Raw genomic sequence first — 138,750 nt, 5'->3', positions numbered from 1 at the left:
TCCTCATCCTCATCCTCATCCTGATTATCCTTCTCATCGTCCTTCTCATCCTCATCCTCCTCTTCCTCCTCATCCTGCTCACCCTCATCATCCTCATCCTCCTCATCCTCATCCTGCTCATGCTCCTCCTCCTCCTCATTCTCAATCCTCCTCATCCTCATCCTGCTTCTCGTCATCCTCCTGCTCCTCATCATCATCCTTGTCCTCATCTTCATCCTCCTCATCCTCCTCCTCATCCTAGTCGTGCTCCTCCTCATCCTTCTCTTCCTCCTCATCATCTTCATCCTCCTCCTCATCCTGCTCACCTTCCTCATCCTCCTCTTCCTCCTCATCATCCTCATCCTGCTTCTCCTCGTCCTCCTCTTCCCCCTCATCTTTCCTCATCATCCTCTTCCTCCTCCTCCTCTTCCTCCTCGTCTTCATCCTTCTCCTCCTCATTCTCATCCTCCTCGTCTTCATCCTTCTCCTCCTCATTCTCATCCTCCTCGTCCTCTTCATCCTCTTCATCATCCTCATCCTGCTTCTGCCCATCCGCCTCATCCTCCTCCCTCTCACCCTCATCCTGCTCATCTTCTTCATCCTCCTCCTTCTCCTCATCCTCCTTCTCAACCTCATCACCTTCGTCCTCCTAATCATCCTCATCCTGCTCCTCATCATCCTCATCATCCTCCTGCTCCTCCTTCTCTTCCTCCTCCTCCTCCTCCTCCTCCCTGGAGCTGGCTGATCTCCCCAGTCCCTCTCTGGCTCCTGGTTGTCCCCTGCCTGCTTTACCCCAAACCCACACCAACAGCTGCTCCCAGACCCTTCCCGCCGGGAATTTCGGATCCACAGGCGATCCAGGGGCAGTGAAATTCCCCGGTTAAAAAAAAAAAAAAAAAAAAAAAAAATCTCAGTGAAGACAATTCCCGGTGTGGAAATTCCCCCGGGAACCCGCGGGGCCACGGCGCCGTTTTTCCATCCCCCGGGGGAGAGCGGGACGGGGCCGGCGGCTCCTCCCGCGGCAGGAGCAGGTGTCCGGGGGCCGGGGCAGCGCCGAGAGATCCCCAAAATAGAGCCGGGAGAGGTGGGGGAGAGGAGGAGAGGATGCGGCCCCGGCTCCCCGCGGGGCGCCGGCAGCTCCTGCCAGAGCCGCCTGACGGCATCGTCAGAGCTGTACCTATAATTACCGCACCTATAATTACCGTCTGATGTGCCGCAATTAGAGCGCCAGCAGAGGAGTTGGAGCAGACGGGAGCCGGGCCTTGGCTGCCTGCGAGAGCTTCCAGCCCTTCCCGGTTCCCTCCAGCCATTCCTGGTCCTTCCAGCCATTCCCAGAGCCTTCCAGCCATTCCCGGTGCCTTCCATCCCTTCCTGGTGCCTTCCATCCCTTCCTGGTACCTTCCAGCCATTCCCGGTGCCTTCCAGCCATTCCTGGTTCCCTCCAGCCCTTCCCGGTTCTCTCCAGCCATTCCCGGTGCCTTCCAGCCATTCCCAGAGCCTTCCAGCCATTCCCGGTGCCTTCCATCCCTTCCTGGTGCCTTCCAGCCATTCCCGGTGCCTTCCATCCCTTCCTGGTACCTTCCAGCCATTCCCGGTGCCTTCCAGCCATTCCTGGTTCCCTCCAGTCCTTCCCGGTCCTTCCAGCCATTCCCAGAGCCTTCCAGCCCTTCCTGGTGCTCTCCAGCCCTTCCCGGTTCCTTCCATCCCTTCCTGGTTCCTTCCATCCATTCCTGGTTCCTTCCATCCATTCCTGGTTCCCTCCATCCCCTCCTGGAGCCTTCCACCCATTCCCGGTGCCTTCCAGTACTTCCTGGTGCCCTCCAGCCCCTCTCGGTGTCTTCCAGCATTTCCCGGAACCTTCCAAATCTTCCCGGTGCTCTCCAGTTCTTCCAGGTTCCTTCCAAACCTTCCCTGTGCTCTCCATTCCTTCCCGGTGCCCTGCAGCCCTTCCTGGTTCCTTCCATCCATTCCCGGTGCCTTCCAAACATTCCCGGTGCCCTCCAGCTCCTCCTGGTACCTTCCCGACCCTCCCAGAGCCTTCCAGCACTTTCTGGTGCTTTCCATCCCTTCCTGATGCCTTCCAGGACTTCCCAGTCTCTTCCATCCCTTCCTGGTGCCTTCCAGCCATTCCCAGTGTTCTCCGGCCATTCCTGGTTCCTTCCAGCCCTTCCCAGTCTCTTCCAGCCCCTCCTGCTGCCTCCTTCCAACCCTTCCCAGTTCTTTCCAAACCTTCCCTGTGCTCTCCATTCCTTCCCGATGCCCTCCAGCCCCTCCTGGTGCCTTCCATCCCTTCCCAGTCCCTTCTAGAACTTCCAAGTTCTTTCCATCCCTTCCTGGAGCCTTCCAGCACTTTCTGGTGCCTTCCGTCCCCTCCTGGAGGCGCCCAGACCTTCCCAGTCCCTTCCATCCCATCCCAGTCCCTTCCATCCCATCCCAGCACATTCCATCCCCCCTGCACTGCCAGGAGGTGAATTTTGGGAAAGGTGGGAGACCAACGGGGTCGGTCCCATCCCCGGGATCTGCGGTGTTGGTGTGGAACGGGCTCTTTATGGGATCATGGGACGAGCTCTGTGGGATCAGGGAATGGGCTCTTTATGGGATCAGGGAATGGTTTGGGATGGAAGGACCTGAAATCCCACCAGGCAGGGACACCTCCCACCATCCCAAATCCGTCCAGCCCGGCCTGGGACACTTCCAGGGATCCTGGGAATTCCATCCCAGCCCTTCCCCACCCTCCCAGGCAGGAATTCCATCCCAAAATCCCCTCCCGAGCCCGTTTGTCTGTTACAGAGGAGCAGCGATCCCTGGGGGTGTAAAGAGCTGGAATTTCGGAAGGATTTGGGTCGGAAGAGACTTCCAAACTCATCCATTCCCACCCCCTGCCACGGACAGGGCCACCTCCCACCATCCCAAATTTCTCCAAGCCCTGTCCAAGCTCCTGTTTCACCCCTAAAAACCCCAAAATTCCTGGGATTTTATCCCATAAAACCCCAAATCCCTCCCTCCCAGCGGGGATCCCTCATCCCCACCCACAGCCCTGAGCTTCCCCACCCTCCAAACACCCCGAATTACTTTTTATCAGCTCAAAATCCTTGTACAAAGCCACAAAAAAATCCACAATAATCCCCCGGGAGGGCTGCGAACTTCCCCCAACTCCCTCATTTCCCGCTTCCCTCTCCCATTTTTCCCCAATTCCCGCTTTTCCACCCCCAATCCCAGTTTAAACCACAACTCCCAGCCCCGAGGCGAGGTTTTAAAGCTTTAATCGGAGCCCGGGGCCCGAAACCCACAATAAACTCCGACAAAACAACAACGATTCAGAACCTCTCCTGGCTGCGAAGAGCCGGGCCGGGGCCTCAATTAAGCCATTTGTAAATCGTTAATTTAAGAATCGCTCTCGGATGCCTTTAAAAATCGCTCCCTCCTGCAGTTTTGCGAACGGCTGAAGAGCGCGGGGATGTAAAAGGAGAGGTCGGGAAAAGCCCTTTAACCGCTGATTTCGGCACCGGCAGCAGCTCCGGACTCGGTTTGAAATCCCGGGGATGTTTTTTGGAGGTGCCCAGGTGAGGTGCGGGACCTGCTGGGAGCTGCCGAAACGCCTGGAAAACATCCAGGATCGCTGGGAATTTTTATTTTTTTTTTTTAAAGGCCCTGGAGATGGTTAAATGCAGAGGAAATGAATGGGATTTTTAAAGCCAGGTGAGGTTTTGGCTCTCCAGCAGGATCCCTGAGGTGGGATGGTCCCGGTGGGGTCGGGTTTATCCCACCCTGCAGATCGTCCCCTGGAATTAGGGACAGGGACAGCCCGGCAGTGTCACAGCCAGATTTGAGGAATCCTGGATCTCTCCTGTGTAATTTTGGGATCTTCCTGCACTAAAAATGGGAGAAAATCTGCGGCTGCCTCATCCCTGGAAGTGTCCAAGGCCAGGCTGGAGCAGCCTGGGACAGTGAGAGATGTCCCTGCCCGTGGGAATTAGATGAATTTTAGGGTCTCCTCCATCCCAAACCCTCCCGGGATCCTTCCAACCACCCCAAATCTCCGCGAGGAGAGGATTTGTGCCCCCCAAACCCCCCCAGCTCTGCCCTTTATTTTTTTTTTTTCCTCTCTCCGAACCCGAAATCTCCCTCCTGGCTCCGTCCCCGCATCCAGCGCTGCCGCAGCTGCTCCTGGCTCTCTTCTCCCTCTCTCTCCCTTTTTCCACCTCCCTCGGGTAGATTTTTCGGGACTATTTTTAAAGCAGGACCGGGCTCGTCTCCCGATCCCGCTGCCCATCCGAGCGAAGTGAGCAAAGGAAAAGAGTAAAAAATAAAATAAAATAATAAAATTAAAAAAGGGTTGTGGAGCAGCGGGGTTTTTTTTTGGGGGGGGTGGGCCGTGCCAGCACCGCCGGGTGCAGCGGGTGGGCGCCGGGCGCCAGCCGGGCCCCCGGAGGTGTCGCCGCAGCCCCGGGAGGTTGTGCCAAGGCTCGGTTTTAACTTCGGGCAGGGAACAAACTCTCGCTCCTCCAGGAGGGGCCCGGGTTCCGTTCGCCAGCTGGGGAGCAAAAGCCCCAAAGCCGCGCAGAGGGAACAGATTGGGGATGGGAGAGGAGCCCGTGGGAGGCTGGAGGGGACCCGAGGGTGCCAAAATTCCTTCGGCTCCACCTGGCAGAGCTTGGCAGCTCCCGTCTGCCAGAGCAGGGGGGCGATGCCAGGCTCGGCAGATGTTGCCCGCAGCCTGCGCCTGTTCCTGAGCTCTGCCTCGACACCTCCGGCTTCTTCTGCTCGGGCTTTGAGGACTTTTTTGGAATTTTTTCTCTTTTTTTTGTGTGTGTGTGTGTGTGTGCGATTTGAGAACTCATCAGCCGTCACTTGGCTGGGTTTGATCAGGATCCGCATTTCCTGGCCCCTGCAGCTGGGAAAGGCTCGGAGCTTTTCGCGGGTGCCAAAAGGTCTTTAAAGGAGTTTTTTGGTTTGTTTTCTTCTTTTTTTATTATTTTATTGGGTTTTTTTTTGTCGCCGCTTAACTCGGTTTCCTACCGGCAGATACGATAACTCCACCGGCAGCGGGTGGAAAAGATTTTCCTGTCCGCCCCGACGAGGGGGGGATTTTTCCCCCCGAGGGCTGGAGTTGGGTCTGGTGTGTCCTGCCTGTCCCGTTGTCGCTGTCCCCAGCACTGCCACCCCCGCCTGGGGGCACAGCTCGTGTCTTTTTCCCGGTGCAGGGATTGGGGCTGTGGAGAGAGGAGCGGGAATTTGAGGAAGCGCTTCCTGTCCGGGCTCTGATTTCCCAGCAACTCCCGGTGGTGTCGCCGTGTCCTTTTCCAGCCGCGTCCTGGGGACAGGCGGGAAAGGTTTTCTGTCTGTCTGTCTGTCTGTCTGTGCTCAGGGGGACAGGTGGGCTGACAGCGCCGGGAAGAGCTCAAATCCCAAATCTCTGCATCCAGGAATGGGGCACATCCAATCCCACCTGGCACCTTCCATCCCACAGGGAATGGGGACATCCAATCCCACCTGGCACTGCCCAAGGGAATGGGGACATCCATCCCTGGCACGGCACATCTCCCTGCCAGGACAACCCCAGTGTCCCTCTGGCACATCCCTGGCACGGCACATCCCCCCTGGGTTTGTCCCCGCTCCCTTGTGGCCGTGCTGGGGACACAAAGGCCCCTCTGTGTCGCCGTGCCAGGGCACCGCATGTGTGAATATTGCTCTATAGACTCTGCAAGGGAGGGGACAAAGCTCCGCTGTCTGTCCCAGCTCCGGGAAGGCGCCGGCATTCCCCAGCCGTGACTGTCCCTGTTCCCCGTCCGTGACTGTCCCTGTGTCCCTGTTCCCATGACTGTCCCTGTTCCCGATCCCTGACTGTCCCTCTGTCCCCATCCATGACTGTCCCTGTTCCTGGCCTGTGACTGTCCCTGTTCCCCATCCATCACTGTCCCTGTCCCCCATCCATCCATGACTGTCCCTGTCCCCATCCATGACTGTCCCTGTTCCTGGCCTGTGACTGTCCCTATTCCCCATCTATCACTGTCCCTGTTCCTGATCCCTGACTGTCCCTCTGTCCCTGTTCCCATGACTGTCCCTGTCCCCCATCCATGACTGTCCCTGTCCCCATCCATGACTGTCCCTGTTCCCGGCCTGTGTCTCTCCCTCTGTTCCCATCCCAACCCCTTCCAGCCTCCCCGGGTCACGGCCGGGCCTCATTGCACTGTTCCGGGTGGGTTTTCTGAGGAGGTTTTGTGACCCCTGAGGCGAGCTCCGGGGGGTTTGGGGGGATTTTGTGACCCCTGAGGAGCTCTGGGGGGATCCTGTGAGCCCTGAGGAGCTCCTGGAGGTTTTGTGAGGGAATTTTGTGAGCCCTGAGGAACTCCAGGAGGTTTCTGTGAGCCCTGAGGAGCTCTGTGGGGTTTTGTGAGCCCTGAGGAGCTCCGGGGGGGTTTTGGGGGGTTTTGTGAGCCCTGAGGAGCTCCAGGATCCACCGAGGTTTGGTTTGGGGTGCGGAGCAGGGAACGGAGCGGGGAATGAAGGATCCTCACCCCGCGGGCTGGGAGCCGCTCCCCGGCAGCTCCTGAGAGCAAACCCGCGTCCGGGAGCGCAGGTGTGAACGCGGATGTCTGCCCCCGGAGCCGCTTTTAGCGGCTTTTTATCCCTTGGGAATTGCCTCATGGACACGCCGCTGCTCCAGCGGTGTCACCAGCGGTGAGGTGACACCTTTGTCACCGCGCTGCCACCTCGGGGTGGCGCCGCAGGGGAGTCACCGCCTTGGGAAAGCCCAAATTGGGGGGGAAAAAAGAGATTTTGGGGGTTAAATCCAGGCGTTTCTTTGCCCTTTTGGGGGGTTTGGGGTGCAGGGAGTGGTGTCCCTTCTCCTGGTGACAGCTGGACCCTGCTGGGGACTGTCCCCGTGTTGGCGGGGGGTTATCCCGGGATAAACCCGGGCACTGGAGCTGCCCTCCTCTCCTTCCCCATCCCGTGGCAGCTCCAATCCCTGTGGAATTGGGGACAGTGGGGACAGTGGGTGACAGGGATGTGGCAGCTCCGCATCCCCCAGCGGCTCCGGAACCGCAGCGAGGCTCATTAACCCCTCAGCAGCAGCGCAATCACAATTAAATTATTAATTCAAAGGTCACGGCATCCTCCGGCCCTCCCTGCCGCTGCCAGCCGCGTTCTCAGGGAGCAGCGCGAAGGACGATTCGTCCTCGCCGCGTTTGTTTTCCAGAATTTTCCCCCCAAAATCTTCGTCATTCCCGGGTTTTTCCAGGGGCGGGGAGTGGGAATTCCGGCGATCCTGGAGCTGCGGGTCCTGGGCAAAGGTGTCAGCGCTGCCCCTGCCCTGCTGCGTGTCCCTGGTCACCTCTGCTCGCTGTTTGCTGCCCCAGCTGCATCGCCGGCGTTGAGCCAAGCTTTAATTATTTTTAATTATTTTTTAATTTTTAATTATTTTTTCTGATTTTTTAAATTTTTCAAAAATTCTTTTTATTTATTATTTTATTTTCTTGTTAATTTCTTATTATTTTTTATTTTTAGATTTTTAAATTTTAAATTTTTGATTATTTTTATCTAATTTATTTTCATTATTATTTTGATTTTAAAATTATTTTTAATTTTTATTTCTTTAAGTTTTTATTTTTTAATTTTTTAATTCATAATAACTATTTAATTATTTTTTATTTTTAAGTTTTTTATTTTCTACTTTTATTATTTTTATTTAAATTTTTTATTTTTTTTCTTTATTATTACTGTTTATTTTAAAATTCTTTAAAAAATTAAAAAAATTATTCTTTTTTAAAATTTTTAAATTTTTTTCCTCATTTTTCTTTAATTTTTAAAATTTTTTTGTTTTTTTGAGCAATCCCCACCTCTCCTCCAGGCAAGAACCGACCTCACATGGACAATACCAGACGTTAACAGCTCATAAACGCGCAGGGAAAGATTCCCTCAGCCCCAAAACGAGCGAGAAATGGGAGGGAAAAACCCAGGAGCGCTCAGCTGGGAGGAGAAGGAATTTTTTTGGGAAGGTTCCTCATGTCGTGAGCGCCTCCTGTGCCAGCTGTGACTCACGGCTGCGGCTGTTGGGGAGCCTGGAAAAGCTCCAGGCAGGAGAAAAACTCTGGAATTTCTCCCTTTTTGCCTCCGCCGCACCTGAGCTGGGACCTGGAACGCTCCATCCGTGCCTCAGTTTCCCCAGCGTTAAAAACAAAACAAAAATAAAATTGGAAAAATTGGGGGAAAAGAAAAACCTGGGAAAATCCAAACCAGTGTGAGCATCCCTGAATTCCCAGCTCTTCCCACCCGGCGCCATCTGAGCCCTCAAGGCTCAGGGAGAACCTTTGGGGTGCCAGGGCAAGTTTAAATTGGATATTTGGGGCAATTTCTTGGTGGGAAAGGTCAAAAGTGCCAAGGTGGGAAAGGTTGGAAGCGCCAAGGTGGGAAAGCTTGGAAGCGCCAAGGTGGGAAAGGCTGGAAGTGCCAAGGTGGGACCTTCCATCATGACGGTGACATGGTGACAGTGTCCTCGTGGTTTTTGGGTGACAGAAAAAGGTGCCAGGGCAAGTTTAAATTGGATATTTTGGACAATTTCTTTGTGGAAAAGGTTTGGCAGAGCTGCCCAAGGAGGTGAGGAGTCACCATCCCCGCAGGGAGGTAAAGGTCAAAGGTCACATGGAGGTGGCACTTGGGGACATTTGGGGACACGTCAGTGCTGGGGGGAATGCTTGGAGGGCTTTTCCAGCCTTATTGATCCCAAGATTCCGATCCCTGTGTGGAGTTGGCCTTTTAATCCTTTTAATCAGCTTTTAATCAGCGTTTGGGACTGAGGGGGACCCTGTGGGGTCACAGCCCTGTGGGGTGGGGTTTGGGGTCCCTTTGGATCTCCCTTGGGGGTGAAATCGTGCGAAAACGCCCCAAAATGCGGGAGCAGGAACGGTTTTATGGGTTTGGATGGAGCGGGAGGAGCGGACTGAGCTCCTCAGGTGTTCTCCACCTCCCTCCTCCGGGATAATCTCCTCGCCCTGGGAATTTTGGGAATGGTCAATTCCGTCCTGGACGCGTCCAGCTTGTGACCTGAGTGACCAGCGCTGTGTCCTGGGGACAAACTCTCCCCAGCCGGGCTCTGGGATCAACCACGGGGACATTCCGGGGTGACATCAGGGACATCCTGGTGTCCAGGTTGTCACCTGAGTGACCAGCGCCGTGTCCTGGGGACAAACCCTCCCCAGCCAGGTGGAATTCCTTCTCCAAGCTCCCTCGGGCCTGCTGTGGGTGGGATCAACCACGGGGACATTTTGGGGTGACATCAGAGACATCCTGGATCCATCCAGGTTGTGACCTGAGTGACCGATGCCGTGTCCTGGGGACAAACCCTTCACAGCCAGGGATTCTTACCCCAAACTCCCTCGGGGCTTCTCTGGGATCAACCACGGGGACATTCCGGGGTGACATCAGGGACATCCTGGTGTCCAGGTTGTCACCTGAGTGACCAGCGCCGTGTCCTGGGGACAAACCTTCCCCAGCCAGGCTTTCCCAGGAGCCAGAGCTGGAATTCCTTCCTCGAGCTCCCTCGGGGCTGCTCTGGGATCAGCCACGGGGACATTCCGGGGTGACATCAGGGACATCCTGGTGTCCCCAGCCCCGCGCAGCGCTGGCTCCCTGAACCCTCGGGGCTGGCTCCGGGCGGTGGCGGCAGCACGGGCAGCTGGCAGCAGGGACACGGGGGAGGACAGCGCGACAATCCGGGCGCCGATGGCACTGCCCGGCCCATGTGATGCGTTTGAGGGGCCACGCTGACATTTCCAGGGGAAAGGGGGAGGGAAAAAAAAAAAAAATCCCCGGGAGCCCCGCAGGGATCTCCGGAACGGCAGAAAAACCGAGCGAGAACCGTCCGCGGAGGGATCAACCGGGAAGCGGGGAAAAGTTACCAGGGCAGGGAGAGGATGTGAGGGAGAAGCCATGGGAGCCGGCAGAGGATCGGGGAATGTCGCCATGGAGGCCACCCTGGGAACCCCTCGGTAGCGCGGGGACGGGAGCGGGGAGCTCGCCCGGCCTCGCTCCTCGGCGCGGAGGACTCGGAGCCGGCTGTGAGGTGGCGGTGGTGGCCGTGAGGCGACGGTGGTGGCTTTGAGGCGACGGTGACAGCGCTGCCTTTGAGGTGACAGCGGCGGCGCTGGATGCGAGGTGACAGCCGCCGCACGGTCAGAGCCGCGCCATCAGGTCCGTGCCCTCCCCGCGTTCGCCGACGAGCCCGACCCCCGCGCTTAATTAACATCATTAAACACAACCATCATCAGCAACAGCCGGCGCCGCCCGATCCGGCTGCTCCCACCCGAGCCTGCCGGGCCCGGGGCGCGGCTTTAAGATGCCCAAAAGTGATCGGCCGCGCCCCGTGCCCGGCCCGGCTTGAAACAGATGCGATGAGCCGCGCGTGTTTGTCGCGCAGATTTCGGGAGCCGCGCTCTGAGCCGCCTCCTGCTCTACCCCTCCCTCTCGCGGCGCTGTCGCGGTCGCTGTCGCGATGTTGCCTCGCTGGGCAAAACATCCCCCCGGAGCTTCTTCCCCCCGAGCCGTGGGCAGAGCCAGCCAGCCCGGGGAACGCCGGCTGCCAGCGCTGCTCGTGGGTATGGACCCGGGGGGCGATCGTGGGGACGGGGGGGGGTCTGCGGGGGTCCCGGGGGGGAGACAGGGGATGGGAGTGGTGGAGGTGTGGGGATGGTGCCAGCCCCTCACAGGGGGCTCTGGAGGTGCCTGGGGGTGGTCCATGTAGCTCACAGGGGCTCTGGAGGTGCCTGGGGGAGGTCCATGTAGCTCACAGGGGGCTCTGGAGTGGCCGGGGGAAGGTCCCCAGCCCCTCAGAGGGAGTCTGGAATGGCCTGGAGATGGTCCCTGTCCCTCACAGGGGGTCCTGGAGGTGCCTGGGGGTGGTCCCAGCCCCTCAGAGGGAGTCTGGAATGGCCTGGAGATGGTCCCTGTCCCTCACAGGGGGTCCTGGAGGTGCCTGGGGGTGGTCCCAGCCCCTCAGAGGGAGTCTGGAATGGCCTGGAGATGGTCCCTGTCCCTCACAGGGGGCTCTGGAGGTGCCTGGGGGTGGTCCCAGCCTCTCACAGAGGGTTCTGGAGTGGCCTGGGGACCATCCCTGTCCCTCATAGGAGGTTCTGGAGTGGCCTGGAGAAGGTCCCAGCTCCTCACAGGAACACTGGGATGGCCTGGGGGTAGTCCCAGGCTCTCCCAAGGACACTGGAGTGGCCTGGGGTTGCCCCCTGTCCCTCACGGGGGGCTCTGGGGTGGCCTGGAGATTGTCCCTGTCCTTTGCAGGGGGCCCTGGAGTGGCTTGGGGACAGTCCCAGCCCCTCACAGGTGGCTTCTGCCCCACAAAGGGACGGAAGGCCCAGCCTGGGGATGGTCCCTGTCCCTCACAGGGGGCTCTGGAGTGGCCTGGGCAGTGTCCCAGCCCCTCACAAGTGGGCACTGCCCCTGAAAGGGATGGATTGTGTGGGCTGGGGTGGTCCCAGGGGACCTCTGGTGTGGCCTGAGGGTCCCAGCCCCTCACAGGTGGGCTCTGCCCGGCATCTGATGGATGCTGTGGGTTGGGAGATGACCTCTGCCCCTCACAGGTGGGCTCCGGGGTGGCCTGGGGGTGGCCCCAGCCCCTCACAGGTGGGCACAGATGGCGTGGGCAGTGCCGTGCGCGGCTCTGAAGGGAAGAGGAGGAGGAGGAGGAGGAGGAGGAGGCTGAGGGCTGCAGGCAGCTGCTGCTGCCCTCCTTTTGCTTGACTAACCCCCGCTGCCTGGACAGCTTCTGACTGGCGCTGGTGGGAGGCGGCGGGCGGGGAAGGGAAGGGGGGGGACGCGGCTGTGCCCCCGATGTGCCCGGCAGGGCAGGAGGGGACACCAGGGGACAGCAGGGCCGAGGGGTGGCATCTGCCCCCCCCCGGCCCCGGGACATGGCGGTGGCCTTGTCCTTGTGTCACCCTCAGCGTCTCGAGGTGGGGTGTGCGCGCAGCAGCGCGGCGAGAGGCCGGCTCGGTGTCCCTGCGCCCTGCGGGCAGGGGGCTGTGTCACATGTCCCCGCAGCGTCCCCCGGCCCGTGGCTGCTCGGGCTGACAGCGAAGCCTTGCGGGATTTCACCCCGTGTTTTCCATCCCCGAGCACGTTTTTCTCTCCCTGCATTCTGGGAGGCCTCTGAGATTTTTTTTTTTTTTCTTTATTTTTTTTTTTTTCTCCTCCTCAGCCTTTTCTGATTTTTTAACGAGCCGTGACTAACCGGGCTGGCGCGGCAGGCGGTGACCAACCACCAACGTGCTACCTGTGCGCTCAGAAATAGGGTCTGTTCTCCTCCACACCCCCGCCGGGAGCCTCCCGAGCCCCTCCCCGGGACACCCACCCAGCATTTCCCGGCATTTCCCAGCTTTTCCCAGCATTTCCCAGCTTTTTTTTTTTCCCAGCCTGGCAGTGCCCAGCTCCCTGCAGGAGTCACCCGAACGACACCCCAAAATCCTGCCTGGAGGATGCGGGATCAGGGCTTGGTGCTGGGACGGGCTCCTAGCCCGTGGTGGGGGTGGCAGAACCAAAATTTGGGCGAGTTGGGTCCGCTGAGCCAAGGATGGGGCTGGGCTGAGCGTGGCTGTGGGTTGCCGTGGTCCCAAACCCTCGGAGCCAGGAAAAAAATCCCCTTTCCCAAGATTTTCCTCGTGGAATTGAGCCCTTTGGAGGCTCCAGCTTTGTGGGGCAAAGGGTTGGAAACGGCCTGGGCTTGGCTCGGATCCTTCCTGCGAGGATTTGTCCCTCCTGGAGAGGGATTTGGGAAGCCAAAGGTTCTGTGTCCAGCTCTGGGCTTGGCCCTGGCAGCTGCTGGTGGCCCCAGGAGGGTCACAGTCCCCTCTGCTGCTCCGTCCTCTTCCTCCCGTCATGGAAGTGACGGGGTTTGGATGGGATTTGGGAAGGAATTCCTCCCTGTGAGGGTGGGGAGGAGCTGGGTTGGAATTCCCAGAGCAGCTGTGGCTGATCCATCCCTGGCAGTGTCCCAGGTCAGGCTGGACAGGGCTTGGAGCCACCCGGGACTGTGGGAGGTAACCCTGGGACAGGGGGAGGTGACACTGGGACAGGGGGAGGTGGCCCTGCCCATGGCAGGGGTGGCACTGGAGGGGATTGAAGGTCCCTCCCCACCCAAACCATTCCAGGTTTTTTCTGTGCTTGCGGAGGCCCCGATGTGTTCAGGAATCTCCTCGGTGTCTGATGAAGGGAATTGATTTTGGGTCTTGATGTGTGTCCCCTCCAGACCTTCCTCCCCTTCCTCCTCCTCCTCCTCCTCCTCCCAGCCCTTCCTCGCCCTGCCCAGCTCCGGGGCCTCTCCGGCCTCTGCCCTTGGCTCTGCCTGTCCAGAGATGAGATCAGAACCAAACCCCAAACGCCGCCATGGGGCCCTGGCTCATCCCAGCAAACCCTGGGAGTCGGGAAAGGCTGGAGCCGGAGCCTCCTGATCATTCCCTGTCCATCCATCCATGGATCCGTCCATCCATCCATTCCTGCATCCTTCCATCCATCATCCATCCATCCATCCATCCATCCATCCATCCATGGATTCCATCATTCTATCCATGGGTCCCTCCATCCATCTATCCATGGATTCCATCATTCTATCCATGGGTCCCTCCATCCATCCATCCATCCATCCATCCATCCATCCATCCATTCATCCAAGGATTCCTTCCCTCCATCCACAGGTCCATCATCCATCCATCCAGGGATCCATCTATGGATTCCATCCCTCCATCCATCCCTCCATTTTTGCACGTGGATTCCCAACTTCCCTTCCCACCCCCACATCCCGGGCAGTTTTTGGGGCCATTTCCTCCCACCCAGACCCAGCAGGATCCCAATCCCGATCCCCTCCGTCCCCTCCCTGCTCCTCTCCCATCTCCCCGCGCTGCTCTGGGCAGACAGCATCCATCAATTCCATGTCCTGAGCTGGGGCAGCTTCTCCCTTTTCCCGGTGCCTGATGGATTGGAATCGATTCCCAGAGCAATTTTCTTGGACAGCTCAAGTCAGGACTCTGGGATTCGCTCTGAGCCCGGCTTTGCCAGGCTGGGGAGGTGACACTGACACTCCCAGAGCAGGGTGGCTTCTCCCAGCAGAAAAAAAATCCCCCCAAAAAAATTTCCCAGGGAAAACGAGGATGGAGACGCGGCTGTGGGGGTGATGTGGAGGAGCCGGGTCCTGCTGCTGCCTTGGGCTCATCCCAAAGGCTTCTCCCGGCAGGATGAGGATTAGGGGGAGGAGGATCGGCCTCGCAGGGGGAGTTGGCTCTGCTTCCCCACACGACCGCGGCTGAGTCACGGCCCCACGGCTGAGTCACCGCCCCACATCCTCCCTGAGCCTGCCGGGAGCCAAAATCCTGCAAAAAAAAACTCCGGCTCCTTTCCATTCCAACAGAATTTTCCTCCTGCTCCCACCCTGGGTTTGACCTCACCTCCCCTCTCAGCACCGCCGGGCCCGTGCTGTTCTCTTCCCTGCCTCAGTTTCCCTGCAATCCTGCAAAAATTCCGGCTCCTTTCCATTCCAACAGCATTTTCCTCTCTTGGGTGTGACCCCGCCTCCCCTCTCAGCACCTCCAGACCCGCGCCACTCTTTTCCCTGCTTTAGTTTCCCTGGAATCCTGCAAAAAAGCCTCCTTCTCCTTTCCATTCCCACAGAATTTTCCTCCTGCTCCCACCTTAGGTTTAACCTCACCTCCCCTCTCAGCATCTCCAGACCCGTGCTGTTCTCTTCCCTGCCTCAGTTTCCCTGCAATCCTGCAAAAAAATTCCGGCTCCTTTCCATTCCCACAGCTTTTTCCCCCTGCTTCCACCTTGGGATTGACCCCACCTCAACTCTCAGCGTGCCGCTCTCTTCCCTGCCTCAGTTTCCCTGTCCCGAGGGAGATCCCCCCCGGGCTCTCCCCATCGGGCTGTGCCCTGTGGGTGGGGGATGAGCCCACGAAGGGTCGCTTTTATTTTTATCCCGTGTCCCCGAGCCGCTGGCACGTCCCCAGCCCGCCGCGCCAGCGCTGCCAGCTGAGGATGCCACCTTTCCCGGGGCACGCAGGGCTTTGTCCTCCTCTTCCTCCTCCTCATCATCATCCTTGCCCCGGGCAGGGATGTTTTCCATACGCCGGGAACTTAATCAGACACCAAGGAAGATTTTCCCGATTTTCCCAGCTGGAATTTGTTCTTCCCACCCTCTGCCCCTCGTTTTGTCCCTTGGCTTGCTCAGGGCAGAGGGAATATTTTCCCGGCTCTCCCAGAGGGAATTTGTCCTTCCCTCATTCCCTCTGCCCCTCATTTTTCCTTGGCTTGCTGAGAGCAATCCCCAAATCTCTGGGAATTGTCTTGGGAAGATGTTCCTGGCTCTCCCAGTTGGAATTTGTCCTCCCCACCCTCTGCCCCTCATTTTCCCTTGGCTCGCCCAGGGCAGTTCCGAATTCTCTGGGAATTGTCCTGGGAAGATGTTCCTGAGATCTCCCAGCTGGAATTTGTCCTCCCCACCCTCTGCCCCTCGTCTTTCCCTTGGCTCGCCCAGGGCAGCAGGAAGATCTTCTCGACTCTCCCAGTTGGAATTTGTCCTTCTCTCATTCCCTCTGCCCCTCATTCGAGGGCAATTCCCAATTCTCTAGGAATTGTCTTGGGAAGATGTTCCCGGCTCTCCCAGCTGGAATTTGTCCTCCCCACCCTCTGCCCCTCATTTTTTCCCCTTGGCTTGCTCCTTCCCCTCATGGCTCCAAGCGAGCATCCAGGTGTGCCCGGCCCTTCCCTTGGCACCGGCTCCCCGGGATTTTTGGGAGGTGAACTCGTCTCCCCGTCTCCATGTGGGCGCGTGGGCGCGATCACACCCGGCGAGGTGGGAAAAAGAAGCGGCGGCTGCTTTTTCCAGGGCCGGCCAGATGGGATTATCTGTCTCCCCTCTCGGGTTTGGGCTCTGACAAGTGACGCGCAGGATTTATCCGGCGGTTTTTCGGCGCTTCCAAAGGCAAGGAACCGCCTGGCAGGGGCAGCGCCGCGGGGGAAACGCCAGCTGAGCCCCCCGGGAGCGGCTTTGGGGCCGAGCTCCGTGTCCCGGAGCGGGAATTAGCGGCATGAGGGCGGGGAGAAGGCGGCGTCCGGGGGCTGGGAACGGGCAGGATCCCAGGATTTGTCACCCGGACAATGCGGATTGTCGCCGAGAGCGGGCACGGTGCCCCTGCCCCAAGCCGAGTGGGATCCTGGCTCTGCGGGGAAGTTCCCAACCAAAGAGTTCGATTTTCCCCCGTTTCGCCGGAATTTTGGGAGTGAAAGGCACGGCGGGGAGCCCCGGCAGGGATCCTTGGGAATGTGGGGAATGAGGCGGGAGAACAATTCCCGCATCCCAGGGGGACATCCTGGAAGGGGTTTGTCCCTCACTGTCCCCCTGCGGGTGGCCTTGGCGTCACCCGGCTTTTCCCAGGGGATTTGGTGGCCCGGGAGCGAAGGGAGGATGAGGAATTTTCACCCCGGTCGCCTCCAGCTTTGGCTGCTGTGTGGCTGTGAGAGCGACAAGGACACCCTGCAGTCCCCTCAATTTCCACACTCCCGTCCTGGGGCGGACCCTGGGTCTGCTCCCGGCATTCCCATAGCCCGAAAAAAAGGCTGGGAATTCTCTGGGAATTGGCTGTAAGTGACCAGACCCGGCCAGGCTCGGAGCTGGCGGTGGCAGGAGTTGGGGGCACTGCTGTCCCCCGCTGTCACCTGCCTTGTCCCTGCTCCTGGGCGCGGCTTTGCTCGGAGAACCTGAGCACCCGAGCAGCTCCCAGCTCTTTTTTTGGGTGCAGGATCCCCCCAAAACGAGCGGCCATGAAGGTGGCCGAGCAGGGACGGGGACACCAACATCCCGGGCGGTGACTCTGAGCCACCCACCGAGGCGGAATCTCCCTGCCCGCGTCAGGGATCGCCTCTGCCTCATTTCTCCATCACCAAACCCTTCCAAAATCCCCAAATTTCCCCTCCCGCAGGCCTGACTGGGGCAAGGCGGCTCCCTGCGGCACCACAGGGGTTAAAGCGCTGGGCTCAGGAGCTCCCCCCTCACTCTCCCCACCTTTCCCTGCCACGCCGGGCAGCTCGGCAGGGAAGGGGTTAGCTGCGGGCAGGGCTCCCGGCGCCGGGCAGGGCTCGCTGGCTGCCGGGGCAGTGCGGCAGTGCGGGCGGCCGGGAGGAAGCGGGAGCATCCCGCTCTTCCGGCTGCGCTAATGGCCGGGCGCGGGGGATCCGCATCCCTCCCGGGGCTTTCCGCCCCGCCGGCCCCCGAATTCGCTCCCTTCCTCCCTTCCCCTCGCTCCTTTTCGTGCCGCCGCTTCCTCGGCCGATTTTTCACGCTTCGCTGACTTTTTTTTTTGATTTTTTTTTTTTTTTTTTTTTTTGCCGGCGCTTTTCACCGCGACCCGCGCGTGGTTTTTTCTTCTTCTTCTTTTTTTTTTTTTTTTTTCCTTTTCTCGCTGCCGCCTCACGAAGATTTATGGGACTGCAGTAATAAACTGTGTTTTGAGAGGTCCCCGTGGATGAGAAAACACCCGCCGAGCCCTTGGCAAAAGCGGCGGGGAGGGGGGATCCCAGCCGGATCCCGCAGCGCCGGGGAGGTTTTTTTGGGGGCCTTTCTCCCTGCAGCTCCCCAGGAGCTCCAGCCAAGGCGATTCCTGAAGATTATCACCTAACCCGGCGCCTCTGGCATCCCTTTTTTCCCGAGAAAAAAAAAAAAAAAAAAAAAAAAGGAGGACACGATGGCCGTGCCCTGCTAGCAGCTCGGGGCTCCGGCCCCGGGTGACAAACCTCCCGCTGCTGGCAGGTGGGGACGATGGGTGGATGAATCGGCAAAGAGAACCGCGTTCCCTCAACCTCCCTCTGCTCGGAGAAGGGCTGGCCAGGATCTACCGCGGCATCCTGGCCGTGGTGGGAGCCCTGCGCCCGGCCAAGGAGCCGCCCGCCGCCCCCGCGGAGCGGAGCGCTGCTCCTCCCGTCCCGCCCGAGCCGCTGCCCGGCCGCCGTGGGAGCCGCGCTGCGCCCGCGGGTAAGCCGGGGGACGGTCCCCGGGATGGGGACACGGCCCGGAGGGATGTCCCGGTGGGTTGGCTCCGGTCAGTGACCGTGCCATCCCAGTGACCTACTTGGAAACAGCGTTGGGGAAGAGCTGTGGGGAAGGGAATCTTCCAGGTGTGAGGGAGGGAATCTTCCAGGAGTGAGGAAGGGGAATCTTCCAGGTGTGAGGGAGGGAATCTTCCAGGTGTGAGGGAGGGAATCTTCCAGGAGTGAGGAAGGGAATCTTCCAGGAGTGAGGAAGGGGAATCTTCCAGGGGTGAGGAGGGGAATCTTCCAGGTGTGAGGAGGGGAATCTTCCAGGGGTGAGGAGGGGAATCTTCCAGGGGTGAGGAAGGGGAGTCTTCCAGGGGTGAGGAAGGGAATCTTCCAGGGGTGAGGAGGGGAATCTTCCAGGGGTGAGGAGGGGAATCTTCCAGGGGTGAGGAAGGGGAATCTTCCAGGAGTGAGGAAGGGAATCTTCCAGGTGTGAGGAGGGGAATCTTCCGGGGGTGAGGAAGGGAATCTTCCAGGGGTGAGGAAGGGAATCCTCCAGGGGTGAGGGGGACAATCCCCCCAGGTCTGAGGAGGAGAATTCTATGGTGTGTGAGAAAGGGAATCTTCCAGATGAAAGGAAGGGAATATTCCAGGTGTGAGGAGGAGAATTCTGTGGTGTGAGGAGGACAATCCCCCAGGTGTATGAGGAAGAGAATCCCCCCAGGTGTGTGAGGAAAAGAATCCCCCCAGGTGTAAGGAGGACAATCCCCTAGGTGTGTGAGGAGGGGAATATTCCAGGTGTGAGGAAGAGAATCCCCCCAAGTGGGAGGAGGAGAATCCCCCAGGTGTGTGAGAAAGGGAATCTTCCAGGTGTGAGGAGGACAATCCCCCCCGGTGCGGGAGGAAAATAATTTCCAGGGATCTGCTGTGGTACCGCTGCGTTCCTCAACTGCTGGAGGAAGAGAGAAAAAAAAACAAACTTTGAGGGGGAATTCGAGGTGGAATTATGCGCAGGAGGGAAGGACGAACAGCTTTTCCTTCCTCCTGGCCCTGGGGGTTTTCAGGTTCCTTCCCCCCACACTGCAGTTTTTTGGGGGACCTTCGGGACCCCCCTGTCCGCCGCTGGTGGCATCTCTGGAGCTCAGGGGTGGTGGCTTTTCCTCCCCTCTCCTCCGAGCATCACAAAATCTGTGACGTTTTGAGCTCGGGGCCGCCTCGTCCTCGCCGGCTCCGGATCTCCGAATGCCGGGGATGGACCCGGCTCATCCCGGGGTGGGTGGAAGAGCGGCTGAGGGGGCTCCAGCTCCTCCCTGAGCCTGTTCGGATCATCCCTTCGAGCGGAGCAGGCGCGTTCCGCTGGCGGAGCGTGTAATTAGGGGAGCGGGGAGAGCCGCATGCTGATCAGAGAGCGGGAGGGGAACGCGGCCCCGGGGCTGCTGCAGCGCGGCTGGAGCGGGCACCGGGAGGAGGTGGAGGAGGAGAACAAACCCCTCTGTCAGCCCCCAAAACATCCCCGCAGCTTCCTCCGGATCCGGGAGCGAGAGGAGCTGCAGCTCCTTCCTGCCAGCCCCGGCTCTGCTGCAGCTGCGGCTTCATCCCTGTCCCCGGACACAGAATTCCAGTGGGGTGACGGAAATTCGGGAGTCCTGCGGCTTCATCCCTGTCCCCGGACACAGAATTCCAACGGGATGAGGGAAATCTGGGAGTCCTGCAGCCTCATCCCTGCCCCCTGACACGTAATTCCAATGGGATAAGGGAAATCCAGAAGTCTTGCAGCTTCATCCCCGTCCCCTGACACGCAATTCCGATGGGATGAGGGAAATCTGGGAATTCTGTGGCGCTCAGGGATTGTTTCGGTGGGCTCGGAGCACACCGGGGGTGCCCCAGGGTCCGATCCCCGCATCCAGAGCTGCTGCAGAGCTTTCCCAACGGGCTCCAAGGATGCAGTCTGGGTGCAGTTCCTGCCCAAATTTCTGCTCTGGGATGACGGAGCCGGTGCTGGAGCGAGCGGCCGAGGCAGGGAAGGAGTTTTCCAGCTTGGATCAGCACTTCCCGCTGAGGAAGGTGCCCTGTGGGGCAGCAGGGAGAGGGGCAGGCGGCTCCTGGGTGTCCCGGGGCTCTCAGGACAAGCTGCTTCATCGGGATTTTCCCGTCGGGGCTGGAATTCCGCAGCCATGGGGACCTCGGGCCGTGTCCCCTCTGGCATCAGGTTCCCCTCGGGCCGCTTCCCCCGGGGGAATTTGGTGAGGGTGTTTGGTGAGGTGGAGGTGCAGCCGTGACCTCCCTGGTGCTGCCGTGACCTCCCCGGTGCCACCATGACCTCCCTGGTGCTTCTGTCACCCCCTTGGTGCTGCTGTGACCCCCTTGGTGCCACTGTGACCTCCTTGGTGCCACCATGTCCTCCTCAGTGCCACCATGACCCTCTCGGTGCCACTGTGACCTCCCCGGTGCTGCCATGACCCCCTCAGTGCCACCGTGACTCCCTTGGTGCTGCTGTGACCTCCCCGGTGCCACTGTGACCCCCTCAGTGCCACCGTGGCCCCCTCAGTGCCACCATGTCCCCCTCGGTGCCACCATGACCCCCTTGGTGCTGCTGTGACCTCCCCGGTGCCACCATGACCCCACTCAGTGCCACAAGGACCTGGCAGAGAGAGAGGGAAGTTCGGGATCTCCATCTCCCCCCACATCCCACCTCCGTTTTCTGGGAAAGGGAGGTGACAACCCGGCCAAGGTCACACTCGGTGACGGAGCTGTGCAGGGACAGGAGGTTTGTGGTTTTGGGGTTTTTTTGGAGGAGGGAAAGGCTTTGGGATGTCCCCGCGGTGTTTGCGGAGCGCGTGATGTCCCCGCCGGGCTGGTGGCAGAGCTGCTTGTGCGACCTTGAGAGGAGGAATCGCCTCCCTGGCCTCGCTGATAACGTTTTGTATCGGTTTGATATCAAACTGACCCCGCTGGGCTGATAAATAATTGAGGGGAAAGGAGGAAAAAAAAAAAAAAAACCAACAAACCCAAACCACAAAACTCGCCGCGATTTCTTTAAGGGGAGCTCGGGGAAGGGAGGGAGAGCAGGAGATGAATTATGGACCAAGGTTAAAAGGGGAGCAGGAGGGGCGGCATGAGCGCTGCAAAATCCATCAGCGGCGGCGGCAGCGTGGCCTCGGGCCAGGCTGGCACCAGCCCAGGGCCGGGGGACAGCGGCTGCGGTGGCGTGAGACCCCCACAGAGTGGCTTTTTTGGGGTGACACTGCGGCTCCCGGAGCCGCCCCGGGGCTTCGGGGTGTCCCCGAGGAGGCGCCAGGCGCCGGCAGCCCGCGGGGAATTCCAGGCGAATTCCAATTCGCCTCTTCCAGCTTCTTCCCTGGAAGTCAAATCCCGGCGTGCGCTGAATGAGCGATCAGCGAAAGGACGAGTTCCTGTCGCCTCTCTGCGCCTGGGACCCCTGTGGGCTGTCCGGCTGTCCCCTCCCCTGCCTGCCCGGGCTGGGCTGAGCTCCGGGAAGGGCTGGGATGGGGCAGAACATCCCAGGGATACCGGATTTGGTGCCCGAGGGTACCGGGAAAGGGACTGGGATAAGGGAGAGCATCCCGGAGATTCCGGATTTGGTGCCCGAGGGCACCGGGAAAGGGACTGGGATAAGGGAGAGCATCCCGGAGATTCCGGATTTGGTGCCCGAGGGCACCGGGAAAGGGACTGGGATAAGGGAGAGCATCCCGGAGATTCCGGATTTGGTGCCCGAGGGCACCGGGAAAGGGACTGGGATAAGGGAGAGCATCCCAGGGATACCGGATTTGGTGCCCGAGGGTACCGGGAAAGGGACTGGGATAAGGGAGAGCATCCCGGAGATTCGGGATTTGGTGCCCGAGGGCACCGGGAAAGGGACTGGGATAAGGGAGAGCATCCCGGAGATTCCGGATTTGGTGCCCGAGGGCACCGGGAAAGGGACTGGGATAAGGGAGAGCATCCCGGAGATTCCGGATTTGGTGCCTGAGGGCACCGGCAGGGGACTGGGATAAGGGAGAGCATCCCAGAGATTCCGGATTTGGTGCCCGAGGGCACCGGGAAAGGGACTGGGATAAGGGAGAGCATCCCGGAGATCCGAAATTTGGTGCTCCCGGGCTGGGCTGAGCTCAGGGAGGGGTTTGAGATGGGGCAGAGCATCCCCAAGATCACGGAATTGGTGCCCGAGGGCACCGGGAAAGGGACCGGGATGAGGAGGAGCATCTCCGTGGTGCCAGATTTGGTGCTCCCGGGCTGGGCTGAGCCCCGGGAAGGGCTGGAATAGGGCAGAGCATCCCGGGGATCCCGGGTTTGGTGCCCGAGAGCACCGGCAGGGGATTGGAATGGGGCAGAGCATCCCCGAGATCCAGGATTTTGTGTCTCCGGGCCGGTCTAAGCCCCGGGAAAGGGCTGGGATGAGGTAGAGCAGCTCCGTGATCCCGGGTTTGGTGCCCCGGGGCTGGGCTGAGCTCCAGGAGGGCTTTGGGATGGGACAGAATATCCCCGAGATCCAGGATTTGGTGCCCGAGGCCACCGGCAGAGGATTGGGATGGGGCAGAACATCCCGGGGATCCAGGAATTGGTGCCCGTGGGCCGAGCTGGCCCACTGAGCCCCACACTGGGGCCTTTGGGGGGACTGAACCCCTCGCTGGGGTCTCTAACAGGACACACCACCCTCCCCCCACCCTGCCTGATTTAATTTTCTTTTCGCTCTGTCCTGTGTCCGTGTCCCCCGTGGTGTGCCCCGTGGTGTCCCCGTGGTGTCCCCCGTGGTGTCCGTGTCCCCGTGGTGTCCCCGTGGTGTCCCCCGTGTGCTCCGGAGCCCCGTGTGTCGTCTGTGCAGTTTTCAGTCACCCAGCGCTGTTTTTGGTTTTGTTCCCGTTTCGCCGCGATCATGCCGGGTTCGGTGGGATCACCCCCGCCCCTCCATCCGCGCTGTCCCCTCCCCTCCTGCCGCATGTCCGGGAGTGGGGACAGCACTGTCACCGCGGGGGGATGGAGCCGGCACCCATCCCCTTTCCCTGGGCACCCCAGTGAGGGATGATCCCACTCCGGACATCCCATTGAGGGATGATCCCACTCCATGCGTCCCACTGAGGGATGATCCCATTCCGTGCATCCCACTGAGGGATGATCCCACTCCATGCGTCCCACTGAGGGATGATCCCATTCCTGGCATCCCATTGAGGGATGATCCCATTGAGGGATGATCCCATTCCGTGCATCCCATTGAGGGATGATCCCAGACTGTGCATCCCAGTGAGGGATGATCCCAGAACCATGCATCTCATTGAGATCTGACCCCACTGAGGGATGATCCCACTCCAGGCACCCCACTGAGGGATGATCCCATTCCTGGCATCCCATTGAGGGATGATCCCACTCCGGTCATCCCATTGAGGTCGGAGCCCCCTGAGGGATGATCCCACTCCTGGCACCCCCAGTGAGGGATGATCCCATTCCATCCATCCCATTGAGGGATGATCCATTCCAGGCATCCCGCTGAGAGATGATCCCACTCCCAGCAAGGCTCTGCCATCTCTCCTTGTTGAAATCTCCTTCCCCAGCCCCAAATTCCAGCCCTCAACCTCTGCCCCATGGCTGGGGGACCCTCCCTTGACCCCACTGTGCTCTCCTGGTGCCCACACGAGTCCCCATCTCTGCCCCACGGCCGGGCACTGTCCCCACACTCTGCCCCATGGCCGGGGACCATCCCCACACTCCGCCCCACCTCGGGGGGACCCTGCCCTGACCCCGCTGTGCTCTCCCGCTGCCCCGCGCAGATCCCGACAGGACGAGCTCGCACATGATCTCGGCGGACGATGCCGAGTACCCGCGGGAGTACCGCACCCTGGGCAACGGCACCCGGCGCTTCTCCAACGTGGGGCTGGTGCACACCTCGGAGCGCCGGCACACCGTGATCGCCGCCCAGAGCCTGGAGGCGCTCACCGGCCTCCAGAAGACGGAGATGGAGCGCAAGCGGGACGCCTTCATGGACCACCTGAAGAGCAAGTACCCGCAGCACGCCCTGGCGCTGCGCGGGCAGCAGGAGCGACTGCGGGACCAGGTAAGAGGCGATTTCCCGCGACTGCCCACGGGGTGTGGGGAGTGATTCTCGCTGGGTGGGGCGGTCTGGAGGGGAAGAGGAGTAAGGTGGGCTCTGGAGGAGCCTGGAGGTGGTCCCAGCTCCTCACAGGGGGCTCTGGAGTGGCCTGTGGGACGGTCCCTGTACCTCACAGGAAGCTCTGAGGTGGTCTGGAATTGGTCCCAGCCCCTCAGAGGTGGACAGTGTCCTGGGAAGTGATGGGTGGTGGTCCCAGCCCCTCAAAGGGTCTCTGGAGTGGCCTGGGGATGGTCCCAGCCCCTCACAGGTGGACACTGTCCCTGAAAGGAACAGATGGTGTGTGCTGGGGTGGTCCCAGGTGAGCTCTGGAGGAACTTGGGGATGGTCCTTGTCCCTCACAGGAGGCTCTGGAATGGCCTGGGGATGGTCCCACACCCTCAGAGGTGGACATTGTCCTGGGAAGTGAAGGATGGTGGTCCTTATCCCTCACAGGGGACTCTGGAGTGGCCTGGGGATGGTCCTTGTCCCTCCCGGGGGGTTCTGGGGGTGATCCCAGCCCCTCACAAGTGGACACTGCCCCTGAAAGGGACAGATGATGTGCGCTGGGGTGGTCTCAGGTGGGCTCTGGAGTGGCCAGGGGATGGTCCCAGCCTCTCACAGGTGAGACTGTCCTGGGAAGTGATGGATAGTGGTCCCAGCTCCTCACGCTGGATGTGTGTGAAGTGGGGGGGTGCCTCGTGCAGGGTTGAGAAAAATTGCCCAGGGGTGAGGAAGAGAATCCTCCGGGACTGAGGAAGTGAATGTTCCAGGGGTGAGGAAAGGAATTCTCTGGGGGTGAGGAAGACGATTTTCCCAGTATGAGGAAAAAAATCTTCCAGGTGTGAGAAAGGGAATCTTCCACGCGTGAGGAAGAGCATTCTCTAGGTGTGAGGAAGGTAATTCTCTAGGTGTAAGGAAGAGGATTCTGCAGGTGTGAGGAAGACAATTCCCCTGGTGTAAGGAGGAGAATGCCCGAAGTGTGAGGAGGAGAATTCTCCAGGTGTGAGAAAGCAAATCTTCCAGGAGTGAGGAGGAGGAGGACCTCCCAACTGTGAGGAGGAGAACCCCCAGGTGTGAGGAACAGAATCCCCAGGTGTGGGAGGAGCCCACTCCAGCCCCTACCCCTCCCTGAGGCCTCGTGGCAGGTGACATCTGGTGACCTTTGCCGAGCACAGCAGATCCCTGGGGTTGGACTACTGCAGGAGGGAGGTCCCTATCCTTGGGTTTGGGTTTTGGGGTGTGCTGGGGACCCCAAACCCCCTTGGAGCTGCTGCTGAATTCACCACGATGTCTTTTGGCTGTGTGTCCCCTGGTCCTCAGGGCAGGTGACATCTGGTGACCCCTGCTGAGACCCTCAGGGATGGGTTGTTCTGGGGGGTCCCTATCCCTGGTTTTGGGGTGTTCTGGGGATCCCAAACCCCACATTTGGCTCCCGCTGACACTGATGTGGCAGCAATAAATCCCCATGTCCCCCCCGGGCAGGGGAACCCGGATCATCCCCAAAAACCCGCAAGGGACAAAGGTGACAATTCCCAGAAGTGGCGTGGTGGAAGGAAATCCAGATTAGCCAGGAAAATCAGCAGGATCAGAGCTGCTGCCACCCCAAATGCCCCCAGATCCCCAAATTTTGGTGATGGGACAATAGTTTTGGCCAGGGGACAATAATTCATGGTGGCTTTGCTGTCACCATCAGCCACAATCCGTATTTGGGGACGGGGCAGGGGCATTTCCAGGCGCTGCTTCCCGGTAAATAAATAGGATTTTTTCCCTATTATTAGAGGGATTTAAAGACTTTCCTTTTTTTAAATAAGAAGCAGCAGCTCTCAAAAAAAAAAAAAAAAAAAAAAAAGGGAAAAAAATCCAGCTCAGGTCTGATAAGCTGCCGAGGATTTTTATAGGTGAAGGGAAGATGATCTGGATTTTGGGAATTATCTCCTTTATTCCCGAACCACTTGGAACGTGGGGGTGTCTGGGAAAATCTTGGCTCCAGCCAAACCCAACCCGGATTTTGGGGCTTGGTTGGACCCCATTCCCCACTAAAACACCCCCAAAAATCCTACAAAATCCTATTTTTATTTCCTTTCCCCTCCTCCTTTTCCTTCATTTCCCCCGCAGGCAGTAAATAATAGCGGGAATCCAGAAATCCTGGAGAGCTCAGGTGCCAACCTTTAAATGACATTGGGATCTGGGCTCTGCCTGGAACGCTAGAAACTCACTTTGATATTCCAGAGCAGAGGAAAGGATTTCAGAATTCCAGGCTTTGCTGTTTTATTGGGATTAAAATAAAATGAAATAATTTTTTTAAAAAAAAATTAAAAATAATAATAATTTAAAAAAAAAAAAAGACATCCGAGTTTGGAACATCAGAGGTGAAAAGGAACATCCCATAAAGGTCAGTGTCCCTTTCCAGCCTGGCAAAAAATCCGTTGGATTTGAGCATGGGAATGGGAAAGGGAGAGAAATGTTCGTTTTAGTCATGGGCAGAGCAAGGAGTGGGGAAAAAAATTATCCAGGGAAAAATTGCGGCAAATCTGCAGGGATGATTTAAAATCTAGGTGGGAGAAGGCTTTAAATGGGAATGTTGAGGATAAGGAGAGGAATGGGAATGGGAATGGGAATGGGAATGGGATGAGAGGCCACTGGAAATGTTGGCTGTAGGATTTGGGGGTAAATCCTGCCCTGGGAGGGAAAAATCCGCCAGGAAAAGGGGTGGGAGATGATTTTTAAGCTGCTTTCCAACATGAATTTTTCCGTGATTCCGATGCTCTGGGAATGGGATTCGGATGGAGCCGCCCTGTGGTGCCTCGTGTTGAGGATGTGGAAATCCGGGAACTGTTGTTGGAAAAATGAGGAATAGTTAGAAAAACGAGGAAAATTCAGGGAAATAATCCTGCGGTTGAAGGAGTCACTCCATCCCCCATCCCCGGTTCCAATATCCCGTTTATTTTGGATGCGTTTTTCCACACGGGCTGGGAAAGAGTGGTTTTATGCAGATGGATCCTAAATCCTAGAAAAAAGGGGGATTACGGACCCATTTCTCATCCATCACCAGGGAAAAGCTGCGTTGTGGTTTAACCCCTTCCTCTCCTGGCCTTGAGCCCCGGACCCCACCCGGAGGTGAGGTTCCCAAAAAAAAATGAAGTGTCCAAAACCTTGGATTTCAGGCTGTCCTGTTCTGCAGCAAGGAAACGAAAACAAAAAACGAAATCCAGGGAAAGGCTGGAGCTGAGTGTTCCGTGCCTGACGGCAGCAGATTTGCAGCTGCCTGGAATAAATCCAGCTCGGGAATAAATCAATGGGAGCCGGGGCGGGAATCCGGCACCCGGAGCCACGGGGGGGACAGGGGGACAAGGGGGGGATGAAGGAAGGGAGGAGAGTTGGGATGAAGAAAAGGATGAAGGTTTGGATGAATGTTGGGAAGGACGTTGGGATGAAGGTTGGGATGAAAGTTGGGATACAGAAAGGGATGAAAGTTGGGATAAACGTTGAGATGATGGTTGGGATAAAAATTGGGATGAAGGTTGGGATGTTGGGATGCAGAAAGGGATGAGGGCTGGGATGAAGGAAAGGATGAAGGTTGGGATGAAGGTTGGGGTAAAAATTGGGATGAAGGAAGGGATGAATGTTGGGATGTAGAAAGGGATGAAGGAAAGGATGAAGGCTGGGATGAAGGAAAGAATGAAGGTTGGGATAAGGGTTGGGATAAAAGTTGGGATGAAGGTTGGGATAAGGGTTGGGACGAAGGCTGGGATAAGGATTGGGATAAAGATTAGGATGAAGGTGGAAGTGCAGATGGAGAGGCCGGGAAGGAAGAAGGAAGGGATGAAGGTGGGGCAGGCAGGGATAAGATTTGGGCTTCATCTGGGTGCACGCAGGGATGAGGGAAGGGATGAAGGTGGAGGGACAGGTAGGGATCTGGGTGTGGCCTCCTGTGGTTCTGATGGAGCAGAGATGATCCTGTACAAGGGTGCAGTTTTCCTCTGAAGGTCCAGTGGTGGTGAGATGAGCCCAGTGTCCCTCTAGGAATCCGGTGGAAACAGGCTGCTGTGTTGTTCCAAATCCCAGGTTTTATCCAGGTGGGAATTCTCGGCTCCTCCCCCTGGGTGGAGCATCTCCCAATGGGATGATGGAATTTTATCAGCCATGCAGTGAGCCTCGACGGCCCATTAACAGCAGATATTCCCTGGAGGGAGGATGGGATAGATAAGAAGCGATAAGAAGAGATAAGAACACTGCCCCACCTGGTTTGAACAGCAGATCTCCCCCAGAGTGATGAGGGACAGGTTCTGGAAGAGATAAGAACACTGCCCCAGCTGGTTTAACAGCAGATATCCCCCAGAGTGATAAGGGACAGGTTCTGGAAGAGATAAGAACACTACCCCACCTGGTTTGAACAGCAGATCTCCCCCAGAGTGATAAGGGACAGATCCTGGAAGAGATAAGAACGCTGCCCCAGCTGGTTTAACAGCAGATATCTCCCCAGAGTGATAAGGGACAGATCCTGGAAGAGATAAGAACACTGCCCCAGCTGGTTTAACAGCAGATATTCCCCAGAGTGATAAGGGACAGATCCTGGAAGAGATAAGAACACTGCCCCAGCTGGTTTAACAGCAGATATCCCCCAGAGTGATAAGGGACAGGTTCTGGAAGAGATAAGAACACTGCCCCAGCTGGTTTAACAGCAGATATCTCCCCAGAGTGATAAGGGACAGGTTCTGGAAGAGATAAGAACACTGCCCCAGCTGGTTTAACAGCAGATATCCCCCAGAGTGATAAGGGACAGGTTCTGGAAGAGATAAGAACACTGCCCCAGCTGGTTTAACAGCAGATATCCCCCAGAGTGATAAGGGACAGGTTCTGGAAGAGATAAGAACACTGCCCCAGCTGGTTTTAACAGCTGCCCATTAACAGAAGATTCCCCCGGGAGTTACGAGGGATGGATCATGAAAGAGATAATGGAAACACCTCTCCAAAACCTCCTCTGGTTTCAACAGCTGGCAATAGAGCACACACTGCTGGTGACATCTTGCATTGTGACCCAAGGCACCAGTGCAGGACAGGCTGGGCTGTGTCCCCAAGCTGTCCCCCAGCTCTGCTGTCACTGGGGGTCCCAGCTGTGTCCCCATCCTGTGCTCTGCTGTCACTGGGGGTCCCAGCTGTGTCCCCATCCTGTGCTCTGCTGTCACTGGGGGTCCCAGCTGTGTCCCCATCCTGTGCTCTGTTGTCACCAGGGGGGTCCCAGCTGTGTCCCCATCCTGTGCTCTGCTGTCACCAGGGGGGTCCCAGCTGTGTCCCCATCCTGTGCTCTGTTGTCACCAGGGGGGTCCCAGCTGTGTCCCCATCCTGTGCTCTGTTGTCACCAGGGGGGTCCCAGCTGTGTCCCCATCCTGTGCTCTGCTGTCACCAGGGGGGTCCCAGCTGTGTCCCCATCCTGTGCTCTGTTGTCACCAGGGGGGTCCCAGCTGTGTCCCCATCCTGTGCTCTGCTGTCACTGGGGATCCCAGCTGTGTCCCCATCCTGTGCTGTGCTGTCACCAGGGGGATCCCAGCTGTGTCCCCAACCTGTGCTCTGCTGTCACTGGGGATCCCAGCTGTGTCCCCATCCTGTGCTCTGCTGTCACTGGGGGTCCCAGCTGTGTCCCCATCCTGTGCTCTGCTGTCACTGGGGATCCCAGATGTGTCCCCATCCTGTGCTCTGCTGTCACTGGGGGTCCCGGCCGTGTCCCCATCCTGTGCTGTGCTGTCACCAGGGGGGTCCCAGCTCCGCTGTCACAGGGGGCCGCGGGGGGTTGAAATTTGGGATGGGATTGTGCGGCTGGGACAGCGGGGGCTGCTTTCCAGGTGGGAGGGGCTGTTCCCAGGAATCCTCTGCCCTTCCTGATGGCGCCGTCTGATGGCTCTGGGCTGTGAGGGCCGTGCAGGGGACACAGGTGGCACCGGACACAGGTGGCACCGGGCACAGGGGGCACCGGGCACAGGTGGCACTGGGGTCCCGCAGAGGGGTCCCAGAGAGTACAGGGGGAGCCCGCTGGGGTTGATGGAGGTGTGTGAATCCAGGTGTGAACCCAGATGTGTGTGAATCCCTGGGTACAGCCCTTTGCACATCCATATGCACATCCACGTGTGCACACATCCCTGTGTGTATCCATGTGTGCTTCCATGAGGGTATCCATGGGCATATCCCTATATTTCCCTCTCTTATCCATGTCCATATCCATGTCCACATCCATGTATTTCTCTGTATTTCCATGTCCATATCCCCGTATTTCCCTGTATTTCCATAGCCATATCCATATCCCTGTGTTTCCATGTCCTTATCCACGTCCATATCCCTGTATTTCCCTGTGTTATCCATGCCCATATCCATATCCCTGTATTCCCCTGTGTTTCCATGCCCATATCCATGTCCATATCCCTGTATTTCCATGTCCATGTCCCAGTATTCCCCTGTGTTCCCATGTCCATATCCCCGTATTCCCCTGTATTTCCATGCCCTTATCCATGTCCATATCCCTGTATTTCTTTGTATTTCCATGCCCACATCCATGTCCACATCCCTGTTTTTCCATGCCCATATCCCTGTATTCCCACATCCCTGTATTCCCGTTATTCCCTCACGCGCTCTCCCCTCTCCCCGCCCCTCCCCTCCGCAGGCCCCGCCCCCCCGGCGCCCATTAGCGCCCCCTGCCGGCGGCGCGGAAAGGGGGCGTGGCGGAGGCGCGGTTGCCATGGTGACGGCGCCGCGGGCGGGGCGGGGCGGGGCGGGCCCGGCGGCGGGAGGTGGCGGCTCCGAGCCGAGCGGGGCCGAGCGGGGCCGAGCGCGGCCGAGCGGGGCCGAGAGCGCGGCCGAGCGGGGCCGAGCGGCGCTGCGGATCCCGACCCGCAGCGCTCACCTGCCGCAGGTACCGGGCGGGAATGCGCGGGATGGCGCGGGATGGAGCGGGGCGGAGCGGGGCGCATCCCTCCGGGTGTCCGCCACCCGCTGCTGCAGTTCCCCCCGCCGATCTCCCCCTGCCCCTCAGCTGTCCTGGTGTCGCTCCTACCCACCGCAGTATCCCCCTCCCCAAAATTCCCACTCCGACGTGCCGGTTCCCTTCTCCCACCCCGGGGTGTCCTTACCCTGGCCCCAGACCCCGGGCAGTCCCTCCGCCTTCCCTTTTCCTTTAACCCCCCCTTTTTCCCGCCCCCCTCTTTCCTCCAAGCCCCCCTTTCCCTTCCCCGGGGGTCTCCCCCGTCCCCAGTGTCGCGGCGGGGAGGGGGTGGCATCGTCCCTGCTCTGCCCTTTGGTGCTGCAGCACGGGGGGGCTCCCCTTGTCCCCTCCGGGCGCACGAGGGGGGGGGGGTCGTGCCACCCGCCATGAGCAGCCCCCACCGTCCCAGGGCAGCTCTGCGTTGTCACCCGTGTCCCCGTGCCCCGGCGGGGGACACCCGATTCCTTCTGGCCCCCCTCGGGCAGCGGAGAGGGGCAGATGGTGGCCTGGGCACGCCGCGTCCCCGCGCCCTGCGGGCGCTTTTGTCGCCTCCAGCTCACCTGGCCCAGCGTCCTTCCCGCGGGGACACCCAGGGGTGCCCCCAAACCGGACCCCTGCGGTGGCAAGGTGTGACCAAACCCCCCCAGGAGGTGCCACACGGCCTCGGCGTGAGCTTGTCACCCCCGGGGTGCCCGGTTGGGCTGGGGGTGCCCCGCACGGACAGGTCTGGGGGTACCTGGGCGCTCAGTGAGCGCCGGCTGAGGCCACGCGGGTGACAGAGGGGACACGGAGGGTCCCTCGGGGCTCTTCGCCGCGGTGTCATCTTGGTGTCTCCAGAGGTGGAGAGTGACGGGAGGCGCTGGGGAAGCGCTGAAATGGTGGAGCGGGAGCGCGCGTGGCCGCCGGGAGTAACACGAGAGCGGTGTGTGTGTGTGTGTGTGTGTGTGTGTGTGTGTGCGTGTCCCCGGGACTGCTGCCGGAGCCGGCCCGATCGATTCCCTCGTTTCGCCTCCCCCCCGCCCGCCGCCGGCGATTCCCGCCTCGTTCCAGCAGACCTGACTGGGAATGGGGGCTCTGGATGTCAGGCAGAATTCCGTGTGTTACCCCGCTTCTCCTTGTTTGGTTTGTTTGGTTTGTTTTTTTTTTTAATGGAAGCGGGTCCTGAAGTCCTCAAGAAGTGGGTAAAAAGCGGGCTGGGGACAGCGATGACAGCGCCAGGGAGGGCAGGAATGAGTTAATGGGAGTCAGGCAGGGAGAGACCCTGGAGGTGCCCTGCAGGAATTGGAGGTGGGATGTGGGATTGGCACTGTTGGGTTTGTGGGGCTGCCCCTTCCTCCCTCTGTGAGGGCTGTGAGGATTCCTGCTGCCCCCAGCACACACGGGCAAGGTGAACGTGTCCATCCCTCCTTCCATTCATCCATGGATCCATCCATCATCCATCCCTCCATCCATCCCTCCATCCATCCATCCATCCCTCCATCCATCCATCCCTCCATCCATCCATCCCTCCATCCATCCATCCCTCCATCCATCCCTCCATCCATCCATCCATCCATCCATCCTTCCATCCATCCCTCCCTCCCTCCCTCCCTCCATCCATCCATCCATCCATCCCTCCCTCCCTCCCTCCCTCCCTCCCTCCCTCCCTCCCTCCCTCCCTCCCTCCATCCATCCCTGCCCTGAACTTTCCCGCCGTTCCTAACCCAAATTTCCCTCCTCCTGCCCGTGACCTCGGGGGTCGTGACGAGCCGCTCCCCGCGGTGGCTTTTCGGGGAGGGGACACCAAATCCCTGCAGCAGCAGCAGCAGCCGCCGCTCCTCCATCCCTGCGGCTCCGCCAACCCCGGCTCAGGAGGGGACAGAGGAAGGGCAGGGCGGGCTCCACAGCGGAGTCTTCCTCACCCGCAGCTTTACCGTGGCCGCTCAGCCCCCCCCTCCCTGCCGCCACCCCCCGGGGGGACCCTGCGGTGGGGTGTGACCCCCCCGAGGGGTCCCCAACCCTTGTCCTTTGCTTCTCCCAAGGATTTATCCATCTCCCTTGCTTCTCACAAGGATTTATCCGTCTCCTTTGCTTCTCACAAGGATTTACCCATCTTTTCTGCGTTCAGGGGTGCCGGCTGGATTTTGGGGGGGCTCACCCCGGAGCTCCCCGGGGCTGTGCGCGGCGGGGAAGCGGAGCGCTGCTCGCTGCCTGCCGCCTTTTTTTTTTTTTTTTTTTTTTTACCTTGCGTCCCCTATTGTGTTTGGTCCACCTACGCCGTGCCGTTGCCATGGCCACGGTGCCATCCGATCTGCCCGACTCCTGCCAGCTTCCCCCTTGCCCTGCCCTGCCCCAAAAAAAAAACCCCCCTCACCGGCCCGGGCAGCGCGGGGGGGGTGACTGCTGAGGGGACACCTTGACCCCCGTGCGGGGCTCTGGGGCTCTCCCGCATTAAATCAAAGACCCCCCCCGAAACTCATGAGCGGGCTGAGGGTGCGCTGAGCACCAAAATTCGGATCCCCGAGGGCACCCGAGGCTCGGGAGAGGAGCCTGACCTTGGCCGGGGCTGCTGCAGGATTTTTTTTTTTTTTGGAACCCCCAGCATGGCTGCTGCTCCTCGGCAGGAGCACGTCCTGATGCATTCATTGCTCCGAGCAGGCGCTGCGGGTTCGCCTCGGATTCACCGGGAGAGGAGGAGGAGGAGGAGGAGGAGGAGGCTCGAGACAGGGCCAGGCACGCCAAGCCACCCGTGGCCAGCGGGGTCGCGGCTGCGGTGTCACCTGCGCTGTCCCCAAGGGGCCGCGGTGGAGGTCGGGGCTGTAATTAGGGCTCGGAGAGGAGGAGGAGGAGGATGTGCGGGGGCAGGTGGAGGGGCCTGGAGGGGAAAGTTGGAGCTGAAGGGGTCGGCCTGACGTTGAGTGGCCGTGACAGGCGGCTGTGGCATCTCTGATGTCACCTCGATGGCCGTCAGAGCCTTCTTGGGGGTGGAGGGGCCGCAGAGCCTGAAAGAGGAGCGGCAAAACCTCGGGGGGACACACGGAGGCACCTGAGGAGCCCAGGTGTGACAGGAACGAGCCCCAGCCCTCCTGCATCCCGCCCTGTCCCCGCTGTCCCCTCCCCTGGCCGCGTTCGGGAGGCGCCTGCAGTAATTGCGAGACCTCAGGTGACAAAATCTGCATCTCCGCTCTGCCTGGTCACCGTTTGCATTCTTCTCCCCTTGTCTTGTCATGCTGCTCTTTCCGCTTTAATTCACTTTCGCCGGCGCTGAAAAGCATTTTTTAAAAACCCCTCAACAAAACAAACAAACCAAACAAAAAAAACTTTAATAAGGGGAAACAGATTAAATTCACTTGGCTGTTATTTTTTCAAGGAGATTTTTGTTTGTCAAGACGCGGCGCCCGAGGGGTGTGGGGTGGGGGGACTCGATCGGAAGCTGGAACTCCTGGAAATGAGTTAATTAAAAAGCCGATGAAGCCGCCTCTGTCCTCCCTCGGAGCGCGGCGTGCCGGGGCGGCGGCGGCTGCTGCCGCTGCCCGTTCGAGAGGGACACGGCCGTGCCTCGTTAATCACCAACAGATTTGGGGTTTAATTGCCAGCCGGGGGAAGTCCCCCTCGGACAAGGCGCTGACTCACTTGTGTTTCATTTCATTTAACTCCTCGTCTGCTCCTGGGACAGCCACAACCACCCGTTAATTTCTTTCTCTTCAGTCTTAACTCCCCAAAATATTCCCGATGACATCACTCCAGCCCTGCTTTTCCTCCTCGGTGTGTGTGTGTGTGTGTGTCCATCCCTCCGAGAGCTGGCGGCCGCATCTCCAACCCCTCCCTGCTTTTCCTGCCCCTCATCCCCGGGGCTTTGGGGACCTTCAGCTCCTCGTTATCCCCTCGTTCGGCAGCGCCCCGGACATGACTCTCATTGTAATTATAAATCGCAGCCTCTGTAATTCCCCCCTCCCCGCACCTTCCTGCCGCAAGGAGCCCGCCTGCTTTATGGCTCGGAACGAGGCTGTCGCTTCCAATCCTCTCCCGGCCCATTATCTCCCCTTTGATGCTTTTGAAGAGCCAGCGAAATGTTAATTCCTCCTCTCCTCTCCTCTCCTCTCCTCTCCTCTCCTCTCCTCTCCTCTCCTCTCCTCTCCTCTCCTCTCCTCTCCTCTCCTCTCCTCTCCTCTCCTCTCCTCTCCTCTCCTCTCCTCTCCTCTCCTCTCCTCTCCTCTCCTCTCCTCTCCTCTCCTCTCCTCTCCTCTCCTCTCCTCTCCTCTCCTCTCCTCTCCTCTCCTCTCCTCTCCTCTCCTCTCCTCTCCTCTCCTCTCCTCTCCTCTCCTCTCCTCTCCTCTCCTCTCCTCTCCTCTCCTCTCCTCTCCTCTCCTCTCCTCTCCTCTCCTCTCCTCTCCTCTCCTCTCCTCTCCTCTCCTCTCCTCTCCTCTCCTCTCCTCTCCTCTCCTCTCCTCTCCTCTCCTCTCCTCTCCTCTCCTCGATTTTTGGACAAATTCAGCCTGGAAGGTGCTGGCAGGGGGTGCAGCTGGGGATGTCCCCTCTGTGTCCCCTGGTTTAGGGATGCTGCAGGGATGTCCCCTCTGTGTCCCCAAGCCTGGGGGTGCAGCAGGGCTGTTCCTGTGCCTGCCCCACCTCCTCGGTGCTTTTTCGGGCCGTTTGGGATCGGGCGGAGGACGCTCGGGGGGGGTGGTGGTGGTGGGGTGGTGGTGGTGGCCGCAGTGACAGATGGAGCCCACCAAGCGCCAGCGTGGCGCTGCCACCCTTGGCACTGGCAAAAACCAGCGCCAGATTGTCACGCCTGGCGCTGGCAGGGGACAAGCAGCGCGTCCCTGTCCCCCGGGGAAAGCTGGGATCCGCTGGGATGGTGTTCACGGTCCCTGGCCCTGCCAGAAGGTTCTGGAATCCCTCCCGCGGTGGGATGTGGTGTGCGGTGGGGCTGTGATTTATGGGCCTTGGGTTGATAAGCTCGTCCAGTCATCCCCAAAATGATAAATAAAAAATCCGGTGCTGGCGGCAGATTAGGATCAGCAATATCGGGGCACGGGGAAAATGACTGAGGGCTGCTGGACGGTGAAATGAGGAGCAGGGGAGGGGGAAAGCGAGGAAAGTTGGGGAAGGGAAAAGTCCAGGAGTGTCCTCAGCCCCCCTGGAGAGGGAAATAAATTTTTTTAAAAATGGGAAAAATGGGAAGAATCCCCAACTCCAGCAGGGACAGGACCATCCCCAGAGCCTTTGGAGAGGGAAATAAATTTTAAAAAATGGAAATAATGGGAAGACCCCCCCCGTTCTGCCACGAACTGGGCTGGGGCCTGTGGGGGCTGGGCCGGGCTGGTTTGCCTGCAGCTCCTGGACTATCAGATCTCATGGAAAGCCCATTCCGGCCATTAAATGGAGGGAATTAGGGAGCTGAGGGATTTGGAGGGGGCTGAGTGTCCCCTGTGTGTGCTCAGTGTCCCCTGTGTGTGCCCAGGGTCACCTGCCTGTGCCCAGGGTCACCTGTGTGTGCCCAGTGTCCCCTGTTCATGCCCAGTGTCCCCTGTGTGTGCTCAGTGTCCCTTTGTGGGTGCCCAGGGTCACCTGCCTGTGCCCAGTGTCCCCTGCTCGTGCCCAGTGTCACCTGTGTGTGCCCAGTGTCACCTACCCTGTACCCAGCATCACTTGCCCTGTATCCACATCCCTTTCTCTGTGCCCAGCATCACTTGCCCTGTTCCCAGCTCCCTTTCCCTATTCCCAGCTCCATTTCCCAGTCCCCAAATCCTTTCCCTGTCCCCACATCCTTTCTCCATCCCCAGCTCCCTTTCCCTATTCCCAGCTCCAATTCCCTGTCCCCAGCTCCCTTTTCCCAGCCCCCATTCCCTGTCCCCACCTCCATTTCCCTGTCCCCACATCCTTTCCCTATTCCCATCTCCTTTTCCCTATTCCCATCTCCCTTTCCCTATTCCCAACTCCGTTTCCCTGTCCCCACCTCCCTTTCCCAAACCCTTCCCCTCCCGGCAGCGCCGCGCCCGTGGCTCCACACTCCAGGTCTCTCCATTCATCCCCCCCGCCCCCCCCAACCCAAACTCCGAGGCGGCTTCTCCTTTTCCCGGGAATATTTTGGGACATCTCGGCGTGCCCGGGGCGGGCTGGGCTCCCGCTGGGCGTTATCTCCAGCCGGGTGATCCCGGTCGGGAATTTTTGCTCCCGCCGGTGCCTCTGAGTCACGGCGTGCCCTTGGAAAAGGCCTTTGTGCCTCCAGGCGTGTCTGCAGGAAACCTCGGCGCTCTTTAGCTCAAAACCCTTCTAAAAAGCTTTTTAAATTCTTTTTTGGGGTTTTTTTTTTGAGGCTGAGCTCGGTTTGGAAACTCCTGGAGTTGTGTGGAATGTGGATGTGAGCTGGAATGGGAATGGGGCTGGGATAAACTGAGGTTTGGGGTGAGGAGAGCAGGAGGATTTGTGTTTGTGCTCGTGGGCAGCAGGAAAGGGGAAAGCAGCGAGGAGTGAAGGGAAAGGAGCAGCAAATCCGCCCACGGATCCGGGAATTCCTGGGATAGAAATTCGGTGCTGGTCCAACATTTCTGCAGCTTCTCCCGGCACTTCCCGGGACTGGGGGGGGAAGGGCACCGGAATGAAATTATTTAATTAATTAAATAATTTTAATTATTTAAATAATATTTTAAAATTTAAATCCGGTTTGGATTTTAAAATAATCATTAACAAAAAAACCAAATCATTCTCTAAGCAAAAAAAAAAAAAAAAAAAAAACCAGGTTTGCAGGGGAATAAAAGCGAGAGGGTGGGTGAGGTGCGAGGGGGGAGGACGGAGCAGAGGAGAACTTTGATCCCAATAAAATCCCGTCGGGACAAAAGCTGCTTTGTGCCCGTCTCTCCCACCTCACCCATCATCATCCTGGTGATTTCTGCTCCCGGACGTGTGGATCCCACTCCTTGTCCCTGGATCCCATCCTGTGTCCCTGGATCCCATCCTGTGTCCCTGGATCCACTCCTTCCCCCTGGATCCCACTCGCTGGTGTTCGTGCCGCTGCCCCGAGCATCCCTCAGGGATTCCAGGCTCCTTGGAATCTCTGGATCCATCCCTTTTCCCTGGATCCCACTGCTCGTCCCTGGATCCCGCTCCTCACCCCTGGATCCATCCCCTTATCCCTGGATCCCACTCCTCATCCTTGGATCCTTCTCTCCGGATCCCATCCCTCATCCCTGGATCCCACTCCTCATCCCTAGATCCATCCCTTTCTCCTGGATCCCTTTTTTGTCCCTGGATCCATCCCTTTTCCCTGATCCCGCTCCTTGTCCCTGGATCCTTCTCTCTGGATCCCACTCCTCATCCCTGGATCCCACTGCTTGTCCCTGGATCCCACGGCTTGTCCCTGGATCCCACTCCTTTTCCCTGGATCTCGCTTTTCCCTGGATCCCACTGCTTGTCCCTGGATCTCTCTTTTCCCTGGATCCCATTCCGCATCTCTGGATCCCATTCCTCATCCCTGGATCCCACTCCTCATCCCTGGATCCTTCTCCCTGGCTCCCACCCTCTGGTGTTCGCGGTTGCGCCGCCCCCAGCACCCTCCGGGATTCCCGGGATCCCAGGCTCTCCCAGGGCGATCCCTGTGGATCGGGGAGCTCCGGATCCGGCCGGGCCGTGAGCGGTGCCAGCTCCTGTCACCGGCCGTGTCACATCGCTGTGACAGCGGCGACAACGCCGCGCGGGGACAGGGCGGGGGGCGGGGGCAGAGCGGGGGAGGGGGTTGGGAATAAAAAAAAAAAATCCCTGGAAAATGAACGTTATCGTGACTTCCAGCCACACCGGCAGCCCTTTTCCTTCCTTTTTCACCCCAATTTTTCTTCGACCCCCCCACCCCCTTTTTACCCCCCCCCCAAAAAAAAAAAACTCCATTAACCCTTTGGGAACCAGAGCAGGATTAAATCCTCAAAGAAAAAAAAAACCCAAAAGTCAAAGCAAGGATCTTAATGGTATTTTTTTTATTTTTTTTTTGTTTTTGTGTGTGTGTGTGTGTTTTCTTCTGTTGTTTTATCTTTTATTTTCTTCGTCGTCGTCGTCGTTGTTGTTGTTAGCAACCCAACTACTGGAGCTTTAAGGTCAGTATTTCGGATTTTCGGGTTTTTTTTCCTGCTTTTCTCTTTGAAATGCGTGTGCTGTGGCTCTGGAGGGGGACGTGGGAGCTCGGGGTGGATTTTTGTTGTTGTTGTTTCGGATGAGGATCCCTGAGCTGAAATGATTTTGCTCCCAGCTCAGCTGAAGGTCGTGAGGGGGATTTTTTTTGTTCTGAGCGCTCACCCCACAGCCGCCGCTGCTCTGGGGTTGTTTCCTCACAAAAATTTTGGGAAAAGGATGGGAAAATTCCATCCCCTGAATCCCACCCCAGCTCCCCAAATCCCGGGCGGTTTTTGGGATTCCAAACCCAGAGGGGGTTTTTTGGGGGGGGGACGGGGCCATCCTGGAGGTTTTTTTAGGACTTCCAAGGGGGTGGAAAAATCCCTCTGGGAATTCTAGTGGAGAGGTCGGGTCCCAGTCCTCCCCCAAAACTTTTCCATTCCCTAAATCCCACTCAATTCCCGAAAATCCCGGTCAGTTTTTGGGATTCCAAACCCAGAGGGTTTTTTGGGACTTCCAAGTGTAGGGTGGAAAAATCCCTCTGGGAATTCCAGTGGAGAGGTCGGGTCCCAGTCCTCCCCCAGAACTTTTCCATCCCCTAAATCCCACCCAATTCCCAAAAATCCCAGGCGGTTTTTGGGATTCCAAACCCAGAGAGGTTTTTTTTTTTTTGGGACAGGGCCATCCCGGAGGTTTTTTTAGGACTTCCAAGGGGGTGGAAAATCCCTCCGGGAATTCCAACGGAGAGATCGGGGGTCTCCCGCTTTAAATCCTTGGCCGGGGGCATCCCGGAGGTTTTTTTAGGACTTCCAAGGGAGTGGAAAATCCCTCCGGGAATTCCCGCGGAGAGGTCGGGGCGCTCCCGCCGTGCCGATGCCGGGGGCGTGCCGGCTCCCGGTGGGACGCCAGAAAAACGGGAAAGATCCAAGAGCTCCGCAGAACTCCTTTGGAGCCGGGCTTTTAAGAGAACATCAAAAAGCAGCCGAGGAAAAAAAAAAAAAATTAAAAGAAAAAGACACAAAAGTGAAAAAACCGGCAGGGGACACACACAGGACGCGTTTGTCTTTAAAACGAAATTTCTGCAGCGGGTTTTTTGGGGTTTTTTTGGGTTTTTTTGTTGTTGTTTTTTTGTTGTGGTTTTTTTGGGGTTTTTTTGTTTGTTTTGGGGGTTTTTTGGGGGGCGTTGTGGTTTTTGTTTATTTTGAGGGTTTTTTGGGGTTTTTTGGTGGGTCTTTTTGGGGTTTTTTTTTTTGTTTGTTTTGTTTTGGTTTTTTTTCCCCACACCGTTCTCCACCCTCGGGATGGCGGGTGATAATTCCCAGAAATCCGAGTTTCCCTGCGGGAAGCCATTTCCACCTCGAGAGGGTGAAAAGCGGAGTTCTGGCTTTCCTGGTGAATTTTAAGGAATCGGTTTGATAATAACAACAACAACGACATCACCAATAATATAATAATAATAATAATAATAATAATAATAATAATAATAATAATAATAATAATAATACAATTAGGAAACAGATTAAGCAAAAAGGAAACTATGGCCAGGAATTCCGCCATATTCGCCAATTTATTATTTTGAAAACGACCCTTTCTATTTCATCAATCTCCTTGAATATTCACGGATTTTTTTTTTCCCACGAACTAATTTCCATATTCCAGGAGCTGTTTGGCATGGCCCCTCCTTGGGTTTGCCTTTTTACAGCGTGAGTGGTTTTTTGGCCGTGTCTTCATTAATCACCTCCAGTTTGGGCTTGGGTTTGTACTTTTTTCGGATGGTGGATGCTGATGGTTGGTTTGTCAATGGCAGGGGGGTTTCTTTTACATCATTATTTGGTGTTATTTTGGTCAATCAGAGAGTTTTAACCGTATTTTATCAATAGCAGGAGGTTTTTTACATGACTATTTGCTGTTATTTTGATCAATCAGAGAGTTTTAATCATATTTTATCGATAGCAGAGGGGTTTTTACATGATTATTTGGTGTTATTTTGGTCAATCAGAGAGTTTTAACCATATTTTATCAATATCGGGGCTTTTACATGATTATTTGCTGTTATTTTGGTCAAACAGAGAGTTTTAAGCGTATTTTATCAATAGCAGGAGGTTTTTTACACGATTATTAGATGATATTTTGGTCAAACAGAGAGTTTTAAGCGTATTTTATCAATAGCAGAGGGGTTTTTTACGTAATTATTTGGTGTTATTTTGGTCAATCAGAGAGTTTTAAGCATATTTTATCAATAGCAGAGGGGTTTTTACATGATTATTTGGTGTTATTTTGGTCAATCAGAGAGTTTTAACCATATTTTATCAATATCGGGGCTTTTACATGATTATTTGGTGTTATTTTGGTCAAACAGAGAGTTTTAAGCGTATTTTATCAATAGCAGGAAGTTTTTTGCATGATTATTTGGTGTTATTTTGGTCAGTCAGAGAGTTTTAAGCATATTTTATCAATAGCAGGAGGTTTTTTACACGATTATTAGATGATTTTTTGGTCAATCAGAGAGTTTTAAGAGTATTTTATCAATAGCAGAGGGGTTTTTACATGATTATTTGGTGTTATTTTGGTCAATCAGAGAGTTTTAATCATATTTTATCAATAGCAGAGGGGGTTTTACATGATTATTTGGTGTTATTTTGGTCAATCAGAGAGTTTTAAGCGTATTTTATCAATAATAGGGTTTTTTTCACATGTTCACTGGGTGTTAGCACAGGAACGGGGAAACTGAGGCACGGCGGGGACAGACGGGATGGGATTTTCCAGCAGCACAACCTGCAGCAGGGTCGGGGCTGGAATCCCAGATTTGGGGCTCTTTTCCTCCAGCTCTTCCTGCTGGAGCTGATTTTTGGGTTGTTGGGGGGTTTTTTTGTTTTTTGTGGGTTTTTTTTTTTGCATTTCAAACCCACCCTCAGAGCCTTTTAAAAATTATTATTATTTCCAGGGAAAGAAAAATATTTTTTATTATTATTATTTTTTAATTTTATTTTTAAAATTTATTTTATTACATTTTTATTCTATTTCTTTTTAATTTTTTTTATTTTACTATTTTCCCACGGGCGTTCCCTGCCCCTGGCTGTGCCAGCAAATCCTGCCTCGAATTCCCAGAATTCCAAGAGAGCCCAGCCGTGTCACCTGCCACTGCCATGTCCTTGTCACTATCCTGGGTCCCCCCTGGGTGCTGAGCCCTTGATCCCCACCCAGGGCTTGTCCCTTGTCCCTTGTCCCTTGTCCCCCTGTCCCCTCTCTGCTCCGTCCTCCCCCTGGCCTTGCTCCCCGTCCATCAGCATCCCTGAGGATGCGATAATTGAGTTATTTTTGGAAGATTCCATCACCCGAGGCAGAGCAGGGACCGAGCTGAGCCCCGGCAGGGAAAGGGGTGGCTGAGGGTCGAGGAATGTCATCCCGACCCCAAAAAGCGTCTCCTGCCCCTTATCCCGCCCTAATCTCCATCCTGGGGTGCTCCAGGGTCTCCTGGCGGGATGGATTCCAGGCTCATTCCCATCAGAGAAATCCAGGGATAAAAGCCCGTCGGAATTCACCGGGAGGTCAATAATTCATGTCAGGAGAGGGGTGGGGTGAGGAGGAGTGGGCACCGCGTGTCCCCTCACTGGGGCTCATCCCCATCCCAAATCCCTTCCAGCCCCTCCAGCACCTTCCCCTGCGAGCAGCCACACCTCCCTGGGATCTCCTTTTTCCCGGGAAGATCCCAGCCTCATCCCGATCCCTCCGAGGAAGGCGCGGGGGCCAGCGGCAGCGTCAATATTCATGAGGCTGCAGAGGAATTGAAATGTTTGAAATATTCATCGGGTAGGCGGGATGATTTTCTGGCTGCCGGCAGGAAAATCGGGGAGAGGGGACGAGCAGCGCGCCCCGCGCGTCCCCGTTTTTGGGGACAGAGAGGGGTGGCCTTGGCTTTGGGGACGGCGACAACCGGCCGCTGTCACCTGCAGAGGTGCTGGGATTGGGATGAGGGAGTGGGGAAAAACCCCATCCCAAAAACGTCCCGCTCACATCTGGAAGGGGGACGGGCCTTTCCTTTGGTCAAGGGGTCCGTTTTTGGGGGTTTTTTTGGGTTTGGGGTTTTTTTTTTAAATAAAACCCCCCGCCCTAATCGGATTTGAAGGGTAATCCTGTTAACGTTGAGATCGGGATTAATTCTGGGTTAATCGGGATAATCCTGACAAAATGTTGAGCATTAGACGCCGGGTGAATTATTGCTGCCGGCGGCGGGAACGGTTTTAATTTGGTGGCGAGACGGGGACGGGGAGAGAGAGGAGGGGACCGGGAATTCGGCGATGGAGAGGCCACAACCCCTTGGATTGGGGGAAAATTCCTGGAAAAAAAAACCCCTTTGGATGGTGCTCAGAGCGCCCCGGGCCTCTCGTTCCTTCCACTTTCCGCCCAAATTACCTCCGGTTTTCCCTCCTTCCCTGCCCAGCTGGGCATCTCCCGGGAGCTGGGAGGGTGGGATTCCTTCCTGCCCGGAATTCTCCGCTCCTGGCCGGTGGAGCTGAGGGAAAACCGCGGAGCTGAGGGGTTTGGGTTTCACCGGGATCCGGGCGGGATCGGATGTCCGAGCAGGGAATGGCCGGCCCCGGGATGCAACTGGAGCCGGGGAGAGGATACCCAGGCTCGGGAGGAGACGCCTGGGGGCCAGGGATGCGGAATTCCAGCTGGGAATGCTGGGTTCTGGTCAGGGATGCTGAATTCCACTTGGGAATGCTGGTTACTGGTCAGGGATGCTGAATTCCACTTGGGAATGCTGGTTACTGGTCAGGGATGCTGAATTCCACTTGGGAATGCTGGTTACTGGTCAGGGATGTGGAATTCCAGCTGGGAATGCTGGGTTCTGGTCAGGGATGCTGAATTCCACTTGGGAATGCTGGTTACTGGTCAGGGATGCTGAATTCCACTTGGGAATGCTGGTTACTGGTCAGGGATGTGGAATTCCAGCTGGGAATGCTGGGTTCTGGTCAGGGATGCTGAATTCCACTTGGGAATGCTGGTTACTGGTCAGGAATGCTCTATTCCAATTTGAAATGATGGTTTCTGGTCAGGGATACGGAATTCCAGCTGGGAATGCTGGTTTCTGGTCAGGGATGCGGAATTTCAGCTGGGAATGCTGGTTACTGGTCAGGGATGCTGGTTACTGGTCAGGAATGCTCTGTTCCAGTTGGGAATGCTGGGTTCTCATCAATGATCCTGGTTTTTGGTCAGGAATGTTCTGTTCCAGTTAGGAATGCTGGTTACTGATCAGGGACGCTGGATTCTGGTCAGGGATGTTTTATTCCAGCTGGGAATGATGGTTTCTGGTCAGGGATGCTTTTTTTTTGTGCAGGGATGCTACATCCCAATTGGGAATGCTGATTTCTGCTTAAGGATACTTTGTTCCAGTTGGGAATGGTGGTTTATGCTCAGGAATGCTGGGTTCTGCTCAGGAATGCTCTATTCCATTTGGGAATGCTGGTGCGTGCTCAGGAATGCTGGGTTCCAGTCAGGAATGCTGGATTCCAGTCAGGAATGCCGGTTTCGGGTCAGGGACACCCCGTTGCCCTCCGGGATCTTTTCCAGGGAGGAATTCGCATCCCACCGGGAGCGGGGGTGTGTCTGGAGGCTGTGGGGGTGTCCCACTCCCCTTTCCCTGCTCCCATTCCCCATTCCCCATTCCCTGTTCCCGTTCCCCGTTCCTGTTCCTGTTGCCGCTCCTGTTCCCATTCCTCATTCCCATTCCCTGTTCCCCGTTCCTGTTCCCTGTTCCCGCTCCTCGGTCCCCTTCCCCTCTCTCATTCCCTACTCCAGTTCCCGTTCCCATTCCCCATTCCCTGTTCCCATTCCCCATTCCCATACCCCGCTCCCGTTCCCGAGCATTCCCGGCTCCCGCTGAGTCGCGGCCCGGGCTCATCCACAATTCAGGAGGAGCCGGGCGGGGATGAACGGAGGGCGGGATGAACGGGCGGAGGAGCCGCGCTGTCCCCGCTGCGACTGGGCGGACTGGGGAGGTCAAACTGGGCGAACTGGGATCCCCAAAGCTCCGCCCACCCCACAGCCCCCCTGGGCACTGAGGGGATGGAGGGGGTGGGATCTCATCCCAGAATTTGGGAGGGAGGGAAGGGCAGGGAGCACCTGAGCCCTGCGCTGGGGGACCCCCAAAGGAACTGGTTGGACTGGTCGGACTGGTTGGACTGGTTGGACTGGTTGGAGCCCGTCCAGGGATGTTGTGAGATGGATCCCACCCCATAGGATCCCATAGGGACGGTCTATTCCTGCTGGGAATCCCAAGAGATCCCCTCTCATGGATCCCATGGATCCCATCCCATCCCATGGATCCCATCCAATCCCATTGATCCTATCAAATCCCATGCATCCCATCCCATTGATCCCATCTCAACCCATCCCATCCCATGGAACCGATAGATCCCATCCCACTGATCCCATCTCAACCCATCCCATCCCATGGAACCCATAGATCCCATCCCACTCCATGCCATGGATCCCACCCCACGGATCCCACCCCAGAGATCCCATCCCACCCCATGGGTCCCATCCCACCCTATAGATCCCACTCCACGGATCCCATCCCACCCCACGGATCCCAACCCCACAGATCCCATCCCACCCTATAGATCCCACTCCACGGATCCCATCCCACCCCACGGATCCAACCCCACAGATCCCATCCCACCCTATAGATCCCACTCCACGGATCCCATCCCACCCCACGGATCCAACCCCACAGGTCCCATCCCACCCTATAGATCCCACTCCACGGATCCCATCCCACCCCACGGATCCAACCCCACAGATCCCATCCCACCCCAGGGATCCCGGGGCCGGGCACCAGATGGGACGCTCAGCAGGACGCCGGGATTAAGGGCCGAGAGCGGGATCAGCGGGGATTAATCCCGACCCGTGTCCAACCAGGCCCCGGCGCGGGGCTAAACCACCGCGCCCCGCCGGCGCCCCGCCAGCTGTGCCCAGCTGTTCCCCCAGGATTTCGGGGCCTCCCTCCCGCCATGCAGAGGAGCTGCGGAGGGGGAAACGCTGCCAGGACCCGCCGGGACCTGCCAGGACCCGCCGGGGCCATGCCTGAGCACCCATGGGGGCTGATTTTGGGGGGTCCGGGGGCTCCTGGTGGCTGCGGCCCCCAGCCCGGCCCGGGGGGCTCCTCCCGGTGACAGCAGGGGACAGCTGGTGGCATCGGGACAACAGCGGGTTTGGCCGTCCCAGGTCTGGTTTTGGGGTTTGTCTCGGGGGGGGTTTGGGGTCTGAGGGGGGTCCGGGGCTCGGGGTGGGAATTGGGGATCTGGGAGTGGCAGGAGGGGAAGGGGATGCTCCTGTCCCTGCTGGAACGGGGGATTCTTCCCATTATTCCCATTTTTTAAAATTTATTTCCCTCTCCAGAAGCTCTGGGGACGCTCCTGTCCTTGCTGGAATGGGGGATTCTTCCCATCATTCCCATTTTTTAAAATTTATTTCCCTCTCCAGAGGCTCTGGGGACGCTCCTGTCCTTGCTGGAATGGGGGATTCTTCCCATCATTCCCATTTTTTAAAATTTATTTCCCTCTCCAGAAGCTCTGGGGACGCTCCTGTCCTTGCTGGAATGGGGGATTCTTCCCATTATTCCCATTTTTGGCTTCGTTTCCCTCTCCAGAGGGGTTGGGGATGCTCCTGGCACTGTTGGAATGAGGAATCCTTCCCATCATTCCCATTTTTTAAAATTTATTTCCCTCTCCAGAAGCTCTGGGGACTCTCCTGACCCTGCTGGAATGGGGGATTCTTCCCATCATTCCCATTTTTTAAAAATTTATTTCCCTTTCCAGAGGGATCCTGACCCTGCTGGAGTGGAGAATTCTTCCCATTATTCCCATTTTTGGCTTTGTTTCCCTCTCCAGAGGCTCTGGGGACTCTCCTGACCCTGTTGGAGTTGGGGATTCTTCCCATGATTCCCATTTTTTGCTTTATTTCCCTCTCCATAGGGGCTGGAGATACTCCTGACCCCACTGGAATGGAGGATTCTTCCCATTTTTCCCATTTTTTCCCTTCATTTCCGTCTCCAGAGAGGCCAAGGATGCTCCTGTCTCTCCTGGAATTGAGGAAATTCTTCCCATTATTCCCATTTTTGGCTTTATTGGAGGCTCCCGTGGGGTGGGGAGGGGGTCTAATCCGAGCAGATTTAATCCCGGGTGGAATCCGTGGCCATCCCGAGTTTGGGATTTCCCCTCTCCCACCCTCTCAGCCCCAAAATTCCACTTTCCTGGGATTTTTGTTTTTCGCTTTTTTATTTTTTTCCTTTCCAAGCGACCTTGAGCGGCTTTTATCGCTCTCTGGCTGACCGCACTCCCTCACTCCCGCTCCAAACATTCCCTGCCGGAATTCCCACGGGAATTCCAGGGCGGATTCCCGGCTTTGGAGCCGGCCGGGCAGGAATTGGGTCATTTCCCAGCTGGAGCGGCGGCAGGAGCAGGGGGAGGGCGCCGTGTCCCCTCCCTCCACCCCTTCAGTGCCACCAGGGTGGCTTCAGGTCCCTCAAGGAACGATCTCGGGGAATTTTTGGGATGAAGAAACCCCTGGGGAAAGGTCTGGGTGTGGATAAAAGGAAGGACAGGAGTGAGAAACTGGGGGAGGGAAAAGGTTTTGTGGGGTTTTAGGGTTTTATCTTGAACCCACGGAGCTTTTTCCCAGCTGGGAGATGTCCCCTGCATGTCCCCTGGGTGGGACAGGGGTGACAGGGGTGACAGAGGTGACAGGGCACATCCATCCTGGCACCTTCAAGGCAGGATCAGGACATCCCATCCCAAAAAAATATCTGGAATTTCACAGGGGATGGACAAAGCTGCACCCTTGGGGTGACCGCGGCCATGTCCCCAGTGCTCAGGGCGCTGTCACAGGGGCTGGGGGACAGCAGGGACACCCCGGGGGTGACAGGGACAGCGTGCCAGGGGGGTTCGGCTGCCCTTTGTCCTCATCCCAGAGCAGGAGCAATCAGCAGAGCCATCAAACCCGATTTTCCCGGGAATTCACGGGCTGCTGGAGGACAAGGTGGCAGCGGTCCTTGGCACCTCTCTGAGCGGGATTTGTCCCCTCCCCGGGGATCTCAAATTCCCTTTGGGGGCGTCCCTCGGGCGGGAATTGGCAGAGATCCACCCCCCCCCCCCATGACACCGGGAATTGTGTCGTCCCTCCCTTGCAGGGTCTGTCATTTCCAGCACCCCGGGATATGTGGGGGCCCTGTGCCCCTCTGGGGGGTCCTGTGCCCACTTGGGGGGTCCTGTGCCCACCTGGGGGGCCCTGTGCCCACCTGGGGCGTTCTGTGCCCACCTGGGGCGTTCTGTGCCCATCTGGGGGGTCCTGTGCCCACCTGGGGGATCCTGTGCCCATCTGGGGGGTCCTGTGCCCACCTGGGGGGTCCTGTGCCCATCTGGGGGTCCTGTGCCCACCTGGGGGGGGTCCTGTGTCCATCTGGGGGGTCCTGTGCCCATCTGGGGGGGCCCTGTGCCCATCTGGGGGGCCCTGTGCCCATCTGGGGGGCCCTGTGCCCACCTGGGGGATCCTGTGCCCATCTGGGGGGTCCTGTGCCCACCTGGGGGGGCCCTGTGCCCATCTGGGGGGCCCTGTGCCCATCTGGGGGGCCCTGTGCCCACCTGGGGGGTCCTGTGCCCATCTGGGGGTCCTGTGCCCACCTGGGGGGGGTCCTGTGTCCATCTGGGGGGTTCTGTGCCCACCTGGGGGGTCCTGTCCCCACCTGGGGGGGTCCTGTGCCCACCTGTGGGGTTTTGTCCCCACCTGTGGGGGTCCTGTCCCCGTCTGTGGGGTTTTGTCCCCACCTGGGGGGGTCCTGTGCCCACCTGGGGGGGGTCCTGTGCCCACCTGGGGGGTCCTGTGCCCACCTGGGGGGTCCTGTGCCCCTCTAGGGAGGGTCCTGTCCCCACCTGTGGGGTTTTGTCCCCACCTGGGGGGTCCTGTCCCCACCTGTGGGGTTTTGTCCCCACCTGTGGGGGTCCTGTGCCCGTCTGTGGGGTTTTGTCCCCACCTGGGGGGTCCTGTGCCCGTCTGGGGGGTCCTGCGCCCACCTGGGGACAGTCCCGCGCCCTCCGGGGTGCTCCGAGTTTCGGGAAGGGGGGGCTGCGGTGGCTCTGGGGACAGTTTTTGGGGTTGGGGCCGGCCCGTGGTGCAGAGCACCGGGGCAGAACCGTCCCTTGGGGGCTAAAATCCCATTAACCTCCAGCTCGCCTGGCTTTGGTTTGGTGCTTTGGGGTTTTTTTTCCCTTTGTTGTTTGTTTTTGTTGGGTTTCTTTTTTCTTTGCGGTTTGACGGATTCCATCAATTACGCACGGCGGGTGAGCTCCGGTACCTGCAGGGCAGGGGGGGCTGGGCTCACCTGGGGACAGGGAAAGTGTCACTGTCACCTCTGGGATGGGGGGACTGGGGGGGATTTGGGGTGAGGAGTGGAAGGGATGGATGCGGGGATGGATTTAGGGCACGGTGAGATCCCAGAGAATAGGAACAGGGCAGGGACAGGAGGTGTTGGGCTCACCTGGGACAGGTGTCCCTGTCACCTCTGTGGGGTGACGTGGGGACACCAGGGTGTGGGGATTTCCTGGGATTTGGGGTGAGGAGTGGAAGGGATGGATGTAGGGATGGATTTAGGGCAGGGTGAGATCCCAGAGAACCAACAGGAGGTGTTGGGCTCACCTGGGACAGGTGTCCCTGCCACCTCTGTGGGGTGACGTGGGGACACCAGGGTGTGGGGATTTCCTGGGATTTGGGGTGAGGAGTGGAAGGGATGGATGCGGGGATGGATTTAGGGCAGGGTGAGATCCCAGAGAATGAGAACAGGGCAGGGACGGGGGAAGGATCCAGGAAAGCAGAACCTGGCTGAGGGGAAACCCTGGATCACATCCCAACCAGGAGCCCCATCCCTGCTTTTCCCTGAGGATCCATCCCGGGCTGGGATCTGGGATCTGGCTCAGCAGCACCCCAAACCCAGAGCAAGTTACCCAGAAACCGCAGCCCAAAATCCACCTTTTCCCCCAAAATGCACCTTTTTCACCCCAAAATTTTCCTTTTTCACCCCAAACCCCACCTTTTTCACCCCAAAATCCACTTTATCACCCCAAAATTTTCCGTTTTCACCCTAAAATCCACCTTTTCTCCCCCATATTTTCCGTTTTCACCCCAAACCCCACTTTTTCACCCCAAAATCCACTTTATCACCCCAAAATTTTCCGTTTTCACCCTAAAATCCACCTTTTCTCCCCCATATTTTCCGTTTTCACCCCAAACCCCACTTTTTCACCCCAAAATCCACTTTATCACCCCAAAATTTTCCGTTTTCACCCTAAAATCCACCTTTTCTCCCCCAAATTTTCCGTTTTCACCCCAAACCCCATCTTTTTCACCTCAAAATCCACCTCTTTCACCCCAAACCCCACCCTTTTCACCCCCAAATTTTCCCTTTTCACCCCCAAATCCACCTTTTTTCACCCCAAACCCCACTTTTTTACCCCCAAATCCATTTTTTCACCCCAAAATTTTCCTTTTTCACCCCGAAGTCCACCTTTTTCACCCCAAAATTTTCCTTTTTCCCCATAAAATTTTCCCTTTTCGCCCCGCAGATTTTCCTTTTCCGCCCCAGAATCAGCCCCCGGGACGGGAACAAGGAACATTTCTCCCCATTCCCGGATCCCTCCCCGGGCGTGAGGCTCTGCCAGGGCTCTTTGTGCTCCAGCAACAACAGCAGCCGAGCCCAGCAATCAATTTCCCAGCAATTAACTGCGGGCCAGAACATTTCAAGTCCTCCCAAACCCCGCCCGGCCGGATTTTTAATTAAATCTCCCAATTAACGGCTCATTTAAACGGCGATGATGGCTATTATCATTTCATATTGATTTCGTTCTTTATTTTCCTTTTTTTTTTTTTTTTTTTATTTTTTCCCCCCAAATCTTTGGAGTTGTTGTCTCTTTTCTTTCCACGCTCGGGGAGATGTTTGTTCCTTCTGGTCGGATTTGCCAAAATTCAACAAGTGTCTGGAAAAGCCGGGCTTGGATTTTTTTTTTTTTGGGGGGGGAGGGGGTTAGCAACAGGCAGGAATGGCACAAATTTTGGGATATTTGTGCTGAAAAAAATCCCCATTTTCCGTGTCTGTGGTGTTAATTTTCCAGCACGTTCTTGTGAAATGGGGGCAGGGATAGATACAATTTTTGGGATATTTGTGCCGGAAAAAATTCCACATTTTTGTTGTCTGGGGTGTGAACTTTCCTGTGAAATGAGGGCAGGGATAGACACAAATTAGGGGATATTTGTGCCAAAAAATTTTCACATTTTCCGTGTCTGTGGCGTAAACTTTGCTGTGAAATGAGAGCAGGGACAACCACAAATTTTGGGATATTTGTGCCGGAAAAAATTCCACATTTTTGTTGTCTGGGGTGTGAACTTACCCGTGAAATGAGGGCAGGGATAGACACAAATTTGGGGATATTTGTGCCAAAAAATTTTCACATTTTCGGCAGGGACAGCCACAAATTTTGGGGATATTTGTGCCAAAAAACCCCCACATTTTCCCTGTCCCTGGCGTGAACTTTCTGGCACGTTCCTGTGAAATGAGGGCAGGGATAGATCCAAATTTTGGGGATATTTGTGTGGGAGCTCAGAGGAACTGGGATGGTGCCAGGAAGGATTATCCTGGAGAGGGAAAGGGGAGAGAGGGATGGGATTGGAATTGGGATTGGGAATGGGAGCAGGAGGTGGAGGAGGCTGGAGCTGCCATGGGGCGGAGAGCGAAATAAATCAGATCCTGAGCTCAGGGGCTTTTATTTTTTTAAGGCACTTAAAAATCCTCTATTTATTTAAAATTAACTCGCATTTCTGGGTGGATTTATGAATTTTCAGAAGGTTTTAACTCAGCCCTCACGCCTTTAAATCCCCCTGGGTCGGTACGGACGGAGCCCAGGGGGATTTTTGTTACTCACTAAAAATCTTCTGTTTATTTAAAATCAACTCGCATTTTTACCTCATTTCTGGGTGGATTTATGGACTTTTTGACTTTTGGGAAGGTTTTAACTCAGCCCTCACACCTTTGAACGCCCCTGGGTCTGTATGGACAGAGGTTGGGGCGTTTTTGTTACTCCCCGACACAGGCTTTTATTTATTTAAGGCACTTAAAAATCCTCAATTTATTTAAAATTACCTTGCATTTTTACCTCATTTCTGGGTCCTCTATTTATTTAAAATTAACTCGCATTTCTGGGTGGATTTATGGACTTTTTGACTTTTGGGATGGTTTTCACTCAGCCCTCACACCTTTAAACACCCCTGGATCTGTTTGGATGGAGGCTGGGGTCTTTTTGTTACTCACTAAAAATCCTTTATTTATTTAAAATCAACTCTCATTTTTACCTCATTTCTGGGTCTTCTATTTATTTAAAATCAACTCGCATTTTTACCTCATTTCTGGGTGGATTTTTGACTTTTGGGATGGTTTTCACTCAGCCCTCACACCTTTAAACACCGCTGGATCGGTTTGGATGGAGGCTGGGGTCTTTATTTAAAATCAACTCGCATTTTTACCTCATTCCTGGGTGGATTTATGGACTTTTTGACTTTTGGGATGGTTTTCACTCAGCCCTCACACCTTTAAACACCGCTGGATCGGTTTGGATGGAGGCTGGGGTCTTTATTTAAAATCAACTCGCATTTTTACCTCATTCCTGGGTGGATTTATGGACTTTTTGACTTTTGGGATGGTTTTCACTCAGCCCTCACACCTTTAAACGCCCCCGGCTCTGTGCGGACGGAGCCCAGGGGGATTTTTTAACCCTCTCCCCGCTGCAGACCAGGAGCTCCAGGCACTCCCAGGCCTCCCAGCCCGGCCTGGCCGACCAAGCCAAGCTCTCCTTCGCCTCGGCCGAATCCCTGGAGACCATGTCGGAGGCGGAGCTGCCCTTGGGCTTTAACAGGATGAACCGGTTCCGTCAGAGCCTGCCGCTGTCCCGTTCCGCCAGCCAGACCAAGCTGCGCTCCCCAGGTAACCCCCGGCCCCAAAAACTCCTCCCCGTGGGGCTGGGTGGGGCAGGGTGGGGCTGGGTGGGGCAGGGTGGGGTCAGCCCCCCCAAAAAAAACCCACCAGGAGGAGAAGGAGGGACATCAGGGTGGCCCAAGGGGATGAGAGGCTGTCAGCAGGGTGAGGGTGGGTGGCCCTGATGTCCCTCAACTCATTTTTGGGGGTGTCCCAGATCATCCCACTTCGCCAGGGTGGGGTTGGGCGGCCAGAAATTCCCCAATCCCCATTTTTTGGGTTGCCCCAGAGCTTTCCACTTACAGTAGGGTGAGGTTGGGTGGCCTGATGTCCCCCAACCCCTTGTTTTTGGGTGCCCCAGAGCCCTATAGGGTGACCTCCCCTCAGCAGGAGGAGGTTTGGTGGTCAGATCTCCCCCATCCCCATTTTTTTGGGGTGCCCCAAAACCTCCCGTCTTCACCAGGGCAAATTTGGGTGTCCAGATATCCCCCAACCCCATTTTTTTGGGAGGTGCCTCAGAGCCCTCTAGGGTGACCTCCCCTCACCAGGTGGCCAGAAATTCTCCGACCCCACTTTTTTGTGGTTCCCCAAAACCTCTCGTCTTCACCAGGATGAAGTTGGGTGCCCGGATCTCCCATCCCCATTTTTTGGGGTGCCCCAGATCCTTCCACCTTCACCAGGGCAAATTTGAGTGCTCAGATCTCCCCCATCCCCATTTTTTTGGGGTACCCCAGAACCTTCCACCTTCACCAGGGCAAAGTTTGGTGTCTGGATCTCCCCCATCCCCACTTTTTGGGGTGCCCCAGATCCTTCCACCTTCACCAGGGCAGAGTTGGGTGGCCAGAGATCCTCCAAAACCATTTTTTGGGGTGCCCCAGATCCTCCCACCTTCACCAGGGCAAATTTGAGTGCTCAGATCTCCCCCATCCCCATTTTTTTGGGGTGCCCCAGATCCTTCCACCTTCACCCGGGCAAAGTTTGGTGTCTGGATCTCCCCCATCCCCACTTTTTGGGGTGCCCCAGAACCTCCCGTCTTCACCAGGGCAAATTTGGGTGCCCAGATCTCCCCCATCCCCATTTTTTGGGGGTTCCCCGGATGCCTCCAGGATTAAAAACAAACCCCGTCCCCTCTGTGGAGGAGCACACCTGACCCCTCCCCTCTCTCCGTGCCCCCCCTGCCCTCCCAGGGGTGCTGTTCCTGCAGTTCGGGGACGAGACGCGGCGGGTGCACATCACGCACGAGGTCAGCAGCATGGACACCCTGCACGCCCTCATCGTGCACATGTTCCCCCAAAAGCTCACCATGGGCATGCTCAAGTCCCCCAACACCGCCATCCTCATCAAGGACGAGGCCAGGAACGTCTTCTACGAGCTGGAAGACGTCAGGTGAGAAAAAGTGGGGGGAAAAAAAAATCCCAAAAGGGTCTGAGGTAAAACCCCTTTGAGGTGGTGTGAAAATCCCAAAGGGTCTGAGCTCAAATCCCTTTGAGTTTTAAGGTCAAACCCCTTTAAGGTTCTGTGAAAATCCCAAAGGGTCTGTGGTCAGATCCCTTTAAGGTGATGTGAAAATCCCAAAGGTCTGAAGTAAAACCCATTTGGGTTTTAAGGTTCTGGGAGAATCCCGAAGGTCTGAGGTAAAACCCCTTTGAGTTTTAAGGTTCTGTGAAAATCCCAGAGGGTCTGAGGTAAAACCGATTTGCGATTTAAGGTCAAACCCCTTTAAGGTGGTGTGAAAATCCCTTTGAGATTCAAGGTGGTGTGAAAATCCCAAAGGTTTGAGTTCAAACCCCTTTAAGGTGGTGTGAAAATCCCTTTGAGATTCAAGGTGGTGTGAAAATCCCAAAGGTTTGAGTTCAAACCCCTTTAAGTTTTAAGGTGATGTGAAAATCCCAAAAAAGGGGGGGGAAAAAAGGCAAAAAAAAGGCACAAAAGGGCAAAAGGCAGAAAAGGGGGTGGAAAGGGGGAAAAAAAGGCAAAAAAGAGGCAAAAATAAAAGGCAAAAAAAATGAAAACAAAAAAGGCAAAAAAAAAAAGGGCGAAAAAAAGGGGAAAAGGCGTGCTCTTGGGTCAAACAGATGTGGAGGAGAGAGTTCTTTAACTCCACCACAGGCCAGGAAATCTGTGGGATGAAGGAAAAAGGGGGTCGGGGGGATTTTTGGGTGGGTTTTTGGGGTTTTTTCGGGTGTTCAGGCTCCGATTTTCCCTCCAGAGACATCCAGGACAGGAGCATCATTAAAATCTACCGCAAAGAGCCGCTCTACGCCTCGTTCCCGGCCTCGCACATCACCAACGGCGACCTGAGGGTGAGAGGGGACGCGGGGACAGCCCCGGGGCCTGGCGGGTGGCGCCGGGCAGGGGAGAAAGGGGCAGAGCCGGGAATTAATTGTGTGGGGGTGGGATTTGTCCTGGCTGCTTCCAGAGCTGGTTTAAGGGGCTGGCAGTGGGGTCATAAGTACGGGTTTTTAGGGGTTAAATCATTGGGATAATGCATCAGGGGAAATCATCAGGATAAATCATCAGGGTAAATCATCAGGGGAAAATCATCAGGGGAAATCATCAGGGTAAAATCATCAGGATAAATCATCAGGGTAAATCATCAGGGTAAATCATCGGGGAAATCATCAGGGTAAAATCATCAGGGTAAAATCATCAGGGGAAATCATCAGGATAAATCATCAGGATAAATCATCAGGATAAATCATCAGGGTAAAATCATCAGGATAAATCATCAGGGTAAAATCATCAGGGGAAATCATCAGGGGAAATCATCAGGGGAAAATCATCAGGGTAAAATCATCAGGATAAATCATCAGGGTAAAATCATCAGGGGAAATCATCAGGGTAAATCATCAGGGTAAAATCATCAGGGTAAATCATCAGGATAAATCATCAGGGTAAATCATCAGGATAAATCATCAGGGTAAATCATCAGGGTAAAATCATCAGGGTAAAATCATCAGGGTAAAATCATCAGGGTAAAATCATCAGGGTAAATCATCAGGGTAAAATCATCAGGGTAAATCATCAGGGTAAATCATCAGGATAAATCATCAGGGTAAATCATCAGGATAAATCATCAGGGTAAATCATCAGGGTAAAATCATCAGGGTAAAATCATCAGGGTAAAATCATCAGGGTAAAATCATCAGGGTAAAATCATCAGGGTAAATCATCAGGGTAAAATCATCAGGGTAAATCATCAGGATAAATCATCAGGGTAAATCATCAGGGTAAAATCATCAGGATAAATCATCAGGGTAAATCATCAGGGTAAAATCATCAGGGTAAAATCATCAGGGTAAATCATCCGGGGAAATCATCCGGGTAAATCATCAGGATAAATCATCAGGGGAAATCATCAGGGTAAAATCATCAGGGGAAATCACCAGGGTGAATCATCAGGGGAAATCATCAGGGGAAATCATCAGGATAAATCATCAGGGTAAATCATCAGGGTAAATCATCAGGATAAATCACCCCGCTGCTGGCTGGGAATCACAGAATCACATAAAATCACAGAATTACAGAATCACAGGATCGCATAGAATCACATAAAATCACATAAAATTACAGAATCACACAGAATCACAGAGAATTGCAGAATCACAGAATCACAGAGAATCACAGAATTACAGATTTACAGAATCACACAGAATCTCACAGAATCGCGTAAAATTACAGAATCACACAGAATTACAGAATCACACACAATCACACACGATCACGCACGATCACAGAACCACCAGGTTGGAAGAGACCTTCAAGATCATTCACGTGGCACTCGGTGCCGTGGTTTAGTTGAGGTGTTGGGGCTGGGTCGGACTCGATGATCTTGAAGGTCTCTTCCAACCTAATCATTCTGTGAAATCTGTGAAATCTGTGAAATCTTTGAAATCTGTGTGATTTTGTGTGAAATCCGTGAATTCTGTGAATTCCTTGTGATTTTGTGTGATTCTGTGAATTCTGTGATTCTGCGATTCTGCGAATTCTGTGAATTCTGTGTGATTTCGTGTGATTCTGCGAATACTGTGAATTCTGTGATTCTGCGATTCCGTGAATTCCGTGAATTCCGTAAACTCCGTGATTCTGCGATTCTCCTTGCTGACCCTCCCCCCTTCCCCCTCTCCCCGTTCCCGCAGCGGGAGATGGTCTACACGTCCCGCGAATCCTCCCCGACCCGCCGCCTCAACAACATGTCCCCGGCCTCCCACCTGGCCTCGGGCTCCCCTCCTCCCGTGCTGCAATCCTCGTCGCCGTCCCGCTCCCGCATGTCCTACAGCGGCGGCCGCCCTCCCTCCTACGCCGGCAGCCCGGTGCACCACAGCGAGCGCCTGTCCAGCCTCCCCCCCGCCCAGGGCGTGTCCCCCAGCCCCAGCGCCATCCTGGAGCGCCGGGACGTCAAACCCGACGAGGACCTGGCGGGCAAGAACGTGGTGCTGGTGAAGAACGAGGGGCTCTACGCCGATCCCTACGGCATGGTGCACGAAGGGCGGCTCAGCATCACGTCCACGCAGTCGCTGGCGGGCATGGGGGACCCCTTCGGGTACTCGGGGGGGCTCTACAAGAGGGGCTCGGTGAGGTCTCTCAGCACCTACTCGGCGGCCGCGCTGCAGACGGAGCTGGAGGACGGTTTGTACAAGCCCAACGCGCCCATCTACGGCGACGCCTACGGCCCCGGGCTGGGGTTTCGGATGCCGCCGTCGTCCCCGCAGAAGATGGTGGAGCCGGGGCAGAGCCCGCACAGCCCCTACTCGGGCCCGCCCAGCCGCTCTTCGCCCGTCCGTCAGTCCTTCCGCAAGGATTCCTGCTCCTCCTCCGTCTTCATGGAGAGCCCAGTGGGGAAAACGCGGAACCCGAGCTCGTCCGGCCCGCCCGAGCTGTTCCCCGGGCCCGGGGAGCGGCCGCTCTCGGGGTTCGGATCGCCTGGCCCGGCCAAGGACACCGAGACCAGGTGAGGGAGAGGAGGGAGGGATGGGGGGAAAAATTCCGGGTGGATTTGGGGTTTGCTGAGCCGGGGGGTTTGTGTCAGCTGGAGGAGGAGGAGAAAAAGGAGCGGAGGTGTTGCAATAGGTCACGAAATAAAGGTGCTTGACTCCAGTCAGGAGGCATTGAAAGAAGGGATTCCCCAGTGAGAAGATTGTAAATCAGAAGGTTTATTTACAATCCATTCAGCCCTTTTATAACATTTTGTGCTAAAAAGTGACGTTATTGGTCCGTAGGGCTGACACCTCTCCCAGTGGCTGAGGAACAGAAACAGCAAACAACGCCTGTTGTCGTGGGAAAGGGAACATTGTTTACACGAGGTTGTTCTGGGGAAAAAGAAAAACTGTTGAAGAGTTTTCCTTGAGAAGAGCTCAGCAATTCTCAGGCTCGGAAAATATCGAGTCCACACAGAGGAAGGTGGAGGTGCCGGGATGGGGAAGGAGAGGAGAGGAGAGGAGAGGAGAGGAGAGGAGAGGAGAGGAGAGGAGAGGAGAGGAGAGGAGAGGAGAGGAGAGGAGAGGAGAGGAGAGGAGAGGAGAGGAGAGGAGAGGAGAGGAGAGGAGAGGAGAGGAGAGGAGAGGAGAGGAGAGGAGAGGAGAGGAGAGGAGAGGAGAGGAGAGGAGAGGAGAGGAGAGGAGAGGAGAGGAGAGGAGAGGAGAGGAGAGGAGAGGAGAGGAGAGGAGAGGAGAGGAGAGGAGAGGAGAGGAGAGGAGAGGAGAGGAGAGGAGAGGAGAGGAGAGGAGAGGAGAGGAGAGGAGAGGAGAGGAGAGGAGAGGAGAGGAGAGGAGAGGAGAGGAGAGGAGAGGAGAGGAGAGGAGAGGAGAGGAGAGGAGAGGAGAGGAGAGGAGAGGAGAGGGAATCGGGAGATGACAGGACAGGGAATGAGGAGAGGGAATGAGGAGAGGTCAGGAGAGGGAATGAGACCCGTGGATTCAGCTGGTGACAGCAGCGTCCCCGACTCCCGGGGTGTGGCAGGGGTGTGAGCAGGGCTGGGAGCAGCCCAGGGGTGACAGATCCAGCTGCTGACCCCGCCTTTGTCCCTTTGTCCCGGCGCAGGGAGCGCATGGAGGCCATGGAGAAGCAGATCGCCAGCCTGACGGGGCTGGTGCAGAGCGCGCTGCTCCGCGGCTCCGAGGCCGAGACCCCCAGGTGAGGGCGGCTCTGGGACCCCCGGGATGTCCCTGCTGGGGTGGGTGCTGTCCCCCCTGCCAGGGGACACCAACCCCGCCGCGCCTGGCCGTGTCTCAGCCCCCTGCTGTCATTGCAGCGAGAAGACAGAAGCCACCAACGGCGGGACGCCCCCGTCAGCCTGTGAGTGACCCCCGGCCCTGCAGGACCCCCCCCCGTGACCCCTGGGTGACCCCAGTGCAGCCCCCCCCCCCGTGTCCTGGGGACCCCCACCCCATCCTGCTCTGGGCGGGGGGTTAGCATGGATGGGGGAATTTTGGAAACATTCGGGGCATTTCTCACACTTTGGTGCATTTCTCACATTATTCGGGGCATTTCTCACATTTTTTGGTGCATTTCTCACATTTTGGGGCATTTCTCACATTTTGGTGCATTTCTCACATTATTCGGGGCATTTCTCACATTTTTTGGTGCATTTCTCACATTTTGGGGCATTTCTCACATTTTTCGGGGCATTTCTCACATTTTTTGGTGCATTTCTCACATTTTGGTGCATTTCTCACATTTTTCGGGGCATTTCTCACATTTTTTGGTGCATTTCTCACATTTTGGGGCATTTCTCACATTTTTCGGGGCATTTCTCACATTTTTTGGTGCATTTCTCACATTTTGGTGCATTTCTCACATTATTCGGGGCATTTCTCACATTTTTTGGTGCATTTCTCACATTTTGGGGCATTTCTCACATTTTTCGGGGCATTTCTCACGTTGGGCCCCGGGGGGATTCATACTCCAACATCTCCCCCCTCCCCCCTCCACACCCTCTCTTTGAGCCCTGAACGGTTAAATTAATTACCCATTAATTTAACGGTTGATTAACGCCTGAATCAACCATTAATTTAACGGTTAATTGCTTTATTAACCGTTTGCTGAACGCGCCGGAGCAAACGAGGCGTCGTTACCAGCGCAATTTATTACGACGACTAATATTTATTAAAAATGTCTTTCAAATTATTTTTTAAAAAAAAAAACTCTTAAAAAAAACCAGAACCGAAGGATTGAACCTGGGGGTGGGCGGGTGTCACCCCTCGGCAGCCTCTGATTGTCCCCCAGCAGCCACCAGCCGCAGCGGCATGGGGACACCGGTGCCGGCGCCGCCGCCGCCCTCGGCCACCAGCACGCCGGCGGGGCAGCCCACGGCCATCACCCGCCTGCACATGCAGCTGCACCTGCACGACCTGCAGCAGAACGCCAGCGACCTCCGCAACCAGCTGCAGCAGCTCAAGAAGCTGCAGGTGGGCGCCCCCGGGGGAACGGGGAGGGAGGGGGGTCACAAATGTCACCCCGGTTCTCGCTGTGGAGGGACGGGGAGAATTTGGTGGGTTTGGTTTTGGGGGGTTTTTTTTCCCTGGGTGGGGTTGGTGTGGGGGAGTCTGGGGGTCGTTCCTGAGGGTGAGCTTGGGGATTCGTCCTGAGTCCTAGCTCAGGGATCCTTCCTGAATCCAAGCTCTGGGATCCTTCCCAAATCCAAACTTAGGGATCTTTTCAAAATTCAAGCTGAGGGATCCTTCCCGAATCCAAGCTCATGGATTCTTCCAAAGTCCAAGCTCAGGGATCCCTCCTGAATCCAAATTTAGGGATCCTTCCCAAATCCAAACTTAGGGATCCTGCCTAAATCCAAGCTTAGGGTTCCTTCCCAAATCCAAGCTCAGGGATCTTTCTCCACGCCCAGCTCAGGGATCCCTCCTAAATCCAAGCTCAGGGATCCTTCCTGAATCCAAGCTCAGGGATCCTTCCCAAATCCAAATTTAGGGATGATTCCCAAATGCAAGCTCATGGATCCTTCCCCATGTCCAGCTCAGGGATCCTTCACCACTGTGAGCGCAGGGATCCTTCCCAAATCCAAATTTAGGGATCCTTCCCCACTCCAAGCTCAGGGATTCCTCCTGAATCCAAGCTCAGAGATCCTTCCCAAATCCAAATTTAGGGATGATGCCCAAACCCAAACTCAGGGATCCTTCCCCACTCCAACCCCAGGGATCTTTCCTGAATCCCAGCTCAGGGATCCCTCCCCACACTGAGCTTGGGGTTCCTTCCCAAATGCGAGCTTAGGGATCCTTCCCGAATCCCAGCTCATGGATCCTTCCCCATGTCCACCTCAGGAATCCTTCACCACTGTGAGCTCAGGAATCCTTCCCAAATCCAGGTTCAGGCATCCCTCCCGAATCCAACCTCAGAGATCAATCCCAAATCCAAATTTAGGGATAATTCCCAAATCCAAGCTCAGGGATCCTTCCCAAATCCAAATTTAGGGATGATTCCCAAATCCAAGCTCAAGGATCCTTCCTGAATCAACCCCAGGGATCCCTCCCTGCTCCCAGCTCAGGGCTGGTCCCCTGTCAGGACCCGTTTCCCATCTTGGGGAGGGTCTCTGTCAGCCTGACATCCTCTTCTTCCTCCTCCTCCTCCTCCTCCTCCTCCCCGCAGCTGCAGAACCAGGAGACGGTGAAGACGCTGCTGCGGCGGACGGAGACGGAGCTGAGCGTGCGGGTGACGGACACGATGCGCAAGCACGAGGACCCTCTGCAGCGCCAGCGCAGCCTGGTGGAGGAGGAGCGGCTGCGGTACCTCAACGAGGAGGAGCTCATCACCCAGCAGCTCAAGTGAGCCCGGGGAGGGGGGCGCCGACCCGCCCCGGTCGGCTCTGCACCGCCCGGGGGGGTCCCCGAGTGAGGGGGGGTCCTCGAAGTGACCTGGTGCTTGAATGAGGAGGGGTCCCCGCACAGTGATCGTGTCCCCGAGTGAGGAGGGGTCCCCGCACAGTGATCGTGTCCCTGAATGAGGAGGGGTCCCCGCACAGTGATCGTGTCCCCGAGTGAGGAGGGGACCCCGCACAGTGATCGTGTCCCCGAATGAGGAGGGGTCCCCGCACAGTGATCGTGTCCCCGAGTGAGGAGGGGTCCCCGCACAGTGATCGTGTCCCCAAATGAGGAGGGGTCCCCGCACAGTGATCGTGTCCCCGAGTGAGGAGGGGTCCCCGCACAGTGATCGTGTCCCCGAGTGAGGAGGGGTCCCCGCACAGTGATCGTGTCCCCGAGTGAGGAGGGGTCCCCGCACAGTGATCGTGTCCCCGAGTGAGGAGGGGTTCCCCCACAGTGATCGTGTCCCCGAGTGAGGAGGGGTCCCCGCACAGTGATCGTGTCCCCGAGTGAGGAGGGGTCCCCGCACAGTGATCGTGTCCCTGAATGAGGAGGGGACCCCGCACAGTGATCGTGTCCCCGAGTGAGGAGGGGTCCCCGCACAGTGATCGTGTCCCCGAATGAGGAGGGGTCCCCGCACAGTGATCGTGTCCCCGAGTGAGGAGGGGTCCCCGCACAGTGATCGTGTCCCCGAGTGAGGAGGGGTCCCCGCACAGTGATCGTGTCCCCGAATGAGGAGGGGTCCCCGCACAGTGATCGTGTCCCCGAATGAGGAGGGGTCCCCGCACAGTGATCGTGTCCCCGAGTGAGGAGGGGTTCCCCCACAGTGATCGTGTCCCCGAGTGAGGAGGGGTCCCCGCACAGTGATCGTGTCCCCGAGTGAGGAGGGGTTCCCCCACAGTGATCGTGTCCCCGAGTGAGGAGGGGTCCCCGCACAGTGATCGTGTCCCCGAATGAGGAGGGGACCCCGCACAGTGATCGTGTCCCCGAATGAGGAGGGGTCCCCGCACAGTGATCGTGTCCCCGAATGAGGAGGGGTCCCCGCACAGTGATCGTGTCCCCGAATGAGGAGGGGTCCCCGCACAGTGATCGTGTCCCCGAGTGAGGAGGGGTCCCCGCACAGTGACCGTGTCCCCGAGTGAGGAGGGGTCCCCGCACAGTGACCGTGTCCCCGAGTGAGGAGGGGTCCCCGCACAGTGACCGTGTCCCCGAGTGAGGAGGGGTCCCCACACAGTGATTGTGTCCCTGAGTGAGGAGGGGTCCCAGGTCCACATGAGGAGGGGTCACCTTCAATGACAGTGTCCCTGAGTGAGGGGGGGTCCCCATGCAATGACCTCATCCCTGAAGAGGAGGGGTCCCCCGAAGTGTCCTTGTCCCTGAGAGAGGAGGGGTCCCTTGAAGTGATCATGTCCCTGAATGAGGTGGAGTCCCCTTGTGTGACCATGTCCCTGAGTGAGGGGGGGGTCCCCACACGGTGACCTGTCTGTCCCTGCATGAGGAGGGGTCCCCTGCAGTGACCGTGTCCCTAAATGAGGGGGGGTCCCCAAGCCCAGTGACCGCGTCCCAAAGTGAGGAGGGGTCCCCAGCCCAGTGTCCCCTCTCCTGTTGGGGACCTGCCACCCTCAGGGTTCCCCACCCTCCTGAGACAGCAGTGCCCCCCCGAGTGACCCCCCCCAGTGTCCCCTCAGTGCCACCCAGTGACCCCAGTGACCCCTCAGTGACCTAGTGCCCCCCCAGTGCCCCCAGTGACCCCCAGTGCTGCCCCAGTGTCCCCTCAGTGCCACCCAGTGATCCCAGTGACCCCCCAGTGACCCCAGTGACCCCCCCAGTGTCCCCTCAGTGCCACCCAGTGACCCCCCAGTGACCCCAGGGACCCCTCAGTGACCCAGTGCCCCCCAATGACCCCAGTGCCCCCCCAGTGCCCCCCCAGTGACCTCAGTGACCCCAGTGACCCCTCAGTGACCTCAGTGACCCCAGTGACCCCCCCAGTGTCCCCTCAGTGCCACCCAGTGATCCCAGTGACCCCCCAGTGACCCCCAGTGACCCCAGTGTCCCCTCAGTGCCCCCCAGTGACCCCCCCAGTGCCCCGCAGTGACCTGGAGAAGTCCATGGAGAAGATCCAGAAGGATCTGGCGCACAACCCAGTGACCCCAGTGCCCCCCCAGTGACCCCAGTGACCCCAGTGATCCCCCCAGTGACCCCCCAGTGATCCCCCCAGTGACCCCACTGCCCTCCCAATGACCCCAGTGACCTCCCAGTGCCCCCCCAGTGACCCCCCGCCCTCCCCGTGTCCCCGCAGTGACCTGGAGAAGTCCGTGGAGAAGATCCAGAAGGATCTGGCGCACAACCACCGGCTGGTCCCGGTGCAGGAGCTGGAGGAAAAGGCCACGGTGCTCAGGCAGCTGGGGGAGACCCTGACAGAGCTCAAGGGTGAGAAAACGGGGCCCTGCGGGGTTTCCCGGAGCCAGCCCTGCTCCAGGGTGTCCTGGATTTGGGTGTTTGCACCTGGGATACTCCAGGATTCCCTGGATTTGTGTTTGCACCTGGGACGCTCCAGGTTGTTCCTTGCCCCTGGATTTGGGTGTTTGCATCTGGTCTACTCTAGAATTTCCTGGATTTTTTCTTTGCACCTGGGACGCTCCAGGTTGTTCCTTGCCCCTGGATTTGGGTGGTTTTGTACCTGGGATTCTCCAGGATTCCCTGGATTTGTGTTTGCACCTGGGACGCTCCAGGTTGTTCCTTGCCCCTAGATTTGGGTGTTTGCATCTGGTCTACTCTAGAATTTCCTGGATTTTTTCTTTGCACCTGGGACGCTCCAGGTTGTTCCTTGCCCCTGGATTTGGGTGGTTTTGTACCTGGGATTCTCCAGGATTCCCTGGATTTGTGTTTGCACCTGGGACACTCCAGGTTTTCCATTGCCCCTGCATTTGTGGGTTTGCTCCTGCCGGGGTGGGTCACTCCCTGGTGTCGCTCGGTGCCATGTCCCTGTGGAGGGGACACCTCCAGCCCCCAGGGGACACCTCCAGCGGGTAAAATCTGTCAGCAGGAGCAGGGATGGAGACAGAAATCCAGAGTTTCCCTGGACCCACCCCACTCCGTGCCCACGCCCCGGGGGTTGTGGCAGGCGTGGCCGCCCTGGCAGTGCCAGCCGGGCGGGATGGGGACGCCGTGGTGACACCGGTGTCCCCTCGCAGCCCAGTTCCCCGGCCTGCAGAGCAAGATGCGGGTGGTGCTGCGGGTGGAGGTGGAAGCCGTCAAGTTCCTCAAGGAGGAGCCCAACCGCCTGGACGGGCTCCTCAAGCGCTGCAAGAGCGTCACCGACACCTTGGCCCAGGTCCGCAGGTGAGCCCCCAGCCCCGCCCCCGGAGGGCGCGGCCACACCCCCACACCCCCCCCCCGGTGTCCCCTTTGTCCCCAACAGCTCTGGGCCACCTCCCCTCGGTGTCCCCTTTTCTCTTAATATTTGCAATATAATATGATAATATATAATACAATATATATTGTATAATATAGTATATAATAATATAATATATAAGGATTTATAATGTAAAATATATTATATTATATTATATTATATTATATTATATTATATTATATTATATTATATTATATTACATTACATTACATTACATTACATTACATTATATTATATGTATATTTAATTTTATATAATACTACATAATGTATAATGATGCAATACAATATGATGATAAAAATAATAGATAATTATAAATAAATAAATATATATTTATCATAGATATATTCTATTGTATTCTATCATTATTTATTATATAGTATTATATTAAATTAAATATATTATATAATATAATATAATATAATGTAATATAATATATAATGTAATTACATATACATATACATATACATATACATATACATATACGTATACGTATACGTATACGTATACGTATACGTATAATATTATTTTATTAGATTAGATATTATTACATTCTATATTATTATAACATTGTGTTCTATTAAAATTATAACATAAACAATGCAATCTTTATTTTTAACCCCAGGCAAGTGGAGGAGGGCGTGTGGAGCTCCCCCGGCAGCCTCAGCCAGTCCCCCAAGAAGGTGGCCCCGGAGACGGATTTCGGCAAAGGGCTGGAGCTGGAGATGCCCACCAGCCCCCCGGTGAGCCTGCACCACCTGACGGCCACCGCCGAGCCCCTGGGGGTCCCCAGCTTCGGGCACAGCCCCCCGCAGCCCCAGGGGCACCCCAAGAGCAATAACCCCAGCCGAGCCCCCGAGATGGTGCCCGCCAAGACACAGACGGGGCCCGAGACCCCCGGCAAGAAGAGCGTGGACAAAGCCGTGTCGGTGGAGGTGAGAACCCTGCTCGGGGTTTGGAGGGGGGGGTTCGGATTTGGGGGGGGGGTCCTCTGGAGGGTCTGTGAAGGTGGGGAGTCCTGGGGGTGCCTCTGCTGCTTGGGAGGGTTGGAATTTAAGGATGGGGACAAAAATGTTCCTTTCCCAGCTCATCCCAGTGGGGTTGGGGGCTGTGGGAGGGACGGGGCCTGAGCTCCCCAGCAAGAAGGTGGAAATGGGAATGGGAACAGCTCCCATCATCATCCTCCTCCTCCTCGGTGGAGCGCCTCTACTGCTTGGGCAGGGGGGGATTTAAATTTGGGGATGGGGGAAAAAATGTTGCCCCCCCCAGCTCCTCCCAGAGGGGTTGGGGGCTGCGGGAGAGATGCCAGACCCCCAGCAAGGAGGCGGAAATGGGAATGGGAGCAGCTCCCATCCTCATCCTCCTCGGTGGAGAGTGGGGAGTCCTGGGAGCGCCTCTGCTGCTTGGGGTGGGGTGTTGAAATTTGGGGTTAAATTTGGGGATGGGGGAAATAAATGTCCCCCCCCAGCTCCTCCCAGCGGGATTGGGGGCTGCAGGAGAGATGCCAGACCCCCAGCAAGGAGGTGGAAATGAGAATGGCAGCACTGCCCACCCTCCTCCTCCTCGGTGGAAGGTGGGCAGCACCTCTGCTGCTTGGGGTGGGGATGAAATTTGGGGATGGGGGCAAAAATGTTGCCCCTCCCGGTGGGGTTGGGGGCTGTGGGAGAGACACAAGACCCCCAGCAAGAAGGCGGAAATGGGAATGGGAGCAGCTCCCATCCTCATCCTCCTCCGTGAAGAGTGGGAAGTCCTGAGAGCGCCTCTGCTGCTTGGGTTGGGGATAAAATTTGGGGATGGGGGCAATAATATCCCCCCCCCCCAGCTGGTCCCAGCGGGTCCGGGGGTGTCGCAGGGCCGGGGGTCACCCCGTGCCCGCCAGCCCCGGGGCTGCAGCGGGGGTCTCCGTGCCCGCAGGCGGCCGAGCGCGACTGGGAGGAGAAGCGGGCGGCGCTGACCCAGTACAGCGCCAAGGACATCAACCGGCTGCTGGAGGAGACGCAGGCCGAGCTGATGAAAGCCATCCCCGACCTGGAATTCGCCGCCAAGCACAAACCCGGCCCCGGGGGCAGCGGCAGCGCCGCCTCCACGCCCGAGCACAAACCCTCCAAGGCACAGCACGGCCCCAAATCGGGGGGCAAAGGGGACCCCAACGGCCGCCGGGGTTCAGGTGCGTGTCACTGGAGTGTAGGACAGGAAAAGAGCCACGCTCACCTGGCCAGGAGGTGCGAAGGAAAAGGGGGGCTTTATTTAAACATCTCAGCTTATGTAGTTTTGGGGATTTGGTTAAGGATTGGGGGATGAGAGGAGACGCCCCTCTGGGTGTTTGACCACCCCCAGTCACGCCAGCGGTCAAACCAGCGGTTCGTCAGTTTGTCTTGCCCCCCACCCCCGGAAAGGAATGTGCTTGGTGAACGTCGCTCTTTGGTTTCGTCACAATGCCTGAGAACTCTCCTGCCCAAAAATGAAAACGAACAAAAAGCTGAAAAAATCAGAGCGGCACTAGGCGGCGACACGGGAAAAAACGACGCTCACTCGTCAGGTTGAGAGGAGAGAAAAAAAAGAAGAAACTTTATTTTGAGGTTCTGATTTATACGGATTTTGGAATTTGATTAGGGATTGGAGGACGAGGTTAACACTTTCTCTGACCACACTGGTCAACCCAGAAGTCCCATCAATTTGTTTTTCCCCCTCGGAAAGGAATGTATTATTCACAAAACATCGCTCTTTCTTTATTTTTCGATGCTGTGAGAAGGCTTCAATTGAAATATAAAACATCAGACGGCTGAAAAATTGGGGTGACAGGCACGGGGTGGGGATGGAGGGATTCACCCCCAGAGGGGAGGATGGGGGTCTGTGGGGTCACTAGACACCTGACTACACTCACCTGGTCAGGTGTGAGAATGAAAAAAGTAGTTTATTTGGGATTTTGACTTTATTACATAGTTTTTGGAGTTCGATTAGGGATTGAGGGGACGAGGCTGACGCCTCTCTGACCCCATCAGTCAAACCAGAAGTCCGTTAATTAGCCTTTCCCCCGGGAAGGAACGCGCGGTTTTCAAAACATCACTTTGTATTACAACGAGTGAGAACTTCAGTACCTGTGAACACCAGGAGGCTGAAAAAAAACCTCCGGGCGCCAGTCCCCGAGGATGAGGAGGGTGGGATGAGAAGGGCGGTGCCCTCACGGCCCCAATTTTTGTCCCCAGACGAGCTGACGGTGCCGCGGTACCGGACCGAGAAACCCTCCAAGTCGCCGCCGCCGCCGCCGCCCCGCCGCAGCTTCCCCTCGTCGCACGGGCTGACCACGACCCGCAGCGGCGAGGTCATTGTCACCAGCAAGAAGGAGCCCGGCTTTATGAAGGTACGGGTGGCCGCTGGGCCGGGGTGGGCAGTGCCAGCCGGCCCCCGGTGTCCCCCCGCTGTCCCCCACGGTGTCCCCCGGTGCCTCCTGGTGACCCCCTCGGTGTCCCCCAGTATCCCCCGGTGCCTCCTGGCGCCCCACGTTGTCCCACCCGGTGTCCCCCCCGGTGTCCCCTCAATGTCCCCCGGTGTCCCCCGCCCCTGACGCGCGCTGCCCCGGCAGAAGGCGGAGTCGGAGGAGCTGGAGACGCCGAAGCCGCAGGTGAAGCTGAGGCGGACGGTGTCCGAGGTGGCCCGGCCCGCCTCCACCCCGCCCGTCATCGCCTCGGCCGTCAAGGACGACGACGACGAGGACCGGATCATCGCCGAGCTCGAGGTGAGCGGGAGCCCCGCGGGACCCCCGCCCCGGGGGTGACACCGCCCCCAGGTGACACCACACCCGAGGTGACCCCGCCCCCGAGGTGACCCCGCCCAGGAGGTGACATCGCCCCGGAGGTGACATCGCCCCGGAGGTGGCACTGCCCCCGAGGTGGCACTGCTCCCAAGGTGACACCACCCCCGAGGTGGCACCGCCCCGGAGGTGGCACTGCCCCCGAGGTGGCACTGCTCCCAAGGTGACACCGCCCCGGAGATGGTGGCACTGCCCCCGAGGTGGCACCGCCCCGGTGGTGGCACCGCCCCCGAGGTGACACCACTCCCGAGGTGGCACTGCCTCCCAGGTGACATCGCCCCCGAGGTGACACCGCCCTTCTGCTCCGGGGGCAGCTCGGGGTGGCGTTTGGGGTGTGACATCCCCGGTGCCGGCACCGTTCCTGCCGGGCCCGCGGAGGCAGACAGGTGGCACCACCGGGGACAGAGCGGTGGCACCGCCGGGGACAGAGAGGTGGCACTGCGGGGACAGGTGATGCACACCTGTGACACCCTCCCGCCCCGGGGTTTAGGGCAGGCTCACCTGGCTCTCAGCACGGCACCGGTGCTGCAGAGCGGAGGGGATGGGTGTTCCTTGGATGGTTTTTTATCAGCTGGTTTTCCCCCAGGAGGGAGGAGAACTGGGCGTGGTGCAGGTGTGGGCCAGGTGATGGCACCGGGGACAGGTGATGGTGCAGAGGACAGGTGATGCTGCAGGCGTGGGACAGGTGATGATGCTGCAGGCACAGGAACTGCACCAGTGATGCTGCGGGGCTGGACCAGTGACTCTGCTGGCCAGGGGACAGGTGACACTGCTGACTGAGGAACCAGTAGCACTGCTGGCCAGGGGTTTGATGGCACTGCTGGCCAGGGGACAGGTGACACTGCTAGCCAGGGGACAGGTGACACTGCTGGCCAGGGGACAGGTGACACTGCTGACTGAGGAACCAGTGGCACTGCTGGCCAGGGGTTTGATGGCACTGCTGGCCAGGGGACAGGTGACACTGCTAGCCAGGGGACAGGTGACACTGCTGGCCAGGGGACAGGTGACACTGCTGACTGAGGAACCAGTGGCACTGCTGGCCAGGGGTTTGATGGCACTGCTGGCCAGGGGACAGGTGACACTGCTAGCCAGGGGACAGGTGACACTGCTGGCCAGGGGACAGGTGACACTGCTGACTGAGGAACCAGTGGCACTGCTGGCCAGGGGACCAGTGCCCCTGCCAGCAGGACAGGGGACAGGTGGCACTGTTGGCCAGGGCATTGGTGACCCTGCCAGCAGCACAGGTGACAACGCTCCCTCTCACCTGACCACCGCCACCACTCTCCCTGCCGCCCGCCCCGCTCCAACCACGGGCCCTCCGAGCCCTCCAGGCCCCTCCGCTCACCCCTCCTGCCCTCCAACGGCCGTGTTTGACTCCCCAGGTGTTTCAGCGGAGCTCGGCCTCCCCTTTCCTCCCCTCGCCCCGCTGTGAGCCCCTCGAGGCCGTGTCCCCGGGCCACTGCCACCCGTGGCCCGACGGAGCCCAAGGATGGAAGGTAACGGCGCCCTCGGGGCTGCGCTCTCACCGCCTTCCTGCTCCGCCTCTTCTCCACTCACTCCTGCTGCTTTGTTTTTTATTTCTCTCTGATTTAACCGACTAATTAACGGCTTCTCTCCTCACTGCTGCCTCGCTCACGGCACTGACCCGGCACCGGAGCCAGCACTAACCCGCACCGGGCATCGGGCACCGGGCACCGGGCAGGGCTCGGGCAGCGCCCGCCGCTCTCAGGGCACGCCGGGGCCCCGGGGGGGGTGGGCAGTGCACGGGAGATCCCGCCCCGGGAGCACGGGAAGGGAAGGGCTGGAGCCGAGTCCGCGGGTTTGGATCTGCCCTGGTTCGGTTCTGGGCCTCTCCCGGCCCTCCTGACTTCCCACTGGAATCCCAGCTGGGTCGCTGCTGGTGGCAGAGGGATTTCCAAAGGGGTTCGGGAGGTGCAGAAACACCAGAATGGTTTTCGATTTAAAGGTTTTTTGCTCCAGTGGGGATGTCAGGGCTGGAGGAGGGAGCTGAGCGCCCCGTTCCAGTCCCTGTCCGTGCTCTGGGTTCCAGAGGGTTGTGGGGGCTGAACATTCCCTTCCCGTCCCTGTCTGTGCTCTGGGTCTCTGTGGGATGTCAGAGCTCAAGGAGGGAGCTGGGCGTTGCTCTCCATTCCCTGTCCATGCTCTGGGGCCAGTGGGATGTAGCGCTGGACAAGAGGGAATTGAAAATCCCTTTCCCAGCTCCTGTCCATGCTCTGGATCCCACTGGGATTGTCAGGGCTAGAGGAAGGAGCTGAGCATCCCCGTCCAGTCCCTGTCCACACTGTGGATCCCACTGGGATACATGGGCTGGGCAGGAGGGAGCTGAACATCCTTTTCCATTCCCTGTCCGTGCTCTGGATCCCAGTGGGATGTCAGGGTTGGAGGAGGGAGCTGGGCATTCTCTTCCAGTCCCTGTCTGTGCACTGGGTCCCTGTGGGATTTAAGGCTGGACAGGATGGAGCTGAACTTCCCTTCCCAGCTCCTGTCCATGCTCTGGATCCCGGTGGGATGTTGGGCTGGACAAGAGGGAATCGAAAATCCCTTTTCCAGCTCCTGTGCATGCTCTGGATTCCGGTGGGATATATGGGCTGGGCAGGAGCGAACTGAACATCCTTTTCCATTCCCTCTCCATGCTCTGGATCCCGGTGGGATTTACGGGCTGGGCAGGAGCCAGCTGAGCCCCCCTCCCTTCCCCAGACTCCCCCCCGGATCACTGCCGTGCCCGGCCGCACCGGCATTTGGGGGGAGACCCCAATAACTCCCGGCGCCCCGTGGTGCCTCCCCAGGCTAAACCCCGCTCCCTCCCGGCCCCTTAACCTGTCTGAATTCTCTGCCTAGGAGCCGCTGGCGGCCCCGGCCAGCCGAGCCTTCTCCCTGCCCCAGATCGTGCTCACCGAGTGGGTGTCGGAGCCGCCGTCCCCCGAAGCCGAGCCGGAGCTCTGGGTGGCACCGGGCAGCGCAGCGCCAGCAGCAGCGGCGGCGGGACAGCTGCCACCCCAGGGGACAAGGAGAGGCCGCGTGGCCGCTCCTGGCAGCTCCCCAAAATCCCCGCCGGCCCCCGGCCCCTCCCGGGAGTTCCCTTTGGCAGCCCCGCCTTTCCCCCGGGATCAAATGTGGGGGCGAGGAGGGGACGCGGCTCCGGGCGCTGCCGGCGGGGCGGAAGGAGGCGACAAGATTTGTCCCCAAAATCTTCCTCCTCGGAGCCGCGGGGAGGGCGCTGGAGCTGCGGAGGGCGCGCTCCTCCCCTCCGTCAGTGCCGGGATCGTTCCCCAAATTCCCCACGGGGACCCCCAAAGAGGAGCCGGGCTCGCTGCCGGACACTCCGCTGGGGCTCCGAGGGAGGAGAACCCGCCAGCCGCGGGCCGAGAGCCGCCGGCCAGCCCCGGGATTCCCGCGGGAAGGGATCCAGCGGGACATTCCCGGCCGGAGCAGCCCCCGGAGCAAATCCCCGCCCGCTGCCCCGGCGCCGCGGCACCTCCGGGATGGGATGGAGAAGCTCCGGCTGCCGCGGGCGAGCCCGGAACGGGAGGGGAAGTGTCGGAGGAGGAGCCCTGCAGAGGCAAATCATCTCCCCGGCGCCGCACGGGCAAAAAGGAGATTTATGAGGACACCTACCAGAGGCTGGACAGCCTGGAGGAAACCATCCGCGAGCTGGAGATGACCATCAGCGAGATCAGCAGCCACCCCGCCGTGGGATTCCTGCTCCCCAAGGAATCACCGGGACCCGAGGAGGACGGGAAGAGCCTGGGGGACCTCGGGCGTGGCAGCTGTGACGGTGACACCGCGCTGGACCTCAGCCAGGCCACGGGTGGCGCTGCCAAGAGTCCCTTTGGCAGCCGGACCAAGCCGGCGCTGCTCCCCAAGCCGCGGCTGCCCCCCGGCGCTGCCCAGGTTCATTTTCTCTTCTCCCCCGTGCCTTGCTCTGCCCTGGATTCGCTCTGGTGTCTCTTCCTCTGCCTGCTCCCTCTCTCTGTGACTTCGTGGAGGTGGAGAACGGATCCTTTCCTCTTCTCCCTGAGGCTCGGAGGGCTCTGGGAAGGGCAAGGGGATGAGCGAGGCAGGAGCTGGTGCCGGCCTGGGTGATCCCGGCCTGGAATTAGACCCTGGGTGAGGTGGAGTCTTGTGCCCTGGGAGGTTTTTTGGGGCACCAGGTCCAGGATGGGCATCCCACGGGGGCCAGGAGCATCCCATGGGATCCACGAGCATCCCATTGCGTCCACAAAATTCCCATGGGGTCCAGGAGAGCCCCGTGGGATCCAGGAGCATCCCATGGGATCCAAGAGCATCCCACAGGGTTCACAAAAATCCCATGGGGTCCAAAATTATCCCACGGGATCCACGGGCATCCCAAGGTGTCCAGGAGCATCCCAAGGTGTCCATGAGCATCCCACGGGGTCCACAAACATCCCACAGGATCCAAGAACCTTCCCACAGGATCCCAAAACATCCCACGGGGTCCACAAGCATCCCGTGGGATCCACAGGCATCCCGCAGGGGCCAAAAGCATCCCCTGGGATCCACAGAAATCCCACGGGGTCCAAGAGCATCCCACAGGATCCAGGAGCATCCCTCGGGGTCTACGGGCATCCCATCGGGTCCAAAATTATCCCACTGGATCCACGAGCATCCCAAGGGGTCCACGAGCATCCCACAGGGTCCTGGAGCATCCCATGGGATCCATGAGCATCCCACGGGGTCCACAAACATCCCACAGGATCCAAGAACCTTCCCACAGGATCCCGGGGCTCCAGGATCATCCCGCAGAGTCCAGGCGCATCCCAGATTTCCCAGTCTGGGCTGGGACAGGACAGGCAGGAGGCCACCAGGAGGGGACCGTGGCACGGGAGGGGACACGCGGGGCGGGGGCGGTGTGGCACTGCTCTCTGTATCCTCACCTGTGCACAGCCGTGAATAAACTCCTCTGTATTCCCACCGCCGCCGTTCCCACCTGGAATCTGCTTCTGCCTGCCGCCGCCTTTTTTTTTCCCTTCTCTCTCTGTCTCTCGGCCCCGCGGGCTGTCCCGTCCCGCCCTCGGTGTCCCGCTCTTTGCCGTCTCTGCCCTAAAACCCCTCCCGGGTGCCTCCCGGTAAGTTCCCGGCGGGTTTTTTTGGGTTGTTTGTTGGTTTTTTTTTTTTTTTTGGTGGAACTCGCGGTGACTTCTCACCCGGCGTTGTCACCGTTGTCACCTGGCGCAGCTCCAGGTATCCGGCGTGGGGGGGGGGGGGGGGGGGGCGACAAAGATCCAGCAGCCGATTTTAACCCTTTTTCCCCTGGATTTTTGTCCTTTTTTTTTTTTTTTTTCCCTGTATCCCGGCAGAGCGGTGGAGTCTCCATCCCGGCCATGAAGGTGGTGAACCCGGCGTCGCGGCTGAAGCAGGGCCAGCAGGGCAGCCCCGACAAGGGCAAGCACATCAAGCAGCGCATGGAATACATGCGGATCCAGGGCCAGCAGCAGGTACTCCAGCCCCAGGGCACGGCCTGAGCCGGGGGCACCGCCAGGGAGATCGTTTTTGGGGGGCTGGATTCTCTTTTTGTTTTGGTTGAGCCCCGCCGGGGTCGTTTTTGTCCCGCCTTTGTCCCCGGGTTTTCTGTCACCGCCTTTATTCCCGGGGTATTTTGTCCCCGGGTTTTTTGTCCCGCCTTTATCCCCGGGTTTTTTTGTCACCGCCTTTTTCCACGGGTTTTCTGTCCTCGCCTTTATTCCCGGGGTTTTTTTTTGTCACCGCCTTTGTCCCCCAGTTTTCTGTCCCCGGGTTTTCTGTCCCCGCCTTTATTTATTTATCCCCGGATTTTTTGTCCCCGCCTTAATTTATCCCCGGGGTTTTTTTGTCGCCGCCCTTGGGGACAAAAGGCACGCGGCTGTGGCGGTGCAGGGGTGGCTCTTGTCACACCGGGGGCTTGGGGACAAGGACACGGCTTCGTGCTGAGAGTCACCAGCCGGTGCTGGCTGTGGGGTGAGGCTGAAGCCCGTTTGTCCCCCAGCCCTGTGTGTCCCCTCGCCCCAGGGGACAGTGTCACCTCCTCGGTGATGCTGATGAGCATGACAGAGCTCTGGGGTTGGGGATTCCCTCCCCGGGGCTCCTGTCCCGGGAGGTTTTGGGGTGTTGGGACCCCCCCCTCACACACACACACATCCACAGAAGCAGCTTGTGGGGTGTCACAGGCGGGGTGGGTGGTGGTGGCACTGGGACACTGCGGGGACAGGGTGAGCGGGCCACAGCAGCTGGAAGAGAAGCGTTTTGGGGGTGGGATGGAGCGTCCCCAACCCTCCAGCCCCCCAGCACTGACCCCTCCCCATCCCACAGCGGGGTCCCCCCCCCCCCGCTCTGTCACCTGCTGTCACCTCAGCGTGCATTCCCAGCTGGCTCAGGGGATCACGGCCACTTGGGTGACCTCCCTCTGTCCCCTGTGACCTCCTGTCCCCCTCAGGGCCCACCCCGACCCCCTCCTCTGCCCCCACTCTGTGTCTTGATCCCCCTTTTCCCACCACCACCGAAACCACGCAATAAACCCGATTCTGCTCATTCTCGTGCATCCCCGTCGGACGAGCCGAAGGTTTTGTCCCAGCTACCCCGGAGCACGGGATTTTGGGGGGGGGGGTTTCGTGGAATTTGGGCAAATGTGGAACGAGCAAAACGGGCCAGAGGGGTCAAACCCCGCCTGGGCTTCTCGGTTCCCAAAAAAATCCTCTCCAGGGAGGGTCTGTCCCCGAGCTCGGGGTGTCCCTGACTGTCCCCTCCCGTGGAATTAGGGAGGGACAGGGAATTCCCTCTGGATTTCCCGGACAAACACCAGCCTGAGGGGCCGGGAAACATCTCCCGACTTCATGAGGCCACCAAGTCTCCTCCCCGTGAGGCCACCCAGCGCTTGTGACACCTCTGTCCCCCCGTGGCGCCACCAACCAACCCCCTGGGCCTGTCTGGGGACACTTTTCCCTGTCACTTTTGTCCCCTCCTTGTCCCCATTGAGGGCGAGGATCCCTCTCCTCATTCCCTGTAGGATTTCCAGCACAATTCCCCTGCTGTGGTGGCCCTGTGGGGACAGGGACAAGGACAGGGACAGGGTGGGCACCGTCCCCCTCGGGCACCGCCGGGGGCTGTGCCCGCTCTAACGCTGCCCCTTCTTGTCCCCCCTGTGCCTCCCCCCGTGTCCCCTGTGTCCCCTTCCCCCGGTGCCTGCGTGTGCGTGTGTCTGTGTGTCCTGGTGCCCGTCTGTCCGTCCGTCCGTCCGTCCGCTCCTCTCTCTCTGGGGACGTCCCCCGCCCCGTGCAGTGACACGCTGGGGACCCGCTCTTGTCGTTGCTGTTTGTGGTGACCCCCTTTTTCCAGCTGCTTTGACCTCAGGCCTGACTCAGTGCTGCTTCTGAACGAAATCCTTCGTGGTTTTCTCGGTTGTTTTGGGATTTTTTTCTTTTTTTCCTGTCCTCGTTTCTTTTTTTTTTTTTTTTTATATTTTATTTTTTATTTTCCTTTCTTTCGTCTTTTCGTTTAAAGCTTTTTTTTTTCCTTTTTTTTTTTTGGACTTTCCACCCCTCTCTCCTCCTCCTCGTCCTCCTTGAATCTTGCTTTTCTTTCCAGGCCACTAGACCATCTAAAGAGGCCAGTGAGACCTCCCCCACGGTCTCAGAAAAACCCGCGGCTGGCAGAACATCCATCCCCGTATTGACTTCCTTTGGGGCCAGGAACTCCTCCATCTCATTCTGAGCGCCCCTGCCAGCTCCGCCCGGCCGCTCTTCTCCTCCTCTTCCTCCTCCCGGGGGCTCCTCCTCTTCCTCGGGCTCCTCTTCCTCCCCGGGACTTGGCTTCTCTTCTTTGAGGCGCGGCTCTGGAGGGAAAACCGCCACCTGTGTGTGTCCCCCCTTTCCTCTTTCTGTTCGATCCATGTGGGTTTTCATTTTAATTTATTTTTTATTTTTTTTATTTTTTTTTTCTGTCGCCTGCGCTCCGCCAAAAGAACTTTCTTTTTTTGTTGGTTTTTTTTTTCCTTTGTGCGTGTCGCCTCGGCCCGACCTCTGTGTCCCCTCCCGCTCCGCCATGGCCAACCAGCCACTTTCTGTTTCTCTCTCTCTCTCTTTCTCTTTTTTCCTCCTTTTTTCTCATTTTTATTTTCCTTCCCTTTGGATCGCTGTTGGTTTGGTTCCCCCCCCCTCCTCTTTTTTCCCCCTTTTTTTCCCCTCCCCCCCCTTTTTTTTTTCTTTTTTTTCTGTTTTTTTTGGGTTTTTTCCTTTTTTTTCCCCCCCCCGTTTATTTAAGAACTCTCCGAGCTTCCCCCCGCCAGCACCCGGCCAGGAGCGGCTTCCAGCTCCTTCCACCGCGCGGAAAACCGGGAAGCGGCGACCGCCGAAAACAGCCCCGGAGCGACCCCCGGAGCGACCCCCGGGAGCGGCCGCCTTGTCCCCGCAGGAGGAGAGGACATCCCCGGCCAGGGCTCGCCGGTGGGTGGCCGGCGGGGACACCGCGGGGACATCCCGGGGCGATGTCACCGTCGCCGCCGCCGCCACCGCGTCCCCTCGAGCGGGGTCCGGGGGTCCCCGGGAGTGCCGGAGGGGTCGCAAGGCGCGGGTGTGAATTGGGGAGGGGCTCGGGGGGCGTGCGGTGATGCCCGGGGAGGGGTCTCACCTGGGCCGCGGGTTTGTCCCCAAGGTGAGGGGACAAGGCCGGGCTCGGAGCCCCGGGGGAGCAGCCCCGGCCCCGCCCAGCCTTGGGGGGGCGTGGGGGGGGTGGCCTGTGGTCGCCTCCCTGCAGCGCGGGTGTGCCCAGGTGTGTCACAGTGGGCTCCAGATGTACCCAGGTGTGCCCAGGTGTGTCACAGTGGGCTCCAGCTGTGCCCAGGTGTGCCCAGGTGTGTCACAGTGGGCTCCAGCTGTGCCCAGGTGTGCCCAGGTGTGTCACAGTGGGCTCCAGCTGTGCCACAGGTGTGCCCACCCGCACCCAGGTGTGCCCCAAGTGTGTCACAGTGAGCTCCAGCTGTGCCACAGGTGTGCCCAGGTGTGCCCAGGTGTGTCACAGTGGGCTCCAGCTGTGCCACAGGTGTGCCCACCTGCACACAGGTGTGCCCAGGTGTGTCACAGTGGGCTCCAGCTGTGCCACAGGTGTGCCCACCTGCACACAGGTGTGCCCAGGTGTGTCACAGTGGGCTCCAGCTGTGCCCAGGTGTGCCCAGGTGTGCCCAGGTGTGTCACAGTGGGCTCCAGCTGTGACCAGGTGTACCTACCTGCACCCAGGTGTGCCACAGGCGTACCCAGGTGGACTCCTGGTGCACCCAGCTGTGCCCAGGCGTGCACCAGGTTTGCCCAGGTGTGTCCAGGTGTGCCCCAGGTGTATCCAGGTGGACTCTAAGTGTGCCCAGGTGTGCTCCACGTGCACCCAGGTGTGTCCAGGTGTGGCCCAGCTGTGCACAGGTGTACCCAGAAGTGCACCAGGTATACCCAGCTGTGCCCAGGTGTGCTCTAGGTGTGTCCAGGTGTGCCCCAGCTGTGACCAGGTGCACTCCAGGTGTACCCACGTGTACATCAGGTGTGCCCAGGTGTGTGTGTGTGTGTGCTCTGCGTGTGCAACGCGAGATCCGATCACTCCTTCCGTTCTCTATTTCGTCCGTGGGTTGTTTTCGGTTTTTTGTCTGATTTCAATTCGTCTTTTTCTTCCTTTTTTTCCCCCCTCCTCTGGTTTGGGTTTTTTTTGTTGTTGTTGTTTCTGTTTTTTGGTTGGATTCTTTTTTTATTTTGTATCTCGGTCATTTTTGTACAGAAGAAACAAGAGCCTTTTTTTGAATAACAAAGAGAAAACACAAAAAACGGACAAAAAACCAAAAAAAAAAAAAAAGACCAAAAAAAAGAAAGAAAAAAAAAAAAGGTTTAAAAAAAAATAAATCATGATGCAATTTCTTTGGATTGCAAAAAAAGCAACTCTTTACATTTAAGTGAAGTGTCTTAACATTTTATATTGTTTTAAAAAATATATTTACATATTATATATATATAATATACGTAATATAAATCTATATATAAATATTTAAAGAGGGGAAAGAAAAAACCTTAAAAAAAAACCCTTTAAAAAATAGAAAAAAAAAAAAAAGAAGAAGAGAAATAAATCATAAAGTCCGCTATTATTTAAGGGGGTGGATTTGAAATCCCTGCTTAGGTTTAGAGCTCCTCGTGGTTTTTTTTCCCCAGAGCGGCTTCGTCGCCCTCGCGCTGAGTCCCCGCCCTCTTCCCTTGTCCCCCAGCCCTGTCCCCAGGTCCTGCTGGTGGCCCTGGGGACACCCCCAGTGCCAGCAGCAATAGCAGTCACTTGATGCATTGGGAATTAATTTGATTTTTAATGACGACGATGATGATGATGATGATGATGATGATGATGATTTTCTTTTCTCGGTACCAAAGTGAATTTCACTGTAGCAAAGCCGCAGCTCCTGGGGGGTGGCACCTGGTGATGTCACCTCCCCTGCCTGGCTGTCACCTCCCCTGCCCCGCTGTCACCTCCCCACCCCCCCCCGGAGCACGGGGCGGTGTCACCTTTTGTCGCTTTGTGTCACCTAAGGGGAGGGGGCACAGTGACAGCCGCCACACCCCGCTGCTGGCGGGTGAGGAGGTGACAGTGCCACCCGCCTTGGGGACATCGATGTCGGGGGGTGACAGCTGCCATCCTCCATGGGGACACCCGCAGAAATGTCATGGAGGGCGTGACAAGTGCCACCCTCTTTGGGGACACCCACATGGGGAGGGTGACAATTGCCACCTCCACTGGGACACCCACATGGGGAGGGTGGCAATTGCCACCTCCATTGGGACACCCACATGGGGAGGGTGACAATTGCCACCTCCATTGGGACACCCACATGGGGAGGGTGGCAATTGCCACCTCCATTGGGACACCCACGTGGGGAGGGTGACAATTGCCACCCCCTTTGGGGACACCCACATGGGGAGGGTGGCAATTGCCACCTCCATTGGGACACCCACGTGGGGAGGGTGACAATTGCCACCCCCTTTGGGGACACCCACATGGGGAGGGTGACAATTGCCATCCTCCATTGGGACACCCACATGGGGAGGGTGACAATTGCCACCTCCACTGGGACACCCACATGGGGAGGGTGACAATTGCCACCTCCATTGGGACACCCACATGGGGAGGGTGACAATTGCCACCTCCACTGGGACACCCACATGGGGAGGGTGACAATTGCCACCTCCATGGGGACACCCTCAAAAATGTCATGGGGGGATGACAATTGACACTCCCTTTGGGGACACCCACCTGAGGGGGTGACAAGTGCCATCCTCCTTGGTGACACCCACAAAAATGTCATGGAGGGTGACAATTGCCATCCTCCATGGGGGCACCTATAAAAATGACGTAAGAGGGGTGACAATTGTCATCCTCCATGGGGACACTCAAATGGAGGGGTGACAATTGCCACCCTTGTGGTGACATCTACAAAAATGTCATGAAGGGGTGACAATTGCCACTCCCTTTGGGGGACACCCATATGGAAGGTGACAAGTGCCACCTCCATTGGGACACCCACATGGGAAGGGTGACGATTGCCATCCTCCATGGGGACACTCAGAAATGTCATGGAGGGGGTGACAATTGCCACCCTGGATGGGGACACCCACATGGAGGGGTGACAAGTGCCATCCCCTTGGGGACACTGACATGGAGGGGTGACAACTGCCACCTCTATTGGGACACCCACATGGGGAAGGGTGACGATTGCCATCCTCCATGGGGACACTCAGAAATGTCATAGAGGGGGTGACAATTGCCACCCTGGATGGGGACACCCACAGAAATGTCATTGGGGGGATGACAATTGCCACCCCCTTTGGGGACACCCACATGGGAGGGTGACAACTGCCATCCTCCATTGGGGACACCCCCAAAAATGACACGGGAGGGGGCTGTCCTTAATGCCACCCCAGTGTCCCCCACCCCGGTGTCCCCACCTCGGTGTCCCCGAGCTGTCACAGATTTTTGGGGCGGCTCCATCTCTTTGTCCCCACGTCCCTCCTGCCAGCTCGGTGTCACCCGTGCAGAGCAGGGAGGTGACAGCGCCAGGTCAGGGGGGTCACAGCGCCAGGTGAGGAGGTGACAGCGCCAGGTGAGGGGGTGGCAGGTCCCTCCCTGTCCCCAAACCCCGTCCCCAGTGTCCCCTTTCCCCCGGCTGGTGTCCCCGTGAGCGTGATGTCCCCGCGTGCGTGTGCGTCCGTCCCCTTCATGGCATCGTGCAAAATCCCTCGCTGAAGCAAGAAGACGACAACAAAAAAAACACCAAAAAAAAAAAAAAAAATCAAAATTAAAAACAAAACAAAGTTCTGGTTCGGACCAGGAATAAATAATTTTTTAAAAAAAGACAAAAAAAAGAGGAAAACGTGCAAAAATCGCCAAAAAAAGCCCCAAATCCAAGCGCTGCCTGCATCGTGCATGTGTCGGAGGCGCCCGCTGCATGCGCTCCCCGCTTTGCTCGTCTGGATGTTGTTTCAAAACCAAAAAAACATTTTAAAAAATGCTCACAGCTCCGAAAAGGACAAAAAAAAAAAAAAAATAAAAATAGGACAAACTGAGAAGAAAAAAAACGAAAAAAAAAACCACACACAAAAATAGGAGAAAAACTGCGAATTTCTGGTTCTCTTTAGAGGCTGTTTTGGGGTTTCTACGCCGTCGTGTGTCTCTCTCTTCTCTCTCTCTTCTCTCTCTTCTCTCTCTCTCTTCCGCATGAATTTTCTCGTGAACTGTTTTAAAAAAAAAAAAAAGAAAAAAAAAAGAAAAAAATAAAAACGAACAAAAGGAAAAAAAAAAAAAGTTGAGAACGGAAGAAGAAAAAAAAAAGGAAAAAACGAAGGAAAAAAAGAGAAAAAATGAAGAAAAAAAAGGAAAAAACAAAGAAAAAAAGGGAAAAAACGAAGAAAAAAACTTAAAAAAATTTTAAAAAGCCTCGCGCAGGGGAAAAGCGGGGGAGGGGAGGGAGGGGACCCGCCCACCCTCCGCCACCCCTGTGTCACCTCCCCCCGCCGTGTCCCCCGTGTCGCCGTGGATGCCATGGGTAGTTGTGTGTGACCGTTGTAATTTCCCGTGACAAAAGGGTTGCTTTTTATTTATTTTATTTTTCCCTTTATAACTTTTTCTTTTCTATCAGAGTGTCTGGCTTTAATAAAATTACTTTTTTTTTTTTTTTTTGGTGTCGCCTTTTTTTTCTCTGTTTTTTCCCTCACTTTCTCCCCCCCCCCGCCCTCCCAAAATTGAGAATTTTGATGAGGATGGGGCATCCCCAATTCTCTTATTTCCACGCCACAGGCTCGGAGAAAAACGAGATTTATCCTCTCAAAGATAAATCCAGGAATAAAAATTCCCATCACCCAGAGATTTGGGGTCTCTGCCCGCCAAAAAAAGAAAAAAAAAAGGGAATTAACACCAGCAAAACCTCGAATAACCAGTTTATTTCCAATATAGAGACCAGGACTGGAGGTGGAGGGGGGCAAAGCAGGAAGGGGATTTTTTGGGGGGTTTTTTTGCAGTTTTGCAGAATCCCGACGGGGCCAACACGCCGGGAATTGGGGGTTTGGGGGTTGGGGACATGCAGGAGGGTTTTAAAAAGTCACCACTGGTCCAGCACGTCCCCTTGCCTCGGGGCTGGCCTTTCCGCTGAGCAAAACTTCTTTTAAAAAAATTCCTTATAAATCCTTTGGGATATGTTACACGGGCGGAGACGATATTTACAGGGGGGGAGGGGAAAAATTAACCGGAAAAACAAACAAACAAACAAACAAAAAAAAAAAATCCTCGAAAAGAAAAAAAACCGAAACGACTTTACAGCAAATATTTGCATAACGTATGAGAACGACACGGAGAGACGGTGACACGGGGGTGTGTGACACGAGGCCGCCCAGCTGGTGACACTCGTGTCCCCGCGTGGCCAGGCCGGGGGTCCCCGCTGTCCCCCTTCCTAAAGTGCTTCTGGCCCGGGGGGGGGGTGGGGTGGGGGGCAGGAAGGGGACAGCCACGGGAGGGGACAGGGACATCCCAGGTGTCGCGGGGTGGTGGCAGCGGCCCGGGGGTGGGGTAAAGGATGGCAGTGTCCCCTCCCCCTGGCGCAGGGTGTCCCCTCTCAGTGCCAGCCCCGACACCCCCCAAAGCTCCCCTGGCTCAGCAGAGTCCCCCCAGCCCCTCCCAGGTCAGGGTGACAGCGCTGAGGTCCCCAAGGGACCCCGGTACACGGGGGGGTCACTGATATGGGATCCCCAAAGTCCTCAGGGCACGGAGAGTCCCCAGGGTCACCAAGGTCACCAGGGTCCCCAGGGTCCCCAGGGCAGGGGTCTCTCATCGAGGTCCCTGATGTCCCCAGGGTCATCAGGGTCCCCAAGGTCACCAGGGTCCACAAGGTCACCAGGGTCCACAAGGTCACCAGGGTCCCCAGGGCAGGGGTCTCTCATCGAGGTCCCTGATGTCCCCAGGGTCATCAGGGTCCCCAAGGTCACCAGGGTCCACAAGGTCACCAGGGTCCCCAGGGTCCCCAGGGCAGGGGTCTCTCATCGAGGTCCCTGATGTCCCCAGGGTCATCAGGGTCCCCAAGGTCACCAGGGTCCACAAGGTCACCAGGGTCCACAAGGTCACCAGGGTCCCCAGGGCAGGGGTCTCTCATCGAGGTCCCTGATGTCCCCAGGGTCATCAGGGTCCCCAAGGTCAGCAGGGTCCACAAGGTCACCAGGGTTACCAGGGCAGGGGTCTCTCATCCAGGTCCCTGATGTCCCCAGGGTCCCCAAGGTCACCAGGGTCCTCAGGGTCCCCAGGGTCATCAGGGTCCCCAAGGTCACCAGGGTCCTCAGGGTCCCCAAGGTCATCAGGGTCCCCAAGGTCACCAGGGTCATCAGGGTCCCCAAGGTCACCAGGGTCACCAGGGCAGGGGTCTCTCATCCAGGTCCCCGAGGTCACCAGGGTCCTCCAACACAGGGGTCTCTGACACCGAGGTTCTTGGGGCAGGTCTCTGACCCTGATGTCCCCAGGGTCCTCCAGAGCAAGGGTTTGTGACCCTAATGTCCCCAAGGTCCTCGAGAGCAAGGGTCTCTGTCCCTGATGCTCCCATGTTGCCCCAGCACAGGAGTCTCTGACCCTGATGTCCCCAAGGTCCCTCACTACAGGAGTCTGTGCCACCGAGGTCCCCAGGGTCCCCAGGGTCCCCTAACACAGGGCTCTGGGACACCGAGGTCCCCAGGGTCCCCAGCCCGGGGCAGGTCCCCACCCGGAGCAGCCGCAGCTCCCAGGGAAGTGCCCGCACTTCGTCCCGCCACGGCTGGGGACAGCAGGGCCACCTCTGGGGACAGCAGGGCCACCGCCAGGGACAGCAGGGCCACCGCCAGGGACAGCTGGGCCACTGCTGGGGACAGCAGGGCCACCTCTGGGGACAGCAGGGCCACCGCCAGGGACAGCTGGGCCACCTCTGGGGACAGCAGGGCCACTGCTGGGGACAGCAGGGCCACCGCTGGGGACAGCAGGGCCACCGCCAGGGACAGCTGGGCCACTGCTGGGGACAGCTGGGCCACCTCTGGGGACAGCAGGGCCACCGCCAGGGACAGCAGGGCCACCGCCAGGGACAGCTGGGCCACTGCTGGGGACAGCAGGGCCACCTCTGGGGACAGCAGGGCCACCGCCAGGGACAGCTGGGCCACCTCTGGGGACAGCAGGGCCACTGCTGGGGACAGCAGGGCCACCGCTGGGGACAGCAGGGCCACCGCCAGGGACAGCTGGGCCACTGCTGGGGACAGCTGGGCCACCTCTGGGGACAGCAGGGCCACCGCCAGGGACAGCTGGGCCACCTCTGGGGACAGCAGGGCCACCACTGGGGACAGCTGGGCTACCTCTGGGGACAGCTGGGCCACCTCTGGGGACAGCAGGGCCACCACTGGGGACAGCTGGGCCACCGCCGGGGACAGCAGGGCCACCACTGGGGACAATCCCCGTGCCCCCTCCTGGCACTGCCTGGGAGCTCGGGCACCTCCACGGTCCCCAAAGCGTTGGGGACAAAGCGACTTTTGTCCCCACGCGGCGCGGGGGCCACCGGGACCTGTTAAATAACCACAGCAGCTCGTCGGGAGCACAATTAAATACGGGGACAAGGGAGAGTCGTTAAATTAAACAGCGGCTCGGGAGGGGTCAGAGACACTGCGGGAAGCGCAGGGGGGCACCGGGGCCGCCCGGGGGGCTCTCGGTGGCCGTCCCCGGGGTGACACCGCCGGCAGGGGCCGGGGCTGGACCCGCCGGCCGGGCTTTGGTGGATTCCAAGCTGCTGAGCCCCGAGTCCTTGTCGCGACAGGGCCCCGGCGTGCCCTGGAGGCCGCGCGGTTCTTTCCACTCGTTGAAGTTGAGGTCCTTGAGGCCGCCGGGAACCACCACGGTGTGCCGCCGCCAGCTGCTCTTCTTGCGCCGGGTCTCCGGGGAGTGAGCGCGGCGCAGGCGGACCGCCGTGTCATCGGCGGAGCCCCGCAGGTGCTGCCGGAGCTGCTCCCGCAGCGACGCTCGCCCCGGCGTCACCCAGCTCCGCTCCTCGTCGCCCCCGGCCGCCCCCGAGGTGTCCCCGGCCTGTCGCGGCCTCCCCAGCTTCCTGCGGGCCAGCGTGTCGCACTGGATCAGGCGGTGCGAGTTGAAGGACGGGCGGCCGGGCGGCGGCTCGTCCTCGTCGCCTGTCCCCTCGCCGGGCTGTGGCGGCCTCGGCGGGGCTCCCTCGCGGCTCTCCGTGTCCGTCTCCATGTGGCTGAGCTCGCTGCGCTCGTCGTCCGCCTCCTCCCCGCGGCTCCCGGCCACCGAGCGCGCCTCGGAGCACAGGCTGCGGTCCATGGTGGACAACGTGGAGTAGCCGGACACGATGGAGCGGGCGTCCGGTGCCGGTTCGGAGCCGGCGGAGCGTTCCCGTTCCGTGCCGGCCGCGCCGGAGGGAGCCGTCGGCTCGGTGCTGGTGGCGCGGGGGGCTTTGCCCGGTGTCGCCGCGGGTCCCTCCCGCTCCTGCTGCCGGCCCGGGCCGTCCCTGCGCTCCGCGTCGTCGTCGGTGCTGCTCCCGACGCCTTCGGCCTCTCTCCTCTTCTTCCTCTTGCGGGCGGCGGCCGAGACGAAGGGGATGGCGAGGAGCTCCCGGTGCGGCGGCGCTTTGCGCGACGGCCACGTGCCCTGCGAGGGAGGGGACAGCGGGGTCAGGGGTGATGGGGACGGGGACAGCGGGGTCAGGGACGGGACAGGGACAGCAATGGGGATGGGACAGGGACAGGGATGGGAACGGGGACAGGGACAGGGACAGGGATGGGGACAGGGACAGCAGGAATGGGGACGGGGACGGGGACAGGGACAGGGACAGGGATGGGGACAGGGACAGCAGGAATGGGGACGGGGACGGGGACAGGGACAGGGACAGGGACAGGGACAGGGACAGGGACAGGGACGGGGACGGGGACGGGGACAGGGACAGGGACAGGGACGGGGACAGGGACGGGGACGGGGACGGGGACAGGGACGGGGACAGGGACAGGGACAGGGACAGGGACAGGGATGGGGACAGGGACAGCAGGAATGGGGATGGGGATGGGGACAGGGACAGCTGGAATGGGGACGGGGACAGGGACAGGGATGGGGACAGGGACAGCAGGAATGGGGACAGGCTCGGGGACAGGGACAGGGATGGGAATGGGGACAGGGACAGCAGGAATGGGGACGGGGACGGGGATGGGGACAGGGACAGGGACAGCAGGGATGGGGACGGGGTCGGGGACAGGGACAGGGATGGGAACGGGGACAGGGACAGAAGGAATGGGGACGGGGACAGGGATGGGATAGGGACGGGTTGAGTGTCCCCGTCCCCGTGTCCCCACCCTGGGCCCCCTCTCACCTTGGGTTTGGCGGAGCCGCTGCGGGTCGAGCCTGGAAAGCAGAGCGGAGAGGGGAGGTTAGAGGGGTCCCGGGGGTGGGGACGCGCTGGGGAGGGGTCTGGGGTGGACTTGGGGACGCTGCTCCGATCCCCCAAAGCAGGGCGGGGACATGGCGGGGCTGTCACACCGGTTGGGTGGCAGGAGGTGACAGGAGGTGGCAGGAGGGGCTCCGGTGGTCGCAGCGGGCATTGCTCGCCTCACCCAGGGTGACAAAGGGGACACACGCACAGCCAGGACACACAGCCAGGACCCCCGCGGTGGGACCCCAACCCTCCCGCAGTCACGGGGGACAGAGGGGACAGGGGCACTGCCACCACCGTGTCACCAGGGCGGAGCGTGGGGAGGTGGCTCCGTGCCACACCCAGGCTGGGAGCGGGGGTCAGGACAGGCCCGGGGGGGTTCCGGGGTAAAGAGGGGACGCAGAGGGGACACAGAGGGGACACAGAGGGGACAGGCAGCCCTGGCCCTGCTGCCACCGTGTGAAGGACAAGGACAAGGACACAGACCCCTCTCCCGCCCCGCATGCCCGGGACGGGGTTAGCAGCCGCTGACAACGAGAGAGGGGGAGGCAGAAAAAGGGGGCGCTGACCCTCCCCGGGGCTCTGGGACACCCTGCAGCAAGATGCCGACACGGGCACTGGCAGAAAATCACAGGGAAAAGGATTTGGGGCTCCCCTGGTGGCACTGGGGACCCTGGGGACAGCGCCAAGCAGGACAGAGACCATGGGCATTGGCAGAAAATCAGAGTGAAAAGGGTTTGGGGCTCCCCTGGTGGCCTTGGGGACCCTGGGGACAGCGCCAGGCAGGACACAGGCCACGGGCACTGGCAGAAAAGCAGGTTTGGGGCTCCCCTGGTGGGTGTTGGGGACCCTGGGGACAGCGCCAGGCAGGACACAGACCACGAGCACTGGCAGAAAAGCAGAGTGAAAAGGATTTGGGGCTCCCCTGGTGACACTGGGGACCCTGGGGACAGCGCCTGGCAGGACAGCGTCCCCTCCCTCCCTCGGTGCCCCCCCTGCTCCCGCTCTCTCGAGGTCCCCGCAGGGGTTAGTGCCACATGAGCGATGCACCCGGGATCAGACTGTACCCGCTCTAGCTCTCCAGGAGGTCCGCTGGAGGAGGAGGAGGAGGAGGAGGAGGAGGAGGAAGAGGACAGCACAGAGAAGTTCCAGGAAAGAAGGTGAGAGATCAGTCCAACGTTCTCAAAAGGCTCCCGGGTCTCCGGCTTCGGGCGGCTCAGGGCGCGGGGGGGTCCCGAGGGGCACCCGGAGGGACAAGGAGCGGCCGCCAGAGAGGAGGGGGACAGGACAGGGCGGCTCCTGGGGCATCCCCGGGGGTCGCTCCCATTTTTTGGGGGGGGAGAGGTGGGAGCCGGGATGTCGCACCGCAGCGCACTCGTGGCTTGCGGCCAGCCGAGACGTGGGCCGGGCTCGGGGACAGAGAGCCGGGGAGGGGACAGAGAGCAGGGGACAGTGTCGCAGATGCCACCAGCCCTCCCTCACCTGCGGCCTCGCCGGGCGCCGCGGTCCTGCCGATGTTGGGCAGCAGGTACTCGATGTTGGGCACGGACTGAGCCTCCTTCTCATCCACGGGGGTCTGCGGGGCGGGGAGGGGGACGAAAAGGGGGATCAGGGGGACGCCAAGAGCCCCCCAAGCTCCCAGCTGGGGGTCTGCACCCCCCTGACCCACAGCGGGACCCCCCAGGACTCACCTTCTCGCCCTTGTCCTCCTTGTCGCTGAAGAACCAGTCTGACTGTGGGGGGGACAGGAGAGGGGTCAGGGGCTCCGTCCCCACCCTCGGGGGGCAGATCCCCCCCTCCCCTGCCTGTTGGAGTTAATTACTAACTAATTATTACTTATTATTACTGATTTCTAATAATCAGTCATTAAACGGGGTGACCGAGAGGCTTTCCCTGAGTTTATTATTCCATTATCAACCTCAGTGAAGGCAGAGACACTTAAAAGACGATAAAACTCCGGCCACAACAACAGAAACCAAAGTTCTCTTTGTTCCAAGGCCTTTTAAAAGGTTTTTTAGCCTGATTTTAGCCTGATTTTAGCCTGATGGTTTTTTAGGCTGATTCTAAAAGCTCACAAGCTTTTGCCTACTTAAGCCGATCACTAAACACTCCACCTACACCTTACAGCATACAACAGTTGCTTGTTCTGTATTTTTTTCTTTTGCAGCTCAGAAACTTTCCATGCTCCAAACATTTCACAACTCAGCTGTTTCGAACCTCTGCCTGTCTACGTGAGCTCATGGCAAGGCTGTGAAGGCAAAGCCCTCCGCTTTTTCAGCTCCTGTTGGAACCCCGGGCACCGAGAATTTCGGGTTTTCTGTGCCGACCCCCCAGGCAAACACGGAATTTGACCTGAGGTCTTGGAAGAGGATCCCAAAATTGAGTGACAGCTCTGGGACTGTGGGTGTGTGGTTTGGATAGAAGTGTGTGATATCCCAGGGTGGAAAATTCAGAGTTTTAGGTTTTAGAATACAATAATATATAAAAAGCAAGATGGAGGATTTAGGGCCTAGGGTGAATTCTTCTTTTTCACCTTCCCCTTCATGGGTCTGGGTGGGATTTTGTAATTGGGGAGAAAAATCCTCATCGCGGGCCCCGGGCGATTGGTTATTGGGTTAAAAGTGAAAATAATTGAGGTGTCATCTCATAATTGGGCAGTTTGTGCTTAAAAGACCTCGGGAAGAGTGAGAGACACTTTTTTTCCCTTTGTTGTCTCTCGAACCCACAACCCGTGAGACTGTCACATCGACAAGAATTAATAAACACCTGAGTCCGAACACGAAAACTGAGCAGACAGAAGAAAAGAAGATTAAAAATAAAACCCACAAACCGCCCAGCCCTGCCCACCCAGGGGCTCCACTCACGTGCTGGATGAGGGTCTCCACGATCTTGTAGCGGTCGGGCATGTGCGTCACCATGTCGGTCATGTTGTCCTCGGACGTCCTCACCAGCGTGGGGCCGAACACCAGCGCCAGGTTCCGCGGCTCCATCTGCCACCAGGAGCAGGGTCAGAGCTCCAGCCCAGCCCTGGGGGGCTGCAGGTGGGGCAGGAGGTGCCCAGGGTGCAGGGCGGGGGGTCGGTACCTTGTTCTTCTCCGAGTGGTCGGCGATGGTCTTCAGGTGACCCACCAGGAATTTGAGGGTCTCGTAGTAGTGGCCTGGCAGGTCCCGGATCTGTGGGGAGGTCACTGTCACTGTCCCCGTCCCCATCATCCCTTGTCGCCACCCAAGGGGGGCTCCAGGGTGGTGTCCCCACCCCTGTCCCGTGTCCCATGTCCCCACCAGCTTCCTCAGCGTCCTCATCCTCTCGCTGGCGTCTTCGATCCGGTTGGCCTCGATGAAGTCGTTGTATTTATCTGAAAGGAGGGACAGGAGGGTGTCACAGCTGGGCGGAGGGGACAGGAGGGGGTCACAGCCGGGCGGAGGGGACAGGAGGGTGTCACAGCCAGGCGGAGGGGACAGGCCACCCCTCCCCGAGTCAGGGACACCCGGGTGAACCCCCTGGAGACACCCGGGGAAGGGTCTCAGTGCTGGTCACGCCGTGGGGCAGGGAGGGACAAGGGCAGGTGGCCTCGGTGACAGGGGGTCTGCATTGTCCCCCACCGCGGGTGGCTGCGTCACTGGGGCTGGGGACCTGTCCCCAGCACAGGGGGGTGGGGTTTGGCGCTCTGGTGGCCCCGGGGGACAGGGACTCACCGTCGGTGAAGAGGGGCTCGGGCAGTTTTCGGAAGAAGGATTTCAAGAGGCTGCTGATGACGTTCAGGTCCTGCCACCGCTGCGGGGGACAGAAGAGGCTGCTCAGAGGGACAGCCGGGGACAGCCAGGGGACAGCTGGGGGAAGTCCTGAGCCGCCGAGACGCCAGGGGACAGAAGTGTCCCCAGGATGTCACCCGCAGTGCTGGCGGCCACCGCCAGGCGGCGCCGCCACTCCGGGGAAGGTCACGGGGATGGAGACGGGGATGGGGGACAGGGAAGACAGGGACGGGGGGAAAGGGACAGGGGGGACAGGGACAGGGGGGACAGGGACAGGGGGGACAGGGACAGCGGGGACAGGGACGGGGGGACAGGGACAGCGGGGACAGGGACAGCGGGGACAGGGACAGGGGGGAAAGGGACAGGGGGGACAGGGACAGGGGGGAAAGGGACAGCGGGGACAGGGACAGGGGGGACAGGGACAGCGGAGACAGGGACAGCGGGGACAGGGACGGGGGGACAGGGACAGGGGGGACAGGGACAGGGGGGAAAGGGACAGCGGGGACAGGGACAGGGGGGACAGGGACAGGGGGACAGGGACAGGGGGGACAGGGACAGGGGGGAAAGGGACAGCGGGGACAGGGACGGGGGGACAGGGACGGGGGGACAGGGACAGGGGGGACAGGGACAGGGGGGAAAGGGACAGCGGGGACAGGGACGGGGGGACAGGGACGGGGGGACAGGGACAGGGGGGACAGGGACAGCGGGGACAGGGATGGTGGGGACGGGGATGATGGGATGGGGATGGTGGGATGGGGATGGTGGGGACAGGGACAATGGGGACAGGGACAGGGGGGACAGGGATGATGGGACAGGGACAGTGGGGACAGGATAATGGGGACAGGGATAATGGGATGGGGATGATGGGGACAGGGACGGTGGGGACAGGGGTGGTGGGGGCAGGGATGGTGGGGACAGGGATGATGGGAATAGGCTTGATGGGTCAGGGATGATGATGGGGATAAGGATGATGGGACAGGGATGATGGGGACAATGATGATGGGGACAAGGATGGGGACAGGAACATGGATGATAACAAGAACTGGGATGATGACGGGGACAGGGATGATGGGGACAGGGATGGGGACAGGAACATGGATGATAACAAGAACTGGGATGATGATGGGGACAGGGGTGATGGGGACAATGATGATGGGGACAAGGATGGGGACAGGAACAGGGATGATAACAAAGACAGGGATGATGATGGGGACAAGGATGATGATGGGGACAGGGGTGATGGGGACAGGAACATGGATGATAACAAGGACTGGGATGATGACGGGGACAGGGATGAAGATGATGATGATGGGGACAAGAACCATGACAAGAACAGGGATGATAACAAACACCGGGATGACGACGGGGACCGGCCATGATGACACAGACCATGAGAACATTCCAGAGGCGTGACAGAGACGAGGACCGGGATGGGGCCAGCCGTGGTGACAGCCCTGCCCTCACCTCGTCCTGCAGGTTGATCTCGGTGGCTCCCTTGTTGAGCTGCTCCTGCAGGCTGGACACCACGGCGTTGTTGCCGGGCACGCGGTAGATGCCCATGTACTCCAGCCCGCGGTCCTCCACCACCTTGCAGCACGCCTCCACGATCAGGGGCACGTTCTGCAGGGACAGGGACAGGGCTCAGGGCGTGCCAGCGCTGCGCAGAGTCCCCGCCAGGGCTGGAGCTGGTGGCACGGCCGTACCTTGTTGTCCGGGGCGGGCTGACAATCCTCCAGCCTCACGCCGAAAGCGCGCGGGGCGGATTTCTTGTTCTTCTTCATGATGTTGATGCCCCACGGGGCTTTTTGGGAGCTGCTTTCATCTGGGGTGGGGGGAGAAAAAAATAAAAAACAAAAAAAACCCCACGGGATCACTCGGGATGAAAGGAAAGAGGAGTGTGGAGTCCCTCAGGGCATTAAAGGAATTTCCAGCTGCCCTTTCCTGGAAAAGTGAAGATTTGAGATACCCCAGGTGTAAAAAATGGCTTTTCCCCCCCTCCGGCTCCTTGCAGACATTGTACAGTCTCCTCTCTGGGTTTCTCAAGTCCATCACCCACCCCACGTCATCCCCTTGCCCTATTTCCCCACTGGTTTTACGGGGCCTGGTGTCCTGTTCCTCTCTTTCCTGTGGTCACCTGCCCCCTGCGCTGTCCCTTGTACCACCCACAAACCTGAGACCCTACAGAACTGAGAAAACCCACACGTTCCCCCTCTCTGGCTCCGGATTCACCTTCAGCACGCTGGAATAAACGCCCGCTGGGGATTGATTTGGGGCTGGGAGCCTTGTGCCTCTCTGCTGAGCCAGCCTAACGTGTGTGGCTGTGTGAGCTTGGATTGCTGCCTGAGCAGCGCTCAAGCAGTTTTCTCTACTGGAGAGGCTGACTGGGGTCTAGAAGGGCCGTGGCTGCACCCCGAGAAGACACACAGTTAGAGAGCAGCCCCACGGGGCTGGGGGGACGCAAAGAACCCCCCGGTCTGCCATCCTGGGGTGTCCCACGTACCTTTTGTGACAGCTGCGTCCTGCCTGGGGGACCGGGGCGCGCTGGTTCCCGTTTGCTTCAGGAACTCTGCTCGGATCCCCAGCCCACGGGGGCCCTTGGGCGACGAGTCGGGCTTGGTGCCCGCAGGGCTGCAGGGAGAGCGGGGAGGGCTCAGCTGGGGCACGGCCAGGGGCACAAAAACCTCCCGGTGAGCGTTGCCAGCATCGCTCCCGAGGCTTCCCGGCCATCCTACAGAGATCCCCGGGGAGCACTGGGCTGCTCCAAGCCTCGGTTATAAGTGCTCGGTGCCGCTTTGACTCTCTGGCCTGAGAGATTTTTAGCCTGCCGGCAGCTGCCAACTTCTTCCCCAGGAAAAAAAAAAAAGTTCTCAAGGAAGTTTCTTCTCTCGGAGCAATCTCGGCAAACAACTCTCCTTTCTCAAAACAATCCTTCTCCAGGTGGTGTTTTGCTGGGGTTTTGTTTCTGTTTGGGAATCAAACCCGGGCTGTGGCAGTGACAGCACCGAATCTTAACCACTAGACCGCCAGGGAAAGGCTGTTTTGAGAAAGGAGAGTTGTTTGCCGAGTCTGTTTGGAGAAGAAACTTTCTTGGGAAATTTTTTTTCCTTGGGAAAAACTCAGCAGCTGCCAGCAGGCTAAAACCTCTCAGGCCCACAGCTGAGCCCAGCGCAGGTGGCTCTTCCGTCACCTCCCCGTCCAGGGAGCCGCCGGCTTTGCTCTGTCACCGTCACCGTCACCCCAGGGTGACCGACACCCCCCGGGGGGTCTCGGTGCCCACCACCCCCGGTCCGTACCTCACTTTCCGGTAGTCGTTTAACTTCTTGCTGATAAGGGCTTGGCTGGCAAAACCGGGGTCCTGGGGAGGCAGAGAGAAGAGGGGAAGGGAGAGCTTGAGCAGCGCGTCCGCCGGACGTCCCCCGGGCAAGTCCACGCTCTGCCGGGCACGGCGCGGGGCCGCGGCACCGGGCGAGGGCAGCACCAGGTCCCCGCTGCCCCGGGACAGCTGGAGGTCACGGCCCCGCTGCTGTCCATCGCTCCAGGCCACGGAGTGGAGTCCGGGCCGGACACAGGTGTGTCCTTCCGTGGGACACACACCTCCACCGAGCCGCGCAGCCTCCACGGGCACGGAGCCGGCCCTGCGGGATAGTCCTGGCAGCACCGCAGCACCGGCGTTTGCCCAGACAATGCCACGGGTTTCCATCATTGGAACACCGTCCGGTTCCGACCCGGCAGGACCATCAGGTTCCGACCCAGCAGAACCATCTGGTTCCAAATCAGCAGCACCACCTGGTTCTGACCCGGCAGAACCATCCGGTTCCAAACCACCAGCACCACCTGGTTCTGACCCGGCAGAACCATCTGGTTCCAAACCAGCAGAACCATCCACTTCCAAACCACCAGCACCACCTGGTTCCAACCCAGCAGAACCATCCACTTCCAAACCACCAGCACCACCTGGTTCCGACCCGGCAGAACCATCTGGTTCCAAACCACCAGCACTGCCCTGTTCCAAACCAGCAAAACCACTGTCCGGTTCCGACCCGGCAAAACCATCTGCTTCTGACCCAGCAGAACCATCCAGTTCTGACCAGGCAAAACCATCTGGTTCTGACCCAACAGAACCACCCAGTTCCAACCACAGCAGCACTGCCTATCGCAGAACCTCCGGGTCCAACCTGGCAGCAACCATCAATGGCAGCAGCATCCAGTTCTGACCCAACAGCACCATCCAGTTCCAATCCGGAACCACCATCCGGTTCTGACCCAAAAGAACCATCAAGTTCCAACCTGGCAGAACCATCGAGTTCCAACCCAGAAGAAGCATCCACTTCCAAACCAGCTGCCCCATCCGGTTCCGACCCAGCAGCACCATCCGCTGGGTTATGAGACCTGGCGGGCCACACCACGGCACAGCCACGTCACACCACGGCAGGGACAAGTCCCATGGCACAGCCATGCCAAACCACGGCAGGGACAGGTCACACTGTGGCCCAGCCATGGCACAGCCACATCACACCACGGCACAGCCACATCACATCATGGCAGGGACACATCCCACCTCACCAAAACCATGGCACACCACGGCAGAGCCATGTCCAGACCACAGAAGAGCCAGGACACACCATGGCAGGGACACATCCCACTTCACCAAAGCCATGTCACACCATGGCACAGCCACGTCAGACCTCGGCAGAGCCAGAACGCACCATGGCACAGCCATGTCACACCATGGCAGGGACACATCCAATCTCACCAAAGCCATGCCACACCATGGCACATCAGCAAAGCCATGTCACACCATGGCACAGCCACGCCCAGACCTCGGCAGAGCCACGCAGCCCAACCAGACACCGACACGGCGACTCCAGCGCCGGCCCCGCCTCGCAGAGCCACGTCCCCTCCGCTGAGCACCCCGCACACACCCTGCCCCGGCCCGGGCCGCGGGGCCACCACGCTCTTCTTGGACACCACGAGCTCCCACGCTCCCCCTGGGAGCACGGCACGGGCCTGGCCGTGGCCTGGGGAAGCAGCACAAGGCAAAGAGCCGGAGAGAGCCGAGGCGGTTAGTGCCGGGAGAGCCAGAGGCAGCCGGGAGCCCCGTGTGGCTCTCACCTCGCCCTCAGCCTTGCTGTTCTCCCTGATGACTTTGATCCAGGCCAGCATGTCTTCCCGATCCTCTGCCTGAAAGAGATATTCACAGAAGTCAGCGGTCGTCAGGCGGAAGACGTGCTTCCTCTTGGTCTCGCTGTAGGAGATGTCCACCAGGCACGCTTGGATGCTGATCGGCGGCTCCTCCTCACCTGGGGCCGGGGCGCAGGTCACCGCCTCCCGCCTGTCCTTGCACAGGTACAGCGAGTGGGTGCGCAGCACGGCGAAGACGCGCTTCCACTGCCGGATGCCTCCACCGACCTTCTGCGGGGAGAAGGGGATGGAGCTCCGGCCTCGGGGAGCGGCTCCCCCTCCCTTTAACCCCGCCGGCCTCCAGGCTCGGGGGGAATTAAATCCCACCTACCTTCCCCTTTTTGGTGAGGATCTGCTTGCAGTGGAGCCAGCCCTCCTTCCTCACGGCACTGAACGGCACGTCCGAGAGGTCGGAGGTCGAGTGTCTTTTGGAGCGGGCGTCTTCCGACGTGCCCAGGCTGTCCAGAGACTGCGGGGGGACGGAGGGGGGGTGTTGGGGTGAGCCTGCCGGCACCCCCAGGGAATCCCCCACAGTTTTAGGGCAGCCCCCAGCACGCAGCAGCACTCACCCCATCGGTGAAGAAGCTCCTCAGCATGCGGAGGCTGGGGACCCGGCTGGGCATCCTCCTGGGGGGAGAGCAGCCCCCGTCAGAGGGAGGGGGTGACACCTGGGGAGGGCGGCGGGATCAGGAAAGGGGGTCCGGCCCTACCTGAGGATCTTCCCCTCATCGCGAAACGCGTTCAGACCGTCGTCGCAGGACTTGGAGCGCTCGGTGGTGATGGCCAGCAGGTAGGAGGAGCGGCGGCCCGCCTTGATGCTGCCTGCCGAGGGGGAGAGGGGGCAAAGCCCGCCCTGCTCAGCCCGGGGGGAGCCGGGCAGGGCTCTGAGGGAGGGGGCTGCCCCTCTCCGAACCCCGCAGGGTGGTTCCCCCGTCCCCAGCACTCACTGCAGTCCTGGGAGTAGTGCCGGGACAGGGCGAAGGCGAAGGTGGGCGAGGCGGGGCTGGTGGCCACGGCGGGCGCCGAGTTCATGGCGCTGGACACCACCGAGGAGGCCGGGACGTGCTTGGCCTTCAGGTCGATGCTGGGGCTGGTGGGTTCGTCTGTGAGGGGCGTGGGCAGTGTTGGAGGAGGGCGTTTGGGGCAGAGGAACTGGGATTCCACCCCCACCCCAGCCCGGCGCTTCTGGGTTTGGTGTCAGGGTTGGGCTGGGGACACGCTGACACCGCCAGGGGATGGTGGGGCATGAGGACCCTCACCCACAGCAACGCTGAGACCCCCCGGCCCCAATCCATCCCCTCCCTTCCCGTCCCATCCCACCCAGTTCCCTCCCCGGGCAGAGCTGTGGATTCCCAAAACCATCTGAGTCCTGGGCAGGGAGATCCTGGGGAGACAGGGACAGGGACAGGGACAGGGACAGGGACAGGGGACAGGGACAGGGACAGGGACATGGGCATGGGCAGGGACAGGGACAGGGAACAGGGGAACAGGGACAGGGACAGGGACAGGGACATGGGCATGGGCAGGGACAGGGACATGGGACAGGGGCAGGGACAGGGACAGGGACAGGGGCATGGGCAGGGACAGGGACAGGGGCAGGGGCAGGGACAGGGACAGGGACAGGAGACAGGGACATGGGACAGGGACATGGGCATGGGCATGGGCATGGGCATGGACAGGGACATGGGACAGAGGCAGGGACAGGGGCAGGGACAGCGCTGTCCCCCGCCCCCCCCCCCCCCCCCCGAGCAGGGCAGGAGCAGGCAGGGCTCCAGTTCACTCCAGTAAGGGGCACCAGCCGGGCAGGGGGTGCAGGACCAGAGGGAGGGACGAGGGTGCTCAAACCCAAACCCGGACACCCCGCCACCAACCCCGGCCCTGCTGGGGGACAGCAAATCCAGAGGGGTGTGGGGTGCTGTGGGGTGAAGAGGGGTGTGGGACACTGTGGGGTGCGGGACAGGACTCTGTGGGGTGCAGGACTCTGTGGGGTGTGGGACACTGTGGGGTGCAGGACTCTGTGGGGTGTGGGACTCTGTGGGGTGCAGAACTCTGTGGGGTGCCAGGCATTGAGGGCACTGCTGCTGCAGCCCCTTTCCCATCTCCACTCTGTCCACAGATGGACACTCCGCACTTCTGACCCCAAACGTGCCCTCCCTGCCACAGGACCTCCTAAACCCCAAACCCCAAACCCCTCCGCGGACGTGAGCGGCGAGCCCTCCCCGGACTCACCGATGAAGGGGATGGACGCCAGCGAATCCTCGGGGGCCGCCAACGGCGCCACTCGCCGGCCCGGCCGCTCGTTGCCCGGCCTGTCCCCTCCTCTCCCCGCCACCCCGGCGGGGTCACAAACGTCCGTCTCCTTCACCCCTTCGGCGAAGACGAAATTCATCTGCCTCAGCGGCGCGGGCACTTTGCGGCCCGTGGGCGGTTTCTGCCGCAGCACCACCTCCTCCCTGCGCTCCTCCGGCTGCGGCTGCTGCTCGCACGCCCGGCTCCCCTCGGGCCGCGCCTCCCGGGGACCCGCCGGGGTGACCGCGGAGGGGGTGACGGCGCTGACCGCGCTGTCCCTGAGCGGGGCCACGGCCCGCTGAGCGATGCTGAAGGTGGGCAGCCCGCCGAAAGCCGGGTCGCGGCAGGACAGGGCGTGCAGCAGCCCGGTGCGGCGCTGGAAGGACGGGCTGTAGCTGCGGTAGCCGATATAACCCGAATCGTCCACGCTCTGCAGGTTGGGCTGCGACGGGTGTTTCTGCACCGGCGCCGGCTCCCGCGAGGAGGACGAGGAGGACGAGGAGGAAGCAGCGAAGGAGCCGGGTGGGATGGGCTGCCCGGTGGTGGGCACAGCGGTCCTGCAGAGCCTCTCGGGCGGCCAGGCGGAGCGGTCGAGGTGCGGCGAGAGCAGCGCGCTGGGCTCCAGCGCCTCCATGGAGCGCCCGTACCTGCCCAGGTAATGGTCGGAGCGGGCTCGGGGGGCCCAGCCCTCACGGCTGGCCTGCAGCAGGGTGTCGTGCGAGGCGCTGTGCGGCCAACCCCGGCTGGCCGAGGGCCCGGAGCCGCCGAGGCGATCGTGGGACACGCTGCGGTACCGGGGCATGGCGTGTCGCCTCTCCTCCGACGAGCTGCGCCGCGGCTCCTGGCTGCAGAACCAGCGCGACAACGCCTGCTGGCACTCCTGGCGGCCGGGCACACGCTGGGACCCCGACACGTCCCGGGGGGGCCTCCCGGTCCCCGGGAAGCCCCCGACTCCCTCTTTGAAGCCGCAGTGAGTCCGGTGCTCCGGGAGGTGCTTGGGGACGCCGTAGCAGGGGGCGGCGGGGGACATCCCGTAGCGCTCGGGCACGGAGGACGCGGTGTTGGGGGGGTAGGAGGGGCGGGAGAAGGAGCCGGGGTGCCCGTGGGGGGCTGCGGGGCGCGGGGGGGGACCCCCGGGCTGCGGTTCCTCGGGGCGGTGCGCGGGGCTGCCGCCGCCGGTGTCGCTGCGGGCGCTCAGAGGGGACGAGGGAGCGGCGGTGGCCGGGCGGGGGGCGCGGGGGTCCGGCGGCGGCTGGCCCGGGGTGGGCTCGGCAGCCCGGGCTTGGAAGGGGTAGGTTTTCCGTGGGTAGCAGATGGGAGGGGGCTCGGGGATGCTCTGAGCCCCCCCGGAGTACGGCTCGTTGCCCTTCAGGTAAGCGTCCTGGGAGTAGGCCTGGAGAGGAGGGGACAAGGAGAGGGGACAATCCTCCAAATTCTCGCCGGAGGGATGGTCTCTGCATCCCCCAAGCCCTGAGCAAAGCTCCCGTGGGGTGGGCTGGGCTGGATGCAGCCCCCACAAACACATCCTGCTTTCCCGCGGGGTTCTCCCCGGCTCAGAGCAGCGCTGTCCCCTCCTTCCGCTGTCCCCTCCTTCCGCTGTCCCCTCCTTCCGCTGTCCCCTGGGGCATGTCCTGGATAAGCCAGACCCCGAAACGTGGGACAATCCCCCCACAATCACAGCGGACACATCCCCCCTGTTCCTGCCCCAGTGCCCCCAGTTCTGCGCCCATTGCTTCTCCACGGTGGAACCCTGTCCCCAAGTGTCCCCAGGTGTCCCCAGGTGTCCCCAGGTGTCCCCAGGTGTCCCCAAGGCCCAGCAAACTCACCAGCTGGAGGATGTCCTCGTCCTTGGGCATGATGGAGAGCTCCAGCACATCGTCACTGGGGGACAGAGGACAGAGGGGTCAGGCTGGACGGGGACAGTCCCCACCAGTCCCCAACTCACACCTGGCCGGATCCCCCACGAGACAAGCATCCCTGTCCCCACGTGACGGTGACAGCACGTTGCTTCCTGTCCCCCAAGCGCCTCAGGGCCTCTGTCATGCCGGTGACACCAGAGGGACAGAGCCTGCCGTGCCGTGTCCCCATCCTGTCACCTCCCGTCCCGGGCAGGGCGCTCACCTGTTCTGGATCAGGGCGATCACCTGCGAGTAGGTTTTCCCGATGATGCTCTCCCCGTTCACCTTGACCAGCCGGTCACCTGCCGAGCCCGGGGGAGGGGACAGTGTCACCACCAGGCAGTGGTGGCACCTGCATGTCCCCAGGGTCACTCGGGGCAGGGTTGGAGCAAAGGGAGCAACGGGGAGACCCCAAACCCAGCAGAACCCCCCCCCGGGGACCCCAAGGCTGCTCTGAGCACCAGAGAGAAAAGGGAGAAAAGAGCAGGAAGGTCAGGGGAAAAGAGTGGGATAAGCCAGAAATTAATAATAATAATAAGGCTTAATAAATATAATAGAAAAATATTATACATATATCTAATATAAAATAATATATAAAATAATATAATATATAATATAATATATAATAATTCTATATAATATTATATATATAATATCTTGTATAATACATATAATTATATATAATAATCGATTATATCATATCTAAAATTATATATAATATATCTTAATATAATGTATATAATATATGATATATCATATATAATATATAATACACTATAGATGATAGATTATATAGTATTTTATATAATATATAATATATAATAGATAATAGATAATATATAGTATATAGTATATAATATATAATATATAATAGATAATATATAATGAATATTGTATATAATATTATACATTATACATTATTTATATTAAATAATAATAATAGTACTAATAATAGTAATAGTAATAATAATAAAGCAGAGGAGGCGGAGCGTTCCCGGGATCCCGCGGACCCGGCCCCGCGGCCGCGCTCACCCGTGCGCAGCCCCGCCTGGTGCGCCGGCCCGTCCTCCCGCACGTTCTTCACGAAGATCGTGTCCATGGGCTCCAGGCGGCTCCGGGGGGGACCTGCCCCGGAGGGACAGCGCGTCACGGAGCTGTCACCACAGCCACCACCCTCCCCTGGTGGCGGGGATGTCACCTCCTCTCCTCCCCCAGATCCTCGCCACCCCTAACCGGGGCGTCTCCCGGGACCCCAAACCCCACCGGGGATCCCAAATCCCACCGGGGACCCCAAATCCCACCGGGAGCGGGGTCGGAGCCCCCCCCCCAGCCCTGCCCGGTGCCCGGTGCCCGGTTTGTCGCCGGCTGCCCGGACAGCTCGGCCCCGGCGCCGCGTCACGGCGCCCAGCGCCGATCCGTTCTGACACCTTCACATTCGCTCACGTCACCCTGAGCCTCCGGGAGGGGACAGCGGGGCTGCCGCCTCCCTGTCCCCAAACACCCCGCGGTCCCCTCGGGGGTGTGACAGCAGCCAGCAAAAGTTCCCCCGGGGGGGCGGCGGGGGGGTTTTGGGGACACCGAGCCCACCGCCGGCGCCAAGGGCCACCGAGCTGCCACCAAAGCTTCACCGCCAGCTGGTATTTATGGCTGTGGTGACAACAGCAAGCCCCGTGTCACCCCCCTGTGCCACCCCGTGCCACTGTCCCCGGGGTCCTCGATGTCCTCACCTGCTCGGTTCCCATTCTCTTCCTCCTGCCAGAAAACAAAAATACAAAGAGAAAAGCGTTGATTTGGTGGCGGGGACGTGACGAGGGGACCGGGAGGGTGGGTGACAGCCCCGTGAAGCCCCTCGAGGGACCGGAGGGGACCGGGGGGATGGCAGCAGCCCCCCGAAATCCCTCTCGGGACCGGCGCGTCCCTGTGCCCTCCGCCGCCCCCGGCTCGAATTACCTCCCGACACCGGAGCCGGGACCCGCCGCAGCCCCCCGCAGCCAGCTGCCGCTTTGGGGCCGGTTTTGGGGCAGGGGAGCGGGAAAAGGGGCCCTGCCAACCCCCGGGCTGGCATCTCACCCTTCACCCCGGGCCGGGGAGAGCCCAACCCCTGTCCTGGGGCTTCCAGGGGTGGGATTCCATCCCATCGTGGGTGAATCCTCACCCCTGCTCATCCCTGCAGCCTCCCAGGGCTGCGGTGGGCGCTGATGTGTCCCGCGAGGTGGGAATTGTGCCGAATCCCTGCTCTTTTAACCCAAAACCCCGCCGTGGGGACTCCCCCAGCAGAGTGGGGGTGCCAGGGTGGGGTGGGCCACAGGGTGGCACTCACATCCCCACCCAACAAGGCACCTGGAAGGGGAATTCGGGAATTCTCCGCAGATTTTTCCACGCCCGGCTGGGAAGCACAGGCCTGGCCACAACCTCCAGCCAGCGGGGGACACAGCCCTGGTGTCCCCAAGGTCCCTCCGGGAGGGCACCAGTGCCACGGGCAGACATTTCCAAGCCAGCCAGGGGGGACACAGCCCTGGTGTCCCCAAGGTCCCTCCGGGGGGGCACCAGTGCCATGGGCAGACATTTCCAAGCCAGCCAGGGGGGACACAGCCCTGGTGTCCCCAAGGTCCCACCGGGAGGGCACCAGTGCCATGGGCAGACATTCCCAAGCCAGCCAGCGGGGGACACAGCCCTGGTGTCCCCAAGGTCCCTCCGGGGGGGCACCAATGCCACGGGCAGACATTCCCAAGCCAGCCAGGGGGGACACAGCCCTGGTGTCCCCAAGGTCCCTCCGGGGGGGCACCAGTGCCACGGGCAGACATTCCCAAGCCAGCCAGCGGCACCAGCGCAGGAAAATCCGCATTCCGCCGCCCTCAAACGGGGCCAGAGCGAGAGATCGTGGGGCCACCCGAGAGCTCCTGAGGGCACGGGCTCAACCCCTCCCGGCCCTTCCTCGCCCTGCGGCCACCCCAGAGCCCTTCCCGGCCCCGGGGCCATCCCGGCGGGGCCACGAGCCAGGCCAGCTCGGCTCTCAGCCCCCTCCCTGCTGAGTCAACGCCACCGAAACTCGGCCCCCGGAGCTGGCGGGGTGCCGGCCCCCCGAGGCTGCTGCTGCTGCTGCTGAGCCAGCCCCACCGCGCCCTGCCCTGGCCACGGCGGCCGGGAGCTGCTCCCAGCCTCTTTTCCAAGAGCATCTCCCAGCTCCCGGCGTTGATCTGCCTCCTTTCCGGTGTTCCCGCCCGGGCAGGTGCCCAGCGGGGCAGGATCAATCTTTTTCCTTTTTTCCTTTTTTCCTTTTTTCCTTTTTCCGTTTTTCCCTTTTTTCCTTTTTTTCCTTTTTTCCTCTTTTCCTTTTTTCCTTTTTTCCCTTTTTCCTTTTCCCCCTTTTGGAAGGTGGGCAGCGGGTTCTGGAGGAGCTTCAGGCCGTTCCCATGACAAAATCCCCGCAGACGGGGCCGCGTTTCCCGGCGCAGGAAAGGCAGGAAGGGGTTGGAGAGGCGGGATGAGGAGCCCGGGAGGGGAAAAGCGGCGGTGCCGGAGGATGGAGAGCGGGGGGATTCCGGCGAGGCCGGTTCTCCCCACCCTGTGAGTCACTTCCCACGGCGCTTCCCCGGCTGCCAGCGGAGCCCTGGGGCAGCTGTGGAGCTCCAGGGATGACGGGATGGATGATCCAGGGATCTGCCCGGCCTCGGAGCGGGGAATGGGATCTCCGGGCTCTCTTCTCGTCATCCACAGAAAACGGGGAGAGAAGGGGGTTGTGAATTCCAGGAGCTTGGAGCTGGCTCGTCCCTGGGGGTGTGGGGGGCTCTTCATCCACGCTGGAAGCTGCCGCTCCTCTCTCCATCCTTGATGTGATCTCTCCATCCCTAGTGGGATCTCTCCATCCTTTATGGAATCTTGATGGGATCTCTCCATCCTTGAGGGGATCTCTCCATCCTTGGTGGGATCTCTTCATTTTTGAGGGGATCTCTCCACCCTTGAGGGGATCTCTCTGTCCTTGAGCTCATCCCTCCATCCTTGGTGGGATCTCCCCATCCTTGATGGGATCTTGAGGGGATCCCTCCACCCCTGAGGGGATCTCTCCACCCTTAAGGGGATTTCTCCATCCTTGAAGGGATCTCTCCATCCTTGATGGGATCTCTGCATCCTTGGTGGGATCTCTTCATTTTTGAGGAGATCCCTCCACCCCTGAGGGGATCTCTCCATCCTTAAGGGGATCTCTCCATCCTTGAGGGGATCTCTCCATCCTTGATGGGATCTCTGCATCCTTGGTGGGATCTCTTCATTTTTGAGGGGATCCCTCCATCCTTGAGGGGATCTCTCCATCCTTGATGGGATCTCTGCATCCTTGGTGGGATCTCTTCATTTTTGAGGGGATCCCTCCACCCCTGAGGGGATCTCTCCATCCTTAAGGGAATTTCTCCATCCTTGAGGGGATCTCCCCATCCTTAAGGGGATTTCTTCATCCTTGATGGAATCTCTCCATCCTTGATGGGATTTTGCCATCCTTGAGGGGATCTTGAGGGGATCTCTCCATCCTTGAGGGGATCCCTCCATCCTTGATGGGATCTTGAGGGGATCTCACCATCCTTGAGGGGATCTCTCTGTCCTTGATGGGATCTCTCCATCCTTGATAAGATCTCCTCACCCTTGAGGGGAAAGGCCCTGCCCGGATCGGGGTTCAAAGGTGCCAAGCCAGGGCTGTGTCCTCCCAAAAGACGTCACACGGATGGGGGTGACCAAAACACAGATGCCGGGGCAGATCCAGCTGGAAATTCCCCACCAACAGCCAGGGAACCGGGAACCAAAACTCCACCAAACCTCAGGGGCTCTGAGGTGCCTTTTCCTGCCGTTCCCAGCGACGCTGCAGCCGCCGTCTGGAGCTGAAGGATTCCCACAAGCAATCCCACATCCCAAAACGCTCTGGGATGTCTCCAGAGGTGCTCTTCGCTCATCCTCCAGCAGCTCCACAGGGGTGGGATCACCATGAACCTCCAGGAATCCCAACAGAGCTGGGGAAGGACGCTGCACTCCTTGTGTCCCCACCCACCCTCGGCCCAAACAGGAGCAATCCCGCATCCAACCTCTTCCCACTCCACGGATTCCCGGATCCCGGCCCTACCTTGGCCGAGTACACGGCCGACTCCGGAGGGTACACGATGAAATGCCGGAGGGTGAAGCCGAAACCTCCCTGGGAGCTTTTCCGCAGCGCCACCGTCTTGGGGCCCACCCAGGGGAAGGATCCTCCCTCGGGGGGCGCGTTGGCGTTCGGGGACGCCCCATCTCTGCGGCCCGGCGTCGGCTGTGGGGACAAGGACAAAGGGTCACCCCCGTGTGCCCACCCTGAGCCCCGTGCTGGGGGCTGAGCTCTGCACAAAAAGTTTGCCCCCATTCCCAAAAGTCAGCTCCCGTTCCTAAAAGTTTGTCCCCATTCCCTAACTCACACCCCCCATTCGCAAAAGTGTGTCCTCATTTCCAAACTCACCCCACTATTCCTAAAAGTTTGCCGTCATTCCCAAACTGACACCCCAGATTCCCAAAACTTTACCCCCATTCCCAAACTCACAGTTCCCATTCCCAAAAGTTTGCCCCCATTCCCAAACTCACTCTCCCATTCCTAAAAGTTTGCCCTCATTCCCAAACTCACTCCCCCCATTCCTAAAAGTTTGCCCTCATTCCCAAACTCACTCCCCCCATTCCTAAAAGTTTGTCCCCATTCCCAAAACTCACCCCCTCTCCCATTCCCAAAACTTTACCCCTCATTCCCAAACTCGCCCCCTCATCCCTAATCCCAACCCCGCCCCCTCCCCCCCCACACCGGCGAATTCCAGCCCCCCTCCCTCGACTCCTCCTGCGGGGGAAGGAGACGAATGGAAAGGAAATGAAAATAACAGAGCTGTGCCCGGGGGTCTGGACGCGACCCAGGAGGGGACATGAGGGGACGAGGATGTGGCACTTGGGGACAAAAGGTCCCTTCTGACGACGCCGCGGCAATAACCTTGGGCAAAGCCGGAAAGAGCGGCCGGGGAGGTGATGGGACGAGTGAGGCTTCCCAAAATGGGACACGGAGCTGGCAGGGGACACTGCCCGGAGCAGCCAAGGGGACGCGGCTCCATCCCACAGCTCCCAGGGATGTGCTGGGACAGGGAATGGGGAAGCTGGAGCAGCCACGGGAACCTCTGCTGGCACCCGGGTTGGAGAAACAACCCGAACGCCAACACCTGGCATGAGTTTGGGAGGCCTGAGCACAGCCCCGCTGGCTGCACATCTGGCAGCACATCTGGCCGGGCCCAGGGCACTGCCTGACCTCCTGGCAGCACCCAGCTCCGCCAAAATTCCAGGAGGGGGGAAATCGGGAAATCTGGGAGCAGGAGGGATCCCCCTGCCCGAGTTCCTGGCCCCCTTTCCCTACTGGGATGAGGGTGTTAAAATTCAGGGGCTGTCTGGGCGGATGGGGCAGCGGGGAGGGGACAAGGGACACAAAGGGACAAGGCACAAAAAGCCTTTGTTGTGTGCCTGTGCTGAGTTCGCCTTTTCGCTGCCGGCGGCGGGGACAGCGGGGCCGCGGGCCCTTGTCCCGCACGGGGTGACCACGGGGCTCTTGTCCCCCTCTGTGCCCCCCGCGCTGAGGACACACCTCTGACACTGCACCAACCCCCCTTCCAAAATCTGGCTTCCACAACACCCCCCCCTCCCCCAAAGAAAAAAAACCCCACAGAACCCCAAAATCCCCGCTGCCAACACCACAACCCCCGAACCCCGAGGGACAAACGCCAACCCAGATGGCAACAGAGGCACACAGCCCCCCGCTCCCGGGGGGACCCCTCCATCCCTCCCTGCGCCCCCCGAGGGGCCGGGGAACATCCCGGCGGCGCCCGGCCCCATCTGCGCCCTCCTCCCTCCCATTGTGTCGGCCGCCGGCTCGCCGGATTATTTTTAAGCTGACAGCTGAATGTGCCCCGCTGATTTTAACCGGCGCGGACAGGCCTCGCACAGAGAGAGAGAGAGAAGGAAGGGCCGGGCAATGGCTGCAGACACCAACGGCAGCACCGGCCCGCGGGGACGGGGACGTGTCGCCGTGTCACAGCCGTGACAGCGCGCGGGGGACGCGTCCTCAGGTGCGAGGTGACCGTGGGAGCGACGCTGCCTGCCTGCTGTGCCTCAGTTTCCCTCGCCACCGCTCGGATTTTCGGCGTTTCGAAGCGTCCCGTCGCGGCCTTTTGTGCTGGATGAGATGCTCCAGCTCCCGCTGGTGACACCCAGTTTGTCACCTCGGCCGTTTTGTCCCCAGGGCCCTGTCCCTTCCTCGCCCAAATTTCTGGCTCGGTTTTAACCTCGCCCCGGTGGTTCCTGCCGGGCTCCCGCAGCTGCCTCCTCATCCTCCTCCTCAGCCCAGAATTCCCAAACTCTATCTGTGACATCCAAACCCACCCCCCAAGCCGGGTCACCCCGATTCCTGTGAGCTCCCCCAGCACAGGTGTCACCGAGTCCCCCGTGTCACCCCCGTTGGGGACACGGTGGGGACAGACATCTCCTGCCGGTGTCCCACTCCTGCGGAACAAAGGAGGGTTGTCCCCACATCCCGGGGCGCAGGATTTGTCCCCTCTCCAGGACACGGCGCAGGATTTGGGAGCCGGAGCCTGACCCCAGCCCTCCCTCGGACACAGGAGGGGACACACCGCCACCCGCCCCGCTGTGACAGCCACCCCACCCTCCCTCCCGGGACCCTCCTCACCCTCCCAAATCCCAAATCCTTCCCTCGCACGCCCCCCTCTCCTCCTCCTCCTCCTCTCGGCTCTCACCCTGCGGCCCCGCTCGGTTCTCAGCCCGCGGCGGGCGCGGGGTCCCGGGGGCGGGCGGGGGTCGTGCTCGGGGGCGGCGGCGTGGCGGCGCAGGCTGCTCAACCAGATGCATCGGGGCTCCGGAGAGCTGCAATCCACCCCGACCGGCCGCTCCAGGCGCCAGCCCCTCCCGGAGCGCTCCACGCTCCACAGCCTTTTGGGGCTGGGGGCCGGGGGCGGCCGGCAGAGAACCCGCCGAGACCCCCGCGCTGCCCCTCCGGAGCTCTCCTCCACCATCCCGGCCTGCAGGGGGGTCTCAGCTTGGCTCGGGACCCCCCATGAGGGTGGCGAAGGTGGGCGGGGGGCGACGCGCGGAGCCGCCTCACGTTCGCATCGCCGCTCGATCGCTCGCTCGGCGTGTGCGTGTGTGTGTGTCCCCCCCACCCGCCCCGTCCGTCCGTCCCTCCCTCGCCACCCCGAGCGACACGGCCCCCACCCGGCCACCCCCCGGCCTCCCCCCGGATGGAGGGAGGGCTGGAAACGAGGGAGGGAGGGATGGAAGGATGGACGGAGGGGAGGGCGGGCGGCCGCACGGGCCGGCTGCGGCTCCAGCTGCTGGCAGGGATCAGCGCCCAGCCCACCGCCCGCGGCCAGACCCCCGCCCGCGGCCCCCTCCCCGCTCACTTTGCCAGGACTTTCCCTTTTCTTCTTATTTTTTTTTCTCCCCTTTCATTTTTTTCCCTTTCTTTTTTTTTTCCTTCAATTTTTTTTTCCCCTTCGATTTTTTCCCTTCATTTTTTTCCCTTTCAATTTTTTTCCTTCAATTTTTTTTCCTTCGATTTGTTTTGCTTTCTTTCTTTCTGGTTTTTTTTTTGTTTTTTTTTTTTCTTTTTTCCAATCCGCCCCCTTCTTCCTTCCATCACCCCGGGCAGCATCCCCCCCTCCCCGCTTCCTCCTCTCCCTCCTCCCCGGCCCCTTCCTTCCTTCCTTCCTTCCTTCCCGCAGGGCACCGGGGCGATGCCGGGGACACAGCGCGGGGACATCCTCGCGACTTTGTCACCCTCTGCCACCACCGAGGCTCTGCGAGGGGAGAGCTGGGGGGGGGACACCCCAGGTCCCCTCGGTGTCCCCAGAGACAGACACGGCACCTCCCAGTGCCCGCGGCAAAATTCCCCTTTTTTTTTTTTGCCAGCTGGAAATTCCAATTCCCAGCTGGAATTAAATGAATTAATTATTAGGTTAATCAATCCCCACCTCACTTCTCATTTTGGGGGTACCCAGGCCTGGCGGGTCCCCTGTTGTCCCCCCCCCCCAGGCACAGAGCCACCACCCCTGACAGCGCTGGTGACACTCGGGAGGACAAATCCCCTTCCCCGAGTCGCTCTCCCACCCCACGGCAGCCAAAAAAAAAAAAACAAAACCAAAATTTGGGAGGAATAAGGCAAAGAGCGGCACCTCGGGGCGCCTGGCACAGCCCGGGGCCGGCAGCGTCCCCTCGGCCTGTCCCCTCCCTCCCTGGCTGTCGCTGTCCCCGCTCCCGGGGGGGTCCCCAGGCGCATTCCTGCCGTGCTGGAGGCCGAGGAGAGCCGGGCGGCCACGCCGGGGAAATGCCGGGCATTGCTGGGATTGCGGCCCCGGGACGGCCACCCGCCCTGTCCCCTGCGTGTCACCTCCCCCTGTGCCTCGCCGCCCCGCCGGGGTGATGCCACAAACACCCCTGTGCCCTGTGTGTCACCTCCTCCTGTCCCTCGTCACCCCGCGAGGGGGATGCCACAAACACCCCCCGCGATGCCAGCGAGGGGACACTGCTGGGTGAGATGTCACACTGACCCCCCTGCCCTCTGCACGCTGTCCCCAGTGTCCCCAGTGTCCCCAGTGTCCCCAGTGTCCCCAGTGTCACACTGACCCCCCTGCCCTCTGCACGCTGTCCCCAGTGTCCCCAGTGTCCCCAGTGTCACACTGACCCCTCTGCCCCCTGCACGCTGTCCCCAGTGTCCCCACTGTCACACTGACCCTCCCGCTCTCTGCATGCTGACCCCAGTGTCCCCAGTGTCCCCAGTGTCACACTGACCCCTGCCCTCAGCACGGTGTCCCGGTGTCCCCAGTGTCCCCAGTAACACGCTGACATCCCCACTCTCTGCACGGTGTCCCAAGCGTCCCCAGTGTCACGCTGACCCCCCTGCCCTCTGCACGCTGTCCCCAGTGTCCCCAGTGTCCCCAGTGTCCCCAGTGTCCCCAGTGTCACACTGATCCCTGCTCTCTGCACGCTGTCCCCAGTGTCCCCAGTGTCACACTGATCCCTGCTCTCTGCACACTGTCCCCAGTGTCCCCCCAAGGTGACGCGGCTCTGCCCCAAAACATCTCCTGAGTCTCGGCCGGGTGGGGTGGCGCAGTGACAGCCGTGTCCCCGAGGACCCCTGTGACAGCCATGTCCCCGAGGACCCCAGTGACAGCCGTGTCCCCGAGGACCCCTCCGCACACCCAGGTCGCCTCCACACCGGCACAGCCGCGACAAACCGGGACGGACAAACGCGGGAGCCACCGCCGGGGCCACCCTGATGTCACCCGGTGGCTGTGCCGGGGGTGGCCGCGGGAGGACCCCGGGGACAGCCCGGTGGCCTCGCCCCGGCCCGCGGGGACAGGCGGCTGGCGTGTCCCGGCTCGCGGAGCCGCCCGGCTGGAGCGAGCAGACAACCAGAGCGGGCTGCGGGTGCGGGCAGCGCCCGGGGGGGCTCCGGCTGGAAAGGGGGAAAATCCAGCCGGGAATGGGGGGCTGGAGCCCCACGGGGGTCCCGGGCCGGCTGGAGCAGCGCTGGGGACAGTGGGGACAATGGGCGACACGCTGTCACCTCCCTCAGTCCCTCCCAGCAGCCTGGGGGGGGGGGCCTGGGGGTCCCCAAACCCCGGCCAGGGGAGGGGACAGGGAGGGGACGGTCCCCGGGATCGTTCCCGCAGCCCGAAGCGGGAAAGGTCAGGCGGCCTTGGCGGGGGCAGATTCCACCCCCGAGGAATGCGAGCGCGCCTGGACGGCCGCCAAAAATGCCCGTGTCCGGGACAGGAGGGTCCGAAAGGCGAAGAGCAGATCCCGGCACGCACCGCCGCGGGCCCGGGACACACGGACACGGGACACACGGACAGGGGGACACACGGACACGGCACACATGGATATGGGGGACACACGGACAGGGGGACACATAGATATGGGGGACACATGGATAGGGGACACACGGACAGGGGACACACGGACAGGGGACACACGGACACGGCACACATGGATATGGGGGACACACGGACACGGGACACATGGATATGGGGGACACACGGACAGGGGGACACATGGATATGGGGGACACACGGACAGGGGGACACACAGACAGGGGACACACGGACAGGGGGACACATGGATATGGGGGACACACATGGATATGGGGACACAAGGACAGGGGACACACGGACATGGGACACAGGGACAGGGGACACATGGATATGGGGACACATGGATAGGGGACACACAGCGGACACATGGACAGGGGACACACGGATATGGGGGACACACATGGATATGGGGACACAAGGACACGGGACACACGGACAGGGGGACACACGGACATGGGACACATGGATATGGGGGACACATGGACAGGGGGACACATGGATATGGGGGACACACATGGATATGGGGACACAAGGACAGGGGACACACGGACAGGGGACACACGGACAGGGGGACACATGGATATGGGGGACACATGGACAGGGGACACACGGACAGGGGACACACGGACAGGGGGACACACGGACACGGGACACATGGATATGGGGGACACATGGACAGGGGGACACATGGATATGGGGGACACACATGGATATGGGGACACACGGACATGGGACACAGGGACGGGGACACACGGACACGGGACACATGGATATGGGGGACACACGGACAGGGGGACACATGGACAGGGGACACATGGACAGGGGGACATATGGATACGGGGGACACATGGACAGGGGACACTTGGACATGGGACACACGGACAGGAGACACACAGCACTGGGAGCACTGGTAATACAGAGACAGGGGACACACGGACAGGGGACACATGGATATGGGGACACATGGACAGGGGGACACACAGACGGGACACATGGACAGAGGGACACACGGCCATGGGGATACAGGGACAGGGGGACACACGGGCCTGGAGAAAGATGGACAGGGGGACATGTGGCCCTTGGGGACACACAGTCATGAGGACACCCGGCCCTGGGGACACACGGCCGTGGGGACATGCAGACACAGGGACACACGGCCCTGCTCCCACACCGGCCTGTACCGAGGGACGCCACCCCCGTGTCCCACCCCCGCTGTCCCCCGAGCGCGGTGACATCGCTGCCGCCGCTCCCAGCTGGGGACGCGGGAACACGGGGACATGTCACCAGCTGCGCCCGCGGGTCCCTGCCAGCCGCGCCACCGCCGGGGCTGTCACGCCGCGGGGATCACGTCACCCTTTGGGCAGGGACGGCGACAACGACGGCGACAGCGACAGCGCTGCCACCACCGCCCTCCTCCGGCCGCGGATCCAGCGGGGCCGGGCCCGGGGTGGGGGGGACACCAGCGCTAATCCTCCCCCGGCCCCGAAGGGCCAGCCCAGATTAGGGTCAGAAAAATGAGGATTTAATGGGATTTCGGGGCGGGGAGAGAGCCCCGCGGAGACAATAACCCATTTCCAGCCCTTTTATGGCAAAGATGCCATAAAAAAGGGTTGGGGGATCCCACACCCCCGCCCCGGGGTTCTAAGCGGAGTTTTGGGGAGGGGTTGTGGCCCTAAAAAGAGGTGAGATGGATGGTGTGACCCCAAAAAGAGCCCTGATCGATGGTGTGGCCCCAAAAAGAGCCAAGATGGATGCTGTGACCCCAAAAAGAGCTGACATTGACGCTGTGACCCCAAAAAGAGCCGAGATCGATGGTGCGGCCCCAAAAAGAGCCGAGATAGAGGCTGAGGCCCTAAAAAGAGCCCAAATCGATGCTGAGGCCCCAAAAAGGCCCGAGATCAAGATTTTGGCCTCAAAAAGAGCAGAGATCGATGGCGTGACCCCAAAAAGAGCCGAGGTGGATGCTGAGGCCCCAAAAAGAGCCCAGATAGAGGCTGTGACCCCCAAAACTAGCCAAGATCGAGGCTGTGACCCCAAAAAGAGCCGAGATCGATGGTGCAGCCCCAAAAAGAGCCCAGATTGATGCTGCAGCCCCCAAACCAGCCCAGATCGGTGCTGTGACCCCAAAACCTGCCGAGATCAGTGCTGTGACCCCAAAACCAGCCGAGATCAGTGCTGTGACCCCAAAACCAGTCCAGATCAGTGCTGTGACCCCAAAACCTGCCGAGATCAGTGCTGTGATCCCAAAACCAGCCGAGATCGGTGCTGTGACCCCAAAACCTGCCGAGATCGGTGCTGTGATCCCAAAACCAGCCGAGATCAGTGCTGTGACCCCAAAACCGGCCGAGATCGGTGCTGTGACCCCAAAACCAGCCGAGATCAGTGCTGTGACCCCAAAACCAGCCCAGATCGGTGCTGTGACCCCAAAACCAGCCGAGATCAATGCTGTGACCCCAAAACCAGCCGAGATCGGTGCTGTGACCCCAAAACCAGCCGAGATCAATGCTGTGACCCCAAAACCAGCCGAGATCGATGGTGTGACCCCAAAACCAGCCGAGATCGATGGTGTGACCCCAAAACCTGCCGAGATCCATCCTCCCTCGGGAGCAGCACCCACCCGCAGCCCGGGGCAGGGCGGGGACGCTCCGGCAGCGCGACCTGAGCCGGAGGACAAGGGGATGAAGTGACAAGTGACATGGGGACGGGGACAGGTGACCAGGCCGGGAGCATCCGGGGCTCCCCCGCTGGCCGCGGCCCAGCGCCCGGGATTAGGGATCGGCGGGAGAAAGCGGATTTTAATTCTCCTTAACTCGAGCCGGGGCTGAGGAGCTTTGCGGCTCAGCGGGGATTTTAGGGGAGGGGGGCAGAGACCCTCCCCCCCGGGATGCTCCAGCCCCCCTGGAATGCCCCAAACCCAACCCCACAGAGCTGGATCCCGCCGGGAATGGGGGAGAGCGGGGTGGGAAAAGGAGGGAAAGGAGGGAAAAATAGGGAAAATTGGGGGAAAGGGGAGAAAGAGGAGAAAAAGGGGGAAAAGGGGGGAAATGGGGGGAAATAGGGGGGGAAATAGGGAAAATTAGGGGAAAGGGAGGAAAAGGAGGAGAAGGAGGGAAAAGTGTGAAAAAGAGGGAAAAGGAGGGAAAATTAGGGGAAAAGGGGAAAAAGGGGGAAAGAAGGGAAAAGGGGAAAAGGGGGGTAAAGGGGGAAAAGGGGAAAAAGGGGGGGAAAAGGGGGGGAAATGGGGGGAAAATGGGGGGGAAATGGGTGAAAATCGGGGGAAAAGGAGGAAAAAGAGGGAAAACCACCTCGATGACAGAGAGAAACTCCCACCCTGGTGCCTCCCTGGGGATGGATGCAGCACCCCCGGGGTGGGTGGGAGTGGTGAAGACCACTCTCAGCTGATGCCGGTTTGCTCCAAGCATCCAAGGAGATTCCCAACAGCCTCTTCTCCCACGGCCTGGCTGTCAAACAGCACCCCCCGAGCCCCCCACGGAGCCACTGGGACCCCACAAACCTCTCAGAGCTCATGAGGGGCACGGAAAAGCCACCAGGGCCCAGGGCTGGGGGTCCCTGTCCCACGGAAAAGCCACCAGGGGTGACAGCTGAGGTCCCTGTCCCACGGAAAAGCCACCAGGGCCCAGGGCTGGGGTCCCTGTCCTCACTGCCAGCTCTGGGGACAGCCCAGGACAGGGGTCCCACGGGAGATCCAGCACTGAGGGCTGGACGGGCACTGCCCCACTCCCAAATCCCACCCCAGTCAAGGAGCCACATCCCTGTCACCCCCAGAGCGGGGTGGTGGCACTGCCCAGGTGACACCGGAGCCAAGGAGAAGCCACCAACTATCCCTGTGACATTCCTGCCACCCCGGGCTGGGTGTTAATGTGGGGAAGGAAATCCTTAATCCATCCATCCATCCATTCCTTCCTTCCTTCCTTCCTTCCTTCCTTCCTTCCTTCCTTCCTTCCTTCCTTCCTTCCTTCCTTCCTTCCTTCCTTCCTTCCTTCCTTCCTTCCTTCCTTCCTTCCTTCCATCCTTCCCCTCAGTGCCACCTGGGAATTGTCCCCAACACTCAGTGCCACCAGGGAACTGTCCCCAACACCCAGTGTCACCTGGGAATTGTCCCCAACACCCAATGCCACCTGGGAATTGTCCCCAACACCCAATGCCACCAGGGAACTGTCCCCAACACCCAGTGCCACCTGGGAACTGTCCCCAACACCCAAAGCCACCTGGGAATTGTCCCCAACACTCAGTTCCAGCAGGGAATTGTCCCCAACACCCAAAGCCACCTGGGAATTGTCCCCAACACCCAGTGCCACCTGGGAATTGTCCCCAAGACTCAATGCCACCTGGGAATTGTCCCCAACACTCAGTGCCACCAGGGAATTGTCCCCAACACCCAGTGCCAGCAGGGAACTGTCCCCAACACCCAGTGCCACCAGGGAATTGTCCCCAACACCCAATGCCACCTGGGAATTGTCCCCAATCCCCAGTGCCACCAGGGAACTGTCCCCAACACCCAGTGCCACCTGGGAATTGTCCCCAACACCCAAAGCCACCTGGGAATTGTCCCCAACACCCAGTGCCACCAGGGGAAGCAGCCCCCAGGCAGGGACAAGGTTGGGGACACACCAGAGGCAGCAAAGGGACAGGAACCACGCAGCCAGAGCCGCTCCAAGGAGGAATTTTTCTCTCCCAGCCCTTGAGGGATGGCAAAGGCCACACTGGGGCTGCTTCATCCTCCTCCTCCTCCTCCTCCTCCTCCTCCTGTGCCCCGTCCTAAACCCGGCGTCATCGGGCCCTAGAGAAGTCCCAGGATTCCGTTTCCTGTTTTTCCCGTGCGAACCCTCAAATAGAAGCTGGCCTCATTCACGGCCGTTTTTCGGGTCTCGGAGCGGGTTTTGTTTTGTTGGGTTTTTTGTTTTTTTGTGGTTTTTATTTTTTATTTTAATTTTTTTTTTCAGCCGGGGCTAACAATGAGCCATTTCCTCCGGCGGCTCCGAGAGGCACCTTGCGCTCCCGGCTCCTCCCGCGGCGGAAAATCCGAGCCCGGAGAGGTCAGGGGGAGCCAGCAGCTCCTGCCCCGTGCCAGGATGGGGGGCCTTGGGGTGGGGACAGTGGCGCTGAACCCACCCCGGACACCTGAGGGACACTTTTGGGGTGACGCCGGAGGGTTTGGGAAGGATCACAGGGGAAGGGTCAAATCTCACAGCCCTCGCTGGATGGTGAAAAAAAAAAAGCAAAAAAAAAAAAAAAGGAGCTAAAAGAAGTCCTGAGCTTCCTCCCGGCCACAGCAAGGACAGGAGGTGGCTTTGGGGGACACGATTTTGGGGACACCGAGCTCCAGCGGTGTTTTCCCGGGATTAGGAGCAGCCCGACGTTTCTTTTTTTTCCTTTTTTTTTTTTCCCCTCAAGCCCACACGCGTCCGTGTCCCCTCCCCGGCCGGGGGACATCAATGTCCTGCCCCTGCTGCCACACCAGTCACCGCCAGCCCCGGCGGGGACCACGCTTTGCCCCTGAAAAGCGCTGGCACCGCAGCGCGGCCCCCGCCCCGGCCGGGCAGAGAAAAGAGCCACTATTGTGTGACAATGGCCCGATTGTCACCCGCCCCCCGGAGCCACCGGGCTCTGTCCCACCCGCCCCGGGGCTGCCCCACGCGCTCGGCCCCATCAAGGGACCCTCTGTCACCCGCGGGGGATGGCGGGGGGGGACACGGTCACCGTGGGCACGCCGGGGTGTGCGGTGACACCGAAGGGGTGATGGGGACCTGGCTGGGCACTGAAGGGGACACGAGGTTGGGGCTCGGGGCTGCGGCAGGAATCGGTTCCCCTACCCTGGGGTGGCTCCCGGAATCCCAGATCCTTCCTGCTGCTGTTGGGAAAGGGATTCCAGTGGGTCCCATCCCGGGGTGAGAGAAGGGTCCGTCACCATGGTCACCAGGGCCATCCCCATGGTCACCAGGGCCATCTCCATGGCCACCAGGGCCATCCCCATGGTCACCAGGGCCATCCCCATGGCCACCAGGGCCTTGGTCACCAGGGCCATCTCCATGGTCACCAGGGCCATGGTCACCAGGGCCATCTCCATGGCCACCAGGGCCATCCCCATGGCCACCAGGGCCATCTCCATGGTCACCAGGGCCATCCCCATGGCCACCAGGGCCTTGGTCACCAGGGCCATGGTCACCAGGGCCATCCCCATGGCCACCAGGGCCATGGCCACCAAGTCCCATCTCCACGGTCACCAGGGCTATCTCCAGAGTCACCAGAGCCATCCCCATGGTCACCAGGCTCTATCCCTATGGTCACCAGGGCCATCACCATTGTCACCAGAGCCATCTCTGCTGTCACCAGAGCCATCCCCGCTGTCACCACGCTCCATCCCCATGGCCACCAAGTCCCATCTCCACAGCCACCAGGGCCATCCCCATTGTCACCAGGGCCATCCCCACTGTCACCAGGGCCATCCCCACTGTCACCAGGGCCATCCCCAGGGCCACCACTCCCTCATTTTCCTCACTTTGGGACACCTCCCCCCCTCTCCCCCCAAGGCCACCCCAGCTCCACCTTCCCCCTCCCAAAAACTTGGGGCCAACCCCACACCCCAACACCCTCCGTCCCCAAAACCCGCCTCCCTCCGAGGCCTGGTGACACCAAAGCCACCAGGAATGTCACCAGTCTCGGTGGTGGTGGTGGTGGTGGTGGCACCGAGCTGCCGGACGGCGCGGGCCTTGCGCCACACCGAGGTGTGCCCGGGTTGCCAATTAGCGAAGGGCTTAATGAACCCCTAACGAATTCCTGGGGGAAAAAGGAGGAGGCCGCTCCAGGTGCTCCGGGCGGGAGGACGGCGGCGCGTGTTGAAGCAGCCACCCGGGGCACCCTGAGCTGGGCGGGTTTGGGGAGAGCAGGACGAGTTTTGGGGAGAGCTGGGGGGATTTCGGGAGAGCCGGGTGGGTTTGGGGTGAGCCAGGTGGGTTTGGGGAGATCCAGGTGGGTTTGGGGAGAGCCGGGTGGGTTTGGGGAGATCCAGGTGGGTGGATTTTAGGAGAGCCAGGTGGGTTTTGGAAAAGCCAGGAGGGTTTTGGGAGAGTCAGGGGGATTTTGGGGAGAGTTAGGAGGGTTTTAGGAGAGCCAGGGGGGTTTGGGGAGATCCAGGTGGGTTTGGGGAGAGCCAGGAGGGTTTTGGAAAAGCCAGGAGGGTTTTAGGAGAGCCGGGGGGATTTTGGGAGAGCTGGGAGGGTTTGGGGAGATCCCTGCAGGTTTTGGGACACCCAGGCAGGTTTTGGGACACCCAGGCAGGTTTTGGGAGATCCCTGCAGGTTTTGGGACACCCAGGCAGGTTTTGGGACATCCAGGCAGGTTTTGGGAGATCCCTGCAGGTTTTGGGACACCCAGGCAGGTTTTGGGACACCCAGGCAGGTTTTGGGAGATCCCTGCAGGTTTTGGGACACCCAGGCAGGTTTTGGGAGATCCCTGCAGGTTTTGGGACACCCAGGCAGGTTTTGGGAGATCCCTGCAGGTTTTGGGATCACACCACGGCCCCACTGGCACAGCCGGCCCCGCCGCTGGCGGGCTGGAGGCAGCCAGGTCGATATTTTCCAACTTGAGAGCTTAAAATAGGTCATCTATCTCCATTCCTTTTTAAATCAGGTCTTGCTCGCCTTGCCGAGCACCAACTTGGTTTATTAATGGGACGGCACCGACTTGAAACCTAATCCTGGTTTGCTGGTTTGTTTTGGTTTTTTTTTTTTCCCCTTTTAATGAGAATAAACGGCCATCCCGAGGCTCGGCAGCTCCCCAGGGTAACCCCCCCTCGCCCCAGCGTGTTTTCTCCCAGCGAGTGGCTCCACGTGAACCGGGCACAGGCTCCAAATTCCAGTTTGGAGCCGCTCCCACACTCAGCATCCCCAACACGCCGACCCCAAGCGACCCGAGCTGACCCCACGGACCAAAAACCCCCCAACCCCGCCGTCCCCAAACCCCGAAGAACGCCGGGCCTGGCTGCCAGCCCCGGTGTGGGGCGGCTTTAGGATCACAAATGTCCCCCCGCGGTGACAAGGGGACAGGCCAAGGTTAAACGGCGGAGGTCACAGCCCTCCCAGGCGGGGCTGTCGCAGCCCCCGGCGGTGTCACCGGCGGGACCCCGCGCTGGCACGGCGTGGCCCAGCCCGGTGCCCGTGCCAGGTTTCGCGCTGGCGAGGCGGGATTGCGGCAGCAGCAGCCCCGAGCACAGGCTTTTCCTGTCTTTCAAGTTCAGGGTTCAGAGAGAAAGGAGGAAGGGGGGGGGGGGGGGGGGGGGAAGAAGAGAGAGAGGGAAAAAAAAAAAGAAAGGCGTTAAGAAAGTCAATTTGTGGAGCACAGACAGGAAAATGGGTTTGGGGGGCAGGAGAAAAGAGGGGGTGAGGGCAGAAGCAGCTGGGCGAGGGTTTGGGGACAGTGGGACAGCGTCCCTGCCCTGGGGGCGGCCGCCGGGATGGATTTCTGCTGGCGCAGCACTGAAACCTCACAGGAGGATGGCAAAGAGCCTCCGTCCCCGCACGTGGTGGGTGATGAAGCCCTACAAAGCCACCCCAAAATCCCCCAAATCCCCCAGCAGCCCAAATCACTCGGCACCCCAAATCATCCAGCGCCCCAAATCACCCAGTGCTCCAAATTATCCAGGGCCCCAAATCTCTCAGCACCCCAAATCTCCCAGTGTTCCAAATCCCCCAGCTCCTCAAATCTCTCAGCACCCCAAATCCTCCAGTGCCCCAAATCACTCAGCACCCCAAATCCCCCAGCACCGAAATCCTCCAGCTCCCCGAATCACTCAGCACCCCAAATCTCCCAGTGCTCCAAATCATCCAGTGCCCCAATTCACTCAGCACCCCAAAATCCTCCAGTGCCCCAAATCTCCCAGCACCCCAAAATCACTCAGCGCCCCAAATCCCCCTGCTCCCCACAAGTCCCAGCACCCCAAACCAGCGACTCAAGCCCCAGGCGCCGTAACCCCAGCAGGGCACATTTCACCCCAAAACGCGGCAGCGAAGCCGATTTCCAGATTCACACGCGCACACACCCCACAAGCCCATCCCAAAATCGCGGGCGCCGGCGCTCAGCGGTCCGGAGTCAGCAGGGAGGGATCCGAGGAGGAACCATGATTAACGCCCGGCCGCCGGCCCAGCAGCTCCTCATCCATTTCGCACAACCCAATTAATCCTTTGAAGGCCGGTGATTAAATACCCCCCACGGCCGGGGCCGAGGAAGAGCCGAGTTCAACAAAAATCAAAACCTAAAAAAAAAAAAAAAATATAAAAAACCCCACCAGGAGCTGAGTGAGGAACGAGAGGCCAAATCCAGCTCCGGGGCGAGGGCGTGCAACCTCCGCCGGGGACGAACCGCCGGGTCCCCACCGCCACCAGCGTCCCCACCCGCCCCCAGCGCTGTCCCCATCCCCACGCCGCCAAAAGGTTTCGCCGCGATTTGGCGCAAAAAATTTGGGCAGGAAACGGGGTTTTTAGCCAGCTGGCTGGGCTGGCCTTCCTCGGCAGCACCGGGAGACGGGCATCGCCCTCCGGTGCGGCGGCGCCGGGCGATGCCGGTGCCCAGCCGAGGCTCGGCAGATCCCGGGGGGGGCTGCTCGGAGCTGCAGGGGGGATGGATTTGATTTCCAGGGGTTCGTGGGCAGGCTGAGGGGGGGGTTTGGCTGCCTAAAGCCGAGCGGTGACGGGGATGGATCCGGCGGAGCCGCACGGAGCCAGCGCGGCCGGCAGTTTGGGAGGGGAGGAAGTGACCGCGGGTCTCGTCCCGGGAAGGGGGCAGCGCCTTCCCGGGGTCTCCCCCTCGGCTCCGGGGCCGGATCCAGGCGCCGCAGCCCCTCCGCCCCTGCCACGACGCCGCCGTGGCTTGGGGACAGGCCACCGACGCCTGTGGCACGCCGTGCGTGGCTGGACACCCCCCCGGTGCCGCCGGTCCTGACCCACGCTCCAGCCCCCGAGGAACCGGTTCGGTGCCGCTCCTGTCCCCCGAGGGGCATCACCAGACCTCGGCGCCATCCCAGTACTCCCAGTGCCGGCCCCACGCTCTCCCAGTACCTCCCAGTTCCCCCAGTCCCTATTCTCCCCCCTCCCCCCGAACCTACAGCTCCCGCAGTGTCTCCATTTCCTCCCAGACCGTTTCTCCGAGCCCACACCCTCCCCAGTCCGCCCAGTATCCCCCAGTTCCTCCCAGACCCCATTTCCCGGAGCCCACACCCTCCCCAGTCCGCCCAGTCCCCCCCAGCGCCGCTCCCAGTCCCCGCTCCCGTCACCCCACGGCGTCGCCGGTGTCGCCGGTGTCGCTCACCGCGGGGGCGGACGGCGGGATCCCGACCAGGCAGAAGGCGATGCCATTCATCGGGGCGCGGCGGGCGGGCTCGGTTCGGCCCGGCCCGGCTCCGCACGGCTCGGCTCGGCACAGCCCCGCACGGCGCGCTGCCGTTGGCTTCGGCCCGGCCCGGCCCCGCACGGCGCGGTCCGGCTTGGCTCGGCTCGGCTCGGCTCGGGCTGGGCCGGCGGCGGCCCCGGCCCCGGTCACGGCTCCGCCTCCTCCGGGTGCCCGCGGCGGCGGGCGGGGCGGGAATGGGGCGGCTCGGTACGGCCCGCCCGGCGGGAGGGACCGGCTCCGGGACAGCGGAACCGGCACCGGGACAGGACAACCGGCATCAGTACCGGGATGGTGGGGCGGGAATGGGAACCGGCACCGGGACAGCGGAACCGGCACCGGGACAGGACAACCAGCATCAGTACCGGGATGGTGGGGCGGGAATGGGAACCGGCACCGGGACAGAGGAACCGGCACCGGGACAGGACAACCAGCATCAGTACCGGGATGGTGGGGCGGGAATGGGAACCGGCACCGGGACAGAGGAACCGGCACCGGGACAGGACAACCAGCATCAGTACCGGGATGGTGGGGCGGGAATGGGAACCAGCACCGGGACAGAGGAACCGGCACCGGGACAGGACAACCAGCATCAGTACCGGGATGGTGGGGCGGGAATGGGAACCGGCACCGGGACAGAGGAACCGGCACCGGGACAGGACAACCAGCATCAGTACCGGGATGGTGGGGCGGGAATGGGAACCGGCACCGGGACAGAGGAACCGGCACCGGGACAGGACAACCAGCATCAGTACCGGGATGGTGGGGCGGGAATGGGAACCGGCACCAGGACAGCGGAACCGGCACCGGGACAGGACAACCAGCATCAGTACCGGGATGGTGGGGCGGGAATGGGAACCGGCACCGGGACAGCGGAACCGGCACCGGGACAGGACAACCAGCATCAGTACCGGGATGGTGGGGCGGGAATGGGAACCGGCACCAGGACAGCGGAACCGGCACCAGGACAGGAGAACCAGCATCAGTACCGGGATGGTGGGGCGGGAATGGGAACCGGCACCGGGACAGCGGAACCGGGACAGCGGAACCGGTACCGGGACAGGAGAACCAGCATCAGTACCGGGATGGTGGGGCGGGAATGGGAACCGGCACCGGGACAGCGGAACCGGGACAGCGGAACCGGTACCGGGACAGGAGAACCAGCATCAGTACCGGGATGGTGGGGCGGGAATGGGAACCGGCACCGGGACAGCGGAACCGGGACAGCGGAACCGGTACCGGGACAGGAGAACCAGCATCAGTACCGGGATGGTGGGGCGGGAATGGGAACCGGCACCGGGACAGCAGAACCGGCACCGGGACAGGACAACCAGCATCAGTACCGGGATGGTGGGGCGGTAATGGGAACCGGCACTGGGACAGAGGAACCGGTACCAGCACCGGGATGGTGGGGTGGGAACAGGAACTGGCGCTGAGACAGCAGAACCGACACCGGGACAGCAGAACCGGCACTGGGACAGGAGAACCAGCATCAGTACCGGGATGGTGGGGCAGGAATGGGGACCGGCAGCAGGAAGCAGAACCAGCACCGGGATGGGGGAACCAAGACAGCAGAACTAGCTCTGGCACCGGGGGTGGCAGGGTGGGAACATGAACCGGCACCGAGACAGCAGAACCGGCACCGGCACCAGGATGGCAGGGTGGGAACATGAACCGGCACCGAGACAGCAGAACCGGCACCGGCACCAGGATGGCGGGGTGGGAACATGAACCGGCACCGGGACAGCAGAACCGGCACCGGGGTGGCAGGGTGGGAACAGGAACCGGCACCAACAGTGACACCGGGACAGCAGGAACCAGCACCGAGCTGGCACTGGGATGGGGAGCAGAGCAGGGACATCGGGATGGGCAGGGGACACCCAGGGACATGACCAGGAAAGGGACACCCAGGGACTGGGACAGGACACTCAGGGACCAGGATGGGGACAGGGGTTGGGACACCCAGGGATGGGCAGGGAACATTCCCAGGGATGAGGAGCAGGCAAAGGACATCCAGAAACCAGGCCAAGCATGGACGTGTGACAGCCAGGGACGAGGATGGGGACAGGGATGTGTCACCCAGGGACAGGCAGGGGACACCCAGGACCAGCCAGGACAGAGGGACAGGGACCAGGACTGGCACAGAGGGAGCTGGCAGAGGGACACCGGGACAAGCAGGACAGGGACAGACGGACGAGCCCCGGCAGGGCGAGGCCAAGGCCGGGCAGTGCCGGAGGAGAGGCACGGAAGGACACACGGACAGGAAACGCCAGGACAGAGGGACAGGAGTGACGGGGACGGGCACAGGCAGACGTGGGGACGGAAACAGCCGGGCTGGGGCCGACAGACGGACAAAAGGCTGACACAGACCCGCGGGGAAAGGAAACGGCCAGGACGGGAAACAGCTGGACAGACGGACGGACGGAGCCCGGCCTGGCAGACAGAGGGATGGGGACAGCCAGCTTGGGGACAGCTGCGATGGGGACAGCCAGCAGGGCCCGGCCTGGCTCAGGCCACGGACACAGCATCCCAAAGCCACCGTGGAGGAACTGCTGAGGGAGCGAGTCCCGCGCCCAAATTTCGGGGTGCAAACAGCACCTCCCAGGCCCCGCGGTGACAGGAGGTGACCCCAACGCCGTGACACCAGCCCTGCGTCACCTGTGGCACCAGCCGGCACGGCCAGCACCCAGCACCGGCCCTGGGGGGGCAATTTTGGGAGGGAAACGGAGCCACAGGTGACACAGGAAAGCGGGAGGAGTGAGGGCCACAACCCCTGGGGACACAGGGACACGGCGGGAGGGGACAGAGTCACCGCGGTGACAGGGCTGGAGCCACCAGGGCCCAGGGAGGGGCTCAGGGCACAGCGGGATCAGCTGCCACCGTCCCCCCGCAGCACCCTGAGGTGGCTCCTCCGCCGCCTGCCGGTGTCACTGTCCCCGCTGTGTCCCCAGAAGGGACAGAGCCCCGCGTGTGGGACAAAGGCGGGGCTTGGAGCGAACCCCCGGAGCACCCCGGGGCGCTCAGGGAATTCCGGGGGGAGGCAGCACCCCAATCCCGCAGCTGGGATGGCTCCAAGGGCTCCTGCAGGCGATGTCCCCGTGTCCCCAAGACACCCCCGAGTCCCTCCTGAGGCCAGGTTTGTCCCCAGGGATGCCAGCCTGTGCCACGCGGCATTCCTGGGAATGCCAGGCTGTGTCACACTTTGATCCTGGGAATGCCAGCCCCTGCCATCCCACAGTCCAAGGATTCCAGCCCGTGCCATCCTGCATTCCCGGGAATTCCATCCTGCATTCCCAGGAATGTCGGCCTGTGCCACCCTGTGATCCTGGAAATGCCAGCCTGTGCCACGCAACATTCCCGGGAATGCCAGCCCATGCCATCCCTCAGTCCTGGGAATTCCAGCCCATGCCATCCCTCAATCCTGGGAATTCCGGTCCATGCCATCCTGCATTCCCGGGAATGCCAGCCTATTCCACTCCATGATCCCAGGAATGCCAGCCTGTGCCGTCTTCATTCCAGGGAATGCCAGCCTGTGCCACCTTGTGATCCTGGGAACGCCAGCCCGTGTCACCCCACACTCCCAGGAATCCCAGCCCGTGCCATCCCGCATTCCCGGGAATCCCAGCCCGTGCCATCCCGCATTCCCGGGAATCCCAGCCCGCGACAGCGCGGCTGCCAAGCGCGAGTTTTCCGTGACACCATTAAAGAAAGTCCGGTGTCAACAACAACTTCCTGCGGCAGCCCCAGAACAAACAAACGCCCGAGGGGCTGCCGGCGGCCGCCGGGAAACGCCGGGAATTCGGGGCCGGGAATTCGGGGTTGGGAATTCAGGGTTGGGAATTCGGGGCCGGGAATTCTGAGCCGGGAATTCTGGGCCGGGAATTCGGGGCCGGGAATTCAGGGTTGGGAATTTGGGGCCAGGAATTCGGGGTTGGGAATCCGGGGCCAGGAATTCGGGGTTGGGAATTCAGGATTGGGAATTCAGGCCTGGGAATTCGGGGCCGGGAATTCGGGGTTGGGAATTCAGGGCCAGGAATTCGGGGTTGGGAATTCGGGGCTGGGAATTCAGGGTTGGGAATTCAGGGCCAGGAATTCGGGGTTGGGAATTCAGGACTGGGAATTCGGGGTTGGGAATTCAGGGCCAGGAATTCGGGGTTGGGAATTCAGGGCCAGGAATTCGGGGCTGGGTATTCGGGACCGAGCAGAGGCCACAGGGATGGGGTGGCAGCTCCCACATCTGTCATTCCAGCTGGGATGGGCAGGGGACAGCCAGGAACAGGAGCAGGGACATTCAGGGACATTCAGGGATAGGGAACCACAAAGGACATCCAGATCCCGAGGATGGACAGGGGTCACTCCGGGATGGGGACAGCGACGGTGCCACCCTGGTGGTGTCACCCCCAGCACCCAGGGGTGGCACGGAGGGGTTTTTTCCCTATGGGAATGTGGGTGCCAGCAGTGAGGGGACACTGCTGTCCCCTGCCCGGCCTTGGGAAGCAGGAGGTGACAAACAGCAGGATGTGAGTGACGGGAGTTTCCTCTGCGCCGGGCACAGCCGGACGGCCAGACCCCGCCCCCAGGTGTCCCTGTGTCACCATGGGGACACGCCAGGCGGGATGTGACAGCGGCCGCCCTCTGCCTGCCCGGCCACGCAGCGCTGGCCACCGCGGCCGCCGGCCGCTGGCCACTCTCCAGAAGGACTTTCCAGGAAAAAAAAAAAATGTCCCCTCCGGCTGGGTTTGGCACTCAGGGCCACCCGAACGTGTCCCTTCCCGCAGGACAGGCCACGGGGACAGCAGGGACCCCGCGTGGCGGTGCCACTCCTGGGGGTCCCTCTTGCTGTGTCCCCCAGGAGGGGACACGCGGCCACGTCCAGGTTGTGACCGCACTCGGGACAGGTGGCAGGAGCCAGCTGTGGATCCCGGGACTGTCTTGGTGTCCCCAGCGTCACCCAGGGAGGTGACACAACCCGAGCTGGCCCCGTGGTCCCTCACTCTGTACGAGCACAAGGAGGGCTGAGCCCCATCCTGGGGTTCGCAGCTTTGGGGGGAGGGCTCCAGGAGAGCCCCCAGACCCCGGGCAGCTCCCGCACAGGTGTCCCCATGTCGCCGGTGCCACCACGCCTCAGATCCTCCCTCCGCACCCCAAAGAATTCCCCGTCCTTTGTGTCCCCCAGCCCCACCCCAGCCCCTTCCCGTTGTCCCCAGGAGCAGGGTGGGGACAAGCGGCACACACCTGCCGGGGCTCCCCCACGCCCCATTCCGTGCCCATCCGGCCGAAAATCACCGCCCTGCCTCCCCCAGGGCAGGGCGGACCCAGCGCTCCTCCATCCCAAATCCCAAATCAACCCCAAATCCCAAATCCCGGCGGCTGAAGGAGCGGATCCGGGGGAGCAGGAGCCCCCCACCCACCCACCCACCCGCTCCCTGCGGAGCCGCTTCCGCGCCGCAGACAAAGGGAAACGGAGAGAGAGAGAGAGAGAGCGAGCGGGGGGGAAAAATCCAGCCCGGGAAAGAGACGGGGTTTAACCTAATCCCGGGAATTAAAACCCAAGGAAAAGCAAAAGCGGGGAGGCGAGGAGGAGGAGGAGGTGGGGGGCACAGCGGGGTCGGGGCAGGGCGGCACCCGGGCCCGGGCGGTGAGCACGGGGGTGGCGTGGGTGCCCCGTTGGGGGTCTCGCCGTGTGTCCCCCCATCCCTGCCGGGTTTTCCCAGCCGGCGGAGCCCGCGTTCCTTCCCCGGCGGCAGCAGCACGAAGCCATTTTGAGCAGGCGGACGGACGGAAAGGGTGACGGCCCCCAGCCCCTCCTCCCCCTGCCCGTGGGGACAAACAACAGCGAGCCCGGGGAGGGCGGCTCGGGGCCGGGAGAGGAAGCCCGGCGGCCAAAGGGCCCCAAAAACGAGCACGGAGCGGCGGCGGCGGCGGGGGGGACCGCCCGGGATTGACGTGCTCATCCCACATCAGGGAGGGGCCGCCATCCCGCCGGGGTTTTTTTATTTTATTTCATTTCATTTAATTTTATTTTATTTTTGGGGGGTGGTGCCCTGAGCGCTGCTGCGGCTGCGGCGGGGATGTGGAAGGAGGAAGGGAGGAGGGATGGAGAAGGGGCAGAGCTGCCCGGAGCCTCCCGGCCGTGCCCGGTGCCCGAGGAAAGGGGAACATGCCAACCTGGCTGCCGCTCACGGCCTAAAAAATCACCCACGGCCGCTCTTCCAAAAAGGCGTCGCCGCCAATCAGGGGCGGCGGCGGGGAGGGAAGAAGGCGTGCGGGCGGCTCGGGAGCTCCTCTGCATTGCAGCTGGATGTGGGAAGAGCGGGGATTTTTTATTATTTTATTTTTTTTTTTTTTTTCGCAGCCCCCCCCCCCCCCCCGGGTGGGTGGGGGCGCGATGCTGCACCCCGCGATGGGGGACAGCCCGGGGGTTGGTGGCGGGTGGTCACCCGGCTGTGTGACATCGCCCCCGCTGCTCCCCCCGCCATCGCTCGGCGCTCAGGCCCTGCCCGGGTTTCCGCAGCACGCGGCCCCCAACGTGCGGCCGGAGCCGGGGACGTGTCGTGCCCGCAGCGGTGGCACCGCGCGCGGGTCCCCATGGCTGTCCCCAACCCCCCCCCGGAGAGATCCCGAGCATCAAACCCTCCGCTGGGGATGGAGGAGGAGGAGGAGGAGGAGGAGGAGGAGGAGGAGGGAGGGGGGAAACACGAGGCAGAAACAGACGGGGGGTGCCTGGAGGGGGCTGGAGCCCACAGCTGGGGTGGGGATGGTGGGAAAAGGGGTGACCCCCACCCTAAGGACCCTCCTGTCCCCGCGGCACGGGGGGTCCCAGAGACCCCCAGAGGAGGGGACAGCCCAGCCCAGCCCGGCCCAGCCCAGCCCAGCCCGGCCGGAGCGGGACGGGGGCTGGAGGCGTTTTTGAATAACGGGATGGGGAGACAGAGGAAAAGACCCCCTACCCAAAAAAAAAAACCAAACCCCAAAACCTCGAGGTTTTCCCACACCCCACGGCGGCTCCAGCCCGTTCCCCGAGCAGAAACCCCCTCCCCAAAAAGCGCGGGCTGCGCCGGGCGGCGGCGGCGAAGCAGGGAGAGGGTCCCACGGCACACCTGGCGCTGGGCGAGGCACACGGGGGGCGCTGGGTGGGGGGATCCCGAGGGTCCCCGGTGGGCTCAGGTGATGCCGGGGCAGCAGGTGGGCGGCGGGGAGAGGCCGGGGGAAGGTGGGTGGGGACCCGGCGGGGCAGACAGCAGCAGGTGGGGAACGCGGCGCTGGCAGGTGGGGTCCCCCCGGCAGCAGGTGGGGTCCCCTCGGCAGCAGGTGGGGTCCCCGGGGGGTGTGGGACCCCCGGAACGGCGCCGCCGCGCCCGTGGGTGCCGGACCCGTCCCGTCCCCGCCGCGGCAGCTCCGGGCCCGGTCCCGCTCCCCGTCCTGGTCCCGTCCCGTATCCCGGTGATCCTACCTGCTCCATGGGGCCGCTCAGAGGGCGGGCGCGGCGGTCGGGCCGCGGGCCATGGGCCGGTCCCGGTGCCGGTGGCGGTGCCGGTGGCGGAGCCGGCGCGCCCCGGTGCGGCCCCGTTGCCGCCGCCGCCTCTCGCCGCCGCCGCCCACGCCCGGCGCCGCCCGGCGCATCCCGGGAGCGGCGTCATGTGAGCGGCGACGGGAGGGGGCCCCCCCGGCCCCACCCGGACCCCGCCGCCGCCCTCCCCTCCCTCCCCTCGGCCCGGCCCCCCCGGGACCCCGCCAGGCACATCCCGCTGCTTCCCTCCTGCTCCATCCCTCCCTCCCTCCATCCATCCTTCATCCGTCTATCATCCGCGGATTCCATCCCGCATCCCTCCGTCCGTCCTGGCATCACACCTGCCCCTCAAACTGGCAACTCCAAATCCTTTTCCATCCATCCCTCCATCCCTCCATCCCTCCATCCCTCCATCCCTCCATCCATCCCTCCATCCCTCCATCCCTCCATCCATCCATCCCTCCACCCCTCCATCCATCCCTCCATCCATCCATCCATCCCTCCATCCCTCCATCCATCCATCCCTCCATCCCTCCATCCATTCGTCCATCCATCCCTCCATCCATCCGTCCATCCGTCCATCCATCCGTCCATCCATCCCTCCATCCCTCCACCCCTCCATCCCTCCCTCCCTGTTCCCTCTCCCCATTCCCAGGCCCGCCGATCTCCTGGCAGTGTCACTGTCCCCACCCATGGCCGCGGTGTCCCCGTGGCCGGGCTGGGTGTCCCTGGCTGTCCCCTCCCGTCCCCGCGGGCAGCTCTGGGTGTCCCCAGTCCCGGCCTTTCCCGGGGCGGCAGCCAAGCCCTCGGGGCTGGGTAAATGTTAGCTCGGGGCGGTGCGGGTGCCAGGCCCAGTGTCACCCTGTCACCCCTGCGGCGCTGCCAGCGCCCGGCGTGACCCGGCCGGGGACAGCGGGCACCGTGCCCGCCCCGGGATCCCCGGGCACGGCCCCGCGCTCGGCCTCGGCTGCCTCGGTGTGCCCGGGGCTGGGCCTCGGTTCCCCTTGATTGATCCCGGGCTGTGCCTCAGTTTCCCTCGGATTGATCCCGGGCTGTTCCTCAGTTTCCCTCCGATTGATCTCGGGCTGTTCCTCAATTTCCCTTGGATTGATCCCGGGCTGTTCCTCAATTTCCCTTGGATTGATCCCGGGCTGTTCCTCAGTTTCCCTCGGATTGATCCCGGGCTGTTCCTCAGTTTCCCTCGGATTGAGCCTGGGCTGTGCCTCAGTTTCCCTTTGGTAGCTCCAGGCTGTGCCTCACTTTCTCTTGATTGATCCCAGGCTGTGCCTCGGTTTCCTTGGATTGATCCCGTGCCGTCCCTCAGTCTCCCTTGGATTGATCCCGTGCCGTCCCTCAGTTTCCCTTGGATTGGTCCCGTGCCGTGCCTCAGTTTCCCTCGTCCCGGGGGTCCCAACAGCCCCCGCAGGATCGGGATCGGGATCGGGGTCAGGGGGAGGCGCAGCGGGAAGAAAGCGCCCTTTGTCCCGGGGCCGCGGCGCTTTCTGATGCTAATGAAGGGTGGAAACGGAGCTCCGGCCGCGCTCGGGCTTTTCCAGGCCCGCCCGGACAAAAGCGGCTTTTTTTGGGGTGTCCCGGGATCCCCACGGGCTCCCCCGCGCCGTGGGCGCGTCCCGGGGTGCGGCGTTCCCGGGAATGCGGCGCCCCAAAGATTCCGCGGGGTGTGGGGAGCCCGAATGGGCCTCGTTCCCCATCCCGGGGATCCCAAATCTGCTTCGTTCTCCATCTCGGAGACCCCAAATCCGCCCTATTACCCACCCCAGGGACCCCAAATTCGGCCCATCCCTGACATCCCAAACCCGCCCCATCTTCGGGACCCCAAATCTGCTCTGCTCCCCACCCCTGAGACCCCAAATCTGTCCCATTCTCCATCCTTGAGACCCCAAATCTGCTCTGCTCCCCACCCCTGAGACCCCAAATCTGTCCCATTCTCCATCCTTGAGACCCCAAATCTGCTCTGCTCCCCATCCTTGAGACCCCAAATCCGCCCCATTTCCCATCCCTGAGACCCCAAATCCGCCCCATTCCCCATCCCTGAGACCCCAAATCCGCCCCGTTCCCCATCCCTGAGACCCCAAATATGCTTTGTTCCCCACCCCTGAGACCCCAACTCCGCCCCATTCCCCACCCCGAAACCCCAAATCCGCCCCATTCCCCACCCCGAGGACCCCAAATCCGCCCTATTCCTGAGACCCCAAATCCGCCCCACCACTGAGACCCCAAATCCGCCCCACCCCGAGGACCCCAAATCCGCCCCATTCCCCACCCCGAGGACCCCAAATCTGTCCCATTCTCCATCCTTGAGACCCCAAATCTGCTCTGCTCCCCATCCCGAGACCCCAAATCCGCCCCATTCCCCACCCCTGAGACCCCAAATCCGCCCTATTCCTGAGACCCCAAATCCGCCCCACCACTGAGACCCCAAATCCGCCCCATTCCCCACCCCTGAGACCCCAAATCCGCCCCATTCCCCACCCCTGAGACCCCAAATCCGCCCTATTCCTGAGACCCCAAATCCGCCCCACCACTGAGACCCCAAATCCGCCCCGTCCCCCACCCCGAGGACCCCAAATCCGCCCCATTCCCCATCCCGGGAACCCCCCTCCCCATTCCCCACTCCCCAGCCCGGGCTTCTGTGGGGCAGAGCCCTCGGGCGCTGCAGCCAAAGGGACACGAGAAAAAATTTAAAAAAAAAACCCACAACAACAACAACAACAAAACCAAACCAAAACAACCCCAAAAAGGAATCCGCAGCCGCCGCGTCCCGCCCGCCTGGCCCCGTCAAAGGACGCTTTGTCCCCGCGCCCCGCCGCGACAACGGCCACTGTCCCCAAGGGCGGGGACCCCGAGGAGCAGGAGGAGGACGAGGAGGAGGAGGAGGAGGAGGAGGAGGAGGAGGAGGAGGAGGAGGAGGAGGAGGAGGAGGAGGATGAAGCTCCCCCCCCTCCCCAAACCCCCCCAGCCCCAATTCTGTCGCTGTCGCCGCCTTTGATCCGCCGCGGCCGGGGGCGTTCAGAGCGCCCCGAGGGGGATCGGGGGCGAGGGGGAAATGGGGGAAGGGGCTGGGGGGGATTTGGGGGGTAGGAGGGGGATTTGGGGGGACAGAAGCAGGATTGGGGGATTTGGGGGGGGATTTGGGGGGGATTTGGGGGGGCAGGAGCGGGAATGGGGGATTTGGAGGCGCAGGAGGAGGATTTGGGGGGGGGGATTTGGGGGGGCAGGAGGAGGAGTTGGATGGGTTTGGGGGGCACAGGAGCGGGATTTGGGGGGACAGGAGCAGAGTTTGGGGGACAGGAGCAGGATTTGGGGGGACAGGAGCAGAGTTTGGGGACAGGAGCGGGATTTGGGGGAGTTTTGGGGGGACAGGAGCTGGATTTGGGGGACAGGAGCGGGATTTGGGGACAGGAGCAGGATTTGAGGGGGCAGGAGCAGAGTTTTGGGGGCAGGACGGAGATTTGGGGAGCAGGAGCAGGATTTGGGGACAGGACGGGGATTTGGGGGGACAGGAGCAGATTCTGGGGGGCAGGGGGGGATTTGGGGAGGATTTGGGGGGACAGGAACAGGATTTGGGGACAGGAGCAGGATTTGAGGGGACAGGAGCTGGATTTGGGGGACAGGAGCGGGATTTGGGGGGGCAGGAGCGGGATTTGGGGGGGCAGGAGCGGGATTTGGGGGACAGGAGGGAGATTTGGGGAGGATTTGGGGGGACAGGAGCGGGATTTGGGGGGGTTTTGGGGGGACAGGAGCGGGATTTGGGGACAGGAGCAGAGTTTGGGGGACAGGAGGGAGATTTGGGGGACAGGAGCGGGATTTGGGGACAGGAGCAGGATTTGAGGGGGCAGGAGCAGAGTTTGGGGGGCAGGAGGGAGATTTGGGGGGGCTTTGGGGGGACAGGAGCGGGATTTGGGGACAGGAGCAGGATTTGGGGGGGTTTTGGGGGGACAGGAGCGGGATTTGGGGGGACAGGAGCAGAGTTTGGGGGACAGGAGGGAGATTTGGGGGGGTTTTGGGGGGACAGGAGCGGGATTTGGGGGGACAGGAGCAGAGTTTGGGGGACAGGAGGGAGATTTGGGGGGGTTTTGGGGGGACAGGAGCGGGATTTGGGCACCCCCAGCCTTTGGGGTCTCACAGGATCCGGGAGCCCCGGGGGCACCCCGATATCCGTGGGGGTACCGGGGACACCCGGGGGGGGCACCCAGAGCTCCCTGCTGGGTTTTGGGGTACCCTTGGGAGTTTGGGGGGTCACTGGAGCTCCCTGAGGGATTTTGGGGCACCCAGAGCTCACCCCAAATGGATTTTTGGGCTCTGGATGGATTTTTGGGGTCACTGGAGCTCCCTGATGGATTTTGGGGCACCCAGAGCTCACCCCAAAATGGATTTTTGGGCTCTGGGAGATCTCCGATGGATTTTGGGGCACCCTGTGCTCACCCCAAACGTATTTTTGGGCTCTGGATGGATTTTGGGGGGCACTGGGAGCTCCCTGAGGGATTTTTGGGACACCCAGAACTGATCCCAAATAAGTTTTGGGGCATCCAGACTTCCCTGAGGGATTTTTGGGGCACCCAGAGCTCACCCCAAATGGATTTTTGGGCTCTGGATGGATTTTTGGGGTCACTGGAGTTCCCTGATGGATTTTGGGGCACCCAGAGCTCCCCCAAAATGGATTTTTGGGCTCTGGGAGATCTCCGATGGATTTTTGGGGTCACTGGAGTTCCCTGATGGATTTTTGGGGTCACCCAGAGCTCCCCGATGGATTTTGGGGTATCAGGATACCCCCCCCCCAAAAAAAAAAAAAAAAAAAGGGACAAAAAGGACCTGGAGGGGATCACGGGCTCGGAATCCACCACAAAGGCAAAAAAAAAAACCCCAAAATCCAAGAATTTCCAAGAATTTTTATTTCAAACCCTTTCTCTCTTTTCCCTTCCCACCCCTCCCGACAGCAAAAAAAAAAAAAAAAAAAAAAAATCAATCCCAAATCAACCCCCAAAAAACCGGACGCTAAAAATCGAATTTTACAAACACCAAGTCAGCTCCTCCCGGCTGATCCTGTAGGGAAAAAAAAAAAAAATTCCCAAAAAAAACCCCCCCAACTCCCCCCAAAATTCCAGGAATTCCAGCAGTTCCTAAAATCCCCCCCACGAGAGAGGCCGAACATGCCTATAAACAATATTTACACACAAACCCCCGGCCCCCCAAAAATAACCAAACACACCCCAAAGTGCATTTGTGGTTCATATCAAAACCCCCCCGTTTTCTTATTAATATTATTATTATTATTATTATTATTAATTTTTTTCCCCCCTCCATTAAATCTGAAAGATTGGCCTGCAAAGTCCGTTTGGTTTTGTTTTTTTTTTAATTATTATTATTATTAATTATTATTTCTATTATTTTCTTCTCTTTCTTTTTTAACCATTTAGTAACTTTTCTCATATATTTACGAAAATAAATTATACAGACACTATTCGAATAAATTAAGCACACACCAAAAAAAAAAAAAACCAAAAACAAAAACCAAAAAAAAAAAAAACAAACCCAAAAACGAATTTTTTAAAAAAAATTAAAATTCAAAAATTAAAATTCAAATATTAAAATTAAAATCAAAACAATTAAAAAGGAAAAAAAAAAGAGGGGGATAAAAATAAAGATCAAATTAAGCAAAAGCTGCATTTTTTTGCGGTTTTGTTTTTGTTTTTGTTTTAAATTCCAAAGGGCGATTCCCAAAATCCTGGGAGCTGCTCCTTCCTCCTCCAAAGGCGAGGCTGGAGCGCCGCGGAATTCCTGGGGTTTGGGGTGAAGCCCTGAACTGGGAGCACTGGGAGCACTGGGAGCACCCCAGGGTGGGATTTTGGGTTACTGGGAGCACTGGGAGCACCCCAGGGTGGGATTTTGGGTTACTGGGAGCACTGGGAGCACCCCAGGGTGGCACTGGGAGCACTGGGAACACCCCAGGGTGGCACTGGGAGCACTGGGAACACCCCAGGGTGGAGTTTATGGGACTGGGAAAACCCCAGGGTGGATTTTTAGGGACTGGGAACATCCCAGGCTGGGATTTTGGAGCACTGGGAGCACCCTAGGGTGGCACTGGGAGCACTGGGAGCACCCGAAGGTGGCACTGGGAGCACCCCAGGGTGGCACTGGGAGCACTGGGAGCACCCCGGGGCGGCACTGGGAGCACTGGGAGCACCCCAGGGCGGCACTGGGAGCACTGGGAGCACCCCGGGGCGGCACTGGGAGCACTGGGAGCACCCCGGGGTGGCACTGGGAGCACTGGGAGCACCCCGGGGTGGCACTGGGAGCACTGGGAGCACCCCAGGGTGGCACTGGGAGCACTGGGAGCACCCCAGGGCGGCACTGGGAGCACTGGGAGCACCCCGGGGCGGCACTGGGAGCACTGGGAGCACCCCAGGGTGGCACTGGGAGCACTGGGAGCACCCCGGGGTGGCACTGGGAGCACTGGGAGCACTGGTTGTGCTTTGCAGCTGGAGGCACATTTGGAGGCAGCACTGCTGGGATCCCCCCGATCCCATGGGAATTTTTGGGAATCCCAAAAATCCAGAGGGGTTTGGGAAAGGTGGAGGAATCCCTCGATTCCCAAAATCCAAAGGATAAATCCCAGAATTCCTAAAACCCAAAGGGGATTTTGGAAAGGCGGATAAATCCCTAAAATTCCCAAAAATCCAAGGGGGCTCAGGTGGGCGTCCAGCTCCTCCCCAACCCCTCACGGTGGAATTTTAGGGATAAAATCATCCCCAGGAGTTTTCAGCAGCCAGGAATGAAGGAAAAGAGCCAATTCCTTCCTCCTGGAAGCCGGAATCCTTTGGGAAAATCCGGCTTTTTGGTGGCTTTTCCCTAAAAAATTTTTTTCCCTGGATTTCCCCTTCCCAATTTCCACGCCTTTTGGGGTTTTTTTCCCCCCTTCTTCCCGAGTTTCTTTTTCGGGAAGAAAAGCTTGGAGCAGGCCTGGCTCTCTTCCCTCACACAGTCCCACGAGGTTTGTTGTTTTTCCATGGATTTTGAAGCTCAAGTTTCACCCAGAATCCTGGAATTTTTGTCGGAGGGATATTTTTTTTCCCTCTCCAAATCCCGGCTGGAGGAGGGGCAGGAGATTTGTAGCACCTTTGGCGGCAAAGCAGCTCAAAAAAAAAAAAAACCTCAGGAATTTTCCTTCCTTTTTCCCATGAAAAAATCCCCGGGAATTCCAGGGATCATCCCTCTGAGCTTCCTGGCAGCTCCCGGGGGGGAAATCCTCAGATCCAGCAGGATGGGATAAAAAAAAAAATAATAAATTCCTTGGATTCACTGGAATTCTGCTCCTTAAAACACGGGAGAGGGGGAAGAGGCTTCTCCAGAATTCCCAGCACGGAATTCCCGCTCGGGGTGGGTGGGGGGGGGATGGAATTTGGGCCCCAAAATCCGGGAAAAGAGCCACCAAATCCCCCCGGGATTTGCCGTTCCCAGATGTTCCCAGGGAGCTGCTCCAGGAGGATCCTCAGCATTCCGAAGGAAACCATTCCGCTCCCGGCCTCCGGAATCTGCCGAGCCGTGGGATGATCCAGGGGACGGCTGCCGAGAATTCCCGCAGCAGCTTTTCCACCTTCCCGGCGGGAATCTTCTCCAGGGAATTTTTCCCCCTTTTTGGATCCACCACATCCAAAGCTCTTCCTTCCTTCGCTTCCACGGGCTCCAGCTTTTTTTTCCCAAGAGGATCCTGGAGGGTTTGGATCTCTTCTTCCCAAATGCCGGGAGCTGCTCAGAACTCCACGTTATTTATTCCCAGAGGTTATTCCCAGGGGTTTTTCCCAAGGGTTTATTCCCAAGGGTTTATTCCCAAGGGTTTATTCCCAAGGGTCATTCCCAAGGGTTTATTCCCAAGGGTTTATTCCCAAAGGTTTTTCCATTCCCCTGGCTCCTTTTGCAGCTCTCCCCGAGGATCAAAGCAGACGGATCTTCCCAAAGAATTCCCACTTTTTTTTTTTTTTTTTCCCTCCCTCTCCCCCCCACAACCTTGGAATTCCCAAGGCGGGATCGGAAAAATTCCAGCGGGATCGGAAAAATTCCAGCGGGATCAGTTTTGGGGTTTTTTTTTCCCCCCCTCGTGCCGAAAAATAATAATAACGATAAAAAAATAAAATAAAAACATCCCAAAGACATCCAAAGGAAAAACTTCCCCGGAAACCTCGGGAATAGCGCCACGACATTCTTCGTCCCACCTCCCTGGGGATTTCCTTTTCCCAGGATCCTGGGAATGCTGCTGGGCTTTTCCTGGGAATGCTGCTGGCTTTTCCTGGGAATGCTGGGCTCTCTCTCCTCCAGGGAAAAGAGCAGCAGCAGCAGGAGCTCGGCCTCCTCCTTCCTCCTCCTCCCTCCTCCTCCTCCTCGTGGTCACGGCCGGGCTCGGAGGAAGGGCAACGACCAAATTCCTGCTGGGAAAAAACGGCGGGAATCGGGATCAGGGATGGGATTGGGGGCCTGCAGGAGAGGGGGAACGGGAAAAGGGGAAGAGCACGAGGGTTGGGAATCCTTCCTGAGGAAAGGTGGGAATGGGAAAAGGTCAGGAAGCCTTGTTCCTGCTTCCCAAGGAAAACTGGGAATGCTGAAAGGAAAGAAATCCTGTTCCCTTTCCCAAGGAAACGCCGGGAATGATAACACAGCCCTGGGTGAGCAGCCCCACGATTCCCGGGGGGGTTTGCGGGTCTGAGGGAACAGCGGGACACGGGAGTGATCCTGGGATGGGGCACCGTTCCCACCCATTCCAGACCAATCCCGACCATTCCCGACCATTCCAGACCAATCCCAGACCGTTCCCACCCATTCCAGACCAATCCCGACCATTCCCGACCATTCCAGACCAATCCCAGATCATTCCAGACCAATCCCGACCATTCCAGACCAATCCCAGACCATTTCCAACTATTCCAGACCGTCCCCAACCATTCCAGACCAATCCCGACCATTCCCGACCATTCCAGACCGTTCCCACCCATTCCAGACCAATCCCAGACCATTCCCGACCATTCCCAAACATTCCAGACCAATCCCAGACCATTCCTGACCATTCCAGACCGTTCCCACCCATTCCAGACCAAGCCCAGACCATTCCCGACCATTTCCAAACCATCCCAGACCACTTCCACACCATTCCCAGATGGATCCAGACCATCCCGAGTCATCCCGAGCCCATTCCCGACCATCCCAGACCACTCCAGACCATTCCCACACCATTCCCAGATCATTCGCACCCATCCCCAGTCTACTCCAGACCATTCTTGGCCCATTCCCAAACCATTCCCAGACCATTCCCAGATGGATCCAGACCATCCTGGTTCATTCCCACACCATTCCCGGCCCATTCCTGCCCCGTTCCCCCACCGTTCCCGCACCATTCCCCCACCGTTCCCGCACCGTTCCCGCACCGTTCCCCCACCGTTCCCGCACCGCTCCCGCACCGCTCCCGCACCGTTCCCGCACCGCTCCCGCACCGCTCCCGCACCGTTCCCGCACCGCTCCCCCACCGCTCCCGCACCGTTCCCCCACCGTTCCCGCACCGTTCCCCCACCGTTCCCGCACCGTTCCCGCACCGTTCCCCCACCGTTCCCCCACCGTTCCCCCAC

At 59.6% G+C, this 138,750-nt stretch overlaps 3 protein-coding genes and 1 long non-coding RNA gene across 8 annotated transcripts in view; 1 reads left to right on the top strand and 3 right to left on the bottom strand.

The window, feature by feature from the left end:
- Positions 1-17,428: 17,428 nt before the first annotated feature.
- On the top strand, positions 17,429-77,361 carry SRCIN1 (SRC kinase signaling inhibitor 1). Of its 2 annotated transcripts, XM_066205307.1 has the most exons (20): positions 17,429-18,004; positions 23,787-24,070; positions 39,122-39,145; positions 52,995-53,187; positions 54,366-54,564; positions 55,388-55,481; positions 57,318-58,129; positions 59,218-59,310; positions 59,429-59,472; positions 60,403-60,584; positions 61,777-61,952; positions 64,288-64,418; positions 65,183-65,330; positions 66,029-66,338; positions 67,318-67,570; positions 68,610-68,764; positions 68,987-69,139; positions 70,597-70,710; positions 74,554-74,691; positions 76,814-77,361. In XM_066205307.1, exons 1-20 carry the CDS (start codon positions 17,800-17,802, stop codon positions 76,937-76,939), a joined length of 3,834 nt encoding a protein of 1,277 aa, XP_066061404.1. In that variant the 5' UTR covers positions 17,429-17,799; the 3' UTR covers positions 76,940-77,361. The 2 variants fall into 2 exon arrangements, with proteins under 2 accessions (XP_066061404.1, XP_066061405.1); XM_066205308.1 differs by lacking the exon at positions 70,597-70,710.
- Positions 77,362-82,657: 5,296 nt separating this feature from the next.
- Positions 82,658-129,114, bottom strand: ARHGAP23 (Rho GTPase activating protein 23). Of its 3 annotated transcripts, none has more exons than XM_066205302.1 (24): positions 129,062-129,114; positions 105,393-105,572; positions 102,016-102,040; positions 101,321-101,413; positions 100,512-100,590; positions 100,217-100,271; positions 98,331-99,783; positions 97,049-97,204; positions 96,812-96,923; positions 96,671-96,728; positions 96,433-96,570; positions 96,033-96,332; positions 94,214-94,275; positions 93,421-93,548; positions 92,624-92,742; positions 92,385-92,540; positions 90,864-90,942; positions 90,450-90,523; positions 90,252-90,341; positions 90,032-90,157; positions 88,859-88,900; positions 88,650-88,743; positions 87,108-87,139; positions 82,658-86,395 (listed from the first exon to the last, which is right to left on the bottom strand). In XM_066205302.1, the coding sequence occupies exons 1-24, from the start codon at positions 129,068-129,070 to the stop codon at positions 85,388-85,390; spliced, it is 4,668 nt and encodes a 1,555-aa protein (XP_066061399.1). In that variant the 5' UTR covers positions 129,071-129,114; the 3' UTR covers positions 82,658-85,387. The 3 variants fall into 3 exon arrangements, with proteins under 3 accessions (XP_066061399.1, XP_066061397.1, XP_066061398.1); XM_066205300.1 differs by lacking the exon at positions 129,062-129,114 and adding an exon at positions 108,073-108,477; XM_066205301.1 differs by lacking the exon at positions 129,062-129,114 and adding an exon at positions 108,073-108,477 and having other exon boundaries at positions 96,033-96,329.
- Positions 118,033-121,743, bottom strand: LOC136302043 (uncharacterized). 2 transcript variants are annotated; one of them, XR_010723990.1, is made up of 3 exons: positions 121,531-121,743; positions 120,266-120,478; positions 118,033-119,451 (listed from the first exon to the last, which is right to left on the bottom strand). It is a non-coding gene; the product is annotated as an uncharacterized lncRNA (long non-coding RNA). The 2 variants fall into 2 exon arrangements; XR_010723991.1 differs by having other exon boundaries at positions 118,033-119,447.
- Positions 129,115-134,067: 4,953 nt separating the features above from the next.
- The window catches only part of LOC136301682 (suppressor of cytokine signaling 7-like), a gene marked incomplete at its 5' end in the record, with an annotated part of 15,467 nt that continues 10,784 nt past the window's right edge, over positions 134,068-138,750 (bottom strand). The window contains one exon of the mRNA XM_066204806.1: positions 134,068-137,559. The remainder of the gene's footprint in view (positions 137,560-138,750) is intronic.

This window comes from Chamaea fasciata, unplaced genomic scaffold (genome assembly GCF_029207755.1).
Source record: "Chamaea fasciata isolate MVZ Bird 193981 ecotype frontalis unplaced genomic scaffold, bChaFas1.0.hap1 SCAF_27, whole genome shotgun sequence".
NCBI lineage: Eukaryota > Metazoa > Chordata > Aves > Passeriformes > Sylviidae > Chamaea > Chamaea fasciata.
Note: the sequence above shows the minus strand (reverse complement) of the source record. Positions and strands in the feature narration are given on the sequence as shown.

What these genes read in the sequence shown, in the direction of transcription:
- SRCIN1 (XM_066205307.1), top strand. Translation starts at nt 17,800, where the DNA reads ATGAATCGGCAAAGAGAACCGCGTTCCCTCAACCTCCCTCTGCTCGGA. An exon ending in AGCAGCTCAAGAAGCTGCAG is followed by an intron (nt 60,585 to 61,776) that starts GTGGGCGCCCCC and finishes TCCTCCCCGCAG; the next exon opens with CTGCAGAACCAGGAGACGGT. An exon ending in ACAAAGCCGTGTCGGTGGAG is followed by an intron (nt 66,339 to 67,317) that starts GTGAGAACCCTG and finishes CCGTGCCCGCAG; the next exon opens with GCGGCCGAGCGCGACTGGGA.
- ARHGAP23 (XM_066205300.1), bottom strand. Translation starts at nt 108,348, where the DNA reads ATGGTGGAGGAGAGCTCCGGAGGGGCAGCGCGGGGGTCTCGGCGGGTT. An exon ending in ACCACTCGGAGAAGAACAAG is followed by an intron (nt 90,158 to 90,251) that starts GTACCGACCCCC and finishes TCCTGGTGGCAG; the next exon opens with ATGGAGCCGCGGAACCTGGC. An exon ending in GGCGCCCGGCGAGGCCGCAG is followed by an intron (nt 87,140 to 88,649) that starts GTGAGGGAGGGC and finishes TCTGCTTTCCAG; the next exon opens with GCTCGACCCGCAGCGGCTCC.